The following is a 143,890-nucleotide window of genomic DNA, read 5'->3' on the forward strand; positions in this document are numbered from 1 at the left end:
CTGTGTGAGAATCTCCACGTCACCTGAGACAACACCAACAGATCCACACCAGAAAGAGACTCTACAAGTGCAGCTACTGTGAGGTATGTATTTATATTGTTATCTTGTCATTTTAGCCTGACTGTTTGGAACAACTCTGCTCATTAAACTGTGTTAGCATGTTAGCAATTCTACTGCATGGAAAAGCAGCTCTGAGTGATTATTCAGATTTTCCTTTCAGTTATGATTTTAGTATTACTGTAGTATTATGGTGGTAGTATTGTAGTTATTGCAGCCCAGTAAACTGAGTGTGTTAACTGAAACAGTCAAATGTAGTTGGACGTCTGCAGAGATGCTCTTTATTTCAGGCGACGTTCAGGATACAAATGTTGAAGGACTGACTTACACTGTCTTTGTGTCTTTGTTTAGAAGCAGAGCGACACAGATGGATCCAGTTCTCAACCCTGTCATCACTGTGGTGGTGGGAAAGACTTTCATTGTGACCTCTGTGGAAAAACTTTCAGTCGGCAAAATACCCTAAAACTACATCAACGTAAACACACTGGAGACAAACTGAAATACTGCAAAGAATGTGGGAGAAGCTTCAAATCAAATCAAATCACAAATCAAATCACTTTTTATTGTCACATCACATGTGCAGGCACACTGGCACAGCACATGCGAGTGAAATTCTTGTGTGCGAGCCCCACAAGCAACAGAGATGTGCAAACACAACAACACAAACGAGCAAAATACAAGAATGGCCAACCTGAAAATAATAAATATATGTACAATATATAATAGTGTATGCATTTCTGGATGTGTATACTAAATATTTTCCTACGTGTGTGTGTGTGTGTGTGTGTGTGTGTGTGTGTGTGTGTGTGTGTGTGTGTGTGTGTGTGTGTATACACATTTTTACAAATTAAATAGTAAAAAAATAAAATAAAATAATAATAATAATAATAATAATAAAATATATAAAATATACAGAGTTGAATATGTGCAAAACAAGTGGCATTTATATACAGTGTGGAGTGCATAATGTTGAAGTTCCAGTAGTGAAGCTGAGGTGTCTATGACGTGTTCAGCAGTCTGATGGCCTGATGGAAAAAGCTGTCTCTCAGTCTGCTGGTACGGGACCAGATGCTGCAGAACCTCCTTCCTGATGGAAGCAGTCTGAACAGTTTATGGCTGGGGTGACTGGAGTCCTTGATGATCCTCCCCGCTTTCCTCAGGCACCGCTTCCTGTAGATGTCTTGGAGGGAGGGAAGCTCACCTCCAATTATCCGTTCAGAGCACCGCACTACTCGCTGGAGAGCTTTGCAGTTGTAGGCGGTGCTGTTGCCATACCAGGTGGTGATGCATCCAGTGAGGATGCTCTCAATGGCACAGCGATAGAAGGTCCTGAGGATGCGGGGGCTCATGCCGAATCTTTTCAGTCCCCTGAGAAAGAAGAGGCGCTGCTGCGCCTTCTTCACTGTTTTGTTTGTGTGTACTGACCACGTAAGATCCTCAGCCAGGTGTACACCAAGGAACCGGAAGCTGCTCACTCTCTCCACAGCAGCGCCGTTCACCACATCACATCGCTTAAAACAACATGAACTGATTCACAGTGGGGTTAAAAAGCACCTCTGTGATCAGTGTGGGTCATCATTCACCACTGCAGGTCAGCTTAAATCACACAAACGAGTCCACACAGGAGAGAAACCACACAAGTGCAGACACTGTGAGAGAAGCTTCTCACAGTCAGGTCATCGTAACATTCATGAACGTGCACACATGGAAGGAAACTACAGCTGTGACCAGTGTGACAAGAGCTTCAGGAATCTCAGTTCATACTCCAAACACAAACGATCCCACGTTACTAATAAACTGTTTCACTGTTACCAATGTGCCCAAACATTCACCTCATTGTCTGCTCTGTGCAAACATCAGCGCGATCACTCAGGGCTGAAATCACTCCCATCACTGGATCACAGTGAATCTGAAGACACAGAAAGATCCTCTGGTTTCTGTGTCAGACTCAAAAAGCTTGAGATCAGGCTCCACAGAGTTCAGATAGAATCATTTAAACTTGTGTTGAACTGAACTGGTTGCTGGGATGAACTTCTACATAATACAGATCTACATGGGATCTTCTTTTCTGTGTTTTACTGAGTCAGTTTTGTCCTTTTTTCTCTGTCCTGGTTTTGCTCGTCTGTAAATGATTGAAACTCAGTCAAATAGTTCATTGTTCTCCAGCAAAACGTTTTGGAAACTCATGTTTAACCTTTAAAACTCTGACATGTTTTAGCACACAAGGCTTCATCGGGGAGTTCACTCATGATTGGACCATGAGAACAAAGGTTTTTAGTTCTTTCAAAGAGAGTCTTGGAGATGTTTGATGTTTCTGTTTTTCTGAAACCACCTGAAAGAAAAACTATTTTTCTTGCTTTATGTAGTGTGGAAGTTTTTAATGTTTCTTCATCTGTGATGTTCTTGAATGTGTTCACGTGAAGATGGTACAAATAAACTGTCCTTTCAGCTTTAGCTCCTAATTTATTCATTATTTATGGATGTAGCACAGGACTAATTTGCCCACTCAGTAAATCTCACTCATGGCCAAGAAATTGAAATAAACCTTGTTTCCCTGCTGGATAGTGATCCACTGTAACTCTGCTCCTCCTTCCTGTTTAGGATTTCTGTGGCTGAAGTAAAATTCCCTCCATCCATCACTTATCCCAGCTAACCCAAAGCGGGAACGTAACAAGTGGGGGCTCGTCCGGGATCTTTGAAAAGGGAGTTCTGTGTTGGATTTGGTTTTCTTTTTGATTATCTCGCTTTGGCACCTTTTAGAGATTAATAACTTCCCAGTTAAGGTAGGTGAGGGCCCAGCTGAGCTTTTTAAGTTCCTCCTTCGGGCAGTCTTTTGTTATTTTGCCTTTGTTGTTTTAGGAGTAATCCTGGGTGGGGATTAATTCTCTGTTGGGGGTAAGCAATTCAGGGCTGCGGTCGCTGAAGTTCTGCCTTTAAAGTTGCCTCGAGCCCAGCACGCTCCGGAAGATAGACAGGGCAAGGTTTTGGAACTGGGTAAGTTGTTTTGTTAACGTGTGTGTGGCGGAAGGTACGTTGGTCAGCTAAAGTAAGTTGTGTAGTGGTCTGTTAACTGTCTTAATTAGGTTGCGTTTTGCTAACTCTTCACCATCCCCAAAATGGTTGACACAGCTGCTAGTGTACAGGTGTCTAGAGGCTTGTTTGTGAGCAATAACATTCACCTGGTTCCAGACTTCTGTGAATCCAGTGTTCACAGCTTTTTCAGTGTGTTCGAACGCTTGGCAACTGCACTGCAGTGGCCTCAAGATGTGTGGGGGGTGATGTTGCTGTGTCGGTTGACAGGTAAGGCTCAAGAAGCGTGTTCTTGTCTGTCTAGGCAGGACGGCCTGGTTTATGGAAAGATCAAAAGTGCCGTCCTCCAAGCCTATGAACTGGTACCTGAGGCCTATAGGCAGAGGGTTGGAGTTGGCACAGGGACAGTCTTGACTTCGCCAGGGAGAAGGCGAGGCTCTTTGATAGGTGGTGTGCGGCAACCCAGGTTAATGATGTGGGGTCCATACGTGAGCTTATGCTGGTGGAGGATTTTAAAATCTCTGTCCCTAAGTCTGTGGCCCTTTATTTAAGTGAACAGAGGGTTACAACTCTACAGCAAGCTGCCACCCTGGCAGATGAGTTTAAGCTGACTCATACAGCAAGTGCGGTAGAACAGGATATCCCTCTGCACTATAGCGCAGCCTGGACAGGTAAAAGTGGGCCAGCTAAGAAGGAAAATGCAGTTATGGTGTTAAGACCTAGGCCCAAACTGTGTTTTTTCTGTCACAAGCCTGGCCATGTGGTTGCCAATTGTGTCAAACTGGCACTCAAACAGAAAGCCCACTCAACACAAAAGGGGCCTGTTTTGAGAAAAGTCAGTCGTGGCTCTCAAACTGACAAGCTTGCCAGGCCTACGGAAAGGCTAAACCTGGAGCATAATTGCTCGGTAGCACCCCGTAATCAGTGTACGAGGCCAACTAACCCTGAGCTGCCGCTGGTTGACCCTTTCTCCGGTTCATGTTCAAAACCACCCTTCAGATCTGCACCCCTTGCTAACAAGTATGTCTGTGTTTCAGCGAAGCCTGCTAGCTGCCTGCTGGGTTCTCCACACGTGATAGTTCGAAGCCCTGGCTATCCCATGGGACACTGTTTCGAGGGTTTGGGGCCACTCTCTGGGAATGTTGTGAACCCACTGAGATGGGATTGGCAGCTCCCGCAGGTAATGCCTAACCGGTGCTATGGGGTTTGGTAGGTGGAAACCCTGCAATTTCTTCATGAAACGGCTATGGACTCACTTTGTGTTATCGTAAATTTGACAAACCATGGGTTTGCATTTATGGGAGGGGGTGTTACGGCCCTAGCAGGGCCTCTCTCTCTCCTGAGGATGCCTGTGTGGGAGTGTCCCACTACTTCCTGCCCGAAGTGCCACCTTTCCCTCCTGTACAGCTGACTCCCATCAGCAATTAAAGGTATTTAAGCCCAGAGCAGGGTGAGCTCTGGGCCAGAGTGCCATTTGTGTGGGTACAGCTAGTGAGCTGAGTGTTTTTGCGGTGTTTCCAGCTGGTGAGCTGTGTTTTGTGGTTTTCAGCTAGTGAGCTGCGTTTTCCTTTTGACATTTTGCATTACTGACCAACGCCTGAGTTTTGTTTGTGTTACTCTTATGGTGATAGCGGCTTGTCCGTCTCTTTTAGTTTAATTACTTCAATAAAACTGTTTTATTTAACTGTTTCGCCTCCTTGATTCCTTTTTCTGACCCGGTCACTTTTGTTACTTCCCCCTCCCCGCCTAGACCCCAGGGGAACGTAACACAAATGGAAACATGTTTAAAAAACACAATGTGAGAGAGACGTTGAGGTCCTTAGAAGTTGCCCTGGGTTTTTCTGTCACCCTGCTAGATGTTACACACCTTGTTATTGGACTGATTTCTACTGCTGGACTACTCCTGCGGAGAGTAACAATACTCTTACTAATTAGCTCCCTTTCACACCTTTGGGGATATTTATTTTTGTGTTTGCAGCGCTGTGAGCCAGAAAAGCGAGAGAAAAATCTGCAACAGCGACGAGCCGAATGCTTACGTGAATCGCAGCAGCTGCACATGTGCTACGCTGAATTAGAGGATATCTTTGCTCTGGATTTCTATTTCTACTTTTTCATTTCTATATGATTCTTCTTGCATCTAAACAAAGATGATTCAATTTGCTAAATGTTGATGGCTCTTCGTGCTCAGGTGTAAATGAGACGTAATATTTGCTCTTGGTTTGGTTCTCCTGTACAGAACCTTGCAGTACAACAGAAACCTAAAAACATTATTTGTAGTTGTTATTCTTAGTTGTTCTGCTGCCTAAATACCACAGGGTCTGATTATGAAGTTATTGAGCTGCACATACGTTACGACCTGCTTAAGTTCGAGGTCACAGCGTCTGTAGAGCAGCTGGAACATAATGAAGTCTACAAGGTTAAAGTTTTCTCTTCAGTTATTGTTCTTTCTGCTGCTTGGTTTGATGGATCTGAGTGCTTTTGTTTTTATTATTGTTATTATAATTATCATTAATATTTTACTCTCTAGAAGCTTTAAAATAGTGTTTGTGTTTGAAAAAATTGATTTAAGAATTGAACAGAAACATCTGTCCTTCTGAAAATCGCCCAAAGGCACGGAGACAAAGTCAAAGGATGCAACCTGTAACTTTCTCTTCCTTCATGTCAGGACCATCATCCATGATTTATATACAATGCATATAGCAACAGTAGCACTTTAGTTTGGACTTTATGATTTCTGTAACTGGAAAATATTATTTTGTTTAAAGACAGAAGTGACCGCATAGTTGCAACATCAAAGGGAAATATGAATTAATTAGCATCAAGTATATTTGTTGCTTAAGCGTTTGCACTATAACTTAAGTAGGATTATAACTTTTAAGGAAGGAAAGATTTCAGATATTTAGTTCACTGTTTCAGTTATTTTATATGAAATTAAAACATTTACGTTGGTCAAATATGATGCTCTAAATCAAATAAAAGTTTGAAAATAAATGATGTATTTTTAAATGCTGCAACAAATGTTCACAAAAAGTAACTATAATTAAAACCAGTTAAACAAAATCAAATGTTTGAATCATGCTTAACCAAATGCCAGGCTGGAGAGCTGAACCTAAAGTATACGTAGAAAGATTTCAACATCTGAGCAGTTTTTAATGTTTTTATCACATATAAATGTCACAGCAGTGGGTCCTGGCCCAATGCTTTGTGTTTTTGGTTTTCTTTGACTCTTGTTTTTCTTGGTTTTTGTTCTTCTTATTTATCAGGCTCTCAGTAATCTTAGTTCTCCCTCCCTCAGTGTTCATTTCAGCCTGTGTTTAGTTTCTGTTCCCGTGTCCCACGTTTCATCGTTTCATGTCGAGTCAGCCCTGTCTCTCTGTTTCCTGTGTCTCCCCAGTCAGCCCCGCCTCCCTCGGGCACTCATGTGTGATACAGAGTAATAAACTTAAATACTTATTTTCCACCCTGATTTACGAATAAATTCTTTACAAATCCTACCATGTGAATTCATGGATTTTTTTTTCACATTCTGTCTCTCACAGTTGAAGTGTACCTCTGGTGCAAATTACTGACCTCTGTCATCATTTTAAGTGGGGGAACTTGCACAATCGGTGGCTGACTAAATACTTTTTTGCCCCACTGTACAGCTGATTATGATGCATGTTTTACTATTGCTATGTTCACATCATCTGCTTGGCTTTATTACTGAAAGCCTGGAGATCCTCTGACGTGTGCTTGGCTGATGTGAAGTATGATTAGTCCTACATGACATCAACAACAGAGGCAATGAAAGCTTTGTTGTTAACAGGTTGTAGGTAAAGTCAAATGTCTACTTCTACACTTGTGTTGGGTAAAGTTCTTCTCACTGCAGCAGATTTATATCTGTGCTTTCACAGGGCGTGATGTGGAGCTCAGCGCTGAGGTGCAGGTCTCCTTGGAGACGGCATCCTGGCTGAAATATTATCATGCTTCCAAAACATTTCAGCTTTTATTTTGAAAGAAACAAGACTTGAAAACGAATCCCCTTCTTCCTCTTTGTCTTTGTTCTTCAGAGGAGTGTCACCTGGACAAACTCAGGGCTGTTCTAGAGCCTTTGTTATTATTTGACTCCATAGAAATAAAACTGAATCGAATCAAACAAAAACTCCCAAACAGCTAAAACACTTTGCTTTATTCTCTTTTTTAACAAATACGTTGAAGTCCATCCATAACAACACAGCTGAGATCTCCTTTGTAATCAAGTGTTTACATCCTTTGTACAGATCTGCATACAAAACAATCATTTACGTCCCACAGAAGTCTAGTTACACGTAACTATACAAGAACTGGTGAATGACAGAAACATGAGACACATGATCACAGGTGATAACAAAAAGAGAAAGAATTCATGTGTTAGTGATGTTTTTCAGCCCTGATGGCTCATGTTGGAGAAACAAGCTGAGGTACGTGGAAAGTTCACACACACAAGTGGGCGTGAGCGCACACACAGAGAGAAACACAACTGAAGCATCTGTTTGCTGTTTCTGCTTTCATCATCTCTGCTGCTGTGTCAGGCTGGGGTCTCTCAGTGACGTGGTTGAGGTGAAGTATGACGAGTATCCCTGATTCAGTCCATCGAGACAAAGGGCAAAGAAAGCTGTTGTTAACAAACTCTATGGTGATGTGGCATTTAGCTCTGACTCTACGCTCTGCTGAATCCTTTGAACCTGCTGATCAGTAAAGCTCTACGTGCTGCAGCAGATTGACCTCATCTGTGTTCACAGGTGTGGACCTCAGCGCTGAGGTGCAGGAGAGTTTCATTCAGTTCTCCCTGCAAACAGCATCCAGCCTGGAAATACTGTCATCTTTCCCACAAATGGTGCTCTTATCTCAGAGAAGAAGTCTGATGTAAATAACTGCAATCAACAGTGATGTTCTGCACAGATCACTTTTCCATTTTGCTCTCTAGATGAGTCCCAGCTGCCTGACCTTGTGTCCAGGTGATCGTCTCACTGAGGAGCTTTTGTTCTGAAAATCTCACGTCCATCACCTGTTTCCTTTTTACTATCTCTGCTCTTTCTTTATTCACAATGCTCATAATATCACACAATTATATTCATCACCTGCATGTTTTTATCCAGCTGCTGTTAGAACCAAACAAATAAAAAGGATGAAAAGCCTGAAATCCTTTGATTTATTACATTTGAAACAAATATGAGAGCATCCCTAACAGCACAGCTGAGACCTTTGTTTTAATCAAGCCTTTGTATCGACACACTTGTAAAGATTCATACACAAAACATAATAGAATAAATCAATATAAAATACACATAATCACAAAAATGCAGCCATGTTGTGAGTTTGCATCTAAAACATGCATGTTTCCCTTTGTACAGGCAGATTTACAGCAGACAAAGCAACACGCTGATCGACTTTGACCGCTGCAAAAACAAAATACCCACCAAGTCTGAAGTCGATCAGAGGAACTGTTGACAGACTAACAGACAAACAGATGCTTGATTCATTAGTGCGATTAAATGTTCTTCTTTAGCAGCATCACTTCATGTGTTTGTGTTCCAGGAATAAAGGTCTGTTTAAACTGGACGTCTCCTCAGCATCACTCGTGCTGTCATGGTTTCAAAGCTGTGCAGAAAGAATCTGAGGGATGATACAGAGGTGACCAAAGTTACAAACATCCAGCTGTGCTGCAAATGTTTGCAGAGCTCCAAACTCTTTGGCTTTCTGCAGAGCAAGTATGGAAGAAGCACCTGAGCTAACTTCAGTTTAGACGATATGAGGAAAAATGCTGCTTCCCAAAGTTTCCTACAAGTATCCAGTTTATATTTAGAGAAGCGAAGGCTCTTTATCCTGACAACTACTCCCTGGTGGATCCCTGTCCTGTGACAGCAGCAAAGACTGTGTATCAGTATCATCAAAGCCACTTCAATAACCAGTGTTTAAAGCTCTCTAGCAGATGGACTTCAGTGGCAGCAGCCTCTGTCTGCTGTGTACAGAAGGTTCTCTGATGAAGCACACAGCAGATGCTGCACTACAACAGCAGCAGCAGCTCAGCTTCAGTTTGCTTCGACGCCCTTTTTGACCTGTGAAACAGCAGAAAATGAAACATTTCAACACCCGTTTGTTAGCGTGAGCTATTCTGCTGTTTTTCATCATTTCACAGGTGAAATAAAATCACATTTACTTCCTGTAGAAGTGATCGTGTCCAGCCTGACTGAGACCATGTGCTCCATCCTGCACAGATAATAAACCTCTGACATGAAGGGCTGTCAAGTAGTTTTAGACAAATGGGGGTAAAAGATGTTAAAAGCTTAAAGAGAAACTAAATTTTCTAAGAACTGTCTGACGTTCACCTCTCACACAGTGGATACGATTCTGCCGCTGCAGGAATAATCTTTGTGGTTATGAAACTGTCCATGTGTTTGCAGAAAATGTCACATGTTCAAAGCCATCCCAGCACCTGGGGTTTGTATAAGTGCAGCTGTTGGTGGGGAGATAGTCTCACTCTTCTATATAAAGAGTCACCAGGCAGCAGATCTTCATCTGTGATCTCCTCCATCATCACGTCTTCACTCTTCAGCAGCTATGGCTTCACTTCGTGCCCTTGTGGGAGTGGTGCTGTGCTCCTCATGGTTTCTGCTTCTGCCTCAGGCGGACTTTGATTTACAGAGTCATCCATAATATTTTTTTATTTTTTATTTTACTGCCCATCTATTTTCATACAAATGTCTCCGTCTTATGGAAAAGGGGTGGAGCTTATCCAACGAGGACAGGCAGGGCCCCCCCAGACAGTTTAGCAGTCTATACAGGAGGCTGACCTTTGCAACATGTACTTCTATAATGACTTCACCATTTAGGTTATTTGGTTATGTTTCGCCCTGGATTTTGTGTGATAATATTTATTTTGTCCACTGATTTAAAAACAACAAACTATATGAATATAAAACAGAGTGAACAACAAAACATCAGCTTTGGAAACTTTGATGTAAAATTCTGCAATTGTTTTCTCAGATATAGCATAAATCAAACTAACATACATCAGTGTATTATTAATGTGCACACACACACACACACACACACGCACACACACACACACACACACACACACACACACGCACACACACACACACACGTTATAATAAACAGCTCTTATGCTTCTGTATGATTCTCAGTGCTTTCCATTTGCGTGTCCACAGGTTGCTGTACACTCAAAAAAGTGAAATTTGGTGGTTATTGCATTTACAAGACTCTAACATGTAATTTGAACACAATGAATTTATGTTTCTAAGGTGAATGTAATAAAATCATATAAGAGCTACATGAAATTTACCAACTTAGCACCTCTTAAATTTATTCTTGTTGATATGACATGATAAAATCTAACAAGTGTGGTTAGCTGCCTTAAAGACTCGCGCTATCACAAGATCACGTGAGATTCTAAACAACAAGAGGCAGGAAAGCACATGGTTTGCTTCGCGGTCATCTTGGAAAGGTAAGAGTGAATCTATCTTCATCCATCTTGATGAAAATACTTTTTGCACAAAGGTATCATTAGTTTGTCGATTCTTTTCAGTTCTATTTATTCACATTTGTTTTGTTTTTTTAAATATCTGTTTGTTTATGCCATTCTAGCTAGCTAACACGTTAGTGCAAGAATATAGCACAATGTCATGCTAGCATGATAGCCTAATATGAAAGACTTAGCTACTCAAAATATAGATATTGTTTATAACTTAACCTCTGCACATAAGCTAGTTTGGCTCTACCACAGAGACTGTTGTGATAAATTTACATTTTACGTGTGGGTTGTTGAAATTTGTAAGTTGCAACTGATGGACAGTGGTTTATTTAACAATTTATGTGTTTTTAGTACACTGAGGAGGAAAGACAAAACATGAACAGATGTGTTTTCCTGTTTTTTAATGTTTTTGAAATTAAATATTTTTCTACTTAATAAACTTGGATATGGGCTCAAAATGTGGTCATAAATATTTTGTACTTGTAAATCGGTTTTGTACTTGTAAAAAAGATTTGTATGTGTAAAAAAATTTGTGCATGCGTAAAAAAGATTTGTGTGTGTGTAAAAAAGATTTGTGTGTGGACTTAGCCAAAAAAACCCTGCAAGTTACAACTACGAATTTTGACCCTATTTTTCTTCCTTTCATCTGATTGGTGAATGTCATGTCAATCACAAATGTAACAATCCAATCAGAGAACAGATGGGTTTGGCTGTCGGAGGGGCGCTTTTTTTGAACTGCAGGTCTTTGAAGGGAATAAATGCCCTTTTACATGCCAACCCAGCGTTTTCCTTCATCACCACGAAGGAAAACAGTCTGTGGTCGTCCGAGTTTGATGATTTTTGTGTCACAGGACTACGTGTTTAATACAGGGACTTCCACAGCCTTTTCAACAGCGCTGCGGACGCAGGGGGGTGGGGGGGGGGCAGTGTTTTGGAAATGACAGTCTTCATTACAAAGCTTTCTTCGTTATGAATTAGCATACATGTTTTTATTGAACATTTGAAGAACTAGCAAAAAAAAACAGAAACTCTTGTAGTTCACATAAAGTCAGCGATAAAAACAACGAGGAGCAGGTGCATCTAGTACAGGTAGAGCTGCTGCAAAAACCCACAGAGCTCAGCAGCCAGCAACAAATTCTGGATCCTTTGCTTTTAGTTAGCAATTAGCATTAGCAGCACATCCTGCGTCCCATGTGAATGGACTTTTATGCTGCGCACTGTGACTCACAGCAATGGTCCCGGGTCAGCCCTGACGTTGTGTTAAACTAATCCTAAAGTAATAATGGTATTTCTAACCACTGACATACCACAACTTTATCCTTTCAACAGCTGCTGAAAGTAAGGGGACCTAACTGCTATCGGATATTTATATAGAGATTACCCTTCAAGGACCTGCAGTTCAAAAAAGTGCTTGTGATTGACATGACATTGACCAATCAGCTTAAAGGAAGAAAAATAGGGTCAAAATTCGTATTTGTAACTTGCAGGGGTTTTTTTGGGCTAAGTCCACACACAAATCTTTTTTACACACGCACAAATCTTTTTTACGCATACAAATCTTTTTTACGCACGCACAAATCTTTTTTTACACACAAATCTTTTTTACGCATGCACAAATTTTTTTTACACATACAAATCTTTTTTAGGCACGCACAATTTTTTTTTACACATACAAATCTTTTTTACAAGTACAAAACAGATTTACAAGTACAAAATATTTATGACCACATTTTGAGCCCATACTTGGAGACTTCCAGTTCCCTCCTGTAAAGATAATAAATGTTTAATCTTATCAGGTGGTGAAAGGTCTGGAGAGCTGGCAGTCCAGTTCATCAAATTCAAGGTGAGCTAATATTTTTCTTAAAAATTATCACATTCCCATGTTAAAAATCTAATATATTCATTTGTAAGTGACATATAGTTTTGAGACCAAGAAAACATTGCATTCTGATTTTATGTACACATCATCTAAACTTTCTTGAATTGGGGGTATGGCATGATTAAATTAATACACAAAGTAAAAAACAATATTAAAATGACAGACTTGTCTAAAATGCATAAATACTATTTGAAAAGATTAAGACTGTAAAACAATAGCCTCTCTATTTCTCACAAATTCCTGGTAATTCAACTAAAAGTTCTTTAATCCCACTGCTAGGTCATTGAGATGGATTTCCGTATATATTTGTTTTTTCCCCCCTCTGTGTATAAAGACTGATGCTGTTGAAATCAGAAGAGAATACATCACCAAAGGTCTTTGCGTGTACCTGAATGAAGATCCTGAGAAGCTGGTGAAGGATTACCTGGTATGTTAACTTGCCTGTATCCTTAACTAAGGACATGTTGAACTACATACAAAAAGTTTCAGGGGATGGGGTTTTCCTGTAAATTACCGGTGGCTGTAAAAAATACCTTTTAAAATAGGAAAAGTAAGAGCTTTATGTTTCTCACTGGGTACTACACGCACTATTCTTGAGTGTTTTATACTAACCTTATTATAATATCATTATAATAACCTCATTCATACACACATTCATACAAGATTTTTATGTAACATTTACACTTCAATGGATGTATCAGGAGCAACTTGGGGTTCAGTATGTTACCCATTGATAGTTTTAGTTTCAGATTAGAGAAGCCAGGGATTAAACCAGTAGACAACTTGCTCTACCTCCTGTGCCACAGTCACCCCTGTCACAACTCAAGATTTTGAAAGACAGGACATTGTTGAGGTATTGAATGAACTTCTCTTGAGTCAGGAAAAATATCGGGCAGTCATTTGTGATTAGATTTACATTATTATAAAGCTTGAATGAATAAAGCTTTTAGGTATTTTACATTAATGTAAAACAGATATGTACTTTTAAAACTGTTTGCAATGGACATTAGTGAGAAATCATTATCTTTTTTTTTTGTTTGTTTTATTGTCACAGGAAGTTGATAAAAAGCATCGCCACTGCCATAGCAGAGACAGTCTTTGGAATCTGTGTCTTTCGATCAGAGGGTGCGGAGCCTGGCGATGACCCTCAGGATGTTATGATTGTTCTAGAGGGGGTGGAAGTGATGGGTGAGTTGGGCAATGTAGTTTTTGCAGTGACAATGTTGCTTGGTCTGGTCTATTCACTGAACCTGAGCTACCCTCTGGAACTCAGGTACACCTTTGAGGTCCTGCAGAAGATTCTTATGGAATTAGATGCACACAAACAATTCAACAGCACACAAAGTACAGGTTCTCAAAACACTATTTTCTCGTTGAGAAATGTTCCCATTACATCAGCTACACCATGTACCTGGACCATGAACCTAAAATAATTGCAGATAGATGATACCAGGCATTTTGTATTGATTTTGAATAAACACAAAATTTTTGCTCTTTCTTTTTTGAAAGTGCATCTGTTGACCTTCAAAGTAGTTGTATTGGTCATCAGAAAATCACCTGATTCAGCCATTCATTGTTGTTAAAAAAAATTGTTTTAACAGGTTAAATTTCCGCTTTGTCCACTACTTTTTTTCTGTTATGTAACTTGCACTTGCATTTCATGTATTCTTTATACATTATGTGAAATTTGCTATAAATTCAATAAATTGGAGAAAACAAAAAGATGTGTATGACAAATTTTTATTTACCTTTTAGATGTAATAGTGAAATGTATGTTAATCAGACTCTAGACTTTGTTAAATGCTCCAAAAAATTACTCTTTAAATTAACTTAAAATAATCATGGAAAGAATTTCCACGTGATTAAATTGCTTTCTATTAACATTAAAGACTTGTGTTGGAATAACTTAATTTGTATGAGTTAGTTCAACTCAATTAACTTAAGCTGGGACCAAATTTAGTAAATTAGTTGGAGAAAACCTACTGAATTGAGTTGGAACAAAACTCTTTAAGTTGGATCAACACTATTAAAATATATTGGATCAAAATGCAGTAAATACGTTGATTCATCAATCTTTAATTAAGTTGGTCCAACTTGAGTGCAATAAGTTGGAGTAACAGAATTGCATAATGCTAAAATAAAGCAATTTAATCACTTGGAAATTCTTTCCATGATTTTTTTATGTTCATTTAAAGAGTTATTTTTTTGAGTGTACATAAAACACAATTACTTAAAATAAATCAATAAATACACAAACACTTTAACAAGTGCTTTCTGAGACTGGATGAGTAACGGGAACCACTCACTGTCAGATCTGTAAGTGCTAAAATTATACTGTTACTCGAACCATCCAGTCGTTCTCTAAAATTGAACATTAACTTTCTTAAAAGTGCTTTAAAAGTCCAGACACCCACAGCTACAAACATCTGGCTGGCACTACCACTTCTAGGTATCCTGCAAAGGATTCTCATCGCATCATTATATGCAACATGCAGCTTCTGCATGCTACATTGTTTGTAGGATGACCACAAGGGGGCAGTATATAGCGGTGTGCAATACGCTTTAAACAAAGCCACTTTAACTGGAAGTGAACAAAAGCTGAATTTGCGTGCAATAGTATTTGCCTGCACATAGAGCTTACATCGCTGTCTGTATATGTCATCATCATCATTCATTTGCTCAGTAATAAAGTGACCGAGGTATTTCACCTTTTTATGAACTTCAACAGTTTTTTGTGCCAGTTTAAACAAAGGGAAATTTAGCTGCTTATCCTGCTTGGTTCTACATATCAAAACAGCACTTTTAGCAGCATTGTACTCAATGTCATATTGCACACCATATTCAGTACAGACATTAAGAAGATCCTGTAACCCAGCACTGCTTGGACTAAAAACAACCAGGTCATCTGCATACATGAGATGATTTATCAGTGCTTTACCTAATATACACCCAGTGTTACAGGCTCTCAGCTGTATGGACAGATCATCAACATATAAATTAAATAAAATTGGAGACAAAATCCCACCCTGTCTGACACCATTGCTGACACCAAAGGGGGCAGAAATACTGCTTCCCCATTTAACCTGCATGTTCTGATGAGCGTACCAGTAAGAGAGAATCCTCACCATGTATTGAGGAACTCCGCGTCTCTTCATTTTATCAAAAAGTTTTCTGTGGTTCACTCGATCAAAAGCCTGAGAGGCATCAATGAAACACATGACTATTTCCTTGAGTGCATATATGCACATGTCAGCTTCGTGCTTTGGTTTGAAGCCAAACTGATTATCCAGAGAAGAGATGAACACACTAACTCTATCAAACAAGATTCTTTCTAACACCTTAGATAAAATACTGGCTAGTGCAATCGGCCTGTAATTATCCAAACAGCTCACTTTTGCAGCTTTGTCTTTCATAACTGGTACCAGTAAAATACACAGCATTGAGTCTGGTAATATGCCATGAATCATAAACCCAGTAAAACAGAGCGCTAAAAGAGGAGCTAGCCTTAAACTAGCATGTTTTAAATGTTCTGCAGTGATGTGATCCAAACCAGAGGATTTATTATCAGACAACCTATGAATGGCTTCATATACTTCACGTGTCCTTACACTTATTGTGTCATTACTCATGTCAAGATTGTCCTCATATGGATCACTTTTTATACAGTTAAACAACGCACTGTAATGCTGTCTCCATGACGCTGCAATGTTATCTGCCCCAGAAACACCTTCAACAGTTGATGGTAGAGATGGTTTACAGTTATTAAGAGCTTTCACCTCTTTCCAAAAATCTGCCATATTATTACACAGCATTTTCCAAAGAATCTGCTCTCAGCATTTGCTCATTTTTAGTTATAAAGCGAACAGCGTACTTATATCTGGCATTCGCACATTTTTTCTGTTCAAATTCTGGGCCTTGTTTAGGTCTTCCAGCCATGGCCCAACATTTATAAGCTATGCGAGCTTCATCATGGTACATGGATACATGTTCTTTCCAGCCAGGTCTGATGTTAGGTTCCTTATGCTTATATTGTTTATCAAGCAGTGTACCACTTTCATGCAGAGCAGTCACTATATCATCATACATGGAGCAGAGTAAATGTTTATGCACAGCATTCTTACAGTTGACATCCTTGCACAAAATAGCTTCTTTGGGCAAAGAAATGTTGTTCAGATGTATATCGGTGTTACTATGATAAGCTAAGAAATCATCTTCACTACAAGCTGACCAGTCTAATTTTACACTGGTAGCAATATTGTTTCCAGTTGTTGCTGGCATTTGTTCCACATTCACAGTAAAACCAAAAGGTATATGATCTGACACGGTTACCTCATACCTGATAGTCATGTTTGCTAAAGCTGCATGTCCAGCTGTACAGATACAGTGGTCCAGCCATGATGTACTATGCCAGGCTTCACTTATGTATGTATAGCTGTCTGCAGGCAGTAACACTTTGGTAGACAGGATAAGATTATTAACTTGACAGAAGTGAGTTAAGTGGTTAGCAAACTGAGAACTGCTGTCTGTGAGATCAGCATTAAAATCACCCAAAACATATATGCTGTAAGTATCGTTGTCTTGAATAAATGCATTAATAAAAGCCAGCCTACTGAGGTATTCTTGCTCATTTTGACAAGATTCATAGGGAGAATAAATATTAAGAATGATAAAACTACTATTGTTCTGTGTATATTGTATACCAATACACCAGTCTACATCCAGTCTAATGGGCTTTATCACAGGGTCTATTTTTTTGTCCCAAAGCACAGCAACCCCTCCAGGTATTCTGCCTCTGACTATAGCTGTGCTGAGATCAGTTGTTGATTCCCCCACTCCCAAAAAACTTGCATTTAGACAGTTAAGTTTTCCCAGGTCCTGTTTGGACAACCATGTCTCCTGCAAGCATAAAATGTCACATTCTGCAAGGAGACTGTCCACAACAATCCGTCGAGCTTTGTCCCCTGCACTCTGTCCCAAACGTAGACCACGACAGTTGTAAGATAATATCCTAATAGACATCTTCATGTTGATACGTTGGTACCAGAAGGCGCAGTTATCTCCCCTGCTGGATCCACTGAGCTTGGCACCAGGGCTTACGAGGTTCATAAAAACGCCGGACCAGAGCCCCTTCAGGCCAGAGTTCAGGATTGTACATTTCACCCACATCATTACATTCAGCAGTAACCTTGAAAGAGCTGAACCTGCTACGTTTACTAGCAATTTTTTACAGGTCACATCTCTTTTAAGTTTCTCTCTCAAATACAGAGCAAGAGTTTCTGCATCTACATCCAGGGCAAATATAGTGGCAAACACGCTCACCAATTTAGACCCTGTGGTATTTAGGCAGCAGAACAACTAAGAATAACAACTACAAATAATGTTTTTAGGTTTCTGTTGTACTGCAAGGTTCTGTACAGGAGAACCAAACCAAGAGCAAATATTACGTCTCATTTACACCTGAGCACGAAGAGCCATCAACATTTAGCAAATTGAATCATCTTTGTTTAGATGCAAGAAGAATCATATAGAAATGAAAAAGTAGAAATAGAAATCCAGAGCAAAGATATCCTCTAATTCAGCGTAGCACATCTGCAACAGCTCGTCGCTGTTGCAGATTTTTCTCTCGCTGTTCTGGCTCACAGCGCTGCAAACACAAAAATAAATATCCCCAACGGTGTGAAAGGGAGCTAATTAGTAAGAGTATTGTTACTCTCCGCAGGAGTAGTCCAGCAGTAGAAATCAGTCCAATAACAAGGTGTGTAACATCTAGCAGGGTGACAGAAAAACCCAGGGTAACTTCTAAGGACCTCAACGTCTCTCTCACATTGTGTTTTTTAAACATGCTTCCATTTGTCACTTCAGTCTTTACTCTGAAATACAGGAAGAGAAATCATGGCTGAAACAATTTCTCATGAAACCAGGGGTGTGGTCCAACAGTCAGTTTGGTGAGGAAAGTTCCTAACTGAGAGAAGTGACCCAGAAGTATCTGTGTAGCAGCCACAATGAATCAAGATCATGAGCTTTATTAACTGATCAAAGTCTCTTCTTTCATCTTCTGTATCATTCAGTTTGCATTGGTAATGCCCATTATTGTAATGCTTTTTTAAGACGAGCAAAACTTTATTTCACTTTGGGTTAGCTAGGATAAGTGATGGATGGAGGGAATTTTACTTCAGCCACAGAAATCCTAAACAGGAAGGAGGAGCAGAGTTACAGTGGATCACTATCCAGCAGGGAAACAAGGTTTATTTCAATTTCTTGGCCATGAGTGAGATTTACTGAGTGGGCAAATTAGGGAGACGACACCATCAGATCCCGAGCCCTCCATGTGTTAATCAAGAGACGGCTGCTGTGCTACATCCATAAATAATGAATAAATTAGGAGCTAAAGCTGAAAGGACAGTTTATTTGTACCATCTTCACGTGAACACATTCAAGAACATCACAGATGAAGAAACATTAAAAACTTCCACACTACATAAAGCAAGAAAAATAGTTTTTCTTTCAGGTGGTTTCAGAAAAACAGAAACATCAAACATCTCCAAGACTCTCTTTGAAAGAACTAAAAACCTTTGTTCTCATGGTCCAATCATGAGTGAACTCCCCAATGAAGCCTTGTGTGCTAAAACATGTCAGAGTTTTAAAGGTTAAACATGAGTTTCCAAAACGTTTTGCTGGAGAACAATGAACTATTTGACTGAGTTTCAATCATTTACAGACGAGCAAAACCAGGACAGAGAAAAAAGGACAAAACTGACTCAGTAAAAAACAGAAAAGAAGATCCCATGTAGATCTGTATTATGTAGAAGTTCAGCCCAGCAACCAGTTCAGTTCAACACAAGTTTAAATGATTCTATCTGAACTCTGTGGAGCCTGATCTCAAGCTTTTTGAGTCTGACACAGAAACCAGAGGATCTTTCTGTGTCTTCAGATTCACTGTGATCCAGTGATGGGAGTGATTTCAGCCCTGAGTGATCGCGCTGATGTTTGCACAGAGCAGACAATGAGGTGAATGTTTGGGCACATTGGTAACAGTGAAACAGTTTATTAGTAACGTGGGATCGTTTGTGTGCAGAGTATGAACTGAGATTCCTGAAGCTCTTGTCACACTGGTCACAGCTGTAGTTTCCTTCCATGTGTGCACGTTCATGACTGTTACGATTACCTGACTGTGAGAAGCTTCTCTCACAGTGTCTGCACTTGTGTGGTTTCTCTCCTGTGTGGACTCCTTTGTGTGTTTTAAGCTGACTTGCAGTGGTGAAGGATGACCCACACTGATCACAGAGGTGCTTTTTAACCCCACTGTGAATCAGTTCATGTCGTTTTAAATCACTTGGTGTGGTGAAGCTTCTCCCACATTCTTTGCAGTATTTCAGTTTGTCTCCAGTGTGTCTACGTTGATGTCTTTTTAGGGTCTTTTGCCGACTGAAAGTTTTTCCACAGAGGTCACAATGAAAGTCTTTCCCACCACCACAGTGATGACAGGGTTGAGAACTGGATCCATCTGTGTCGCTCTGCTTCTAAACAAAGACACAAAGACAGTGTAAGTCAGTCCTTCAACATTTGTATCCTGAACGTCGCCTGAAATAAAGAGCATCTCTGCAGACGTCCAACTACATTTGACTGTTTCAGTTAACACACTCAGTTTACTGGGCTGCAATAACTACAATACTACCACCATAATACTACAGTAATACTAAAATCATAACTGAAAGGAAAATCTGAATAATCACTCAGAGCTGCTTTTCCATGGAGTAGAATTGCTAACATGCTAACACAGTTTAATGAGCAGAGTTGTTCCAAACAGTCAGGCTAAAATGACAAGATAACAATATAAATACATACCTCACAGTAGCTGCACTTGTAGAGTCTCTTTCTGGTGTGGATCTGTTGGTGTCCTCTCAGGTGACGTGGAGATTTAAAAGTCTTCTCACACAGGTCACATTGATAAGGTCTCTCCTCAGTGTGGGTAAACATGTGTCGTTGCAAGTGTGTGTGAGTTGTAAACTGTTTGCCACACTGTTCACAGCAGTACACATCATGTCTGGTGTGAATGCGTAGGTGTGTATTTCGGCTCCCTCTCTGGCTGAAAGTTTTTCCACAGATGTCACAGCTGTATGGCTTAATTCCAGAGTGGGTAACTAGATGCCTCTGTAAGTGGCTACTTTGAGTAAAAGCTCTGCCACACTGATCACAGCTGTACGCTTTAACTCCACTGTGGATGAGTTGGTGTTGTTTTAGGGAACGCTTCAAGGAAAAAGACTTCCCACAAAAGTCACAGCTGAACGGTCTCTCTCCAGTGTGGATGACCTGATGCTGTTTTAGTGAAGCCCTCACAGTAAAACCCTTCCCACACTCGTCACAGGTGTGTTTTTTCTCTCCCTTTCTTCTGTGAGGTTTGTCGGCCTCCTGAGAGCGCTGACTTCTGGCTCCATGTTGGTCCTGCAGTGACAGAGATACAAACAGAGGCAGTGAGTGAAATGCAGTCGTGGAACAAACTCAACCTTCAAACTCCATTAACACTAGTTTTAAACCTGAAGGTGGAGCGTGGCACCAAACACCTTAAAGGTCTCTTATCCCCACCTGCTGGTAGTTCTAACACATTACATCCAACCTGGTGTTAAGCCAAGAAAGGTTATTATGCATTTTATCAATATTAGTATAGTATGAACATCTTCACACTAATCTGGACGCCTTATTCTGGACTAACTGAAGTCTGTTAAGATCTGTCTTATTAGCTGCTGACCAAATGATTGAACAATACTCCAGATGAGACATTACTAGTGCATTAATGACATCTTTCATAATGAAGAAGTGATACACAAAGAGCATTTCATAGCCATAGCTATGCCTTGTCGGCAGAGTTATGTGACATTAGTGATGTTTGTACTTTCAGCGTTAACTTGGTTTTAAAGCCTTTAAAATATACGCCGTTCAATAGTCGACCTTAATCTGACAGAGAATGTGATGATTTTGTGGATAATTAAAGTCAGTCATATATCCACAAACACAACAAGCTGAAAGTCAGTGATGCTGCTCGGTTTGCAGTCCTGAACATCACGGCACAAGCAGGATTCACTGCACTGTTAATGTTAGCTGTGTTATATTGCTGCCTCTGTTCGCTGGTGTCGAGCCAAACGCACTTTAACGTGTGTTTGAACGAGCTGACGGTTCACTCGTTAAGCTGAAAGAAAGATGCTTTAATCACAGCAGTCACACTTGTGTCCACTGCACCATCTGGAACTCTTCTTGTTTACACTCGTAATAACACAAACACTAAATCCTGCTTCTCTGGTGCTGTTGTGTAGCAGTGTGTACACCTGAGACTGTCACCTGTCTGTCTGTCCTGCACTCTCTCTCTGTTTCTTTCTCTCTGATTGTGGAATAAAAGTATGAACATGTGTTTATAAGTTACACTTGTGTTTGAATCCTGCAGCTTATCACACATTTGATTTCCATGTGTGATAAGCTGCAAGTGTCCAGAGTGAGGACAGACTGAGGGAGCCACTGCTGCACATCATCTGTGAGGCTTTGCACCCCTGATGATCCACCAGGACAAACTCAGCAGTGTGTGAGGAAGAGGAGGAGGAAGAGCCAGCAGCAGCTGACAGATGGAGAGAATAGACAGACTGTTCCCTGTTTGTGAAGGACTGCTAGGAAAGTTTAACATAACTGTCTGTGCTGAATCAGTCTTATTAGGTAATGTTCAAATAATGTGATCATCCCAGTGTTTTCAGTGTGGGAGAAAGTACTCAGGGCCTTCAAGTTACACACTATGAAAGGCAGCAACAAGTTTAATGTTCAGAAACCTAAAGTCTGTATCAGCAGCAGGATGGAGCTAAAAATAAATGTTGGTTTCAGTTCTATGAAGCTTTGAGTATTTTGGATCAGTAGCTGCTGTGTTTGTTGCATCATATTGCTGTAACTGTTTATATGCTTTATATATTCTGAGCTAAGTTGATCTATAGTGTTACATCATATTCTATAAGGATGTTATGTGTTTGTAGACTTTCTGCCCAGTTTGACCCATTTAGCAGAAGTCAGCCTGTTTAAGGCTCTGATATCTATTCTGTGTGACTTAAAGCAGTTATGACATGGTCTGATTTTCTCACCCAATAAAGGAATATTTCATATATCAGTCTACTCTTCATTCTATCAGACACAGTTATCACAGCTCCTACATTTGCTTTTTACACATACCGTATTTTCACGACCATAAGGCGCACTGTGCTAAAAGGCGCAGTCTCAGTTATGTGTGCCCTTACTGTATTTAACACACACATAAGGCGCACTGGACCATAGGGTGCATACAAGTACCGTATGCGTATTTAAAAATAAAGCGGGAGCAAACCTGAATTCGGTACCTTACTCACATTTCTATTGCCGGTAATCGTCATCATCAACAACACACAAGCATACAAGTGTGCATATTTAAAAATAAAGCAGGAGCAAAACTGAGTTTGGTACTCACATTTTTATTACCAATAATCGTCATCATCAACAACAGACAAGCATACAAGTGTGCGTATTTAAAAATAAAGCAGGAGCAAAACAAAGTTTGGTACTCACATTTTTATCATCAATCAAACCCATCGAAGTCCTCATCCTCTGTGTCTGAATTGAACAGCTGCGCTAAATCTCCATCAAACATGCCAGGTTCACTTTCTTCACTGTCAGAGTCACTTTCTGTGCCGTGCGGCTCCTCGGAAACGATGCCGGCTTTTGCGAAAGCTCGAACAACAGTGCCAGCAGACATGTTAGCCCAAGCATCTACAATCCATTGGCAAATTGTGGCGTAACTCGCCCGGCACTGCCTTCCACTCTTAGTGAAACTGTGGTCTCCACCGGTCATCCATCGCTCCCAGGCCGCTCGCAGCCTTACTTTGAACGGGCGGTTCACACCGATGTCCAGCGGTTGGAGTTCCTTTGTCAGGCCTCCCGGAATGACAGCAAGCTCACAGTTCATTTGCTTCACAAGTTTTTTCACATCGGCTGTGAGATGGGCACGCATAGAGTCACAGATCAACAGCGATGGTGATGCGTGGAAAAAAACCACCTGGTCTCCTTACATACACCTCCCTCAGCCAGTCTTTCATCATTTCCTCATCCATCCAGCCCTTTTCATTTGCCTTAATGATGATTTCTGCTGGAAACTTCTCTTTAGGCAAAGTCTTCCGCTTAAAAATCACCATAGGCGGCAGTTTCTGTCCATTAGCATGGCAGCCAAGCACAACAGTAAAAGAAGACTTTTCATACCCCGTTGTGCGTATCGCTACCGTGCTGGTCCCCTTCTTCTCCACAGTGTGACTCACCGGGATGTCAAAAGTGAGCGGGACCTCGTCCATGTTTGTGATGTGGCTGGGCTGGATGTGTTTGTCGCCGATGTGTTTGCTGCAGTAGGAGCGGAAGATGGCCAGCTTTTCCTTATAATCCGCTGGAAGTTCCTGCGCTACCGTAGTCCTGGTCCGGATGGAAAAATGGCACCGTTTCATAAAACGAAAGCACCAAGACGGACCTCCTTGGAAATGTTCAATGTTCATCTCTTCAGCTAGTGAAACTGCTTTTAGCTGAATGGTGACCGTCGAAACTGCTTCTCCCGCTCGCTCTTTGCTCGATGATCCACCGCTCGAGTCTTTCCTCCAACTCGAGCCACCTCGCCTTATGTCCGCGGAAACTCAGCTGCGTTTTCTTGACCTGCCGGAGCTTGTTTTCCAGCTTCCTCCATTTGAGAACCATCGATTCGTTAATCTTAAATTCTCTCGCCGCTGCTCGATTTCCATGTTCCTCCGCGTAGCTGATGGCCTTCAGTTTAAACTGTGCTTCGTAAGCGTGTCTCTTTGCCATTTTCAGGGTTGTTAAAACAACGATGTCCTGCATAATGCACATACCTGTTCTTTTATACAGGTATGTGCGATTGTCCCGGTATATACGATCAACGCCCACACTTCACCCTTTAATGTTCTTATGGTGTTCTCTACTACGTCCTCCTTACAACACATAGCGCGGTGCGCCCTATAGCGCGGTGCGCCATAGGGCGCGCCGCACTTTTTGAAGAAAATCTAAGACTTTTAAGTGCGCCTTATGGTCGTGAAAATACGGTATATGTAAGCATTGAGCCAAATTTAGTACCAACATACTGAAGGAACAATATTTGTCTCTTATATATGATACATCTATATAAACACTGTCACAGATACTTGTCTGTGAGTGAAGTGATTAATATGATAACTATAATATTGGCCATATTATATTTACATTACCACAGTGAGATGACTTTAGTCTCATGAACAACATCAGCTAATTGTTATTTACAGCTAATCTTAAACGACTGTTCAGCACAGAAATGAAGCCCAACAATCATGTTTCACAGTCCTGTGGTCTCAGCCTCAGATACTCATCAAATCACACAGAGCTCATGTAGAAACAAATGAACTAAATATGTTCTCCTTCATTTCTGTCAAACAAAGCTGTATGAAACATTTCCAGCTGTTAGTATCATGGTTGCTAGGCAACCTGTGCAGCGCGACGGAGGCTAGACGTCCCATTTCACGAGCCTACGAGCCTCGCACTTCGGCCTTAGCGGTCTTTGAGTACGCGGCCCTCGAGGACTTTAAAGCTGCAGAACCTGAATCGGGATACAGCCATGATGATCTCCAGCCTCGTGCTCGCCAACATTCTCACCTGAGTTAAGAAGACGATCACTGAAATGGTCTCAGCAGGTCCTTTGATGACAGCAATGAAATGCAGCGGTAAGGCTTTTTGGGGATTAAGTTCGTTTTCATGGCAAAGAAGGACGATGCAGTTCATCTGATCACTCCTCATAACATTCTGGAGTGCAGGCAAAATGCTATTATAAAAACTTAAGCAGCAACTTCTCCAGGTTCCAATATTTATGCAATTCTCAAACCTTTTGGCCACGACTGTATAACCTCTTCTGAAGTTTAGTGGATATTATACATGGTTATGCTCAGGATGTGTCGGCCAGTTTCCACTGGAAACGCCTTTTGGTTAAACTGTCAGCGAGGAATTTGCATTTGCACTGTTACATTTTTATATAACTTTAATGCACATAAACAACAGCTGCTTGTTTCAGTGAAAATACATTGATGGCTTTTTAATAAAGTTGTGCAGCTGTAAAGTATTTTGTCTGGTGTCAATTATATCGTCAGCTACATCGTTATGGCAAATGTTCGGATGTATATGGTGATAAATATCTTTGGTCATATGGTCCTGCTCTGTCTGTCACCTTCTGTGTTGAGCTCATTGTTTCCTCTGTAGTGGCTGAGCTGAGTCCAAGTAGCTGAAAATGTTCCTCTGCTGCTCCGTCAGACTCTCCTCCTCCTGCTGATCAGCTGGGACACAAAACAGATCTTTGTTAGGCTCCACACTGCACTGAAGAGTCAAAGTGTCTCATATGTTCATCTGACAAGTAAAAGAACACATTTTTGTTTCCCGAGGTGGGCAACTTGTTGGAAACAAACACAAAAGGTTTGAGCACTGATACCTGCCATTGCTGCCATTGAAAGATGCAACGCCAGCAATGTGGATTGTCAAGACTCAAACCAATCATCAAGCAAAGACAACAGGGATCATTTGTTTCTGTTTATTTAGCATTCACAGCATTTGTAGTTGCCGTCTGTGCAGGGAAAGTCCACGCACACTGTGTGGTACCGCCATCCGCAGAAGGTGCATTCAACCTCTGTAAGAGAAACGAGGTTGTCTGAGACTGAAATGATATTCACTAAAGAAGTGGTGATTTGTAAAACTTCACATTTTGATCCGGGACGTACTCTGCATAAAAACAAGCGCTCACTCTTCCTGCTCAACAAATGACAAGGGCGGAGCCTTATACCACGTGATACAGAAGCTGTGCCGTGTGATGCTAAAATTAGCAGGGAAACAACAACGGAGAGCACGTCAGGGATGACGAGAAAGTGACAGGAGAAAATCCGTCCCGGTCAACCACCCAAACATCAATAACGGGAACCTTATACAGCGCTTCCCTATACACGTCGAACTCCCGCAGGCACAAAGACATTACGGAGGCTATCACTTATCACCTAACCAAAGATATGGCTCCATCAACACTGTGCAAAACGAGGGATTTAGGAAAACGATCAACACCCTAGACAAACGCTACACAGTGCCGTCCCGCAACTATTTTTCTATTGTTGCACTACCTGCTCTGTACACGCAGCGTCGAGCAACGGTGGAGACGGAATTTCAAGCAGGAGAACATTTTGCTGCAACAACAAAACGTGAGACATTTGTTGTTTTATGTTTATTTATTGTTATGACAGAATCATGATCTCAATTCTAAGCCAAAAAATCGTGATTCTCATTTTATGCAAAATCGTGCAGCCCTAACATTAACACAAAACTATTGTTTCACCAGAGAAACACATGAAGAGAGAGAGAGAGACAATAACAGCTACCAAACAGTCGTCATAATTCGTCACACAATGAGAAAAGGACAAATCAACAAGTAACAATGACTAATTAATATTAAAATCTGTAACATAATGTATTGTTTGGAGTTTAGTCTGATTGGTTCAGGATGACCTGCCATTATCCAATCACGCGTCTGCTTACCTGCATCTTTTCTCTTTTTTCTAACCTGAGCACCTGATGGCTTTGAACTTTTGTTGTCCATCTTCCATTGGTTTGAATTTTGCGCTCCAGTACAAACACAAATCCCCCAACCCGAGGATCAGCACAATTAACCTAACAGCAGGCACGTGCAGAGGGGGGGGGGGGGGGGTAGAGGGGCTTGAGCACCCGCCCCTTTCCTGATGGGTGCCCAAGGTGCCCTTATGTTGAGGCAACTTTTTTTTTTTTTAATTTTTTTTTTTTAATGTGTGTGTGTGTGCGGAGTCCTGTCTGTGCCCCTCAACAATAATATTTAACTATTAATCACAGTTTTGCTAAATAAAAGGATCTGGCTTGCATCAGTCACATGATCACATTTAACCAATGATCGCCCTTGAGGCTTTTCCTGCCTTTCTGGGGGAATTATATTTCACTAAAAAACGATCTAATATGCATGTCCACATAATTATGCATTATTATAATTATAATATATTAAAAACACAAGCTGTATTTTAAAGAACATACATTAAGAAGCAGATTATATTAGATTTATATTTTAAATAAGACAAAATTTGGATGTTACAGCAGGAAGATTATTGTATCTCTACAGTTTAAAAATGTAATAAGCTTTGCCCTGCACAGAGTGGATAGTGAAACACATGGAATCATCATAATGACGTTATTTCATATTTATTACTTCCCCCTCCTCTTTGCTTTATTATTGTAGCTCTAGTAATAAATAATAATGTAAGGATTCTGGATCAGCACCATGATGCCCATAGTATATACAGTATTCTGAAGAAGGTCTAAAATGTCACTGTGTGTGCGTGCATGTGTGTTTTTTATTTAGATGGATTTTTAAAAAAAATATTACTCATGATATAACATTGTGCAGACATGGCTGGTAAGGACATGAGGAGGAAACAGCAGGAGCTGTGTGAGGCTACTAAAGGCAGGGCTATAACATTTTTCTGTCATCATTTTATTATAGATTAAGTGCAAGAGTTGTTAGGTGTGGATAACTAGATTATAGTTTATTGCAATAGCAAGTTGTGCCTTGTTCTCACATAGACAGCAAGTGCAGAGTGATATATGAAATGATGGGATGGAAGGAAGAAGAGAAGCAAAGAGTGATTCACAGGCAGAGCCTAAATTATTTCTCACAGTTTTTTGTTGCCTTATGGTTCCAAGCGCTGTCACCAATCTTTGCATTTTGTTATTATCTCATGACACTTGTTTAATCAGCTACCATCTCTCCTGTGGACTTTTTAATGTCTACAGTCTCAGACCAACACAGCCCTGCCCTCATAGCTGGACTGGCCATCATTTGCCCGGTGGGCCGCTGGCGATTTTTTGTTTTTATGGGCCGACCGATTTCTTTTTTTTTTTTTTTCTTTTTTTTTTGGGAAGGGTATAAACAATGAAAGGTGTTGGATTGGCCAATTGGTCATGATCGACTCTGGGCTGGACCAATTACAGCCGAGGAGGTCGGATGCACCCTCCCCCTTGTTTAGCAATCTTATAGACGAACTAAAGAAAATGGAGAACAAAAAAAGGAAAGGAGGTGCCGAAAAAATTAGGGCCAAAAAGAAACAAGCCCTTCAGGCAGACGCTGCCAAATGTGTGAAAATTACTGAATTGTTTGGTGGTAGCTATGGCACAGCTTCCATAGATTTAGCAAGATCAGCAAGTGGTGGAGGCCAGCAGGTGGATGAAGGAAAGGGGAGGCAAGAGGAGGAGAGACCCGAGGCGGCCGCCGGTCATAGTGGCAGAGGAACTGAACTTCAGGTAAGAAGTTATGACCTGCTGTCTATCTGTGTCAGATATAAACTAATTTTAGTTGTAGTTTGTTTTCGTTGTGGTGACTTTATATAGTCGCTTAGAATAACTCGTACAGCGTAACTAGCATGACGGAGTTTATATACTGCTGGGCGGGTGCTATGAAGTTACTGATAGTAAATTTTATTTTATGCTTAAGGTTAGTTTCTCAAACTTCTCAAAATCTTAACAAATTGTGCCAATCCATGTTGCACCAGCTGATTTATCATCAAAAGTGGAGAAGTCTGTGACAGAGGAGACAGAAGGGCAGAAGAGAGAGATGGAAGAGCAGGAGAGAGAGATGGAAGAGCAGGAGAGAGAGATGGAAGAGCAGGAGAGAGAGATGGAAGAGCAGGAGAGAGAGATGGAAGAGCAAGAGAGAGAGATGGAGCAAGAGAGAGAGATGGAGCAAGAGAGAGAGAGATGGAAGAGCAAGAGAGAGAGAGCCAGGGCATCGATTACTTTGCTCGCCCTGAACCTGCCATATTACAGGCCTTCTTAGATTACCACCCACAGCAGAACAGTAGCAGTGCAGTTGTGATGAGGGTGTTCAGCTGTAAAGATGGCACCAACAGGAAGTGTCTTACTTATTGCAAAGAACGCCATTTATTGTTCTGCTTTGTGTGTCTGGCATTTGCAAGGCTGACTGACACCAGCACATTTATAACAGGCATGAGTGACTGGCGACATATACATCTGCGCACAGAGGAGCATGAAAAGAGCAATACACACCAGACCTGTGCTGAAGCTTTTTTCTTAAGGTGCTCAAAAGGCAACATCAGGAGCTTGTTTGCTGGCAGTCAGTTGTCAGCTCACAGAGCACAAGTGAAAAAGAGACGGCAAGTTTTAGAGCGTATAGTGGATGTGATCAAAGTACTTGGGAAGAGGGGACTCAGCTATAGGCATGTGGAGAATGAGGCTGCATACACTTTAGGTGATAACACCATCGATCATGGTAACTTTCTGGAACTGATTGTGTTATTAGGCAAGTATGATATGTGCCTTGGAGAACATTTGAATGACTGCATTGAAAAAAGCAAGAAGTTGCATCAGACCAGTGGATCAAGAGGTAGAGGATCTCTCATCACCCAAAACAACTGTCAACTCAGTGATTGATGCACTTGGCCATCTGCGCAGGCAGCTCAGTGCGCACTCGCGGAGCAGACACTGCACATGGAGCGGACATTCCCGGACTCTCTCATCATTGCTCTTGGGGACTTTAACAAAGCCAATCTGAGCCATGAGCTTCCCAAATATAAGCAGTATATTAAATGCCCGACCAGAGAGGAGAGGACATTAGACCACTGTTACAGCACGATCAGCGGGGCCTATCGCGCGGTGCCCCGCGCTTCACTCGGACTTTCTGACCACGTCATGATCCACCTAATCCCCGCGTACAGACAGAGGCTGAAGCTCTCCAAACCTGTCGTGAGGACCAAAAAACTGTGGAGCAACGAGGCTGTGGAGGAGCTTCGCACGTGTTTGGAGTCTACAGACTGGGACACAATGAAGGCTGCTTCTAACAGCTTGGACGAGTTTACGGACACTGTCACCTCCTATATCCACTTCTGTGAGGACAGCATTGTGCCATCATGCACCAGGGTGAGTTATAACAATGACAAACCCTGGTTTACTCCTAAACTCAAAAAGCTGTGGCTGGAAAAGAGAAAGGCGTTCAGAAGCGGAGACAGGGACTGCTACAGAGAGGCCAAGTACAGGTTCACTAAAGAAGTGGACGTTGCTAAACATCAGCACTCTGAGAAGATGCAGCAGCAGATCTCAGAGAATGACTCGGCCTCTGTGTGGAAAGGTTTTAGGAATATCACCAACTACAAGCCTAAAACCCCCCACTCCACTGATGACTTGCTCTTGGCCAACACCCTTAACGACTTTTACTGCCGTTTTGACGAGCCACCAGGCAGCCTTCACACCTCCAACGGCCCCAATAATAGAGACACTTTGGACACTCATTCCCCCACCTCTCCCCCCTCCATAGAGCCATCACCACCTTCAAACTGTTCACCTACAACACCCCCCTCCCCTCACCCCACACAAAAGAGAATTTCACACCACCTCTTCCCACCACAACTCTTCATATTCATGAAGCAGATGTGAGGAAGCAGTTTAAGAGTCTGAATGCTCGGAAAGCTCCCGGCCCAGACGGTGTGTCTCCTGCCACCCTCAGACACTGTGCAAACGAGCTGGCCCCAGTGTTTTCTGGCATTTTCAACTCCTCACTGCAGGCATGTCATGTGCCTGCCTGCTTCAAGTCCTCTATCATAATCCCTGTCCCCAAGAAACCTAGGATCACTGGACTAAATGACTACAGACCCGTGGCTCTGACATCTGTGGTCATGAAGTCATTTGAGCGCCTGGTTCTCTCCTATCTCAAGACCCTCACGGCCCCCCTCCTGGACCCCCTGCAGTTTGCATACAGAGCCAACAGGTCTGTAGATGACGCCATCAACATGGCCCTACACTTCATCCTGCAGCATCTGGACTCCCCAGGAACCTACGCCAGGATCCTGTTTGTGGACTTCAGCTCTGCCTTCAACACCATCCTTCCAGACCATCTCCAAGGCAAGCTTTCCCAGATGAATGTGCCTGATTCCATCTGCCGGTGGATCACTGACTTCCTGACGGACAGGAAGCAGCATGTGAGGCTGGGAAAGAATGTCTCGGACTCCCGGACCATCAGCACCGGCTCCCCTCAGGGCTGTGTTCTTTCTCCTCTGCTCTTCTCCCTATACACCAACTGCTGCACCTCCACCCACCAGTCTGTCAAGCTAATCAAGTTTGCAGATGACACCACCGTTATTGGACTCATCTCGGACGGGGATGAGTCTGCCTACAGGAGGGAGGTTGGACGTCTGGTGTCCTGGTGCAGCCACAACAACCTGGTGCTGAATGCCCAGAAGACAGTGGAGATTATTGTGGACTTCAGGAAGCACACAGCTCCACTCCCCCCCATCATCCTGTCTGACACCCCCATCACCCCTGTGGACTCATTCCGCTTCCTGGGTACCACCATCACCCAGGACCTGAAGTGGGAGCCCACCATCACCTCCGTCATTAAGAAAGCCCAGCAGAGGATGTACTTCCTGAGGCAGCTGAAGAAATTCAACCTGCCAACACGGACGATGACGCAATTCTACACCGCAATCATCGAGTCCATCCTCACCTCCTCCATCACTGTGTGGTACGCTGGAGCCACTATCAGGGACAAACAGAGACTGCAGCGTGTTGTGCGCTCTGCTGAGAAGGTGATTGGCTGCAGACTCCCATCTCTGCAGGACCTGTACACCTCCAGGACATTGCGGCGTGCAGCTCGGATCTCAGCTGACCCTTCTCACCCTGGACACAGTCTGTTTGACCTGCTCCCCTCAGGCAGGAGGCTCCGGTCCATTCGCACCAGAACCTCTCGCCATAAGAACAGTTTCTTCCCCTCTGCTGTTGGACACATGAACAATAACCGTATGACTGTTCCCACCACTAACACATGACCCTACGCTGTGTTCACTGCATCATTCCATGTTTGTCACTGATCACCACCTGCACTCATGTATATATCATGTATATATCTATCTACTTAGCACTTTTAATTCTTACTCTTATTTTTTATTTTCATGTCTATTTAAACGTAATTTATAACAGTATGTTTGCACTGAAGCACCACAGCAATTTCCTAATGTTGTAAACCTGCTCAACATTTGGCAATAAAACCCTTTCTGATTCTGATTCTGATCTCCTTCAAGAGAGCATCGCCAGTGATGTCCAGAAAGCTGGGATGTTTTCTGTTCAGCTAGACACAACCCAAGACATCACAGGTTATGATCCGTGTTCAGTAATCATCAGGTATGTTACTGAGTCTGTGCAGGAGAGGCTTGTCTCCATAGTGAGGTGCGAAGCATCCACGGGGCAGTACTTTGTAAACTTGCTTTCTGGAGTTTTAGAGCATCTGAATCTAGACAAGGCCATGTGCATTGGGAATGCAACAGATGGTGCTTCAAATATGCAGGGCCAGTACAAAGGCTTTTCAGCACTTATGACTGCCCAGTCTCCAACTCATGTGCATGTGTGGTGCTATGCACACATACTTAATCTTGTGATTGCTGACACAACACAAAGTGTCATTGAAAGTGGATCACTCTTTAATTTACTTAATGACATAGCTGTGTTCATCAAGGAGTCCTATCACAGGGTTAATCTGTGGGAGAAACAAACCGAAAACACAAGACACAGACGCCTCAGTCCAATAGGTGAGACACGGTGGTGGGCCAAGCATGATGCCCTCCAGAAAATCTTTGGACATTTTGGAAAACCAGATGATGGCCTCTTCGTTCATGTAGTGCTGACGATGGAAGCCATTGAAAAGAGGGAAAAAGAAAAGCCAGCTGTTCGTGCCAAAGCACGAGGCTTTAAAGAGTGTCTCTTGAAGCATGAAACTGTGTTAACAGCACAGATATTTCTTAGAGTGTTTGAGCAACAACTCGTCTGTCAAAGTACCTCCAGTCAAAGGGGATGGACATTCTCTCTGCCCATCATATGGTGACTGCCACACAAGATGGCCTCAAAAGTATTGCCAGGGACTTTCCAACTGTGAAGACAGCTGCAGACACATTTGTGAAACAGACAAATCAAAAACTAGAGGAGAGGGAGAACAACACAGACATGGAAGTGGAGGCTGAACTACCTAAAAAGAGAGCCAAAAAGAGAAAAGGCATGGCCGGAGAGATGCCTGAAGATGAGTTGCAAATCAATGCTGAGAAATCATATGAGGTGAAAGTGCACAACATCATCCTGGACACAGTTATTGAAGCAATCCACAGACGATTTGTCATACATGGCCCTCTTCTTGCCGATTTGGCATGGTTGGACCCCAGGAAGTTTAGCCAGGTCAGAACAGTTTCTCTTCCAAGTAATGCATTTCAGAACCTCAGCGCCTGTCTACTTAAATTTGACAGCAGGGCTACAGTTAATAACCTTCAGTCAGAACTGAAACGTTTTGCTGAACAGTGGGAAAGGCTTAAGACATCACATGTAGATGAGTACACGACCAGAACAGCAAAGGACAGATCTGAAGAATGGGACGAAGAAAGTGAAATTGTGACCGAAAGCTGTGGTACTTGCAAAAATTGCCCACGGTGCTGCTATCAAATACTCAGGCGGTTCAACATGCTGTCTGATGCCTATCGTCTCCTTGGGCTGGCATACAAGTACCTGCTGACCCTCTCCCTCACTCAGGTTGCCTGTGAAAGAACATTCTCTACACTCAAGTTCATTAAAAGCAGACTCCGAAGCAGCCTGTCTGCAAACAAGCTGGAGATGTTTATGCTGATGGCCACTGAAAAGGACATTCTCATGTCATTGGACTCTGACATGGTCATTGACAGGGTAGCTGAGAAGAGTGACCTGCTGAGAAAGCTCCTTTTGTAACCTGGTGAGGTGAAATAAAAATGAGCAAAACATTCCTAATTATCTATTGTTAATATTAAATTCAGCTTTATTGTTATTGCCTAAATGAATACATTTAGCATCTGCCTTCACTTCAAACAAGTCAAGTGATTGGTAAATGCTTAGAATTTGTCCATCTTAATAGATAGAATAAATATGAGATTGGAGTATTAGGCATTTATAAACATATATTCTTACAGTCTTAATCTGTCAGTGTTTCATTTCAGATGCTGTCAGTCATTTTAGGAGGACTGAAGTGTGTTCATTTTAAGTAAGTACTATATGGAATATGATTCAACCATTTTTCTAGAGTAAGCATACCAGTACTGTCATCGTCTGAAAAAATCTATTAAGTACAATTCTTTCTCAACCTTCACTGTCTGTCCTTTCACTTCATAAAGGTATCCATGTCTTAAGATATGTTCAGTGTTGCTGCTGTGGAAGTGTTGTAGGTGACCTTTTATTGATGAGTGAATAGTCTTTGGTGATACAATTCAATCATAATCTGTCCTTTATAGATTTTAATATTCATCTAATCTTTATTCCTTTCTGTCCTGTTTGTCAGGGTCTGATCATACATTGTTTGTTTAAGAGGTTCGAGACCATTCAACTTTTTAAGTTCATCAACGTAAGTACTAGTGTATATGATTTCTCTAATTCCTTTCTGGAATAAAGATGCCAGTACTGTGATCATCTGAGCAAGTCCATCAATTGCCATTCACAGTTCTTTGTCCTTTCACTTGTGTCCTGTTTTTCAGGGTCCCATATAATTTCTTCAGAAGTAAGTACTGTATATGATGCCAGTATTTTCCCATATTTTCTAGATACTGTATTAGTACTGTGTGTAAAATGCCATCAAAAACTCAATTAAGTGTTATTCTTATTCTTCTTTCTCACCTTTCTTTCTCTGTCTCCTTTCATATTTAAAGGTTGCTGTGTTAACAAAATATATTGTGCTACCATGCTGTTTTCTATTGTTTTGGTAAATAAATATCCCTAAATCTGTCATTTATTAATTTTAATATTAATTAATGATCATGTCTCACCTCTAGTGTTCTTGGTCTTAATTTCAGGTTTCTACCATGTGTTGTAGATAGTTCAGGAGGTTAACTCTACCAAGCAGTCTTTTGTTTTTGTAAGATTGACGAACTGTGCGCTCTGAACAACCACAGACTATACCGTGAGTGCAGCTTGTTTATCTTCACGGAGACGTGGCTAACCGAGCTAACGCCGCAGGCTAACGTAGACCTATGCGGTTTCACACCCGTGAGAGCCGATAGGGACACGCAGGCCAGCGGAAAAAGCAGAGGTGGGGGACTCATTGTCTACGTTAACAACAGATACTGTAACCCTGGACACGTCTCCGTTAAAGTTTCGGTATGCCGTCCGGACCTGGAGCTGCTAGCTGTTAGCTTGCGGCCATATTATCTACCTCGGGAGTTCAGTCATGTGATCTGTGTGTGTGTTTACATCCCTCCGAGGGCCGACGCAACAGCTGCCTGTGAGAAAATACACACAGTCACAGCAAGACTTCAGACACAAAACCCCGAGGCTTTCATTATTATATCTGGAGACTTTAACCATGCCACACTGGACTCTACTCTGGCTGCTTTTCACCAGTTTGTGAATTGTCCCACAAGAAGCAACAGGACAATTGACCTACTGTATGCTAATGTGAGAGATGCATACAGAGCCACCCCCTCCCCCCACTAGGGAAGTCAGACCACAACCTGGTTTACCTACAGCCACAATACACACCCCTCGTCCAAAGGCAGCCGGTCACAACGCGCTCCATCCGGAGATGGACCCCAGAAAAGGAGGATGCTCTGAGGGACTGTTATGACACCACAGACTGGGATGTGCTCCTAAGCCCACATGGTGAGGACATAGAGGGGGCGACACACTGTCTTACAGACTACCTCAACTTTTGTGTGGACACGGTCGCCCCTGCTAAGACGGTACGGTGTTATCCTAATAACAAACCGTGGGTAACACAGGAAGTCAAAGCTGTCCTCAACATGAAGAAGAAGGCTTTCAGGAGCAAAGTGAAGGAGGAGATGAAGGCAGCACAGCGGGAGGTGAAACGCTGCCTGAGGGAAGCAAAGGACACCTACAGGAGGAAGGTGGAGCAGAAGTTGGAGAGGAACAATATGAGGGAGGTCTGGAATGGTGTGAAAACCATCACAGGCCACAACACCAAGAAAAGCACAGTGGGGGGGACTGTGGAGAAGGCAAACGAACTCAACAACTTCTTCAACAGGTTTGACCAGCCCACAACCCCCCCACCCTCACCCTCACCTTCACTACAGAGTCCAATCCCCACTCTCCTACCTCCCTCGCTTCCCCCCCTTCCTGACACCATGACACCCCCCTCCTCCAATCCCTCTCTCAGCAGCAAGACATCTCCCCCCCTCCCCTCTTCCCAAACATCTCCCAGTGTCACAGTGGATCAGGTCAGGAGACAACTGAGGAAGCTTCGCCCCAGAAAGGCAGCAGGCCCAGACAAGGTGTGTCCTAGGATGCTAAAGGCGTGTGCTGCTGAACTTGGGGAGCCGCTACAACGAGTCTTCAACCTCAGTCTGCGACTGGGGAGAGTGCCCGCCCTATGGAAGACATCCTGCATCGTCCCGGTCCCCAAAAAGAACCGGCCCAATGAGCTGAATGACTTCCGACCGGTGGCACTGACGTCACATCTTATGAAGACTCTAGAGCGGCTCTTCCTCAACCTCCTCCGACCACAGGTACAACATGCCCAGGACCCACTACAGTTTGCATACAAGGCGGGTGTCGGAGTGGAGGATGCCATCCTGTACCTCCTACACAGAGCCCACTCACACCTGGATGGGGGAAAAGGCACGGTCAGGATACTGTTTCTTGACTTTTCCAGTGCCTTTAATACCATCCGGCCCTGTATGCTTCAAGAAAAACTGAACAGGATGGAGGTGGACCCCTGCCTGGTGGCTTGGATCTCCGACTACCTCACCGACAGACCACAGTACGTCAGGCTGAAGGACATCACGTCTGACACAGTGGTCAGCAGCACAGGAGCACCACAGGGAACTGTGCTGTCCCCTCTTCTCTTCACCCTGTACACCTCTGACTTCTGCTACAACTCTGAATTATGCCACATTCAGAAGTTTGCAGACGACACAGCCATCATGGGGTGTATCTGGGATGATCAGGAAGAGGAGTACAGAAGTCTGGTGAGGAACTTTGTCGCATGGAGTCACACAAACCACCTGCAACTCAACACCTCAAAGACTAAGGAACTGGTTGTGGACTTCGGGAGGTCTAGAGCAGGTCCACTGCCGGTTCAGATAGAGGGGGAGGAGGTGGAGGTGGTCAACAAGTACAAGTACCTCGGGCTGTGGGTGGACAATAAACTGGACTGGTCATGCAACACAGAGCACCTGTATAAAAAAGCCCAAAGCCGACTGTACTTCCTCAGGAGGCTGAGGTCTTTTAACATCTGCAGGAAGCTCCTGAGGATGTTTTACCAGTCGGTGGTTGCTGGAGTACTTTTCTATGCTGTGGTGTGCTGGGGGAGCAGCACAGCAAAGAAGGACTCATCCAGGCTGGAGAAACTGATCAGGAGGGCTAGCTCTGTGGTCGGCATGAAGCTGGACACTCTGGTGACAGTGGCAGAGAAAAGGACATTAAAGAAACTGATGGACATTATGGACAATGCCAGGCATCCTCTGCACACGGCCATAAACAATCAGAAGAGTCTGTTCAGTGACAGGTTGCTTCTCCCAAAGACAAGAACTAACAGACTTAAAAACTCCTTTGTCCCACACGCCATCAGACTGTTTAACTCCTCTCTGGTGGGGAGAGGGAGGGGAAACAGGAGGACAAAGGAGGGAACAACTAAGCTGTAGTGCCTCTTCACCTCACTGTACAATACCTTTTGTGCAATACTTTTGTAAATAGTCAACGGTGCAATAGACTCAATACTTGAAATGTGCAATTCACTTGTATTTTTATTTTTATTCCTATTTATTCTATTTATCCCCTTCGTATATTTTATTTATATTGTCTCTGTATTTATATATATGTGTGTGTGTATAACTCTGTAACTTCTGTCGGTGCTGTGCTTTTTTGGAAATCGAATTTCCCAGAGGAACCCACCCGAGGGATTAATAAAGTTCTATCTTATCTTATCTTATCTATGTACTGTTTAAAATCCCGAATAGGGAGAATGGTGTAGGCTTAACTTTATTAGATTGATACATATATACCAACAAGGCAGTGTACATCAAAGCAGTTGTTTTCATGCAAAGGCTTTATGGTTTTTCCTATAGCGATTGACAGACCACGTGACTTTGTGCATTGCATGCCGGGAACTCCTGGCAAAACAATCCAAGTACCGCATCAAATACAAGCATTTGCAATTGCAGCACCGCAAAACGTTCATTCTCCGGTTCCAATACCTTCTTGTTTTTTCTTTGCCGCACAAAAAAGGAATGTACAAAACGACGGAGAACAATGCCGGTCCCAGTCCAGCCCTGCCTGCCCTCCAGCACTATCCACAGCAACCCCTCAACAGCAACATTGTACCCATCAGGTAAAGCATCGGCTACGTTTGCTTTGCCTTGTTGCCCATATTAGATTCTTGATGAATGTGTGTTGTTGTTATTCAGCCTGGTTCAATGTGCCCCTTTTTAACTTTGAGCACCCGCCCCTTTAAACCTCTCTGCACGGCCCTGCCTAACAGACCTACACCTTAGTTCACAGATTCACTTTGTCTAAGGTTGATTTCTGGGATTTCACACAACCCAGGATTCAGATCGTGAATCCATGATGGGCTTGGATTTACATCATTATAAATGAAATGTGCTCTACTTGGAAGCAGCCGGCCCCGCCCCTTTTGACGGGTTGTGTGAGACTTTAAATCATCAAACTGTAAATTATAAATTTAAATTGTTATTGATCCTTTACCCCGAGTCCTAAAGTGTAGATTTATTTTCTTACTCTTCTTATATTTATTGTTTGTTTACTTGCACCGCTGTAACTGCAGCCTCGTCGTCTCGTCTCTCTATATGCTGGACTGTCTGTAGCGGAGATGATAATAAAGTTTACTTTGACTTCAGCAGCGCGCAGGCGCACCGAGGGCTCTCGCGCTCACTTTATAGAATGTAGAAAAAACATCGGTGCAGATTATAAGTCTGTATCATAATATCTGTTTGTTGTGTTGTTTTTATTTTGTTTTGCGAGTTGGTTATTAGATGCCGCTCCAGCCAGCCAGAGACTCCCCGCCGCCCCGCCCTCTCCTCCCTGTGCCGCCAGCAGCAGGCGCACCTCGCAAACGGAGGGCGCCCTTACTCCCAGCAAATGGCTGATAGAAAACCGATCGGTGCCTACGAATTTCCCAATATGCGCTGGCATGACGTCGGGGAAGCATGGGTACGACCGATTATTTTATTTTTTTCTTGCCCGTGATGCCCCCCCCCCACCACGATGCATTCTATTGGTTTGCACACTTACACACACCCAGCTGTGGTTTCCTGTTTTGCTGGACTCTGGAGAGCCCCGCCTTTAACGCTCTTCTCTCACAGAGAGCAACAGAAAACTTGGGAAAACTCCAGATTGACTGAACTCAGTTCAAAGTTACCTTGACACCTTTAGATGTGAGACGTAGTGATGGTCCGCTTGAAGCTGACGCTCCGGTGCGTGTGTCAGAAAGATCAACGCGCTGCTTCAGAAGCACCGTGTCGAGGCTTGATTCGTTTGGCCAGAGTCACGTGATCAGTGACGTCTGAAGCTTCGTTTAGAACGTACCTTTTTTTAAATCGAACTTTATTGAAACACAATGAGTATACAACATACAAACAGATGAAGTTTACAAAAGAACAGAACATGAACATACAGAACCAGGAGTAAAAAAATGATGATATGAGTAGGCGAAAAAATTCAACATATAAATATTGTTCTGAGAGGCTTTTTGTTGGTTGAGTCTGAAATTGATTGTATGTACAATTCATATCCTTATAAAAAGGCAGAAATATGGTGTTTTATTAATAAACTTACATTTATGGATATAAAATAGCTAAAAGTATTAACAAATTTTTTATAAAAAAAACATTTATCATTCTTCCTGGGGAACTTAAAGAAACAGAATAAAACATTTTCCCATCGTAAAGAAAACTCCCTTAAAATATGGACAATAACAAAACTGCTAAATTCTTCCAGAATCTCTGTGTAGAGGAACCAAAAGAGATGTGCCACAGTTTCTGGATGATCCCCACAGAAAGTTCAATTAGTATTTATGTCTCTTTTAAATGTTACCATATAGTGACTGGCTGGGTCACATTTATGAAGAATTTTATATGAGATTTCCTTCACCTTGTTCACAATTAGATATTTATGGGATCATCCAGACTGTCTTCCAGGTGATATCTGGAACATGTCGGTTCCAGTAAGATATTCTATATATGGGAGAGACATGATATCTTCTTGGAATAAACTACGTATTCTCTTATTGCTGTTACCAAGTTCCTGTGAAAAGCAGATTTTTCCCACTGCTGACTCAGCTGGATCAGGGAGAGTGACTGAGGCAGATATTGAGCTGTCAGTGTTTTTATATAACATTAAAGTCCCTGAGGGTATGGCACCAAGCACCATTGAGAATTCCCCAACACTGACGGGAAAATTATATAGTGTAAGGAATTCATTGTAAGTAAGTAGTACTCCCTCGTTAAATTTTAAAACTTAGTAGCGGCCGCCATTGTTGGCAGCTGAAATTTGGCTGGGCCGCGCTATGAATTCTGGGATATGGTGGGCCACGAAGGACACACCCGACCCATCCTTCAAACTCGGGGGAATGAAGGACGCATTTGAAGGAGTCGAGGAATCGGGACAGCCTTCGTCGCCTGGCTGTGACGTCATCGGCCTTCAAATGCGGCCTCCGGAGGATGCAGCCGACGTTTTGGGACACAGCTTGTGTGTCTTTGTTGGTCATGTGACCTCCCAGGGACTACACATGGAAACGAGCAGTTTAGCTCAAATCTGGCAGGTTTCCATCGTCTGTTTTTGTCCTGATGTCCATGAACATGAACACTGTCCCTGTCAAACACGTCCAGATAATCTGATCCAGTGTTGTTCTTCTTCTGTGGTGTTTGTGATGGAGCAGCAGCTGCTGATCCTGATGTCCTCCACCAAGGGGGCAGCAAATTCAGCTGACTGTCATCATTTATTAAAAAGATGTAACAATGTGACATAATGCAATATAATAGTGTCAGTTACACATTGTGGGTTGCACTGTGGCCAGAATGGACATTACCTCCTGCCTAATGGAAGCTGTCAGCCATCCTGCAACCATGAATTAGATAAGCAGAAGTGAAGGGATTGTTAACAACAATTTAATAATAAAATGTAATGTGATAGTTGCACTTTATTAGCTCCCCACAATCGTATGAATAATAACCATGAATGCACTGCATGCTCATAGCAAGTTCTTTAGGTTGAAAGTGAGATCCTGCTTTAAAGGGCGCTTCATCTGCTGGGAATGACATGTTTCTTCTAGTATGTAAGGCTCAGCCCATCTTACTGGGACTTACTTTTGTAGATCCACATGCTCTAAACCTGGTGCTCCATGATTGGTGCAGAAGCTTTAAGCTCCTATTAACAAATAATGACCATGGACTTAGTTGTTACTACAATAACTTATCATTGAGCAACTTGTATATTTAATTTTACTTGTAAAACTATGCAAGTAGAATTGAATGGGGCACAGTGAGCTGAGCACAGGCCCACTCTGTGACACTCAGAGGTTTGTGGATATCATACTGAGAGTATTGGACACAGTGCAGCCAGCTTGCAGCCACTTTCCCACCACTTTAGCACAATGTTTACATGAGACTCAGCCACACTAATGTTCCTGGGCAGACATGTGGTGCAGCATGGCTGATGGCACTGTACCTGCAGCTGTCATGGACAAGAACCACTCAATACCTCACCCAAGCCAAGCCTGTGCTGATGTTGTGATCTGAGACCGAGACACTAACCCAGGATTATGATATGATGTTGTGAGAGTTTCACTAAGAATTAGCTCTGATTACAAGATTTCAATCTATCGTAACTCTAATTTGTATTTACTTCAGTTTGTTCATCTTGGAGCTGTGTGCAGCTGAGGACAGTCTTATTATTACCAGGTGAGGATATGTAACAGCCACAGTCTGTAGAGATGATGTCACCATGGAGTGGTGATGTCACTGGAGCTGCCAATATGTGCTCCAGCCAAAGCTACACCAGAGGGTTGTGCTGTGTAACAGGTTGGTGCAGGTGGTGTTATCTACATTTGAACATTAGGCAACAGTCTCATGAAGACACTTTCTATTGTTCACTAAAGACCAACAATAACAGAGACAAAGGGAGAGCAGCAGAACTAGTGCTAACAATTAGCACTGCTAGCCTGCCCACCAACACCAACTAATGTTCTAAAAACGATGATCAATGATTTTGCTGTAACGGCTCCAGCTGTCTGTGTCAGGGACACGTTGGAGATGAAGTGAGTGATCCAGTGACAAAGGTTTGGAAACCTGCAGTCAGCTGAGACTAAAGGAGTCACCTGACCGAGAGACCAAATGTTTCACTGAGAACGTCCAGATGAACAGAATCAACCTTTGGGATAATCTGTTCCACACATCCATGTTTCACTTACTGCATTATATTTCCTCATTGCTGTGCACACAGGCCTGTGGCTTATAACCAACTCCAAGTTCAGACTCAGAGGCTGCTGAAGCTGTTTTCTGGAACAGAGACGTGTTGGATATAAAAGCAACTCTTCTTTATGTGTCAGCACTGAGGAAAGGAGCAGCTTCGTTTCTAAGTGTATGAAGGACTGTAGCAGTGTGTGAGTGAGGTTTATTTCACAGACAGAACCATGTCAAAAACACAACTTCAGGTAAAAACAATACAAAATCAAAGAGTCTGATCAGAAGGATTAAACAGAGGAGTGTGGGACTGTTTTTAACAGACAGCAGGTTAAGCCAGGCTGGAGGAGTAAACTGAGCCTCGGTGTGAGCAGCAGTGTGTTTGACAGGAAGCTGAGATAAACAGTCTGGAGCCCATTTAGTGCTTCATATGAAAGTGTGAGGATTTGAAAGCAAATCTAAAATCAAGCAGGAGTCAGTGTGAGAATGATTTGTGCTTTTCCTCAGTCAGATGCTGGGAGTTTCAGTTCATCCATGTTCAGCGTGCTGTGCTTTGTGTAACAGGAGAATATGACAGTATAAATCAAGTCTTCATGTCACTGAAAGCCTCCACAGTCTGCTATGGAGGTGCATCAGTTTGGATTTACAAGAAGAACATTTCTTAAACCTGCCACAAGATGGCGCTCCAACAGAAGGGATGTCCACAGTGTAACACAGACACACACATACTGTGTGAATGTGTGAGTGAATGGGCTTTCAACACAAGGCTTCTGCTGCTACCTTTAATTACATAATTAGCTAACAAGAACAAACTGTTAATTACCACCAAAGAACGGCTCCAGATTTTAGCTGCTGACCATTTTGTGAAACGTTGATTACATCAGCTTATTGTTGATTTTTCAACCTTAATATCAGCTGCTTTAAAGGAGCCTCGTTCTCTCGCAGTAACAGTTTTCTTCACTAGATGCAGTGCAGGCACAGTCTGTGTTTCTAAACTACACACTAATGTTCATTGTTGTGCAGCTAAATCCTCCCTCTGGATGGGAAGAATCCCTGTCAGGCTTCAAACACCTGGCTTGGTGTTCTGGAGCTAATGTGTCACCTGTGAGGACTCTGAGATGAACACACAGCAGACACTTCAGTTCTCCGTCTGTGTGTCCTCAGTTTCCCAGCATGCCTTGGCTGTGGTGGTGGAGGTGAATGAGGGGGAACATCTGTCCTGCTGCTCTGTCAGCACTCAGGTTTCATACCTGGTGATCTCAGAGGACAAAGCGGCGTTACAGCAGCGCACGTTGATGAGACCTGATGCTCTGAACAGTTCAGACTTCAGCCTCACTCTGAGAAAACAAACGACTGACTGTCAGCAGCAACTACACCTGCTCCATCAGTGACGGAGAGAAGGACTGAGACTGAGAGACATACAGCTGCAGGTCAAAGGTCAGAAACGCCCGCTATTTGTACGGGTCAGCAGTTAGTACTGCAGAGGTCAGAGGTCAGCTTGCTGACAAACCATTTGAAACAGTTTGGAGCTAAAAGCACAACAGCAGAGGAAAGAAGAGACACTGCAGAGATGATGCAAAATATTGTGTTTTGTTCTCAGCTGTCAAAAAGTGTAACACACGTGTTCCAGCACAGCCTTTGTGTACTTTCACTTCTCCATACTGTCCATTGGAAATCCTGTTTGTTCGTTTTTGATTTCAGTCCATGTGTCCAAAGCAAACTTCTGTCCCACACTTTCTCTGCTGACTCTTCACCGATGCTCAGATGATCTCAGATGATTTCACCAGAACTCATCAAAATTCGGGCTCCACAGAAACCCAGACGTCACTAAACAAGCGTAACAAGCAAAGTGAAAACTGGTCGTTCAGCTTTATTGACCAAAGATAAGCTCACATGTCACCTCATGACACAGACACTTATTTCCACAGCATGCACGAGGACTGACAATAAGTGTCTATAAAGCCACTTCTATCTGCCACACCTGTGCTTCTGTCATGGTTGCTCTCCTCTCACTCTGTCATTTATCCACAGTCTGCCTCCCTCTGCTCCGTCAGCTGACGTCCTCTCTACACCACCTGCTGTGTTTTATCCTGCAAAAACACATTTAAGAAGCGTTGCACCGAGTAACGGGAGGAACTGGTATAAAATACATTTAAAGGAGGTGGTGCTGAGTGCTGTGACTGGGGTCCCACCACTGACATCACGGGTGGAGGACATGTTGGAAAACTGCTACAAAGTGCTGTGCAGCCAGCAGAGCTTACAGTCTGTCCTGTGTGTCATACAGGCTCTCACACTTAGTGTTTCTGTGACACATTGAAGAGAAGTTTGTGTTGTTCACAGTTGTGCTTGTACTGAGTGACAGCTGACATGACCTAACAGGAATAATGTGTCTGTGCTGAATGAGAAGTAACACACAATGAAGTCTTGATGCATCTCAATCATCCAGGAAAGTGAGTCTGTTGGTTCTGTTCATCTGGACGCAGCGTTTTGTGGGAGAAACGTGTCGTCATCATCAGGTGACGTCTTCAGTCTCAGCTGCAGGTTTCAGTCTTACAAACAGGACATTTGCATAAAGACTGAAAGCAGCTGCAGGAACGATGGGCTGGGAGCTCCGTTCCTTCATCTTAATTATGCAGATTCTCAGGACCATTGATCAACAACCACTGATCCATGTCCATGAGTCCCATTCACAGAGATGTGGGAATGGCTGCAGTCACAGCATGTAAGATGGAAATAAATGAGAAGTATTTAGCTGAAGTGGATTTGATTTATGTTAGTTCTTTTTTAACTTGTAGTTCTACATTGGAAGATTATTGTGATATTGAAATATAAAAATACATTTATATTCTATTATTTTCTCAAAATAAGCGTCACACTCGTGGAAGCCGGTGTAGCCGCCGAAACGCCTGCATTTATGGAGACTTTCAGCCCCAGGTAGGCCAGTTATGGATCTTCGGATCCACATTATGTCAGCAGCTGTTCTCCACCGTGAACTGTGTTCAAACAAACACGCTCACGCCTCACAGACGACAGCTTACAGTCCTGTAGAGATAAAGTGACTTCGTACAGCCCCGACCCGCATTTGCAAATATGAGAGGAAGACTACGTGGGATGACCGGCGTCAGGTACAGACTGCTATACCCTGCAAAGCTGTTAGTGACCCATGGTGATGTGAGGAAAAGCTTTACCGATCCCAAAGAGACCGTAGACTACGCGGAGAAGCACCTCTCCCACCCACCTTCAAATGTATTAAAAGCAAGGATATATCTATATGTCTAACGCTGACACAGCACTGTGTTTCTTCTTTTCCCTTTATATTCCATGTAAAGGTGAATATGGAGCGTTTATGGAGCTCGTTTATTGAGCAGCTGTCAGTTAGAAGGTAAGAGTTACTAGGTTAACAGAGGTTAGCAGTAACAGTACGGGGAAGTATATTGTGTTGTTCTTTTGTTGGTTTTTATTTTATCGTACTTTACTTTGTTATTTTGATTTTACCTGTTGTGAGTGCTTCCCGTAATTCTCCTTTTTCTTGCGCCGCTGCGGCCAGAGTTCACAACATTACATATTTTTGTATCTATAAACAGGAAGCTGACACTCTCCAGACTTTATCAAAGGTGTGAGCGTCACAGCAGAGGCCTTTGTGTCAACGTAGCTGAAGACAAAACACAGAAACACATGAAGGAGATTTTCCTGGCCTGGATTTTATACAAATATTCTGCAGTACATCAAAAATGAAAGAAAACCATTAGTCAACATATGAACATCACCTCTGAAGTTACAGAGCTTTGACTGGAGACACAGCTGAGCGTTTTGCATTTTGCATAATTAATTACACAATTAATTATGTAACCATAATTAAATGGTTACATCATCTTTAAAGTCCCCAGAGATCAGGAAAAGGGCCTGAGGGTGCTGTGTTTGGAGTCTGCTGTTTACAGTGTGCAGGACCTCACAGGCTGCTGCAGCGTTAGCAGAGGGCGGGACATACACAGCTATCATAATCACGTGTGTAAACTCTCGTGGTAGATAGTACGGTCTCATGCTAACCGCTAGCAGCTCAATGTCCTTACAGCATAGCGTCTCTTTGATAGAGAAATGCCCAGAGTTACACCATCTATCGTTCACAAACACAGCCAGACCCCCTCCTCCCTTCTTACCACTCTCCGCTGTTCTGTCATAAGAGGCTCAGCAGCTAAAGCAGCACACCTGGGTCTCCCAGCCTATTAAAAGCAGCCCTTTGCTTCACCTGCTTCACTAAACATTATTATTTTAAGCAGAGTGGTGTGATTTATGTAGGCATTGCTGTGTGACAGGATGACTTTTCTTGCACACCCACCAAATGAGGGCGCACATGCTTCCACGCCCACTGGTGACTGCACACATCCTTTCAAGGAAGCATTTCATTCATCCCTAACAAATGGAACAAAACACTGTGCAGCGTGTTCAGGTTTGAACGTGGCCCTGGCCTCTCTCTGCATCCACCTGGCACATGCAACAGACATCCACTCCCTGCTGAACTGCTTGTATTTGGTGTGTTGAAGTTTTGGTAAAGTTTGAATAAATTCCACTTTATTTATAGGAACATTTCATCTGTGGACTCCTGCTTCCCCTCTCCTTGAGCCAGTTTGTGACGGGAACATGACATAAGAAAACTAATTTATCCCTTTTTGATTCTGTGTATCTGGCGCTCATCCAGTGAGTTCACACTTGGCAGAAACAGACTGAATTTGTCTGGAGAACTTTGGCTTCAGCCAAGTTAGATAAACACACTGTGTCTCTGTCAAAACAGCAGTGTAGTTGTGGCACCCCTGTGAGGGAATGACCACATTAATATTATTTTGTGTAAAACACTCATGTAACGGGACATTTTTCATTGCTATATGTATTTATTTTCAGTTTCTTTAAGAGGATAGAAAATCCATGTAACAGGGATTCATTTTATGTTAGAAAGCAGTGAGGGCGGAACTGTGGTGCTTGCTCCGGGGTTTCGGGGAGCAGTAAGTGGAGCCCACCTTCCGCTGCTTCCTCAGACACGTTCTGGAGGAAAGCAGAGACGCATCGTGTCTTCCTTACTCTGCTCTTCACCTGCTTTTACAGGTCGGTACACGGTGCTCGCACCGAAAATGTTGTTTATTGTCACCATGGTTACCCACGTTAATGTGAATGGGAGAGTTAAGGCGGTCCGCCAAAGTTATTTATATGTAAACACGGGAGAAAACCAGAGGAGTGTCCCGCGCGACCGCACCGCGAGCCCGCTCGTTAGGTGGAGCGCTCGTGAAGCAGAGTCAGTGCGCTCCTATGCTCTGTGCAAACGTGTTGTAATGCTCCAATCAAATCAGTTCTGTGAGATGTGAATGTTAATAGTTCTGTTAAAGTGACTGAGTAGATTAGCTAGTGTAACACAAGCACTCTGAGCAACTCTGTGTAGCTAACAGAGGCATTCATGGGTTGATTAAACAAGCTGTGTTTCATGATGCACTAAATAGTGATTTTGCCAGTAAATTACTGGAGGGAACAAATGTAATGTATTTACCAATGCTGTTATTGAATAGAACTGTTTAGCCAGTAAGACACTGCAGAAGACAATGTGATGTGTTTATTGATATGATAAAAGGATGTAGCTGTTATGGAAAGAAGTGTGAACTTGAGAAACTGAACCAGTTAAAAAGAGTATATTTCACTGATGTTGTGAAATAAGTAAATGTAATTGATGTGAATGAGGAAGCAGCTGAACAGTATATTGAAAGCTCATGTTTAGTGTTTTATAGCATTTATTTGTGTGAAATAAATCAGACTCAGACACGTTCTGGAGGAAAGCAGAGACGCATCGTGTCTTCCTTACTCTGCTCTTCACCTGCTTTTACAGGTAACATATTTGTCATCGAGGTCTTCATCCTTGGGACCCGTAACATAGTAACTTCTTCATTGTTATACTTCTATAGTTTTCCCATTTTGTGAGCTGTGGATGTGGAAAGTGTCTCAGTGACACATCCACATGAAAACGGCGTTACCTTCGTTCATTTGCACGTCAAATGAACGAGCTGTTTGGACTTTAACGTCACAGCTGATGCTTCGATACTCGAACTCAAGAGTTCAGCTTCCACTCAGAGGTACAAGTACACACAGCAAAGATAAACGTGTACACAAGGTGGAACCCACAAGTGCACAGCTCCAACCAGAGATGGGAAGTAATCCGATTACTTTTTTCAAGAAACGAGTAAAGTGAGGGATTACTATTGCAAAAAAGGTAATTAGATTACTGTTACTTTCCCGTAAGCACGCTGCGTTACTGCGTTACTAAAACCGCAGCTGTGTGCAGATGAACAATGGATAATCTATCGAGTGTGGAGAGAGTGTGAGCGTGCAGCGTTTAAAGCGTGGAAGCACTGACCTTACTTTGAGTTTGACTCTGTAAAAAGTGACAAAAACATTAGCGTCCGCTGTTCACTGCGTGGGAAGACAACATGCTCACTCACTATGTGTTAATGGGCATGCTTATTTATAACTTTGATAAAATGTCATAAAAATAATTCCATGCCAGCTCACCATTGGTGATCAGGTAGTTTCTGTTCCAGTTCCAGTCCCATAAATCATGAAGCTTGCTGCCAGAAAAGCTTCAAGTCTGACTCCAGCTGCCACACAGTGCTCACTGATATCATTTGCAAAAACCCCAGTGTGACAATATTTATCAGTGAAGCAGAAATCAGGAAGTGACGACTTTTCTTTGAACATTTGCTAAGGCTAAGCTGTGCTTTCTACCACAGTTGGGAATTTCCTGGTTTACAACAAATTATTGTGTCAACACCGCATAAGATTTCAAACTACAGGAAAATCACTGGAGTTATAAGAGGCAGACAACGACACACACACCACATGCATGCTGTTGCTATTTATTGTGGATTAACCTGTCAAGGGCAAGAACAAAAGAATTCTGCCTCAAATACAGGAAATCATAGCTTTCCTGTATTTCCTCCATTGTTGGCATGCTGGTTAGTGCTGTTGCTCCACAGTAAGAAGGTCCTGGGCTAAATTATCCATGAATGTAAACGGCTGTGTGTTTCTATCTGATAGACTGGTGAGCTGTCCAGGGTGTACCCTGCCTGGTAACCTATCACTTCAGGGTTATTTCCCAGCCCTGCTGCAACCAGGATAGAGATAGGAGGATGGTAGTTGTTGTAGACCCATTCAATTTCAATTGAAGGATTAAAATGTTCCAGGAGCTCAACTTACTCCATCTGAACATGTTTCAATCGTGTTTTATGAACACAACATGCAGGTTTACTGAATATGAAAAGGTTGTGTTGATTTAACTCAGTTGTTTAAGTTTCTGCCAAAGCAAAACCTTTGTGTGCAACCAGTGTCCACTATGGAATCAAGTAAATCCAACATGTTTTTGTCAGTGCAAAAGGAGTTACGGTACCTGTATTCCTGCACAATATTGTCCCGGGAGGGAGGAAAACTTTCTGGTGAAGTTTTGGTTGATTTTTGGGTTTTGCTTGACACTAGGTTGATTTTATCAGTGAGGTTTGGATTGTTTTCTTTCTCTAAGAGAGAGAAAGATGGTTTTATGCTTGGACATGTTTGCAATGGGCCCCAGTATTTGTTACTTTATTAGTATTTTATTGGTTGCGTTTGTTTGTGCTTTTGTTACAGTGCACTGAGATAAGAACATCTGAGAGGTGTGATCCACCAGTGGTGATATTTTGGTATTTTGTGAGTTCCCGATTTAACAAATCAGCTCTTTAATCCAGACCTGAGAGGTTGAACTTTAAAGCGCTATAAAATATTCTTACTGGAAACAGTGGCAAAGTGTTTTTCTCCATGATTATAATGGGCTTGGGAGAAATTCACTTATATGTGACATTGATCACATGAGAAGTCCTGAGCCTAAAAGGATTGCAGCGAGTCAATCCAGTCCAAAAACAAGGAGCTGTTTTCCTTTAAAATGATGACGTCATCTTGCTGGTGATGGAGGCTCGAATAGACTGCGCGTGAGACTCCATTATCAGCAATATCTGGTATGAATGTGTGTGGATGTATGCATGTGACTGGACTGTGATGGACTGACGACTAAAAGTTTAACTGACTTGATACTGAGACAAAAACGGTGCCGACTTTAGGATTAGTGAACGTCCACAACAATTCACCCAGCCTGTAGAAGAAGGGTGGAGGTTTTGTCTTGCTCACAGACATATTCAATCTGTCCTTGGCCCACGCTGTGGTACCGGCCTGCTTCAAATCCACCTCCATCGTCCCGATACCCAAAAACTCCAACCCATCTTGCCTCAATGACTACCGCCCAGTAGCACTCACCCCCATCATCACTAAGTGCTTAGAGCAGCTGGTCCTAGCACACTTCAAATCCTGTCTCCCTCCCACCCTGGACCCCCACCAATTCGCATACCGCCAGAACAGGAGCACAGAGGATGCAGTCTCCATCGCACTGCACTCTGTCCTCTCACACCTGGACAACAACAACACCTACGCCAGAATGCTGTTTATAGACTTCAGTTCAGCATTCAATACAATCCACCCCCCACAACTCATCAGGAAACTGACAGACCTGGGCATCAGCTCCCTCATCTGCAAATGGTTACTGGACTTCCTGACCAACCGCCCCCAACATGTCCGGCTGGATAACCACTGCTCATCTACCATCACAATGAACACCGGTGTACCACAAGGCTGTGTGATGAGCCCTTTCCTCTACTCCCTCTTCACCCACGACTGCAGACCTGCTGATGGTTCCAACACCATCATTAAGTTTGCAGATGACACCACGGTGATTGGCCTCATCAGTGACAACGATGAGACCGCCTACAGGGAGGAGGTGGATCGTCTGGCTGAGTGGTGCGACACAAACAACCTGCTGCTTAACACCGAGAAGACCAAGGAGCTCATCGTGGACTACAGGAGGAATGCTGACCCACATCCACCCATCCACATTAAGGGGACGGCTGTGGAGCGTGTGAGCAGCTTCAAGTTCCTGGGAGTCCACATCTCCGAGGATCTCACCTGGACGACCAACTGCTCCAAGCTGGTCAAGAAGGCTCACCAGCGCCTCTTCTTCTTGAGGACTCTGAGGAAGAACCACCTGTCCTCAGACATCCTGGTGAACTTCTATCGTTGCACCATCGAGAGCATCCTGACCAACTGTATAACAGTCTGGTACGGGAACTGCTCTGCCTCAGACCGGAAGGCGTTGCAGAGGGTCGTGAAAACTGCCCAGCGCATCGCCGGAGCACCACTTCCTGCCATAAAAGACATCTACAGGAAGCGGTGTCTGAAAAGGGCTGGGAAAATCATCAAAGACCCCAGTCACCCATCACATGGAGTCTTCACCCTCCTGCCCTCTGGGAGGCGCCACAGGAGCCTCCGGACTAAGACCACCAGGTACCGGAACAGCTTCTTCCCCACAGCTGTCAGACTCCTGAACTCTGCCTCCTGACATCTGACCCCACGTTAAACTCATGGACTGAACATACACACACCCACAATGGACAACTGTACCCTCAAACACACAATAATAACATGGACTGAACCACCACTCACAACCACTAGCACTTTATATAGCCTCTGTAGAAACTACCTACACCCTCACTTATCTTAACTGCACTACTGTATAGCTCTGTGTAAATAATCATTCTGTACATTCAATAATCTTTAATCCTACAACTGTCTACAACTTACACAGTTCCCATATAGCTGTATATCTCAAATTTCTGTAAAGTTATTTATTTCATATTCTGTATAGTTTTTCATATTTATATCCTGTTCATAGCCTGTACATAGCTTGTACTCACTACAGCCTGTGCATACTTATTTATAGAATATTCACAACATACTTCATACCGTGTACATTATAACATACCATAATAGACCCATTTCTGTAATATACTTACATATCTATACTATTGCTAATATATATTGTAATATATCTATATCACTAAGCACTTCTGGATGGATGCAAACTGCATTTCGTTGCCCTGTACCTGTGCATGTGCAATGACAATAAAGTTGAATTCTATTCTATTCTATTCTTTGTTTTGTTTTTGCAGGAGCAGAAGGATGACAGAGACTAAAGGGGGAGGCTGTAGCTTCACATGAGTGTGAGCTGCAGACTGAACCCTTTGGTTGCTAATGTTGAGTCACTGATGTTTGCATTAAGAAAATTGTGTTTTATTAGCTGTGTTTTAATTAAGGTATCACATTATATTGTTGGGAATGTTAAATGCTAAAGTGAAGAAAAGCTTTGATTTCACTCATGACTGAACATGTTATTATTAACCATAGCAGGTGTTACGTCCCCTGGCTAGTCTAGGGGGTTGAAGGGACGAACATAAATGTGGATAGAGAAGGAGGAGCCAAGATGGTAATTTTAAAAGGTTTATTGAATACTGGTGATGGGGTTCAGACCGAGGTGTAACGTCAGGGAGAGCCAAGGCCAACATAACAAACAAAACATCCCTGACGTAGAAATAAAAGAAACTTACCTAACTCCAAAGAAACAAAATATACAACCTATAACCATAACCTACCTAACAACACATAAACAGGAGAAAACAGGGTGTCAAAACAAAAGGCAGCTCTCCCCTACAAGCAGTCTGAACATGAAACAACAATGCTCACACAAAATACAAAGGCATGCAAGCCTGCACAAGTATGGCAACCAAAATGGCCGGAGGGCCCAGAAGCACAGCTCCACAGCCTTAAATAGTGCTCTGCTGATTACCAATTAGCCGGACTCTGCACAGCATCCAATCAGGACAGAGGAGGTGGAGCCTGGACAAAACAAAGGGTTAATAGGGAGAAGAGACATCCTCCTGGGGGATGTAACACCCCCACCCAGAAAAACAAACGTATAAGTTTGTTAACCTTACACCATCACATTCTTGAGAGGGCATCGGCCACAATATTTTCACATCCTCTCTTATGCTTTATTTCAATGTTGTAGTTTTGTGAAATTAAAGCCCACCTCATCAATCGTTGATTGTTGTTATACATACGAGAGAGGAACACGAGAGGATTGTGATCAGTGAAGACCTCTACAGGTTGGGAAGTAGACCCCACATACACGTCAAAATGCTGAAGAGCCAGAAGCATGGCCAGAGTCTCCTTTTCAATTGTCGAGTACCGCCTTTGATGAGTATCGAACTTCTTGCCAAAGAAGCAGACAGGACGACTCACTCCTTGTCCATCATCCTGGAGAAGAACAGCTCCAGCCCCCACCTCACTGGCATCCACTTCAAGCTTGAAAGGTTTAGAAAAGTCTGGAGCGACAAGAACAGGTGAACTCGACAGAAGACCTTTTGCACATTCAAAAGCATGTTGACACTCAGGACTCCAAATGAATGGTACCTTCGGGCTGCACAGGTTTGTCAGTGGTGTTACGACCTCAGAAAAATTCCTACAGAAACACCTGTAGTAACCAACCATCCCCAGAAATCTGCGCAGCTCGCGGCGTGTTGTTGGCACAGGAAAGTTAAGAATGGCATTAACCTTTGCACTGATAGGGCGAACCTTGCCCTGCCCAACTTCCTTTCCAAGGTAGGTCACTGTAGCCTTACCAAACTTGCATTTAGCCAAGTTGAGGGTCAAGGAAGCATCAGCTAAATGCTTGAACACAGTGGTCTGTTGACGTTGTACTGCAGTACAGGTACTGCAGTACAGGTGTACGTGACAAATAAAATTTGAATTTGAATTTGAATTTGGTTAAGGTGTCAACATGCTCTGACCAGCTGGAAGAATAGATGACCACATCATCAAGATAAACATTACAGTTTGCCACACCAGATAATACAGTTGACATTAACCTCTGAAATGTAGCAGGAGCATTTCTCATTCCAAATGCCATGACTGTATATTGTAAAAAGTGATCAGGTGTTACGAAAGCTGAGATTTCTGATGCTCTTTCTGTCAGAGGTACTTGCCAATAACCTTTAAGAAGGTCCAGCTTACTCACATAAGCAGCAGATCCGACGCTGTCAACACAGTCCTCAATACGGGGCAGTGGGAAGGAATCAGGTACGGTTACTGCATTTACCTTGCGGAAATCTGTGCAAAAGCGAGGTGTTCCATCTGATTTTGGCGTAACCAGGCACGGAGAACTCCATGGACTATAGCTTGGGATAGCCAATCCATGCTTTAGAAGGTAGTCTATTTCTGTGTTCATCATTTCCCTTTTTGCCATATTCACACGGTAAGCATGCTGCTTAATAGGCACGGCATTCCCAACATCAATGTCGTGCTCTATTACAGTAGTACGGGAAGGCATGTCCCCAAAGAGTGTTAAATGAATGGTGATGAGCCTTTCAATGTCCAACTGTTGCTCACGGGTCAAGTGAGACATATATAGACAACCGGGACAGTACCTCAGAATTAAGCATTCTGGCATTCTGGTAGCTGGCATCACAAAGTTTGAGCCCGTCTTCATCTAAGCTCGACCTCAATCCTGAGGGAGAGTTCAACAAAAGAGTTTCTGGAGATGAGATTGGCTCTGACGGAGATGCCACAGGCTTATCTGCGGTGCCACAGAAAGAGTCAGCTCTAGAATGAAAAGATTTGAGCATATTGACATGGCACAAGCGTGTTTTACGCTTCCTGTCTGGTGTTTTAATCACATAGTCAGTGTCATTTACTTTCTTATCCACCTGGTATGGTCCACAGAAGCGGGCAGACAATGCAAGGCTAGCAGTTGGTAGAAGAACCAAAACCTTGTCACCTGGATTGAAAGATCGAGGAACGGCTTTCTTATCATACCAACTCTTCATCTTCCCCTGAGCAGAGGAGAGGGCTTCTGCAGCTGCCAACCTGGCCTTATGGAGGCGCTCTCTGAACTGTGAAACATAATCCAGAACATTAGTTTTCACAACATGGTCTGTTGACAAGAACTGTTCTTGCAACAACTTCAAAGGTCCCCGAACAGAATGACCAAACACTAGTTCATTTGGGCTAAACCCAAGGGACTCTTGCTTAGCTTCGCGCATGGCAAACACCATCAGGGGTACTCCCTCATCCCACTCGTTTCCAGTATCCAAGCAGTATTTCTGCAATGTTGCCTTGAGTGTCTGATGCCAGCGCTCTAATGCTCCTTGAGACTCAGGATGGTATGCACTTGACACAACATGCTTAATCCCCAGAGTCTGCATGACCTGCTTGAAAAGTTTAGACAGAAAGTTAGTTCCTTGGTCTGTCTGGACTACTTTTGATAAACCAAAAGTACTTTTGATAAACCAAAAGTACTTTTGGTAAACCAAAAGTAGTGAAGAACTTTGTCAAAACTTTAATCACCAAAGGTGCAGTTATTCTTCTAAGTGGGACAGCTTCTGGAAAACGAGTCGAAGTACACATTGCAGTCAGTAAAAACTGATTACCATTCTTTGTCTTGGGCAATGGACCAACACAGTCCACAATGACACGTTCAAAAGGTTCACCAAGTGCTGGTATAGGATGAAGAGGAGCTATAGGAACTGTCTAGTTTGGCTTTCCTGCAATCTGACATGTTTTACAAGTGCGGCAAAACTAAACTACATCAGCCTTCAATCCTGGCCAAAAGAAATGGTTGAGTATCTTGTTGTACGTTTTTGTAACTCCCAAATGACCAGACAGAGGGTGCTCATGTGCAAGGGAGACTACGTAGTGACGATACTCAAGAGGCACAACAATCTGATAAGTAGTGCTCCAGTCACAGTCATCAGAACAGCTTCCCTCTACGTCCGCTGTTAAACTTGGGTGGGCAGTCCACTTGCGCATCAAGACCCCATCTTGCAAGAAATAAGAAGCCTTTTTATTTCCTGTTTCAGAAAGAGAAGTAAAGCATTTAGTCAATGAGGGATCAGACTTCTGAGCAGCAACAAGGCTTTCACATGTGACTGGCAAGTCTAACTGTGGGAGATGTAGATCCTTCCACTTCTCAGTAGTATCCTTTGAGCCACTTTTAAGATCAACTAGGGTTTGCAAATCATCTGTAGCCAGAGCCTGAGCCAACGAAGAGTCTGACAAATCAATTTCTGCTTTAAGTCTTGCTTGAGCCCTGGTGAGAACACAAGCAGGAAAAACAGATGGGAAATATGTTGCTAGGTCGTTGCTCTTCAAGTTTGATTTTGGATCATTTGTTACTTCGGGAACACGTTGCACTTTTCCACCAGCAATATCATTTCCCAAAATGAACTGCACCCCTTTTATGGGAAGAGAGGGGGCGTACTGCCACAGAGAAGATGCCATTAACCAACTTTGACTTGATGTGTACATAATGCAAAGGAGCTTCAACATAGCCCATTTCAACTCCTTGAATCAGAATGCTGCCATGACAAGGGGAATGGTCACTCAGGGGTAATACATCAGATAAAATCACAGATCGTGACCCTCCCGTATCTCTGAGTATTCGAATGGGTTTTTCATCCTCAGGCTTCCCAGTCAATGACACAGTGCCATCTAAGAGGAAGGGTTTGAAGCAGGGATCAACTCCTTCACTTTGGTCCCTTCTCTCAGCACGAATGGTTTTAATTAAACCTACTCCTTTTGGTGACTGGTTCTTGCGCTTCAAAGCGGGACATTCAACAACAACATGACCAAGTTTATGACAATAGAAACATTCCCTTTCGGTCCTTGGAGCAAAAGTCTGTCGTGGGCTTGAAGGATCCTTTCGTGGGGGAGGTTCTCTGGTGGTAACTTCACGTTTCTGCACAAAAACAGTTTTATGAGTCAGCACAAATTCATCAGCTATCACAGCTGCTTCTTTCAAAGTGGAAACCTTCTGTTCATTAAGGTGTACAACAATGCGTTCTGGCAGGTGTTAAGATTCAGTATTGAGGAAGGGTACAAGAGGTGATCGAAGAATAACCACACCGATCCGGCCGGGTGAAGTCAAACGATGATTTTAATGAACACACGTGTGGGAAGACAACTCTGTACGCAGACAGGAAGTAGTCTTCGACTTAATCAAAGCATGAACAGATATTTTATAGCATCAGGGTTTGTTTACTGACGCCCCTTCATGCGTCACCAGTACATTTTATACATAGATCAGATCAACATCATCATGACTTTTCACCTAGACAATCATCTTCTATTTTCATGGCGTGGTACTTTCCGTTCTTATCTTGTTCCTCTTTCTTGCCGAGACACCAAGAAACGGTTCCTCTTTTACCAAGACAATTTTGCAGTTACAGCCAAACATAACTAACCTCTTCCTCTAAATAAATCTAATTTAAAGTGTGTGTGTGTGTGTGTGTTGACCTCACATGCTCTTTGTGTCACCTCTTCACCTACTGTCTGTGTCTCGTCCTCAAATGCTCTTTCTCAATTCACCTGTTGCACTTCTGACCTTTTACCAGACCAGAAGCTCACTGAGACTATGTGTATGTCTTCTACTAAATAAATGTTTTAACCAAGAACCTCTACTAAAACCTTAATATAAAATGACCTGATATAAGTGTTTTGTAAGCATGTATTGCGATTCCTTCTATGGCTCCAAGTCACTTGCACAATAGATTGTCCGAACATCGCGCCGAACAAAGCTTCCGACCCCCAATTAATTGACCGAGCTCCAACTCTTTAATAAGCACAGATATGCATTGTGTATAAAATAGTCATAACTGCTTAAGGCCTTCTTAAAGCTATCTGTTACATTGTTAAAGCCTCGTCTTAGGAATGCAATATCCATGCTGCAGATTATATTATTAATGCAATGACAATTATTTAACAATAACAGTAAAATAATTTCCCTCCTCGACACTCCCTCTTTTGACCTCTGGAACACCAGAGGTCACAATACATTGTGTCCTCACGCAGACCCTTCTCTGGTGGTCTCGAACCTCGAGATCTCCAGGATCCTCGCCCCTCCTGTGGTCGCCGAGATCGATCTTCTGCAAAGGAAACAAAACACCTTTTCTTGCATCTCCCTAACTTATCCTATCTGGGACTCTTTAATCAAAAGCCTGATCCTAATTATCTTCTTAACTTATTGACTTGTATTTATGTATACTCTTCAACGTTACTCATCACTTTAAAATTCTTTAAGCGCTGGTTTCACGTCCAGCTGCTCGCTCTACTTTCCCTTATCTGATCATCAACATCCTGTGCACAAGTTGTCGCTGCTGCAAGTTAATCTACTCCAAAAGAAAACAACCACTTTAATCAATTAAGTTTAAGCATATAAGCAATTACTCCTGTATACATTTCATCATAGCTAAATGCTGCCTTGAAACAACTCCTATGTGTTAACACTAACTTCATTTTAAAACCTCACATTTCCTATGTTATCACCTGTTTTGGTATAACCTTTTTATTTCATTTTGCTCCCTTAATGTAACAATACCTTCTAATTCTAATGTATCAGACTTAACCAAAATATATGCTTTCCTTCCTCTTTGGTCCTTCTTTAAGTTCAGTTAAAAGCTAAATGAATTTAGGGCCTTTTGCCTGGAATCAATACTGTCATGTGTGTTTCTTAACTCTGTGTCTGTAAGCGTGTGCAATCCTTCATGAACTCATATTATCCTCACAGTAGATTGGCTAATCATAGCGCTAGCCAAAGGCTCGTGACCCTCCAGAGACAAATTTGAGCCACAACTCCTTTAAAAGTATCAATCATGTCGGTATAATCAATCACGACCTCTTCTCCTGGCCTTTCTGGCATGAGAAACTTACCAGCTTCAGGTTTTACTGCTGGCTTTGGGTTGTGTGCCCCACAAATTAGGCACGTTCTGGCCTTTTCCAGTATCATCCTTCTCAAATCAGGATGCCACCATCGGCACAAATTTCTCTCCATCTGTTTCACTCCCACGTGACCAAGCCCGTGAGCCTCATTCACCTTTTGTTCCGCCATTTTGGCCGTTAAAGCGGGACGCCCATCTGGCCCCCTCCACAAACCGCCATCTTGCCAGGCTCCTTTGTTTTCCCACACCCCCTTTTCCTCTGGGGATGTCTCCTCCTGAGCCTGTCTAACTTCTTCCATGCTGTTAGTGCTAACCTCCTCTTCTGGGGTTACCTGCACCAGTTGTCTCTGTCCTTTGTAGCCCGCTGCTTCCTTTGCGGCTTCGTCAGCTTTCTGATTTCCTCTTGCCACCATACTGTCTGCTTGTGAGTGGCCTTTGCATTTTATAATACTTACCTCGTCTGGGTCCTCCAGGGCCTTTTTATGACAGATGGGTGCATTAGTGGCCGTTCTGAACCCGGCTCTCTTCCACTGAGCCAGTTCCACATGAGCTGCTCCAAACGCATATGCTGAGTCAGTGTAGATGTTCACTCTCATGTTTTTAGCCAACCTCAGGGCTCGAGTTAGGGCTATCACTTCAGCTCTCTGGGCTGACTGTTGTCCCTCGATTTTTCCTGCTTCTTTCACCTGAAACTCAGTTCCTACTCTACAGACTACAGCATAGCCGGCTTTCAATCCTTCTTCATCTCTGTGGCAGCATCCATCTGTGAACCAATCCTCAGCTCCAAGTATGGGCTCTGCCTTTAGGTCTTCCCTGATTTTTCCTTCAACCTGGGCTTTCTTAATACAGTCATGTGGTTCTCCTGACCCCATTAGGTCTGCCATATTTATTCCTTCATGTGTGAATATCAAATTTGGCGCCTCTAAAATTTTGCTCAACCTTTGTTGCGTCAGTGGAGTCATTGTGAATGCCTGTGAGTTCACATAGGCCACTACACTGTGTGTAGTAAGCACTTTCAGTGGGTGTTCCCTCACTATATGTGCTGTTTTCTGAATTATCTTTGCTACTCCTGCTGCGTGTTGTGTGCATGTGGGATGCCTTGCTTCTGTTGAATTTAATCTTATGCTAACATACATAAGTACATCCCTACCTCCCCCTTTTTTCTGAAACAACACACCATTCACAACTCCCTTTGTTTCTGAAACATCAAGATAAAATGCCTCATCATAGTTAGGTGTGGCCAGATCTGTGGCTCTTGACAAATCCTGTTTTAGTGAAATGAACGCTGTCTCTGTGTCCGGCGTCCAAGGCAATTCAGCCTTCAGATCTCGAACACCAACTTTCTTGATCAGGTCCCTCAAAGGGGCCGTTTTACCCGCATAGTTCGGAATGAGCTGCCTGCTGTAACCTGTCAAGCCAAGAAAGGAAAGCAACTCCTTCACAGTTCTTGGTTTTGGATGTGTCAGAATTTGGTCTCTGTGTGTGTTCATTAACCCCACTGATCTGTGTGCGATCACCCGGCCCAGGAATGTTACCTCTGGCCGGACCAACTGCAGTTTTTCTTTGCTCACTTTGAAGCCACACTCCGCCAATCTGTTCAACACCACGAGCGATGCTGCCGTACAGGCCGCTGCTGACGGGGCTGCAATAAGAAGATCATCAACATACTCTATTAATGTACAGCCCCCTGGCAGTTGACATGGGGACAATGCCTCTTTCAACACCTGATTAAAAATTCCTGGTGAGAGTGCAAAGCCTTGTGGTAGGCGTGTGTACCTAAATTTGCGGCCTCTGTATGTAAATGAGAAAATGTCTCTGAGTGACTCGTGCAGTGGGAGACAAAAGAATGCATTCGCTAGGTCAATACATGTGAACCACTTTTGGTCTTCAGTTTTGTGCTTCTATTATGGTCTGTTAAATGGTATGTCAGACTTCAGCCGGAACAGGACAGGCGAACAGTTAGCTAGACCTACATCTGTGGGCCCTGCGGACCACAAAGTACCAGGCAATTTTGAGAGCTCAGCTACTGCATCAGGATGATCCATTCTTTCCCTGCCATGTATTCTGGAGATTTCTTTATGTTCTAAGATCACTGCATCGTTGGACAAACAAGTTATGCGATATATTTTACATTTTGGTGCATACCAGACGTTTGGAATTTGGGTGCTTTGCCAGCATGCGTTGTCCAGCGCCCGCTTGACCATTGGTCCCAGATCTCTTGGCCCATGACCCTCGTGGCCCGCCAATGTAATGTGAGGGGCTGAATCCTCTCCCACATTGTACCAAGGCAGTTGTTCATCAGTAAATTTCACAGCCGCGGCCACACCTTCTGGTCCAACATAAATGTTATGTGTTTGCACATTCCACGTCTGTCCCTCAAGATCAGACTGGAACTGTTCCCGATAGATATCATTATCTTCCCTATCATAAAAGAGTGTAACGTGGAAAGGATCTCGCGGGAGGGAATAGACGGCCAGACTCATTATCCAGGGTTTCCACAGCTGATAATGTCTCAGAATGCCTTCTTCCACTAGCCTCCCCCAGTAGATTTCGGCAGTGGGTTGTTCAGAGTTCTGGACTAAATATTGAGTCTTTGAAGGTGATCCCAGTTTCACAAGCAGGTCCCTGCCCATGAGATTTTCCAGGCACCTGTGAGGACACCACATATTGGTGCTTCAAAGTCTGTTTTCCCAGCTTTGTCAATGCTGGATCCGTCAATGGCAGTGCCATTGGAATCCCGGAAAAGCCTACCACATTAACTGTGTGACAGGAGAGTGTTGCACTGTCTGGTGTGTCTTTCAATGTTGAGTATGTTGCTCCAGTATCCACCAGGAAGGGCAATTCAGTGCCTTCCACGGTCATCGACAGCATGGGTTCTGCCGTTCCCACGCTGTTCGGTTTCTCCGGGCTCCGTCAGTATTGCTCCCCCTCCCAGCCCCAGTCAGCTACTGGGTACTGGGCGGCTGGTGCTGCATTCGGGTTTGGAGCTTGATGTGCTCCCCTGTAAGCAGCTCTTTGTCTTGGGCCTCCTCGTGCCTGGGATCGATAGCCTCGCCCCTGATAGTTCTGCGGCGGTTCAGGGCAGTCTCGGGCCCAGTGTCCTTCTGCTCCACATCTCAGACACACAGTCCAAGACACCCTGCCAGGATTCCCCGGATTCCGAGCCCTTTGTCCTCCCCTCACGGATCCACCACGCCCTCTCTGCGGTCCACCGGTCCCCCAATTCCCTACGGGTTGACGCTGCCTTGGTGCATTGGCGGGCCAACGATCATCAGGGTAGAGACCCGGATCCTGATCTGGCCAGTCAGGCACAGGATCGGGCTGAGGCCTTGCCACCATTATAGTCTTATTTAGTTCTTTCGGTTCTTTTTTCTTCGCATTATATTTTTCGCGAGCCTCACCCAGCTGCAGCCTAAGCAGCTGCGCCTGTACTTCATCTAACTCTTTCTTTTGTTTGTTCGTCAAATCCTGTTCCTGCTGAAGTCTGTGGGTCACATGTCTCTCCCACTGCACCGAGTCTGCAACGGCAAAATCTGGGTTCTTTTCCAAGTCAACTGCAACCTGGTTGGGCAGCCCTGCCAGCACCGCCGAACGAAACCACGCTCTACTTTCACCCTCCTTCCCCGGATGTATTCCTGTTTCTAACAACCATTGTTCCTTTGCTTTAGCTAAACACTCTCTGGGTTTCTTTTTGGGATCCCAAATAATTTTTGGAATGGCTCCAGAGTTAGGAGTTGGGTACTACTCCCGGACTGCATCTGCTAAGTCATTCTGCACCTCATGGTATTGTAGGTCATTTGCATATCTGGTTGTTTGAGCTATCTGCTCTACATCTGCTAACCCACCACCCAGCATACAACGTCCGGCCAAAGCGCGAAAGTCGCCCAGCGCTAATTCTTCTCCTTCCCAATGTTCTCCCTTGGTTATTGGTGGAAGTTGTTTAACCAATGCTTCCAAATCTCTCACCTTATAGGCGCGATAAACTGGTTCGTTCTTTGGACCTGCTATTAGAGGCAGACTTAAACCAGGGTCAGGAGCTCCTTGTTCAAAACTCACTTTTCTACTCTTTGAGCTCTTAAATATGGGCCGTCTCTGTGCTTGGTCTCTCTTCACACTCCTTTTCCTCAAAATTAGGCTTGTACTTGGTTGAGGTTCAGCTCCTCCATCTTCGTCCTCCTCATCGTCTTCTTCTCCTGATGACGTCGCACGGCCTTCATTCTCCTCTTCTGGCCCTCCCTGCATTACTCTCTGCTTTATAACCTCCAATGCCGTTAATGCCTCTATGGACGCACGTAGGGCCTCATGCATTTGTCCATACACTTCTCCTTCAGTTTTTAACACCAAGCTCAGAGGTATTTTATCACCCAGCCCTTTCTGTTGGGATATAATAGGTTTACTTACCTCAACCTCCATCGCTTGGCACTCTTTCTCTGCTGATTTTAATACTCCAGGGGAAGCCAAGCGAACAGCTTTCTTACGCTGTTCGAGCTGATCCTTCAGAGGTTTGCATCCCCTTTTCCTACTAGGTGTCGCACCCGAGCTGTCAGCCATTCTCTGAAACACAGACTTACCTCTTCCAATGGCGTTGGTCGACTCCACCTTCTTGGTCTAGGTCACCCAGACACGCTTAACTTTCGGTTTCAGTCTTCGTCTCGCTGTTCTCGCAACCACTGACTCCTCTTCCCCTGCTCGGTGATACACAAAGTTTAACCCAGCACTTTAGACGCTGTCCTCGCGTTCTCAAGCGTTGACACTCAATCAAAATTATTCGCCCTCAAAGTGTTAATATATGACACCAGCAACCCTTATGCGCAACGCGCTCACCTCCGTATACTTACCTCTCCAATAGTTCCTCGGATTAGTGTCTTTTCATTTATTCTGAACCCATTAACGGCGCTGCGCGTCCCTTATATACTTTACAGCAACACACCCTCAAGCATCCCGTACTAATAAATCTAAAACCACGAAATCACCTTTATGTCATTATGTCAAAGCTTTCTCCATGTTGCACAACCTGCCACAGGTTTAACAAAAAATCGCTGCCCGAGAAGGCTCCCACATATCAAGGTGGTCGTTTTCACAAACTTCCAGCAGACCCTCAAATAAACAAAAACAACGACCCAGGCAGGCTTCCAGTTCAGCCTCCTCAATTTCTATGCACACCGAAAACTCATGGGGAGATTCTTCTGTCTCCCCGTGTCCTACACAATTCACCTCCAAATGATCCCCTACAATTGAAATTTCAGTGTGGAATGACGCAGAGATTAACATTTCCTTATTTATTCACTATATGTAACCTGAATTTTCTCTCTCTTATCAAATAACAAAGGTTATCTTTACAATTTGTTATTGAACTACTAATTAAGTTGCTTTTTATGGTGTCAGTGATAAACTGCCCCTAAAAAGTCCACTTTATTGCGTGCTCATTGAGTCACTCCTATCAAAGCTATTTAACAAGTTCAATTTACACATACTCATTAATTTGTCACGCTTATTAGTGGCTCATGGTTGCTTAAAGCCTATGTCTGACTTGACCACAGAGTTAGAGCATCATTCAATCCTCTCAGGATGAACACTCCACTTACTCTGCATCCAGTCAGCTCATGAATTAACAACCCTTGCAGACTGTAACCCTTTTATTTTTTGTTTATGCCTTCAAATCCACCTTAAATCTTCTTTACCTAAAAGTTGGTTTTAAACACAAACAATTCTTATATTCTATTTTGAAACGCTGTCACCATTCATATATTTACAATGTTGTTATTTACTAAGCCAGCATTTTAATTGCAGACATTTATCCACATTTGCAAACAATAGTTATAGAGCTGAATGACACACAAAACCGAAAGCATAGTCCTCTCATGCGCTCTGCATCAGCTGCCTCATTTGCATGCACACACACTCTTCATCTAAGAATAGCAGCAGGCAGTCAGTGCATTGCTGACTCGACCCACAGAGATCTTTTTTATTACAGAGACGTCTTATATTTACAACTGCACAGATTTTAAACCTTTTAACACCTATCGAATTTCGACAAATTTAACATAACCGTTCTTGCGATCAATTAACCAGTATCAAGGCTTTAACTGTCTCTGGCCTCATTTCTAAAATCCCTAACTCAATTTAAAAGTGTCCAACACCCAAGGTCCAACCTTTGCTGCCCAAAAAAGCGCAGATACCGTTTAAATCAAACGGTAAGGAGACTCTATCTCCTAGTTATTCTGGAGTGCCCCAAGCTCCACAGTGACCAACTGACTATCCCTCTTCGAGGACAATGCCTAAGCGTCCTTGGCATTGGCAAGCGTTACCTCTGAGCACTGCGCTTCCTAGAACCCCCCCGGTTCCGTTCTAAAATAATTTATAATACTCTGAAACAACAATCAACACCCAAAACAAGTGTATAACTGAAGCAGGTCCAACCTTATAACCAAAAAATAACCAAATTCCCTAACATACTAAAATCATTTCCAGCAGTCCAACTGCTTCCCGCGGTCTAACCGCATTAAATCCTTTCCAGCAGTCCAACTGCTTTAAATCCTCAGTACTGTCATGACATTCTCATCAAAATCAAAACAGACATCCACCAGTAACTTCAGTGAGTAGACTTAAATTTTATCATTTCCAATTTGGCACACTTTGGAAATAATTCAACAGGTAGTGCCTTACCTTTTGGATAAGCCGGCTTATGCCCACTCACTTAGACCACTGGAATTCATGTCTGCCCGTCAGACCACCTAAGACCCCGGATTTCTCCGTCTAAACCTCCAACTCTCCCTCCTCAATAACCGGACGAGCCCCCAAATGTTAAGATTCAGTATTGAGGAAGGGTACAAGAGGTGATCGAAGAATAACCACACCGATCCGGCCGGGTGAAGTCAAACGATGATTTTAATGAACACACGTGTGGGAAGACAACTCTGTACGCAGACAGGAAGTAGTCTTCGACTTAATCAAAGCATGAACAGATATTTTATAGCATCAGGGTTTGTTTACTGACGCCCCTTCATGCGTCACCAGTACATTTTATACATAGATCAGATCAACATCATCATGACTTTTCACCTAGACAATCATCTTCTATTTTCATGGCGTGGTACTTTCCGTTCTTATCTTGTTCCTCTTTCTTGCCGAGACACCAAGAAACGGTTCCTCTTTTACCAAGACAATTTTGCAGTTACAGCCAAACATAACTAACCTCTTCCTCTAAATAAATCTAATTTAAAGTGTGTGTGTGTGTGTGTGTTGACCTCACATGCTCTTTGTGTCACCTCTTCACCTACTGTCTGTGTCTCGTCCTCAAATGCTCTTTCTCAATTCACCTGTTGCACTTCTGACCTTTTACCAGACCAGAAGCTCACTGAGACTATGTGTATGTCTTCTACTAAATAAATGTTTTAACCAAGAACCTCTACTAAAACCTTAATATAAAATGACCTGATATAAGTGTTTTGTAAGCATGTATTGCGATTCCTTCTATGGCTCCAAGTCACTTGCACAATAGATTGTCCGAACATCGCGCCGAACAAAGCTTCCGACCCCCAATTAATTGACCGAGCTCCAACTCTTTAATAAGCACAGATATGCATTGTGTATAAAATAGTCATAACTGCTTAAGGCCTTCTTAAAGCTATCTGTTACATTGTTAAAGCCTCGTCTTAGGAATGCAATATCCATGCTGCAGATTATATTATTAATGCAATGACAATTATTTAACAATAACAGTAAAATAATTTCCCTCCTCGACACTCCCTCTTTTGACCTCTGGAACACCAGAGGTCACAATACATTGTGTCCTCACGCAGACCCTTCTCTGGTGGTCTCGAACCTCGAGATCTCCAGGATCCTCGCCCCTCCTGTGGTCGCCGAGATCGATCTTCTGCAAAGGAAACAAAACACCTTTTCTTGCATCTCCCTAACTTATCCTATCTGGGACTCTTTAATCAAAAGCCTGATCCTAATTATCTTCTTAACTTATTGACTTGTATTTATGTATACTCTTCAACGTTACTCATCACTTTAAAATTCTTTAAGCGCTGGTTTCACGTCCAGCTGCTCGCTCTACTTTCCCTTATCTGATCATCAACATCCTGTGCACAAGTTGTCGCTGCTGCAAGTTAATCTACTCCAAAAGAAAACAACCACTTTAATCAATTAAGTTTAAGCATATAAGCAATTACTCCTGTATACATTTCATCATAGCTAAATGCTGCCTTGAAACAACTCCTATGTGTTAACACTAACTTCATTTTAAAACCTCACATTTCCTATGTTATCACCTGTTTTGGTATAACCTTTTTATTTCATTTTGCTCCCTTAATGTAACAATACCTTCTAATTCTAATGTATCAGACTTAACCAAAATATATGCTTTCCTTCCTCTTTGGTCCTTCTTTAAGTTCAGTTAAAAGCTAAATGAATTTAGGGCCTTTTGCCTGGAATCAATACTGTCATGTGTGTTTCTTAACTCTGTGTCTGTAAGCGTGTGCAATCCTTCATGAACTCATATTATCCTCACAGTAGATTGGCTAATCATAGCGCTAGCCAAAGGCTCGTGACCCTCCAGAGACAAATTTGAGCCACAACTCCTTTAAAAGTATCAATCATGTCGGTATAATCAATCACGACCTCTTCTCCTGGCCTTTCTGGCATGAGAAACTTACCAGCTTCAGGTTTTACTGCTGGCTTTGGGTTGTGTGCCCCACAAATTAGGCACGTTCTGGCCTTTTCCAGTATCATCCTTCTCAAATCAGGATGCCACCATCGGCACAAATTTCTCTCCATCTGTTTCACTCCCACGTGACCAAGCCCGTGAGCCTCATTCACCTTTTGTTCCGCCATTTTGGCCGTTAAAGCGGGACGCCCATCTGGCCCCCTCCACAAACCGCCATCTTGCCAGGCTCCTTTGTTTTCCCACACCCCCTTTTCCTCTGGGGATGTCTCCTCCTGAGCCTGTCTAACTTCTTCCATGCTGTTAGTGCTAACCTCCTCTTCTGGGGTTACCTGCACCAGTTGTCTCTGTCCTTTGTAGCCCGCTGCTTCCTTTGCGGCTTCGTCAGCTTTCTGATTTCCTCTTGCCACCATACTGTCTGCTTGTGAGTGGCCTTTGCATTTTATAATACTTACCTCGTCTGGGTCCTCCAGGGCCTTTTTATGACAGATGGGTGCATTAGTGGCCGTTCTGAACCCGGCTCTCTTCCACTGAGCCAGTTCCACATGAGCTGCTCCAAACGCATATGCTGAGTCAGTGTAGATGTTCACTCTCATGTTTTTAGCCAACCTCAGGGCTCGAGTTAGGGCTATCACTTCAGCTCTCTGGGCTGACTGTTGTCCCTCGATTTTTCCTGCTTCTTTCACCTGAAACTCAGTTCCTACTCTACAGACTACAGCATAGCCGGCTTTCAATCCTTCTTCATCTCTGTGGCAGCATCCATCTGTGAACCAATCCTCAGCTCCAAGTATGGGCTCTGCCTTTAGGTCTTCCCTGATTTTTCCTTCAACCTGGGCTTTCTTAATACAGTCATGTGGTTCTCCTGACCCCATTAGGTCTGCCATATTTATTCCTTCATGTGTGAATATCAAATTTGGCGCCTCTAAAATTTTGCTCAACCTTTGTTGCGTCAGTGGAGTCATTGTGAATGCCTGTGAGTTCACATAGGCCACTACACTGTGTGTAGTAAGCACTTTCAGTGGGTGTTCCCTCACTATATGTGCTGTTTTCTGAATTATCTTTGCTACTCCTGCTGCGTGTTGTGTGCATGTGGGATGCCTTGCTTCTGTTGAATTTAATCTTATGCTAACATACATAAGTACATCCCTACCTCCCCCTTTTTTCTGAAACAACACACCATTCACAACTCCCTTTGTTTCTGAAACATCAAGATAAAATGCCTCATCATAGTTAGGTGTGGCCAGATCTGTGGCTCTTGACAAATCCTGTTTTAGTGAAATGAACGCTGTCTCTGTGTCCGGCGTCCAAGGCAATTCAGCCTTCAGATCTCGAACACCAACTTTCTTGATCAGGTCCCTCAAAGGGGCCGTTTTACCCGCATAGTTCGGAATGAGCTGCCTGCTGTAACCTGTCAAGCCAAGAAAGGAAAGCAACTCCTTCACAGTTCTTGGTTTTGGATGTGTCAGAATTTGGTCTCTGTGTGTGTTCATTAACCCCACTGATCTGTGTGCGATCACCCGGCCCAGGAATGTTACCTCTGGCCGGACCAACTGCAGTTTTTCTTTGCTCACTTTGAAGCCACACTCCGCCAATCTGTTCAACACCACGAGCGATGCTGCCGTACAGGCCGCTGCTGACGGGGCTGCAATAAGAAGATCATCAACATACTCTATTAATGTACAGCCCCCTGGCAGTTGACATGGGGACAATGCCTCTTTCAACACCTGATTAAAAATTCCTGGTGAGAGTGCAAAGCCTTGTGGTAGGCGTGTGTACCTAAATTTGCGGCCTCTGTATGTAAATGAGAAAATGTCTCTGAGTGACTCGTGCAGTGGGAGACAAAAGAATGCATTCGCTAGGTCAATACATGTGAACCACTTTTGGTCTTCAGTTTTGTGCTTCTATTATGGTCTGTTAAATGGTATGTCAGACTTCAGCCGGAACAGGACAGGCGAACAGTTAGCTAGACCTACATCTGTGGGCCCTGCGGACCACAAAGTACCAGGCAATTTTGAGAGCTCAGCTACTGCATCAGGATGATCCATTCTTTCCCTGCCATGTATTCTGGAGATTTCTTTATGTTCTAAGATCACTGCATCGTTGGACAAACAAGTTATGCGATATATTTTACATTTTGGTGCATACCAGACGTTTGGAATTTGGGTGCTTTGCCAGCATGCGTTGTCCAGCGCCCGCTTGACCATTGGTCCCAGATCTCTTGGCCCATGACCCTCGTGGCCCGCCAATGTAATGTGAGGGGCTGAATCCTCTCCCACATTGTACCAAGGCAGTTGTTCATCAGTAAATTTCACAGCCGCGGCCACACCTTCTGGTCCAACATAAATGTTATGTGTTTGCACATTCCACGTCTGTCCCTCAAGATCAGACTGGAACTGTTCCCGATAGATATCATTATCTTCCCTATCATAAAAGAGTGTAACGTGGAAAGGATCTCGCGGGAGGGAATAGACGGCCAGACTCATTATCCAGGGTTTCCACAGCTGATAATGTCTCAGAATGCCTTCTTCCACTAGCCTCCCCCAGTAGATTTCGGCAGTGGGTTGTTCAGAGTTCTGGACTAAATATTGAGTCTTTGAAGGTGATCCCAGTTTCACAAGCAGGTCCCTGCCCATGAGATTTTCCAGGCACCTGTGAGGACACCACATATTGGTGCTTCAAAGTCTGTTTTCCCAGCTTTGTCAATGCTGGATCCGTCAATGGCAGTGCCATTGGAATCCCGGAAAAGCCTACCACATTAACTGTGTGACAGGAGAGTGTTGCACTGTCTGGTGTGTCTTTCAATGTTGAGTATGTTGCTCCAGTATCCACCAGGAAGGGCAATTCAGTGCCTTCCACGGTCATCGACAGCATGGGTTCTGCCGTTCCCACGCTGTTCGGTTTCTCCGGGCTCCGTCAGTATTGCTCCCCCTCCCAGCCCCAGTCAGCTACTGGGTACTGGGCGGCTGGTGCTGCATTCGGGTTTGGAGCTTGATGTGCTCCCCTGTAAGCAGCTCTTTGTCTTGGGCCTCCTCGTGCCTGGGATCGATAGCCTCGCCCCTGATAGTTCTGCGGCGGTTCAGGGCAGTCTCGGGCCCAGTGTCCTTCTGCTCCACATCTCAGACACACAGTCCAAGACACCCTGCCAGGATTCCCCGGATTCCGAGCCCTTTGTCCTCCCCTCACGGATCCACCACGCCCTCTCTGCGGTCCACCGGTCCCCCAATTCCCTACGGGTTGACGCTGCCTTGGTGCATTGGCGGGCCAACGATCATCAGGGTAGAGACCCGGATCCTGATCTGGCCAGTCAGGCACAGGATCGGGCTGAGGCCTTGCCACCATTATAGTCTTATTTAGTTCTTTCGGTTCTTTTTTCTTCGCATTATATTTTTCGCGAGCCTCACCCAGCTGCAGCCTAAGCAGCTGCGCCTGTACTTCATCTAACTCTTTCTTTTGTTTGTTCGTCAAATCCTGTTCCTGCTGAAGTCTGTGGGTCACATGTCTCTCCCACTGCACCGAGTCTGCAACGGCAAAATCTGGGTTCTTTTCCAAGTCAACTGCAACCTGGTTGGGCAGCCCTGCCAGCACCGCCGAACGAAACCACGCTCTACTTTCACCCTCCTTCCCCGGATGTATTCCTGTTTCTAACAACCATTGTTCCTTTGCTTTAGCTAAACACTCTCTGGGTTTCTTTTTGGGATCCCAAATAATTTTTGGAATGGCTCCAGAGTTAGGAGTTGGGTACTACTCCCGGACTGCATCTGCTAAGTCATTCTGCACCTCATGGTATTGTAGGTCATTTGCATATCTGGTTGTTTGAGCTATCTGCTCTACATCTGCTAACCCACCACCCAGCATACAACGTCCGGCCAAAGCGCGAAAGTCGCCCAGCGCTAATTCTTCTCCTTCCCAATGTTCTCCCTTGGTTATTGGTGGAAGTTGTTTAACCAATGCTTCCAAATCTCTCACCTTATAGGCGCGATAAACTGGTTCGTTCTTTGGACCTGCTATTAGAGGCAGACTTAAACCAGGGTCAGGAGCTCCTTGTTCAAAACTCACTTTTCTACTCTTTGAGCTCTTAAATATGGGCCGTCTCTGTGCTTGGTCTCTCTTCACACTCCTTTTCCTCAAAATTAGGCTTGTACTTGGTTGAGGTTCAGCTCCTCCATCTTCGTCCTCCTCATCGTCTTCTTCTCCTGATGACGTCGCACGGCCTTCATTCTCCTCTTCTGGCCCTCCCTGCATTACTCTCTGCTTTATAACCTCCAATGCCGTTAATGCCTCTATGGACGCACGTAGGGCCTCATGCATTTGTCCATACACTTCTCCTTCAGTTTTTAACACCAAGCTCAGAGGTATTTTATCACCCAGCCCTTTCTGTTGGGATATAATAGGTTTACTTACCTCAACCTCCATCGCTTGGCACTCTTTCTCTGCTGATTTTAATACTCCAGGGGAAGCCAAGCGAACAGCTTTCTTACGCTGTTCGAGCTGATCCTTCAGAGGTTTGCATCCCCTTTTCCTACTAGGTGTCGCACCCGAGCTGTCAGCCATTCTCTGAAACACAGACTTACCTCTTCCAATGGCGTTGGTCGACTCCACCTTCTTGGTCTAGGTCACCCAGACACGCTTAACTTTCGGTTTCAGTCTTCGTCTCGCTGTTCTCGCAACCACTGACTCCTCTTCCCCTGCTCGGTGATACACAAAGTTTAACCCAGCACTTTAGACGCTGTCCTCGCGTTCTCAAGCGTTGACACTCAATCAAAATTATTCGCCCTCAAAGTGTTAATATATGACACCAGCAACCCTTATGCGCAACGCGCTCACCTCCGTATACTTACCTCTCCAATAGTTCCTCGGATTAGTGTCTTTTCATTTATTCTGAACCCATTAACGGCGCTGCGCGTCCCTTATATACTTTACAGCAACACACCCTCAAGCATCCCGTACTAATAAATCTAAAACCACGAAATCACCTTTATGTCATTATGTCAAAGCTTTCTCCATGTTGCACAACCTGCCACAGGTTTAACAAAAAATCGCTGCCCGAGAAGGCTCCCACATATCAAGGTGGTCGTTTTCACAAACTTCCAGCAGACCCTCAAATAAACAAAAACAACGACCCAGGCAGGCTTCCAGTTCATTATTAATGCAATGACAATTATTTAACAATAACAGTAAAATAATTTCCCTCCTCGACACAGGCCATTTTTGAACTCTTCCAGAAGTATCAGTTCACGTAAGGAGTTGTAGTCAGGAACTTTACTTGCTGTTATCCATCTATCAAAAAGAGTAGCTTTTTCACGAGCAAACTCTACAAAAGTCTGATTTGCTGTTCTTTTGTGATTGCGAAAGCGTTGCCTATGCGCTTCGGGAACAAGTTCATAAGCAGCAAGGATAGCAGACTTCACTACATCATATTTCAAACTTTCTTCCAAAGACAAAGCAGAACAGACTTCTTGTGCTTTGCCTACCAATTTGCACTGAAGAAGCAATGGCCAAACTTCTCTCAGCCAGTGCAATGAGGCAGCAACACGTTCAAACACATTGAAATATGTATCAACTTCTGATTCACGAAATGGAGGTACCAACACAATGTTTTTACTCACATTGAAACCACCTGGGTTTACATGGGAGGAGGTTGTTTCACCAACAGATGAATTTGCAGAACTAGGTTGAGTAGTAGTACTTCTTGAAGTCTGTGCCTGTAACTCCAACTGACGCAGTCTGACCTCCCTTTCAATCTGCAACTCCAGCTCCAACTTTTTCAGCTTTAACACCTTTTCTGTCTCTGCTTCCAACTCCAACCTGCGAAGTTCCAACTCTGCCTGGCGAGCTTGGGCTTTATCCTGAGCCTCAAATTGTAATTTAGCCAAACGTACCTTGAGTAATACTTCTTGTCTTGAACGAGGAGAAGATGGAGTAGCAAAAGAAGGTGAGCCATTAGTGCTTAAATTTTCCACCGTTTGTTGCTCCACAGCAGCAGGGTTTTGCCCTTCGTCCTTTACCACAGCAGGCTTCACTCCTTCATTAGGGGTCCTGTCAAGAGGAACTGGCAAACGAGGTGATTTAGAAACAGGAAGTAGGCCTTCTTCCACAAGTTTGTTTGAAACAGCAGTTTTCAAGTCCTCTTTCACCATTTGCCTTGATACATTTAACTCAAAGTGTGCTGCTATAGCAAACAAATCACGTTTTCTACACACATTTCTACACTACTCCCAAGAAGGATTACTCAAAAATGCACTCAAAGCAAAAACACCAGTTGCCATACTAACTACCTCTGCCAAATACACCAGCAGAAACAAACAACTCCAAACCTTCACCATCCACAAATGGATTAACCAGGACCTTTATCCTGGACAAGCCGCCAATTTATGTTACGTCCCCTGTAAAGAGTCAATTAACTTTTATAGAGGAAAAAAGGCCAAAAACTCTGTTAACTCATTCACTGCCAGCCATTTTCAAACGTATGCTTTCAATTGACGTCTATAGACGTCAATGGCAGTGAATGAGTTAATACCTATGAATAACAGGGAATGATAGACTTGTCACATTCAAAATAGAGATATGTAATAACAAACACGGGTCCGTGTCATTTAGGTTCTCCATTGAAATAGTCAATCATTTAGAAAAGTAGAATATATAAAAAAAAAACACCCAGCACGCCCCTGCGGGCGGTTTATCCTTCAAGCTCGGGTCCTCTACCAGAGGCCTGGGAGCTTGAGGGTCCTGCGCAGTATCTTAGCTGTTCCCAGGACTGCGCTCTTCTGGACAGAGATCTCCGATGTTATTCCCGGGATCTGCTGGAGCCACTCGCCTAGCTTGGGAGTCACCGCACCTAGTGCTCCGATTACCACGGGGACCACCGTTACCTTCACCCTCCACATCCTCTCGAGCTCTTCTCTGAGCCCTTGGTATTTCTCCAGCTTCTCGTGTTCCTTCTTCCTGATATTGCTGTCATTCGGAACCGCTACATCGATCACTACGGCCGTCTTCTTCTGTTTGTCTACCACCACTATGTCCGGTTGGTTAGCCACCACCATTTTGTCCGTCTGTATCTGGAAGTCCCACAGGATCTTAGCTCGGTCATTCTCCACCACCCTTGGGGGCATCTCCCATTTTGACCTCGGGACTTCCAGGTTATACTCGGCACAGATGTTCCTGTACACTATGCCGGCCACTTGGTTATGGCGTTCCATGTATGCCTTGCCTGCTAGCATCTTGCACCCTGCTGTTATGTGCTGGATTGTCTCTGGGGCATCTTTACACAGCCTGCACCTGGGGTCTGGCCTGGTGTGATAGACCCCAGCCTCTATGGATCTTGTACTCAGAGCTTGTTCTTGTGCTGCCATGATTAGTGCCTCTGTGCTGTCTTTCAGTCCAGCTTTGTCCAGCCACTGGTAGGATTTCTGGATATCAGCCACCTCCTCTATCTGCCGGTGGTACATACCGTGCAGGGGCCTGTCCTTCCATGATGGTTCCTCGTCTCCCTCCTCTTTCTTTGGTTTCTGCTGCCTGAGGTATTCACTGAGCATTCGGTCAGTTGGGGCCATCTTCCCAATGTATTCTTGGATGTTCGTTGTCTCATCCTGGACTGTGGTGCTGACACTCACCAGTCCCCGGCCCCCTTCCTTCCGCTTAGCGTACAGCCTCAGGGTGCTGGACTTGGGGTGAAACCCTCCATGCATGGTAAGGAGCTTTCTTGTCTTTATGTCAGTGGCTTCTATCTCCTCCTTTGGCCAGCCTATTACCCCAGCAGGGTACCTGATCACGGGCAGGGCGTACGTGTTGATGGCCCGGATCTTGTTCTTACCATTCAGCTGACTCCTCAGGACTTGCCTGACCCTCTGCAGGTACTTGGTGGTTGCAGCCTTTCTAGCGGCCTCTTCATGGTTCCCATTTGCCTGCGGGATCCCCAGGTACTTGTAACTGTCCTCTATGTCTGCAATGTTGCCTTCTGGTAGTTCAATCCCCTCAGTTCTGACTACCTTCCCTCTCTTTGTTACCATCCGACTACACTTCTCCAGTCCGAACGACATTCCAATGTCATTGCTGTATAGCCTGGTAGTGTGGATCAGTGAATCGATGTCTCGTTCACTCTTGGCATACAGCTTGATGTCATCCATGTACAGGAGGTGGCTGACAACTGCTCCGTTCCGTAGTCGGTATCCGTAGCCAGTCTTGTTAATGATCTCACTGAGGGGGTTCAGGCCTATGCAGAACAGCAGTGGGGACAGAGCATCTCCTTGGTAGATCCCGCACTTGATGGTGACTTGTGCTATGGGCTTGGAGTTGGCCTCTAGTGTTGTACGCCACATCCCCATTGAGTTCCTGATGAAGGCTCTTAGGGTCCCATTGATCTTGTACAATTCTAGGCATTCCAGTATCCAGCTGTGGGGCATTGAGTCATAGGCCTTCTTGTAATCAATCCAGGCAGTGCACAGGTTGGTCAGTCTGGTCTTGCAGTCTCGGCTGACTGTTCTGTCTACCAGTAGCTGGTGTTTTGCGCCTCTGGTATTCTTGCCAATTCCTTTCTGTGTCCCACTCATGTATTGACCCATGTGCCTGTTCATCTTAGCCGATATGATGCCTGACAGGAGCTTCCATGTAGTACTGAGGCAGGTTATTGGTCGGTAGTTGGAGGGGACCGGTCCCTTCTTGGGGTCCTTGGGGATCAGGACCGTCCGACCTTCGGTTAACCATTCCGGGTGTCTCTCATTAACTAGCAGCTGGTTCATTTGTGCTGCCAGACGCTCGTGGAGTGCAGTCAGCTTCTTTAGCCAGTAGGCGTGAACCATGTCGGGCCCTGGTGCTGTCCAACTCTTCATACTGGAGACCCTTTCTTGGATATCTGCCACTGTGATGGTTACTGGACCCTGTTCAGGGAGGTCGCTGTGGTCTGCCCTCAGATCCACTAGCCACTGAGCATTGCCGTTATGGGTTGCGTCCTTCTCCCATATGCTCTTCCAGTATTGCTCCGTCTCCAGCCTTGGTGGTGCTGTTCTCTTATTATTGTTCCCTTGCCACTGAGAGTACACCTTTGCTGGTTCTGTGGAGAACAGCTGGTTTATTCTCCTGCCTTCTATCTCTCTGGTGTACCTCCTCAAGCGGCTGGCCAAGGCTGTGAGTCTTTGCTTGGCAGTTTCCAAGGCCTCAGGTATGGACAGCTTGCTGTATTTCTTATGCACCTTCTTTGTCGCACCTTTCTGCAACTCCGTTAGTTGGCTAACCTCCCTCCGTGCTACTTTGATCTTGCCCTCTAGCCTCCTTCTCCATGGAGGGTACTGCCCCTTGTGGCTGTTCAACTTGTAGCCAAGCATCTCACTGATCACTGCTGCCGTATTGTAGATCAGCTTGTTAGTGTCGGTAATCGTGGTTGTAGGTATTGTCCGTAATTTTTCTGTAAAGCTATCAAAACCTTGTACACGAATGGCAATAGCTCAATTAAAATGATTAAGACTCCACCCCGAGATTTGACCTGTTATACAAGGAATCAGCACAGCTGATAAGGAGCTCATCATCAGCCAGCTAGCTGATGACACCACACTCTTCTTGAAGAATGCAAATCAAATCCGTCCAGCCCTTAGTGTTATTAGTGATTTCTCTGAGGCATCTGCTTTATGTCGAAATCTAAAAAAAAATGTGAATTACTAGCAATTAAAGGATGCACTGCAAATGCTCTCTGTAACATTTCTGTTAAACAAGAAGTCACATGCCCAGGACTGTTAATATCCAAAGACCAAAAGTCAAGATGCTCGTCAAACTTGTCAAACAGTGTTGGGGAATTCTCAATGGTGCTTGGTGCCATACCCTCAGGGACTTTAATGTCATATAAAAACACTGACAGCTCAATATCTGCCTCAGTCACTCTCCCTGATCCAGCTGAGTCAGCAGTGGGAAAAATCTGCTTTTCACAGGAACTTGGTAACAGCAATAAGAGAATACGTAGTTTATTCCAAGAAGATCTCATGTCTCTCCTGTTACACCCCGGCCTAGGCAACCGGCGTGCAACGCAGGAAAATAAAAATAAGGAAAAAACACATGAAAAAAAACCCACTAAGGCTCTCCACCAAAATCCCCAAAACGGAAGTGTCTCAAACGAAAGTATTGACAAAACCCATTTACAGCTATTTACAACAAACTATTTATTTACAACACGGGGGGAGATCGCGACCATGACATACCGAAACACAAGGCTTAAATACATAGGAGCAATTATGGAATGGACCACAGGAGGGAAACACAGCTGGGGCAAATTAGACCTGACGAGACAAGGAAACGTAAAGTGAACACACTAAGATAACACAGACTTTGAAAGTAAAGCAGGAAATACATGACAGTCACGCAAAAAACAAAACACTGACAACACCGAAACGTAACACTCCCATATATAGAATATCTTACTGGAACCGACATGTTCCAGATATCACCTGGAAGACAGTCTGGATGATCCCATAAATATCTAATTGTGAACAAGGTGAAGGAAATCTCATATAAAATTCTTCATAAATGTTACCCAGCCAGTCACTATATGGTGACATTTAAAAGAGACATAAATACTAATTGAACTTTCTGTGGGGATCATCCAGAAACTGTGGCACATCTCTTTTGGTTCCTCTACACAGAGATTCTGGAAGAATTTAGCAGTTTTGTTATTGTCCATATTTTAAGGGAGTTTTCTTTACGATGGAAAATGTTTTATTCTTTTTCTTTAAGTTCCGCAGGAAGAATGATAAATGTTTTTTTTATAAAAAATTTGTTAATACTTTTAGCTATTTTATATCCATAAATGTAAGTTTATTAATAAAACACCATATTTCTGCCTTTTTATAAGGATATGAATTGTACATACAATCAATTTCAGACTCAACCAACAAAAAGCCTCTCAGAACAATATTTATATGTTGATTTTTTTCGCCTACTCATATCATAATTTTTTTACTCCTGGTTCTGTATGTTCATGTTCTGTTCTTTTGTAAACTTCATCTGTTTGTATGTTGTATACTCATTGTGTTTCAATAAAGTTCGATTTAAAAAAAGGTACGTTCTAAACGAAGCTTCAGACGTCACTGATCACGTGACTCTGGCCAAACGAATCAGGCCTCGTGTGTGTAAGTGTGTAAACCAATAGAATGCATCGTGGTGGGGGGGGGGGGCATCACGGGCATTGGCAAGAAAAAAATAAAATAATCGGTCGTACACATGCTTCCCCGACGTCATGCCAGCGCATATTGGGAAATTCGTAGGCACCGATCGGTTTTCTATCAGCCATTTGCTGGGAGTAAGGGCGCCCTCCGTTTGCGATTTAAAGTAGGCAGCACGGTGGCACGGTGGTTAGCACTGTTGCCGCACAGCAAGACGGTCCTGAGTTCAATTCCAACATCAGGCCGGGGTCTTTCTGTGTGGAGTTTGCATGTTCTCCCCGTGTTTGCGTGGGTTCCCTCCGGGTACTCCGGCTTCCTCCCACCGTCCAAAGACATGCAGGTTGTGGGGATAGGTTAATTGGAAAATCCAAATTGTCACTAGGTGTGAATGTGCGAATGAATGTGAGTGCGAATGGTTGTCTGTCCCTTTGTGTTGGCCCTGCGACAGACTGGCGACCTGTCCAGGGTGTACCCTGCCTCTCGCCCTATGACAGCTGGGATAGGCTCCAGTGCCCCCCGCGACCCTGAAAAGGATAAGCGGCAGCAAATGGATGGATGGATGGATGATTTAAAGTCTCACACAACCCGTCAAAAGGGGCGGGGCCGGCTGCTTCCAAGTAGAGCACATTTCATTTATAATGATGTAAACCCAAGCCCATCATGGATTCACCATCTGAATCCTGGGTTGTGTGAAATCCCAGAAATCAACCTTAGACAAAGTGAATCTGTGAACTAAGGTGTAGGTCTGTTAGGATAATTGTGCTGATCCTCGGTTTGGGGGATTTGTGTTTGTACTGGAGCGCAAAATTCAAACCAATGGAAGATGGACAACAAAAGTTCAAAGCCATCAGGTGCTCAGGTTAGAAAAAAGAGAAAAGATGCAGGTAAGCAGACGTGTGATTGGATAATGGCAGCTCATCCTGAACCAATCAGACTAAACTCCAAACAATACATTATGTTACAGATTTTAATATTAATTAGTCATTGTTACTTGTTGATTTGTCCTTTTCTCATTGTGTGACGAATTATGACGACTGTTTGGTAGCTGTTATTGTCTCTCTCTCTCTCTTCATGTGTGTTTCTCTGGTGAAACAATAGTTTTGTGTTAATGTTAGGGCTGCACGATTTTGCATAAAATGAGAATCACGATTTTTTGGCTTAGAATTGAGATCATGATTCTCTCATAACAATAAATAAACATAAAACAACAAATGTCTCACGTTTTGTTGTTGCAGCAAAATGTTGTCCTGCTTGAAATTCCGTCTCCACCGTTGCTCGACGCTGCGTGTACAGAGCAGGTAGTGCAACAATAGAAAAATAGTTGAGGGACGGCACTGTGTAGCGTTTGTCTAGGGTGTTGATCGTTTTCCTAAATCCCTCGTTTTGCACAGTGTTGATGGAGCCATATCTTTGGTCAGGTGATAAGTGATAGCCTCCGTGATGTCTTTGTGCCTGCGGGAGTTCGACGTGTATAGGGAAGCGCTGTATAAGGTTCCCGTTATTAATGTTTGGGTGGTTGACCGGGACGGATTTTCTCCTGTCACTTTCTCGTCATCCCTGACGTGCTCTCCGTTGTTGTTTCCCTGCTAATTTTAGCATCACACGGCACAGCTTCTGTATCACGTGGTATAAGGCTCCGCCCTTGGCATTTGTTGAGCAGGAAGAGTGAGCGCTTGTTTTCATACAGAGTACGTCCCAGATCAAAATGCGGTACATTTGATCCCTGTTGTCTTTGCTTGATGATTGGTTTGAGTCTTGACAATCCACATTGCTGGCGTTGCATCTTTCAATGGCAGCAATGGCAGGTATCAGTGCTCAAACCTTTTGTGTTTGTTTCCAACAAGTTGCCCACCTCGGGAAACAAAAATGTGTTCTTTTACTTGTCAGATGAACATATGAGACACTTTGACTCTTCAGTGCAGTGTGGAGCCTAACAAAGATCTGTTTTGTGTCCCAGCTGATCAGCAGGAGGAGGAGAGTCTGACGGAGCAGCAGAGGAACATTTTCAGCTACTTGGACTCAGCTCAGCCACTACAGAGGAAACAATGAGCTCAAAACAGAAGGTGACAGACAGAGCAGGACCATATGACCAAAGATATTTATCACCATATACATTTGAACATTTGCCATAACGATGTAGCTGACGATAGAATTGACACCAGACAAAATACTTTACAGCTGCACAACTTTATTAAAAACCCATCAATGTATTTTCACTGAAACAAGCAGCTGTTGTTTATGTGCATTAAAGTTATATAAAAATGTAACAGTGCAAATGCAAATTCCTCGCTGACAGTTTAACCAAAAGGCGTTTCCAGTGGAAACTGGCCGACACATCCTGAGCATAACCATGTATAATATCCACTAAACTTCAGAAGAGGTTATACAGTCGTGGCCAAAAGGTTTGAGAATTGCATAAATATTGGAACCTGGAGAAGTTGCTGCTTAAGTTTTTATAATAGCATTTTGCCTGCACTCCAGAATGTTATGAGGAGTGATCAGATGAACTGCATCGTCCTTCTTTGCCATGAAAACGAACTTAATCCCCAAAAAGCCTTACCACTGCATTTCATTGCTGTCATCAAAGGACCTGCTGAGACCATTTCAGTGATCGTCTTCTTAACTCAGGTGAGAATGTTGGCGAGCACGAGTCTGGAGATCGTCATGGCTGTATCCCGATTCAGGTTCTGCAGCTTTAAAGTCCTCAAGGGCCACGTACTCAAAGACCGCTAAGGCCGAAGTGCAAGGCTCGTAGGCTCGTGAAATGGGACGTCTAGCCTCCGTCGCGCTGCCCAGGTTGCCTAGCAACCATGATACTAACAGCTGGAAACGTTTCATACAGCTTTGTTTGACAGAAATGAAGGAGAACATATTTAGTTCATTTGTTTCTACATGAGCTCTGTGTGATTTGATGAGTATCTGAGGCTGAGACCACAGGACTGTGAAACATGATTGTTGGGCTTCATTTCTGTGCTGAACAGTCGTTTAAGATTAGCTGTAAATAACAATTAGCTGATGTTGTTCATGAGACTAAAGTCATCTCACTGTGGTGATGTAAATATAATATGGCCAATATTATAGTTATTATATTAATCACTTCACTCACAGACAAGTATCTGTGACAGTGTGTATACAGATGTATCATATATAAGAGACACATATTGTTCATTTAATATGTTGGTACTAAATTTGGCTCAATGCTTACATACATGTGTAAAAAGCAAATGTAGGAGCTGTGATAACTGTCTGATAGAATGAAGAGTAGACTGATATATGAAATATTCCTTTATTGGGTGAGAAAATCAGACCATGTCATAACTGCTTTAAGTCACACAGAATAGATATCAGAGCCTTAAACAGGCTGACTTCTGCTAAATGGGTCAAACTGGGCAGAAAGTCTACAAACACATAACATCCTTATAGAATATGATGTAACACTATAGATCAACTTAGCTCAGAATATATAAAGCATATAAACAGTTACAGCAATGTGATGCAACAAACACAGCAGCTACTGATCCAAAATACTCAAAGCTTCATAGAACTGAAACCAACATTTATTTTTAGCTCCATTCTGCTGCTGATACAGACTTTAGGTTTCTGAACATTAAACTTGTTGCTGCCTTTCATAGTGTGTAACTTGAAGACCCTGAGTACTTTCTCCCACACTGAAAACACTGGGATGATCACATTATTTGAACATTACCTAATAAGACTGATTCAGCACAGACAGTTATGTTAAACTTTCCTAGCAGTCCTTCACAAACAGGGAACAGTCTGTCTATTCTCTCCATCTGTCAGCTGCTGCTGGCTCTTCCTCCTCCTCTTCCTCACACACTGCTGAGTTTGTCCTGGTGGATTATCAGGGCTGCAAAGCCTCACAGATGATGTGCAGCAGTGGCTCCCTCAGTCTGTCCTCACTCTGGACACACAAGTGTAACTTATAAACACATGTTCATACTTTTATTCCACAATCAGAGAGAAAGAAACAGAGAGAGAGTGCAGGACAGACAGACAGGTGACAGTCTCAGGTGTACACACTGCTACACAACAGCACCAGAGAAGCAGGATTTAGTGTTTGTGTTATTACGAGTGTAAACAAGAAGAGTTCCAGATGGTGCAGTGGACACAAGTGTGACTGCTGTGATTAAAGCATCTTTCTTTCAGCTTAACGAGTGAACCGTTAGCTCGTTCAAACACACGTTAAAGTGCATTTGGCTCGACACCACCGAACAGAGGCAGCAATATAACACAGCTAACATTAACAGTGCAGTGAATCCTGCTTGTGCCGTGATGTTCAGGACTGAAAACCGAGCAGCATCACTGACTTTCAGCTTGTTGTGTTTGTGGATATATGACTGACTTTAATTATCCACAAAATCATCTCATTCTCTGTCAGATTAAGGTCGACTATTGAACGGCGTATATTTTAAAGGCTTTAAAACCAAGTTAACGCTGAAAGTACAAACATCACTAATGTCACATAACTCTGCCGACAAGGCATAGCTATGGCTATGAAATGCTCTTTGTGTATCACTTCTTCATTATGAAAGATGTCATTAATGCACTAGTAATGTCTCATCTGGAGTATTGTTCAATCATTTGGTCAGCAGCTAATAAGACAGATCTTAACAGACTTCAGTTAGTCCAGAATAAGGCGTCCAGATTAGTGTGAAGATGTTCATACTATACTAATATTGATAAAATGCATAATAACCTTTCTTGGCTTCCTGTATATGGAACGCCAGGACTGCCATAATGAATTAATTAAATACACCATTAAATAATTAATTAAATGTGGCAATAATTAATTAAAATTGGAATTAATTAATTAAATAAATAGTTATGACACATGTAATTAATTAATTATTGACACATTTAATTAATTATTTATGTATTTCACATTTTAATTAATTATTGACACATGTAATTAATTAATTATTGACACATTTAATTAATTATTTATGTATTTCACATTTTAATTAATTATTGACACATTTAATTATTGACACATTTAATTAATTATTTAATGATATATTTATTTATTTCATTTTGGCAGTCCTGACGCCTGGCTCTCGTCATGAAATAATTTTATCTGTTAGCCTCACCCATCAAACTCAGGGGGCGGGGTTAACGCTGCCCATGCAGCTTCTCTAACATTTGATTGGTTGCCGTGCAAAGTAAGTCAAAACAGGTCGATCCTAGAAAATCGATTGCTTGTGTAGACTTGGGGCAGCCAGTTATCCCAGAATGCAGATCAAATCACAAGCAGCAATGGTGGTGGTGTAGTTTTAAAATACCCCGTTTTTCTGTCACCAGCTACACTTTTAACAGTGTTTTAGCCGCGAATGTCGCGACGTATGTCTGGTCAGGTTGTCAACATAGAACATGTTTGCAAAAGTGCTCAGATGTTTTCAGAGATTTCACTAGCTCTGCTAACAGTTAGCATGCAGAGTGCACCGAGGGGGTTACGTTAACCGGTTTGTTTACATATTCCACTCTCCGTGTTCCACATGTTGCATTCGCAGATTCTCATTTTCACCGAACGATCGTCTCTTTCCGCCTGGTCTTGTGTCTCTGTGCTTCTGTAACATAAAGAACGAGCTGACATTTTTCTCACGAAACCAGCGATCAGCTCAACAGACCCTCAGTTTACCTGCATGCATCCTCCTCCTCATCTGTCAGCTGTTTAACACCTGCTGCTAATTCAAGAAACACGCCTAGTTACCTGGTGATAGTCACAGTTTAACTGGGCAGCCGGTGCTCGATATAACGCAATGTCAGCGCATTTTTCTGCACAAGATAAGTAAATATAGTGTTTTCCCCGAGCGCAGAGCTGCTGGAGCTCGTTTCCTTACAGAGCACTTTATAGGCGAACAGCTTTATCAGCGGCTGATGTCCAATCACCGGCACACAGCTTTCAAACCTCAGCTGAGTTTTAGCTCTCAGTGGTTAAACGCTGGACTTCATTCACTCAGGTTCTGTCTGTCGGGTCACGTTTACTTCGCTGTTTTATTTACAACTGAGCAAATCGGTTTGGCTGAGGTTAAAGTTACGTTTCATAACTGCATAGTTTCACAGACGTTTAATGGTTCACTGGCACATGTGTTAGACTGAACTATCATCTAAATATCATCTGTTTTTTAATAGTTATTCAACTGTATTCTAAGCACCAGCTGTCTGTTAGAATGTGATTTTTTTTCTCTCTCTGTTGGCAGAGGTATAAAAATGCGCAGGAAAATCTGACATGCATGGCGAACTTCACCGACGATATTTAGGGAGGAATAAACACACATCAAACATAAATGAACCATTTGTCTGTCTCCATAATTGAGAGAATTTTCTCTTCTTATGTCAACACTCTCTCTCTTTTTTTTTTCTTTTTTTTTTCTTTTTCGGTCATGTTATGTTTACCTGTCAAAGGCTTGTTACAAACTATGAAACACATTGTGCAGACTTCTGGATGTTAGAAGAAAACTAATACTGCTCATGAATGAGACTAAAGGCAGGAAGGTGTCCTTTAAAACTAAACATGTTAATAGGACCTCCCTGTTTATATCATAGTTTATGATATAGCACGTGTATTTCAGTAATAGCCTGCTGAGGCCACTATACGTGCTGGCCTCATATCAAATGTGAAGGCAGACTGAGTCTATGTTTGACGTTTTTTATATCTAATCTTCCTTTTCAAACATTTAAACAGCAGCGAGTCTGCAGCTGAGGGAATACAAATTCAAATTGTCGGAACAGGTTTGCTCGTTTCTTGGATTCATTTGGTGATTTATTAAATGTATAACTGTTATTCTAATCTGCTGCTGAGTCTCTTACACTTTTCTTTATGCTGTATATTTTCACGTCTCTGGAATAGTTGGCAGTTAGATAGTCAGCTGGGAAACTTTGTGTTAACTCATGGAGCTGAGGATATCGTGGATATGCTGACCTCGCTGCGTGGTGTACAGAGCGAGGTCAGCATGATTAATATTCACAATAAAAATATTAGCCGAACATCATGAAGTCTGTATGTGTTTCATAGTGTCGAACAACCTTTGTACAGTTAAAGCCAGCAGTTACTACATGACGGAAACACCAACGTTATCTCTTTTATGTGTTTATACACAGGTCACGCTGATTACTGAACAAAAACCCAAAGATCAGATGTTAAACAGATTTATTTGCTCTCTCTCCTCCTTAAACATGTTTTTAATGTTAGTTATAATTCAGAATTGGCGACTGAAACACGTAGGACACATAAGAACATCAGGAAATAAAACATCGATAAATATAACCTCAGTAAAAGAAGTCAGCGGGGGTTACTACAGCTGTGTACCGGGGCCTGCGCTTTGTCGGTGGGATTGCTTGCGAGGCGAGCGGGTCTATCCCACGCTTTGCCGTGAGACTGGGCAGACATCTCCGAAATCATCGAAACACTTTTGCAAAGAGGCTGTATCTTGACAAACCGACCAGACACATGAAGATTAAACCACTACATTCTCGGCTAAAAAAATATTAAAACGGTATTTGGTAACACACAAACAGGGTTTTTCAAAGTTCAGTTCTGTTAGCTTCCACATGCCGGTTGTTGTGTGCTAGAAACAATGGCCACCAGGCCAAAGCAATGGTTTTGACTCGATCAGCGTTAACCCCGCCCCCTGAGTTTGATGGGTGAGGCTGACAGATAAAATTATTTCATGATGAGAGCCAGGCGTCAGGACTGCCAAAATGAAATAAATAAATATATCATTAAATAATTAATGAAATGTGTCAATAATTAATGAAATGTGTCAATAATTAATGAAATGTGTCAATAATTAATTAAAATGTGAAATACATAAATAATTAATTAAATGTGTCAATAATTAATTAAAATGTGAAATACATAAATAATTAATTAAATGTGTCAATAATTAATTAATTACATGTGTCATAACTATTTATTTAATTAATTAATTCCAATTTTAATTAATTATTGCCACATTTAATTAATTATTTAATGGTGTATTTAATTAATTCATTATGGCAGTCCTGGCGTTCCATACCTGTACAGGCTAAAATATTCTATGGCTTACTTGTAGTTCTAAAGAAAGCAATTCTGTTAAACACACCACATTTATTCTGCTCAGCTGCAGTATCCAGATGAAATACATCATCATATTACACAGTTTTCAACAAGCTGCAATTTAGTAAATGCTCGAGTTAAAAGTAACGTTTTGTAAAACTGTTACATTTAGAGCAACTTTTAAAAGGGATAAGTTGCCTTAAAAAATTAGAGAATTATTCAAAACTTCAATGAACACTTAAAAGCCGATTTACAGAGCTTTTAGTTGTTGTAAATATTGTAAGACATGATTTGTTTTTGAAATTTGTGTAATGTGCCTCAATGTTATTGATATTATTATTATTATTATTATTGATTGCTTATATTTGAACAATTGTGAAACCTCACTGTGGATGTAAGAGTGAAATTATGTGGATATCTTGAATCCACTTTATTGTGTAATATTTTATGTGAGTATAGGGCTTTGGAGCGTGATGTCACGGGGGTGGGCGTGGAAAGGATTTTGGCCCGATCCGCCATTTTGGGGGTCTAGCGCAAGTGAAAAGGGAGCACACACAACAGCCACGGTTCGTATTTGCTGTGTGGCCGGCTGCAATGTTCGATCGCACGACCGGCAAGAGAATAAGGTTGAAAATGGTTTATCTTTTCATTCTTTCCCAACCTGGAAGCAACATGAGCGGCTTGTGTATCGATGTTACCAAACGAAGGCGTCCAGCCTGGAGACGAGCTGACGTGCAGTTCTCTTCCATCTCCAAATATCTGTTGGTGCTCCAGACATTTTCATTCCGGTAAGTTCTAAATATGTTCATATCACTCTTTATAGCCTATTAGTTTCATTTTCGATGCGCTCTGAGGTCATAGCAAATTAGAACAAACATCCTACTGAGTGATTTTGCAGAACTACCTTCTATTTATAGAGTTGCTAATTATTTGGCATTATTGCAGCAAACCAGCCAATGAAATGGATGAAACATCGGGACTGGTTTCCAGCGCTACACGAGGGACCTGCTTCAAACAAACCACCATGCCAATCAGATTACTTCTTCCATGTGAGGGTGAAGAGGTGACCCTTCTGGATAAGATGGTGAAGGTTTGCTGCGTTTGGTGAACAGTGTGATAATAAAACCAGGGAAGAATGAAACCTGCTCCTGTTAAATGTTCTTAAGTCTTGTGCTGTTATTTTTTCAAAAGATACAGTAAATTAAGTAATGTTAGTAGTGGGTGATATCATGTAAACACTCATGATTTGGTGTAAACATTTTGTCATTTGTAAACTGTAAATGACATGGATTCTACATTGTACCTGATGTGATGTTCTATAAAGTGGTTTTAATTAAAAAAAAAAAAAAAGGCAAAATTAGTTTGTTTCTTTATTCAACATTTGAACAGCGGGACTCAGTCAGTACATATTCAGTAAATGCAAATTATTTACACAGCAGTGCACTACAGGCATAAATCTAGACCCCTAGATAAAACATTATGGCATTATAGCAGTGACAACTCCTCCACAGTAGCAGGTGGTATTTTTCTGTTTTGGGGACGGCTCCTTTTACCTGTCACTACAGATGGTCTGTGTATGTTTTGATCAAGAACCTTTTTTTGGGCAGCTGAAGAGAAGTCGTCTATCTTATGGCCAACCTCTGGCTGCATCTTGGTCATATTACCAGGCAAAACCCAGTATGCAGGTTCATCTGTAACAGTCCTTGTGCCACAGATCAACACTGTTCCGTCTACTTTAGACAGAAGAGCAGCGACGTGGGTGCAGGTCTCTGCGACTCCGGCCATACAGCTGCAGTGGGCGACTTCAACCTTCCCTGTGATGCTCACAGTGAGCCATGGCTGCAATGCTGGTTCATTCAGTCTTAGAGTGCAGCACCTGAAACACACACAGACAAAGTTCATTTAAAGACAAGAACTATGAGCCAAGGTCGACACAAATGTGTTTTATCTACTTTATCATAAATGTAACAAAGTGTTTAGAAAGTTAGCACATACATGTAATTTTTCATTTCTTTTTCCATCTATAGAACGCTGCATGTTATAGTGTAAATCTGCCTGTTCTCTGTCAGAAACCTGCCTGCAGAAAATGAACCTAAAGTATGTAATGCAAGGATGTCATCACTTTAGAGATGGAGAAAGCATAAAGTGACAATTATGAATCACTTAATATGATAAGGAGATTCTGCAGGTCATTAATCAATGTATAAAACTAAAATAAAATGTATTTTTAGTGACACAGGATACAAACATGGAAGCAAGATGTATAATTAGGATTATTTATAATAAACATTAATACATCATTGCATTTTCTTTAACCATAAATAATAACTAAATCCTTCAGGAAAGTGTCACATCAATGCACTGAACTCACTATGTTATCCACCTAACAGCCTCCACATGTTCTCACTGTAATTTCCCCTCATGAATGAATTTATGCTGCACTAATGTGAATGTTTGCAGGGAAATCAAACGCATTTCACACGCAGTACTTGAGCTGACTTACCTTTGATTGAATGACGACTTGTACGCGCTGATTCCACAGATAAGGTATGAAATATATCAGGCTACGTCAGTAGCGGTTGGTCTTCAGGGTTTCTACTCCACGGCCGTATTTTATACGGGTCCACATTTCCAATGCACGCTATTTTCTGCAAGTACCGCCGCTTCGCCTCTGGACGCAATCGGTCTCTATACAGTCCATTCTCTATTGAGCTGCTTTTAAGCATCTTGTAATCGTCGTTCCAACACAGTGTGTTTGATTTGATTCGTAGACCCCGAAAATGGTGCCGCGCTCCCACAATGCATTGCGGCGTGACGTCAACTCCAAAGCCCTATTTGACGGAAGAGGAGCAACATCTGTTGTGGAAGCTAACGGGGTTCCTTTAGAATAAACAAACATAGGATTTATTATCACTGAATAATTCTGTATAAATCTATACAAATTATAGAAATATGTAATAGGAAACAACAAAATAATCTAAATTATAAAATAATGTGTGTGTGTGTGTGTGTGTGTGTGTGTGTGTGTGTGTGTGTGTGTGTGTGTGTGTGTGTTAGAGATTCTTTTAACAAGTACTCAGATGCAATGAAATAACACTCAGACTCTTCAGCAGTTTAACGTGCACGGGTGAAATCTCAGCAGAGATTCACACCTCCTTGGTGCAGTCTGGCTTTATTTATACACATCATGAAGCATACAAAAAAGGAAATATCATCCTTATCTTGTCAAGAAAACAGGTGTGGTTTATCAAAAAACTTCGTGTTCTCTACAAGGTTGTTTCTTACTCTTGGGTGGCGGTTTCCTGCTCCTAACAGATAATGTGAAGGCAAACAGTGACAATGTGAAGGCAAAGACTGATAATGTGAAGGCAAACAGTTTCCGTTATAGAGTAGGGAGCCAGCAATTAAAATATGCAGCTGGTTGAGTACAAAACAGAAATATAAACACTCTTAGCTGATTATTATATGAATAATAAAACTTTTAAAAGCAAAAATACTCTGACATTCCCTCCTGTTGTTTAGATTTCCCACATGACAGTACTGTTATTTTATCAGTTCATAACCTGTTGTCTAAACATTTTCGGTTTGAACGTCATAAATACATATATCATACATACATATATCTCATGTATATCTCATGCACATATCTTTCTTTCTACATAGCACTTTAATTCTTATTGTCTGCACTGAAGCACCGCAGCAATTTCCTAATGTTGTAAACCTCAACATCTGGCAATAAACCCATTCTGATTTCTGATTTCTGATAAAGCAGTCCTGTGCTCAATTAAACTAAACATTACTGTTTGGATCATTTTTCAAAATTTCTTCCATTTGAGACATCATCACATAAGCGTTGATAGAAGTTGTCACCATGTTTGATACCATTTTCTTCAGACAGGGTACTACACATGTTGTGAAAACACATAACAGTAAAAGCAAAAATGCAATTCCAACAAGTCCTTTAATCAGTAGGGACTTCCATGAACCACCTACTAACCATGTCAACCAATCATCAGTGCTTGTGACATAGTCTTGTTGTTCAGCATTTTTAATCTTTCTCAAGGTGTTCAAAGCGTTGGTCATGTTTTGTGAGTGCACATTGTCTGGAATGTATGTACCACATGTGGTGTTAAACAATACACACAAACCTCCTTTTTCAGCTAGAATCATATCTAGTGCGACTCTGTGTTGCATCACTACAATGCATATTGCGTCGATTTCTTCATTTTGCGCCTTGTTGATTTTCATTGAAACATTTAGGAACAGTCCAAATCGGTAGTCAAGTGTCTCGATCCTCAGCATGCTTTTCCCAGCTCCTACCCAAGGGAACAAGGAGTAGAGGACTTTCTGACTATCAGTCCATAGTTTGAAGTTCTTGGGCACATCTGTTCCATAGATTGGGTCATGTGGCATTACTTCAGTGACTTCAGCAACTTCACGTTTTGCTCTTGACGTGTGTGTCTCTGCTGTGATCTTGAAGGTGTGGTCTGAAATTAGTACTGGTGCACACAGACCGGTGGAGTTCGGTGGGAGCATGAAACAGGTTTTAGGCCCGCAGGCCCAAGCAGCTCCCTGGACCCAGAAAGTTCCATTTTTGAAAAAGTGTGTTCCTTTGGATCGGGTCAGGTCAAGTGTGTGCGTGCAGTTCAGGTTTCGTCCAAGTTTTCTGTTTCCATCAGAGAAGTTGAAACACATTGGGTGCTGTATGTCCGGCGGCAAAACTATGGCGAATGATTTGTTTTTTGTGTTGTTGGCCTTGACATTTACCCAATGTTTTTCGTTGCAGGTGTAGTTCCAGTTCGTCAGATTGTAGGCACAAGGGGTTGTCTGTTCAATCAGGATCCTTCGTTGTGAAAGTGGTTTCATGACACGTTTGACGTCTGTGTCACTGCACCATGGAATTAGGTCTTCCTTCTTTGTGCTTTGACCTTTCAGGGCCAGTCCTGTTGTCATCAAATCTCTGCGTGAGCAATCTCCAGTTGTTGCCTTGTTGAACACACACATCGCTTCGTCAAGTTCAGGTGCCTTTCCATATATTGCTGCGTGTACGGCTGTTGTTGGCATATGTGAACACACATAGCATTCCGTGCTGTTGTCGGTGTGTGTTCTATCATACACATATCTATACCACGCGTTGTTCATCCATGGGTGGTTATGGTCTTGGTTCAGGTGGCGCAGGTGTGAGTTGTCATGTGTCCATCTGTTTTGCAGGTGGTGTTGTTTATTTCCTCTCATCTGGGTGAGTGTTAGTAGGCTCACTAGGAGCGCAATGCAGGCCACTAGGAGGACAAGTTTCTTCATGATGACCAGGCACACCTAGACTTCTGGTGAGTAGACTATTGGCGAGCAGGAAAAAGGCGGGATATACCCAATCAGCCTTCCCTTCACCAATAGATCACCTAGAAGCCAGGGGAGCCGGCGTCTAAGCGTCTGGATTGTCACTCACTTTTTTACAGTGGCTTTGGTGGATCCAAGATGGTCGTGCTGCTATTTTGCAGGCAGTCGGTGTGGTAAGTAGGACCTGGTATGGGCCCTCCTACCTGGGTGAACTCCAATTCTTTCTCTGGAGCACTTTGATCAGGATCCAATCACCTGGTTGTAACCTGCAAGACACTGGAGAGAAATCACGCAGCAGTTGGTTGTTTAACACAATCTCTTTATTTTCAAACAGCTTAGTCATCCATTCTGCTAGGGTAGTTTCCCTTATTGATTTGTTAATAGGTTCACTGGTAATTGGCAATGGAAATGCTCTCCCGTGGATGATTTCAAAAGGTGTAAGTTTCTGAGAACTTTGTGTTATTCTCATCCACATCTTTACCAAACCTATACATTCGGGCCATGGTCTTCCTGTTTCTTCCATGCATTTTCTTAATCTCTGTTTTATTGTGCCATTAGTTCTTTCCACTAGTCCTGCACTTTGTGGGTGATATGCACAGTGATATTTGATGCTAAATCCTAGAGCTTCAGAGACTTTGCTGATGATGTCATTAACAAAATGTGTTCCATTGTCTGACCTTATCAGACTGGGAATGCCATATGTGGGGATGAAGTGATTGCATAAACACTGATATTGCATCTGCTCTTTTTACTGGATAGATTTCTGGCCATTTTGAAAACACATCTATAATTACTAGAGCATATCTTGATGCTTGGCATTCGTTAAGTTCAATAAAATCCATGTGGATTGTATGGAAAGGGTGAGGTGGTGTGGGAAAATGACCTCTTTTTGGTCTGAGGTTTCCCTGTGCATTATGTCTTTGGCAAATCATGCATGTTCTGATGAATTCTTTTGCTGAATTTTCAAAATTTTGAGTGTAGAAGTGTTTAGAGAGGACATTTATCATTCCACCCGTTGACAAATGCGTTAAGCCATGTGTCACTAATGCTGCTGTCTTGTGCAGAGATTTTGGCAGTATTGGTTTGCCATTACAGGTCATTAGGTCATTTTGTAGCTGTGCTCCACACTTTAACCATTTTTTCTGTTCTGTGATAGATGCAGCTTTCTGTTCATCTTTAAGTACGTCAAGTGGTATTAACGTTGGTGTTTCAGACATTAAGGTTTGTATATGTTGCTGTGCTGCCTTCTTTGCGGCTTGGTCTGCAAAGTTATTGCCTTTAGTAACTTCTGAGTTATCTTTTTGGTGTGCAGCACATTTACACAATGCTAGTTGTTTCGGCAATGTTATCACTTCTAGCAGTTCTTTTAAAAGGTGTGAATGCTGTACTGGATTTCCATTAGAAGTGATCATGCCTCTGTTTTGCCAAATTTTTGCAAAATGATGTACTGCTGCAAAAACATACTGACTGTCTGTGTGTATGTTTATGCTTTTTCCTGCATTCAACTTACACGCTCTCACAACAGCTGTGAGTTCTGCACTTTGTGCAGAGTTAGAGGAATTTAAAGGTCTTGCTTCTAGAACTGTATCTATTGTGGTTACTGCATAACCGACACAGTTGCGACCTAAGCTATTTTTAGATGCTGAACCATCTACAAAGATGTCAGTGAAAGTTGGCTGTGGTGTACTATATATGTCGGCTCGTGGCTTTGTTTCTTCATCTAGCTTTTCCATACAGCAGTGTTTTTCACCATCTTCTGATGTGGGGAGAAGTGTGCTGGGATTTTGCTGACCACACTTCTCGATTGTGATGTGTGACTGTGATAGCAGGATGCCTACATATGAGAGCTGTCTTGCATGTGTCAAATAAGACAAGTTTGCTTGCAGTAAGATGGAGGTTACAGCATGAGGAACTTTGATAATCAATGTGTGTCCTAAAACAATGTCAGCAGACTTTTTAACTGCTTCCACTGCAGCAGCACATGATTGTACACAGGATGGTAAGCCGGACACCACTGAGTCTAATTTACATGAGTAAAATGCAAGTGGGCGTTGCTTTTCCCCAAAGGCTTGGGTGAGGACGGCCTTCATATAGCCCCCACCGCCATCTACATGCAAGCAAAAAGTTTTTTCGTAGTCTGGCAATGCTAAAACTGTGCATGTCTGCAATGCAAGTTTCAGATCATTAAATGCTTTTTCTGCTTCTGGTGTCCATTCTATTTTATCTTTCAGTGCTAGATTTTTTCCATAAATTAAGTTTTGCAAAGGTTGAGCTAACAGAGCATATTCAGGTATCCAGCATCTGCAAAAATTGCAGAGACCTAAATAACTCATCATTTGTTGTTTTGTGAGAGGTTTTGGAGCATTTTGTACTGCTAGTTTTCTGCTGTCTAACAGTGTTCTTCCCTCTCCTGTGAGTTTGTGGCCAAGGTATGTGACCTCTTGGCTCCACAGCTGTAACTTGTGCTGTGAGACTTTATGGCCCTGCTCTGCTAAATGTTTCAACACAGTCATGGTGTTTTTTCTGCAGTTATGTTGCGTATCTCCTGTAACGAGAATATCATCAACGTAAAGAAGAAATTGATCTGTGGCAGGGAGCGTGCATAGTGACATAGATTTCTTTAATGCCTCTGCATACAGGGTGGGGCTGTTCTGAAAACCCTGCGGCAGTCTTGTATAAGTATACTTTTCGTTATCAAAGGTGAAACCAAACAGATTTTGAGAGTCTGTGTGTAACGGCACAGAGAAGAACGCGTTTGACAGATCTATGACTGAGAACCATTGTTCTTTTTGTGTCACTTGATTTAAGATTGTGTGTGGATTTGCTACCACAGGTGGGATTTGTTCTGTTACTTCGTTTATTGCTCTGAGGTCATGCACTAGGCGATATTTTCCTGTCTTTGCTTTTTTCACTGGGAAGATTGGAGTGTTACAGCTTGCTTTGGTTGTTTTCACTAAAATACCTGCTTTTTCCATATCTGCAATTACTGGCCTGATCCCTGCTTTTGCTTCTGTCGTCAAGGGATATTGTGGTTTAACTGGCCTGTAGGTTGTAGTAGTTTTTACTACAACAGGATCTGCTCCTTTAATTAATCCTACATCTGTCGATCCTGTGGACCATAGTGTTGTGGGCAATTCTTGTAGTTCTGGGTGTAGTTCTAATGAGAGTATATGTCAGTTTTCACTATCTTCCTGCACATGCAAATCAGTGCTGTCAGTCATGTATGTGGCTGGGTGGGTAGTGATTACCCACCCTAATGTGTATCTCATGCATCCTGTTCTGCGACCTTGTAGCCATCCCTCATGTGTGTCTTCAGTCTTTTCATATCTGTCTCTTTCGACTTGGGCGAGAATGCGGCCTAAATCTTTCCACTCAGTGCTGTCATTATGAGCTACTGACACATGTGGATTTGGCATCCTGTTCACTCGCTGTACTGCCTCAGGCTGCAGCACAGAACAAACTGCATTACCACTTTGGGTGACATATAGGTGCTGTAATGTCAGCATTTGTGGTCCTAGCTTGTGTACTTCTTGGTCATACACAGGATTAGGACCTGGACTCTGTTTGAACCTCAATGTGTTGTGATACTGAGTGTAGTCCTGTCGTGTTGAATGAGTTGGCAGATATCGATTTGCTATGTGTTGTAAAGGCTCTAGTGAGGGCAGGTCTAATGTCCAGTAGTAGTGAGGCTCTCCGAGTCCTTTACACACATTAATCTGATAATCTGCTTGTTTGTCGTTTAACATTAGCTTTTCATACATGCCCTCTGGCCCTGGCAATACTCCTATTTCCAGCCTTTCTAGCGCATCTCTCCCTAGAAGATTTACTTGGCAAGATGGGTCATATATGCACTGGTTTTTACAGCTGCGGCCGCTGTCTTCATGAGATAAGAGTAGAGGCTCAGTCAGTGATTTAGTACTGACATGTCCTGATGCTGACTTAACTATCAGAGTATCATTAGAGAATTTTATTTTTGGTGGTTTTTTAATTAGTACAGTTTTGCATGCTCCAGTATCGCAGAGCATCGTCATTGGCTGCCCATTTACGTATATAATTACAGTTGGTTTATGTTCAGAGCCCAAAAGCAATTGCTCTATGTTATACACGTCCGTGTTTTCATTGCTCTCTGCTTCTGTGTCTTTTCCTAGTCATTTGTTATTTCTGTCATCCTCTTCCTCACTGTCATCCTTTTGTCTTTGTCTACACTCGCGGGCAAAATGCCCTTCCTTTCCACAATTGTAGCAGCTTGTATTTTTTACTCTTCTCTCTCCTTTTCTACCTCCTCCTGCCTTTCCCTGTCCTTTGTAGGGGCCTGGTTTATGTCTTCTGTATTCTCCAGAGAATGCCACCAATCCTGTTGCAGGATCTACAGTAAAGACTCCTCCTTTTTCCTTTTGCTTCTGTATTTTGACTGCGTGTTCAGCATATTGCAGTGCATCTGGCAGACTTCCTGTATTTTGTGTGACCCAATGTTTTTCTACGTGGGCCCTCACTTTTGGGAGGAGGCCGTTCAGAAATGCATTTTTTAGCTGTTGCTGAAATGGTGTTTGTGGCTCTTCCTTGTAATTTAAACCTGAATGTTGTCTGAAAACTGGGCGTAGGCGATCGAGGAAGTCAGATGCAGTCTCAGCTTCCTTCTGCTTTATCTCGCCTATTTTGCCGTAATCTGCTCTTGGGGCTAGACGGACTCTAATTCTGTCATATAATCCTGCCAACTGAGCCCTTAGAGGCTCAGAGGTGGGGAGCAGGGCTATACCCTGGTCATCTGACCCCGTGAAGTCTCCTTTTACTGTTCCCATTTTCAGACCTAATAAATCCTGAATTACCTGGAGCATTTCATGGCCATTCAAGTGCCAGTGTGTTCTAATTAACTCAACTGCCTCCCTCCATGGCTCAAAACCTTCATTTAACAGTGGAACGTCCTTTAAGACGTTTAATCTGTCAGTTTGGGACCATGCTCTGAAAACGTACAGGAAAGGGTTGTTGTCTCTTTCATTGTGTGGATGCTTTAAGCATCCACACTATTGAGTTCCTGTTTCTCTTTATTCTTTATTGTGTGGATGCTTTAAGCATCCACACTATTGAGTTCCTGTTTCTCTTTATTCTTTATTATTATTATTCTAGTTGCCACTTTTTTCACGTTTTTTGGCACTTAACTAGTCCCACAATTTTCAGCCGATTTTCGCCGTTCAAATTTTATACTATTCTGCTATTTCTGCTAATGATCGCTATGATTTTTGCTATTTTTGCTATTATACTTTTTAAAATATTCCACTTTTTTCCTTTAATTTGTCCCATTGAAATGAATGGAAAACTTCCAAAATTCTGCTAAATTTTGCTTGTTTTTGAAACCTAACTACTTCCTCATACTTTCGCCTAGAAAAACCATTCAAACTTTAAAATGTTCACAAATTATTGGGCTATTCAGGTATGATTCAGCTTTTTCAAATCTTTTACCGTTTTACTTTTATGCCTCTTAAAGTTTTGAGTTGCAAAATTGTGATTTTTCACAAAATACATGCGTTGTTATGGTTGCTATGCTCTTGGCTTCCAGTGTGACACTGAAGCTTTTGCAGTCTTCTCTTCATGTCCGAACAACTTTTTGCTACTTGCTCAATTTTCACTCAACTTCCACAAATTATACATCAAAACGTAGGTATTTTTGCTGGCTTTCAGAAAATGTCACTATCATTGTTGTGGGATTCATAGAATTTTGGCAAATCTCCTCAGACCAACACAAGGTCTCAAAACTCTCCATATAAAGTCAATGGAGAGCTTGTTCAAAATCATCGCTGGATTTCTGTAATGAGAGGCATATTCGAATCGTCATATCTCCTTAACGAAGCGACTTTAAGACATGAGGCTTGTCCCGGTATATCTTCAGACACTCCTGACGCTCACAATTCAAGAATTTCTTTCTCACCTATTACCATTCTGAAATGAGTTGGACTTGTTTGAGGGTAGGAAATTCGTCCTTCGCTCAGATTTCTTCAGATTTCAAACTGTGGAAATGAACCACTTTTTTCTCTCATCATAACTTTTTGTTGGATTTCCACAGAGACCTGAAAATTTCCATGATTGTTCACCAAAGCCTACTGTCTCTTACGGTGAAAGAATGATATCGATACTCCAAATAGATTTAGAGTTAGAAAGCGTTGTTTGAGGGCAAGTCAAGGCAGTTTTTGCTTCGCTCTACTCAGTTATGGTGCATTACAAGTCAAATATCTTTAATAATTCATATTTTAATGATAAATTGTTAACACTGGAAGATTCCCCCATCTCTTCTGAACAAAACGGTGTAAGAATGACCGCTCTAGCCCCTACGGTTAGGAAATTATGGTCATTTGTTTGAGGGGAGTCCTCACTATGAGAAATAGGCTGCAATAATCCTGTGCCTCTCTGTGCTGCGTGTGTAAAAAGATGCACCTGTTTTGGCGGGAAAATGTAAACAGCCACTCTGATTGGTGGATTTAAATTCGGCAGCTCTCTCCCTCTGTGTGTGTGTGTGTGTGTGTGTGTGTGTGTGTGTGTGTGTGTGTGTGTGTGTGTGTGTGTGTGTGTGTGTGTGTGTTTAGTGGGAGAGAGAGGACCCTGCCCTTATTTGGCAGCATGTCATTGTAGGATTTAAATTGAATATAGTTAGACTGGTTGACTGGATTAGAGCCTGTGTTTGTGTGTCCCTCTGTGCATTTGTGTTTCAATATGCCTCCATATTTGTAATTTTGTAAGTTATTACTATTCTGCTAAATCATAGTATTTCTGGTACTTTTCGGTACTTGTGCTAAATACAGTATTTCTGCTAAATCATACTATTTCTGCTTTTCATAAGATTTGTGCCTAATATAGTATTTCTGCTAAAATATAGTATTTATTCTTTTTATAGGATTTGTGCCTAACATAGTATTTCTGCTAAATTATAGTATTTCTGCTTTTTATACTATTTGTGCCTAATATAGTATTTCTGCTTTTTATACGATTTGTGCCTAATATAGTATTTCTGCTTTTTATAGGATTTGTGCCTAATATAGTATTTCTGCTTTTTATAGGATTTGTACCTAATATAGTATTTCTGCTTTTTATAGGATTTGTGCTTAATATAGTATTTCTGCTAAATTATAGTATTTCTGCTTTTTATAGTATTTGTGCTAAAACATAGTATTTCTACTAAATGTAGTATTTATGCTTAATCATAGTATTTCTATATATTTCTGCCAGGTCCCCAGGCAGCCAATCCTCTGTGAGGACTTAGACATTCAAATTTTCAAATCAGGGCCTGCACGGTTTCCCAGCCAATCATATATGTGTCCTGAGGCATTCAAATTTGCATATTGGGGCCTTCATGGCTTCTAAGCCAGCCAATCATATCTGAGGGCTGAGGAATTCAAATCCACAAATCAGGGCCTGCACAGCTTCCCAGCCAGCCAATCATGTATGTGGGCTCCAGGCATTCAAATTTGCATATTGGGGAATTCGTGGCTTCTAAGTCAACAAGTCATCCATGTCATATATCTCTAAAAATTCATATTTTAATGATAAATTGTCAACACTTGAAGATTCCCCCATCTCTTCTGAACAAAACGGTGTAAGAATGACCCTTCTAGCCCCTACGGTTAGGAAATTATGGTCATTTGTTTGAGGGGAGTCGTCACTATGAGAAATAGACTGCAAAAATCCTGTGTGTCTCTGTGCTGCGTGTGTAAACAGAAGCACCTGTTTTGGCGGGAAAAAGTGCACAGGCTCTCTGATTGGTGGATTCAAATTCAGCAGCTCCCAGGCTGACCTAGAAGCTTACTTCTCTCTCCCTGTGTGTGTGTGTGTGTGTGTGTGTGTGTGTGTGTGTGTGTGTGTGTGTGTGTGTGTGTGTGTGAGACAGAGAGAGGGAGAGAAAGAAAGGCTTTCAATGGGATGACCTCATTCTAAGCTTCAAATTCAATATATTTAGACTGGTTGACTGAATTGGATCTTGTGTGTGTGTCTCTCTGTGCATGTGTGTTTCCTTATGTGTACATATTTCTGATTGTGTGGCTGTTATATATTTTTTTTGCTGATTTTTTTCATTTAACAAGTATATTTGAGGGACCCTCAGCATGTTCAGCATTTTTTCAGCTGTCCATTTTGCTTTTCCGATTTTTCTGTTTAACTTATTACTATTGTGCTAAATCATACTATTTCTGCTTTTAATAGGATTTGTGCTTAATATAGTATTTCTGCTTTTTATAGGATTTGTGCTTCATATAGTATTTCTGCTAAATGTAGTATTTATGCTTAATCATACTATTTCTATATATTTCTGCCAGGCAGCCAATCCTCTGTGAGGACTCAGACACATATCACATATCAGGGCCTGCACGGCTTCCCAGTCAGCCAATCATATCTGAGGTTTTCCGTTTCCTCTCTCGTCATATCTCAGCGACGGTTGTACAAAGAGCAATGAAAATCGCAGTCAAAGTACACCAAAGTCCACTGATTCAGCCAGTAGAAGAATTATGCTTCTAGTCCACCTAGTGTTTGAGTTACACAACGTTTTGTAACTGCAAAAAATGGGGTTTTCCGCCTCTCACCGCGATCTAATTCTGACTCCTCATCACCCTGCTTTTCAAAGCGGCTCCTCTCTTTCCAAGTGGCGCAGTTGGTAATGACACGGGTCTGCAAACCAAAGGTCGTGGGTTCGATTCCACCTTGGTCAACATGTTTTTTTCCCTACAAATTAATACACTGTCACAGACCAGTAATTCATATTCATCATTTATTACAATTCTGCAAACTTTTATGATTTTACCAGCTTTTCTAATATGGACCTCACATTCTTGTTAACACTCCATGGCACAAATACTCTTCCCTTTAGGCTATTTCTCCCATTTTAAAGTATTACTCCTCCATAATTGTATTTCTGTTAAATCAAAGTACTTTTACTACATCTTAGTACTTCTGCTCAATCATAGTATTTCTGCTAAATCATAGTATTTCTGCTACTTTTTGGTACTTGTGCTAAATACAGTATTTCTGCTAAATCATACTATTTCTACTATATTATATTTTTCTTTCTAAATATAGCATTTCTGCTATATAATTGTATTTCTGCTATGTTATAATATTTGTGCTAAACCAGAGTATTTGTGCTGAAACATAGTATTTCTGCCAAATTATAGTATTTCTGCCAAATTATAATATTTGTGCTAAAACATAGTCTTAATTTAAAATTACAATATTCATAGTTCATCACAGTGTCTCTGGTAAATCACAATATTTCTGCTCTGTTGTATTATTTTTCTAAATCATAGTGTTTCTGTAATGTTTAAGTATTTTTGGCTAAATATATTCTTTCTGTTATCTTATACTATTTCTCCTAAATTCTTGTATTTTTGAGAAGTTATCATGTTTCTGGTAAGTTACAATATTTCTGCAAAGTTCTGCTATGCTATTGTATTTCTGCCAAGTATTATGTTTCCTCTAAGATATTGCAGTTCTGCTAAGTTATTCCATTTTAGCAAACTTCTTTTGCTTCTGCAAAGTTTTTACAATTTCTGCAACTTTTCAGCTTTTTCAGCTACTTTTTGCATACAGCTTCAGCTTTAAGCATCCACACTGCATTTTCGCAGGAAATGCAAATTTTTCTAGTTTTTATTATTATTGTGTGGATGCTTTAAGCATCCACACTATTGAGTTCCTCTTGGGACTTCCGTACACTTTTTGGCACTTAACTACTTCTGCAATTTTCAGCCGATTTTCACCGTTCAAGTTTTAAACTATTCTGCTATTTCTGCTAATGTGTGCTATGTCTTTTGGTATTTTTCACTATTATACTTTTTAAAATATTAAGCTTAATTTGTCCCATTGAAATGAATGGGAAACTTCTGCAATTCTGCTAAAATTTGCTTGTTTCTGAAACTTAACTACTTCCTCATATTTTCACGTAGAACAACCATTCAAACTTTAAAATGTTCTCAAATTATTGGGCTATTCAGGTATAAATCAGCTTTTTCAAATCTTTTACCGTTTTACTTTTATGCCTCTTAAAGTTTTCAGTTGCACAATTGTGATTTTTCACAAAATACATGCGTTGTTATGGTTGCTATGCACTTGGCTTCCAGTGTGCCACTGAAGGTTTTGCAGTCTTCTCTTCATGTCCGAACAACTTCTTGCTACTTGCTCAATTTTCACTCAACTTTCACAAATTATACATCAAAACGTAGGTATTTTTGCTGGCTTTCTGAAAATGTCACTATCATTGTTGTGAGATTTATAGAATTTTGGCAAATCTCCTCAGACCAACACAAAGTCGCAAAGCTCTCCATAGAAAGTCAATGGAGAGCTTGTTCAAAATCACCGCTTGATTTCTGTAATGAGAGGCATATTCGAATCGTCATATCTCCTTAACGAAGCAAAGTTAAGACATAAGGCTTGTCCCAGTATATCTTCAGACACTCCTGACGCTCACAATTCAAGAATTATTTTCTCACCTATTACTGTTCTGAGATGAGTTTGACTTGTTTGAGGGTAGGAAATTCGTCCTTAGCTCAGATTTCTTCAGATTTCAAACTATGGAAATGAACCACTTTTTTCTCTCGTCATATCTTTTTAATGGATTTCCACAGAGACCTGAAAATTTCCATGATTGTTCACCAAAGCCTGCTGTCTCATACAGTGAAAGAATGATATCGATACTCCAAATACATTTAGAGTTAGAAAGCGTTGTTTGAGGGCAAGTCAAGGCAGTTTTTGCTTTGCTCTACTCAGTTATGGTGCATTAGAAGTCAAATATCTTTAATAATTCATATTTTAATGATAAATTGTCAACACTTTAAGATTCCCCCATCTCTTCCGAACAAAACGGTGTAAGAATGACCGTTCTAGCCCCTACGGTTAGGAAATTATGGTCATTTGTTTGAGGGGAGTCGTCATTATGAGAAATAGACTGCAAAAATCCTGTCTCTGTCTCTGTGCTGCGTGCACCTGTTTTGGCAGGCAAAAGTGCACAGGTTCTCTGATTGGTGGATTCAAATTCAGCAGCTCCCAGGCTGCTTGACTGAGCTAGAAACTTACTTCTCTCTCCCTGTGTGTGCGTGTGTGTGTGTGTGTGCGTGTGTGTGTGTGTGTGTGTGTGTGTGACAGAGAGCGAGAGAGAGAGAGAGAGAGAGAAAGCCTTTTTATGGGATGATCTCATTGTAAGATTTAAATTCAATATATTTGGACTGGTTGACTGAATTGGATTGTGTGTGTGTGTGTGTGTGTGTGTGTGTGTGTGTGTGTGTGTGTGTGTGTGTGTGTGTGTGTGTGTGTGAGACAGAGAGAGAGAGAGAGAGCCTTTTTATGGGATGATCTCATTGTAAGATTCAAATTCAATATATTTAGACTGGTTGACTGAATTGGATCTTGTGTGTGTCTCTCTCTGTGCATGTGTGTTTCCATATGTGTCCATATTTGTGATTGCGTGGCTGTTATATATATATATTTTTTTGCCGATTTTTTTCATTTAACAAGTATACCTTGGCATGTTCAGCATTTTTTCAGCTGTCCATTTTGCTTTTCCAATTTTTCTGTTTAAGTTATTACTATTGCGCTAAATCATAGCATTGCTGCTGTTTTATAAGATTTGTGCTAAATATAGTATTTCTGATTAATTATAGTTTTTCTACCAAATCATAGTACAGTATTTTTGCTTTTTATAGGATTTTTATAGGATATTTATATTGCTTAATATAGTACTTCTGCTTATTATAGGATTTGTGCTTAATATAGTATTTCTGCTAAATGTAGTATTTATGCTTAATCATAGTATTTCTATATATTTCTGCCAGGTCCCCAGGCAGCCAATCCTCTGTGAGGACTGAGGCATTCAAATTTACATATCAGGGCCTGCACGGCTTCCCAGCCAGCCAATCATATATGTGGGCTGAGGCATTCAAATTTGCATATTGGGGCCTTTGTGGCTTCTAAGCCAACAAGTCATCGATGTCATATATCTCTAAAAATTCATATTTTAATGATAAATTGTCAACACTTGACGATTCCCCCATCTCTTCTGAACAAAACGGTGTAAGAATGACCGTTCTGGCCAATACAGTTAGGAAATTATGGTCATTTGTTTGAGGGGAATCCCCACTATGAGAAATAGGTCGTGTCCAAATTCATGGGCTGCATCCTCCTGAGGCCGCATTTGTAGATCGATTATTTCACAGCGACGCGCCAAAGGCTGTCCAAATTCGTAGACTCCTCCGAATGCAGCCGACAAATGCGTCCTCCTTTTCCCCGAATTTGAAGGATGGGTCGGGTGTGTCCTTCGTGGCCTACCATATCCCAGAATTCATAGCGCGGCCCAGCCAAACTCCAGTTTCCAACAATGGTGGCCGCTACTAAGTTTTAAAATTACTCATACTAATCTTTCTGGGTCACAAAAGAAACTTTTAATATATTTTCAGGCGAGAAAGTAGCTGTGTAAACATCAAATATCTGCTCGGTTTATCAAGATATCGCATATTTGCAAAAGTGCTTAGATGTTTTCGGAGAAGTCTGCTACCCACCAGCTCGATAGCTAGCCGGGAGCTCGAGGGTTACTGATGCGGCCGAGAACGGCACAACTCCCGGCACATCATTTTCAGATCACCGCGGACTTTCGCTGCTCGAGTTAAACGTAATATATAAGTCACTTAGACAACCTAAAAATGTTATTGTTGGGCTTTTTTTCAGTGTTTTGTTTGTTCGTGAGTAAATCGGTTTGGCTGAGATTAAAGTTATTGGATTAGATTAGATAAAATAAAACTTTATTAATCCCCCGGGTGGGTTCCTCCTTGGTTTTTACACAGCTGACTAAACGTGAAACAGAAAACTGATTAAACAGAAGTATGAGACGGTCGAGAATTTACACCAGTGTCCTGTTATATTTTAGATAGCAAGGAGCAGACGGCTGAGTTTATTAAACTCCATCGAGACAGCGGTGACGCTAATCAGAAGGCTAGACCGTCCAATTTCATGGCCGTTTACTTCCGGCCTACCCGACCTTCTGAGGACCCGGCCCACGTAGACCACGAAGGCCGGGTCCTCAGGAGGATGCGGCCCATGAATTTGGACACGACCATAGACTACAAAAATCCTGTCTCTGTGCTGCGTGTGTGCACCTGTTTTGGCGGGAAAAAGTACACAGCCTCTGTGAATTCAAATTTAGCAGCTCCCAGGCTGCTTGACTGAAAACATGCTTCTCTCTCCGTGTGTGTGTGTGTGTGTGTGTGTGTGTGTGTGTGCGTGAGAGAGAGAGAGAGACCCTCTTTAGGACAGCATCTCATTGTTGGAAAAAATTATAATATATTCAGACTGGTTGACTGGCATAGACCCTCCGTGTGTGTCTCTCTCTGTGCATTTGTGTATACATATTTGATTTTGTGTGTATCTGTTGGCTGTTCCTTCTTGTTTTTTAAATTTATTTTTATTTCTTTATTTTTTTTCACAGGTGAACAACAATTAGTTTTGAGGGAACTTAACCATGTTCCGTTTTTTTTTTTTTTCAGCTTGTCATCTTGCTTTTCCAGTATTTTCTCTTAAGTTATAACTATTCTGCTCAATCATAGTATTTGTTCTAAATCATTGTTATTATGCTATATTGTAGTATTTCTGCTAAATCATACTATTTCTACTATATTATATTTTTCTTTCTAAATATAGCATTTCTGCTATATAATTGTATTTCGGCTATGTTATAATATTTGTGCTAAACCAGAGTATTTGTGCTGAAACATAGTATTTCTGCCAAATGATAGTATTTCTGTCAAATCATAGTATTTGTGCTAAAACATAGTCTTAATTTAAAATTACAATATTCATAGTTCATCACAGTGTCTCTGGTAAATCACAGTATTTTTGCTATGTTGTACTATTTTTCTAAATCATAGTGTTTCTGTAATGCTTAAGTATTTTTGGCTAAATATATTCTTTCTGTTATCTTATACTATTTCTCCTAAATTCTTGTATTTTTGTACGTTTTGCATACAGCTTCAGCTTTAAAGCATCCACACTGCATTTTCGCAGGAAATGCAAATTTTTTTTCTAGTTATTCTAGTTGCCACTTTTTCTGCTTTCTTTGGCACTTAACTACTTCCACAATTTTTATGCTATTTTCACCGTTCAAATTTTATACTATTCTGCTATTTCTGCTAAACATCGCTATGATTTTTGCTATTTTTTGCTATTATACTTTTTAAAATATTCCACTTTTTTCCTTTAATTTGTCCCATTGAAATGAATGGAAAACTTCCAAACTTCTGCTAAATTTTGCTTGTTTTTGAAACTTAACTACTTCCTCATACTTTCGCCTAGAACAACCATTCAAATTTTAAAATGTTCACAAATTATTGGGCTATTCAGGTATGATTCAGCTTTTTCAAATCTTTTACTGTTTTACTTTTATGCCTCTTAAAGTTTTGAGTTGCAAAATTGTGATTTTTCACAAAATACATGCGTTGTAATGGTTGCTATGCTCTTGGCTTCCAGTGTGCCACTGAAGCTTTTGCAATTTTCACTTCACGTCCGAACAACTTCTTGCTACTTGCTCAATTTTCACTCAACTTCCACAAATTATACATCAAAACGTAGGTATTTTTGCTGGCTTTCAGAAAATGTCACCATCATTGTTGTGGGGTTTATAGAATTTTGGCAAATCTCCTCAGACCAACACAAGGTCTCAAAACTCTCCATATAAAGTCAATGGAGAGCTTGTTCAAAATCATCGCTGGATTTCTGTAATGAGAGGCATATTCGAATTGTCATATCTCCTTAACGAAGCGACTTTAAGACATGAGGCTTGTCCCGGTATATCTTCAGACACTCCTGACGCTCACAATTCAAGAATTTCTTTCTCACCTATTACCGTTCTGAAATGAATTGGACTTGTTTGAGGGTAGGAAATTTGTCCCTCGCTCAGATTTCTTCAGATTTCAAACTGTGGAAATGAACCACTTTTTTCTCTCGTCATAACTTTTTGTTGGATTTCCACAGAGACCTGAAAATTTCCATGATTGTTCACCAAAGCCTACTGTCTCTTACGGTTAAAGAATGATATCGATACTCAAAATAGATTTAGAGTTAGAAAGCGTTGTTTGAGGGCAAGTCAAGGCAGTTTTTGCTTCGCTCTACTCAGTTATGGTGCATTACAAGTCAAATATCTTTAATAATTCATATTTTAATGATAAATTGTTAACACTGGAAGATTCCCCCATCTCTTCTGAACAAAACGGTTTAAGAATGACCGTTCTAGCCCCTACGGTTAGGAAATTATGGTCATTTGTTTGTGGGGAGTCCTCACTATGAGAAATAGGCTGCAATAATCCTGTGCCTCTCTGTGCTGCGTGTGTAAAAAGATGCACCTGTTTTGGCGGGAAAACGTAAACAGCCACTCTGATTGGTGGATTTAAATTCGGCAGCTCTCTCCCTCTGTGTGTGTGTGTGTGTGTGTGTGTGTGTGTGTGTGTGTGTGTGTGTGTGTGTGTGTGTGTGTGTGTGTGTGTTTAGTGGGAGAGAGAGGACCCTGCCCTTATTTGGCAGCATGTCATTCTAAGATTCAAATTCAATATATTTAGACTGGGTGACTGAATTGGATCTTGTGTGTGTGTCTCTCTGTGCATGTGTGTTTCCTTATGTGTACATATTTGTGATTGTGTGGCTGTTATAGATTTTTTTGCTGATTTTTTTTCATTTAACAAGTATATTTGAGGGACTCTCAGCATGTTCAGCATTTTTTCAGCTGTCCATTTTGCTTTTCCGATTTTTCTGTTTAACTTATTACTATTGTGCTAAATCATACTATTTCTGCTATTTTATAAGATTTGTGCTTAATATACTATTTCTGCTTTTATAGGATTTGTGCTTAATATAGTATTTCTGCTTTTTATAAGATTTGTGCTTAATATAGTATTTCTGCTAAATGTAGTATTTATGCTTAATCATACTATTTCTGCTTTTCATAGGATTTGTGCTTAATATAGTATTTCTGCTAAATTATAGTATTTCTGCCAAATTATAATATTTGTGCTAAAACATAGTCTTAATTTAAAATTACAATATTCATAGTTCATCACAGTGTCTCTGGTAAATCACAATATTTCTGCTCTGTTGTACTATTTTTCTAAATCATAGTGTTTCTGTAATGTTTAAGTATTTTTGGCTAAATATATTCTTTCTGTTATCTTATACTATTTCTCCTAAATTCTTGTATTTTTGAGAAGTTATCATGTTTCTGGTAAGTTACAATATTTCTGCTAAATTCTGCTATGCTATTGTATTTCTGCCAAGTATTATGTTTCCTCTAAGATATTGCAGTTCTGCTAAGTTATTCCATTTTAGCAAACTTCTTTTGCTTCTGCAAAGTTTTTACAATTTCTGCAACTTTTCAGCTTTTTCAGCTACTTTTTGCATACAGCTTCAGCTTTAAGCATCCACACTGCATTTTCGCAGGAAATGCAAATTTTTCTAGTTATTATTGCCACCCGTTAGTTGGCCATATCTTGGGTTGGGCGTTGCTATCATTGGAAACAGACCAGAAGGTCCTGGGGGGTCAATCTGTCCTCCCATATCCCTACCTGATGGGTCTTTCCCTATGTCTTCCTCTTCCCTATGGTGATTTGTTGTCATTAAATTTAATGCCTGTCTTGCTGAATCATATGGGCTTGGCGTGTCGGCAAAGGGTTTTTTTGATACTGGCGGGTTAGATGGGTCGGGCACATATGGAGGTGGTTTTGGGTTTTGTGGATCTTTTAGTTCACTACTTTGTTCATTTTTCTTTTTCTTTTTCTCTTCGCGCACCTTTGTGCGTTTATCATTTTCTGCCATCCAGGCTTTAAAATGTTGCCACTCAGTGAGACGTTTGGCTTTCTTTTTAAAACTTTTTTCATTGTTTAGTTCTGTTTGGAGGATCTCTTTTAAAGCAGTCACTGCAGAGGGATTACATTTTCCCTCCCACGCAGGGCAGTTTAGTTTCTTTGGGTTTCTCCACCTTTTTTTGCTAATTAGTCCGGCGCCTGGACATTTTTTCTCTAGCCACTGCTCGTCAGCAGTGAGTTTTGTTGATTTATTACCCTTTTTTTTCTTAGTTTATAGATATATTACGTTCTTACACACATACACACACACCCGTGGCGCTTTTCTTTGGCACGAGGAAATGGGAGTGGTTATTAACTCAGCCTTCTACCCTCATGCTATTCTTGAGGGCGGAGTTAATTTTACGTGTTGAAGCACAACCTCCTCCCTTTCCGCCAATACGTGAGCGACCAACGGTAAACAATTCGGTGGAGTAGTTCAGCCTTCTTAATGTGCTGTAAAATCAACTTACTCCTCCAACAAAACAGTAAAACAACAGATTATACGCATAATGAGTATTATTCTGGGCAACACTGTGTCTTTCTACATTGCTCCAAGCCCTCTTTCAGGCGAGCTGCGTAATTTCGTAACCTCTACCAGTCCTTTTTCAGACGAGAATGTTACTATCCTGTCGTATTTTGACATAAAACTTGCTCCAAACCCTCTTTCAGGTGAGCTGCGTAACCTCTGCCAGTCCTTTTTCAGACGAGAATGTTACTTAATCTGTCATACATTGACGGGAAACTATTTAATGTAAAGACAACAGGTTGCCTCAGTCGTTTTGCGCAAAGTGTGAGTGAGTGTTAAATATTCACCTGAGCTATTGTGTGGGCTCTTTGGTTTCCTTCATCAACCCCCAAAGCCGTGGACCTCTTATAAGAACGCTGGCCAGAACCCGAACGTCACGTCTCTGGACTTTATCCTCTGCCTGGAGAGGAGTCGACAGCGTGGGCTTCTCACGACGTCAGGACTTGATGAAGGTTTCCTATTGGAGCATTGAAAAAATATCAATGTCCATCCGGCTCCGAAGGACCAATTAAATGTTAGAGATTCTTTTAACAAGTACTCAGAAAACAGTCCTCATGAACTGGAAAAATAAAAATAATCTTAATTCTAACCAATATAGAAATTATCTATTAGATTACATTAGTCTTGATACAGCCTCTGCCACCACATCAGATCAATTGCTCTGGGCTCCTTTGATCGGCTCCATCACCTGGTGAGGGTGGGAGGTCATAGTTTGGTCCCGCCTTCAATGTTGTGATTGGTGTGGGGGTAGGGACAGGCTTAGGGCGTCGGGGGGTTCCCCGGAGGCATCTTCCTTGGGGGGCTCAACCCGGGGTAGCGGTCATGTCCGGTTAGGGGCTCTGTTGGCTCTCAGGTGACTGTTTCCTCGCGACTGCGTGCAGCGGGGCTAGGGGAGGGTCTGTGCTGACGGACGTGGGTTACTGACCTGGTAGCCTGTCTGCCCCTGGGTGGGTCCGGGATGGGCGTGAGGTTCTGGGGGCGCTCCGTCTCTGGGCTGGGACCCGGACCGGGCCTCGGGGGCTTGGGTCCTGGTTGGTGTGTTGCCGGGGTTGTGGGCGGGTGGGTGCATGGGGGCCCAGCCCTGGAGCAGGGTGCCGCCGGTGCGTCGAGCCACCTGGGGGGCTCTTCAACTGGTGGGGGAGATTGTCACATCTTGCAGGAGCTTTCCTCTCCTCAGGAGCTCCCTCTGCAGGAGGGGGAGATACAGGAGAGGTGGAGGAAGATCTCAGCCTGGGTGTTTATTGTCTTATGTAGTCTGGAAGATGAGTGGATGGTGGGGTGGGTGCAGTTTTCTCTGTGGTGGGGTTGGGTGGACTGTCCCGGGCTCTGTGGGGCCGGGCGGCGCTGCTGCACTGGGCCCGGTCTGGATGGGCCTGGGCCCCCTTTCCCTGGCGGGTCGCGGAGTATGGGGGTGCCTACTGGGGTCAGCGGGGGAGCTGGCCCCAGGGAGGGGTCACTTGCCCCTCCCTTCCTTCCCTCCCCATCTCCAGCTGCCTCCCTCTTCCCGCTCCACCACAACCACCCACACATGCAGGGCCTTGGAGTAGGGGTATGTCACCAGGGTGCAGAGGAGGATACCCCCCCCCCCCCCCCCTGTCCCCTTCTGGCTGCCTCTGCCTCAATTTTATCCCACAACTTAGACATTCACATTACTCACACTCTCATTACACATACATATAGGATCTTGGGGGTGGGCACGATACACGGAGTCCAAAGTACCATCAGGGTGTACACCCCACCCCTGGCATCGTTGCCCACCTCTCAATTTTAAATACACGTAGACATTGAGGGCTAGCAGGAGGGACCATGCGCTTACCTGCTGCTCTCTGGCAGGTAGCTCCAAGCCCTCCTGGGTTTTAAATGCACCTTAGAACACACATGCATCAACATTACAATGAGCGGGTGGAGGGAGGTTTGGAGTCTTCTCTCACCCCCGTTCTCTGCGACCTGCTGGAGCAGGGGGGCTAGGACTAGGAGGAGGAGTTGGCCGTCCGACTGCGGGCTGGAGTGTGGAGCCTTCCTGCTGCTGCGGAGTCGGGGCGGTCTGCCTCCCCCCACCGCAGGGAAAAGGGAAACACCACCTGGGTCTGGGTGCAGTTCCCCCCTCCAGGGGTGGGGGCACCTAGACCCGGTTTGTAGAGTACGCTTGGGGAGTGTGATCGTGTGTACAACGTCTCTTTATGTCTGTCTCCACGTTGGTTGAGTGTGGAGTAAGTGCATATGAGAGCATGAGGGTGGGAATGGATGTTTGTATCTGTGTGTGCCTGTATGTCTGTGTCTATATGTCAGGTTGGGTGTCAGGCGCCACCTCTCTGGGGACATCTCAGGCCCTCCAAGGTTTGGAGGCCTATCTCCCCCTACCACCACTTCCCCTGCCAGTGGCGGACCCCCTCAGACATCGGTGCATTGGTGGTTCTTTGTGTCCGGGGATGGGCGTCCAGGTACACACCGGCTCACTCCTTGGCGGCCGCTTATCGGGGCCTGGAGCCTGGGGCTCGCTCGGGCCACTTCGGAGGTGGGGTGCCCCCGGCCTCTCGGCCTGGGGCTCGGTCACTCAGGCGCAGCTGGCTGCCGGCGGAGCTCACAGGCGCGTCACTGCAACTCCCCCTGGCTTCTGCTCCGCGGCTGCTGAGTGAGCCCTCATCTGGGACTCTCCTCAGCTCTTTCCGGGACAGTGGCGCAGCTGCCCCTCTGTTGGTCTTCCTTGGTCTCTTGTGTTCTGGGGGCCTCTGGATGTCTGGAGTTTTGATCTCCTCCACACCTGCTTCACGCCCTGGAGGACGGGGCTGTGGCCCCCCCACACCCTCTAGCAGATTATTACATGAAGGAACCTTTTAAAAAACAAAAAACAAGCGCGTCCATGCTCACAGGTGTACACACGGGTGATCACACCCACAAACTACACCCTTTTTGGCTCCTACCTCAAAGCACACTGTGTTCTGTTGATCTTATGTGCTGCACAATAATGTTTAACATTTAGTATTTACTGTCATATTCCCATATATCATTGTGATGTTGTTTATTCTATTACTCTTGTTCTCTTCTGCTTGCTTTCTTTTTTCTTTCTCAGCAGGTGATCCAGGTGATTGATATATGCATTTTTTTTTCTCTGCCCGTTCTGTTGGTTTTTGTCTTTTGCCCTTCTCCCCCGTCCCTCTTCTCAGCTGTTTCTCTTTCCCTCTTTCTTTCTCCCCTTCTTTCCCCCAGTCAAGTCTGTCCCGTATTCAGTAAGTGAAAATAAAATAAACAATAAAAGGTGAATCAAATGGACCATTACGGCAAGGCTGGGATGGTCAGTTTGGTAAAGTAAATCCGTTGGGCATCTTTCTTTGCCTTTAGACAACAATTCTGATGGCAAAAGAGCCAAACGGGACAGGCCAAAAAAAAAAAAAAAAAAAAAAAAAAAAAAAAATAACAAGTACTCAGATGCAATGAAATAACACTCAGACTCTTCAGCAGTTTAACGTGCACGGGTGAAATCTCAGCAGAGATTCACACCTCCTTGGTGCAGTCTGGCTTTATTTATACACATCATGAAGCATACAAAAAAGGAAATATCATCCTTATCTTGTCAAGAAAACAGGTGTGGTTTATCAAAAAACTTCGTGTTCTCTACAAGGTTGTTTCTTACTCTTGGGTGGCGGTTTCCTGCTCCTAACAGATAATGTGAAGGCAAACAGTGACAATGTGAAGGCAAAGACTGATAATGTGAAGGCAAACAGTTTCCGTTATAGAGTAGGGAGCCAGCAATTAAAATATGCAGCTGGTTGAGTACAAAACAGAAATATAAACACTCTTAGCTGATTATTATATGAATAATAAAACTTTTAAAAGCAAAGATACTCTGACTGTGTGTGTGTGTGTGTGTGTGTGTGTGTGTGTGTGTGTGTGTGTGTGTGTGTGTGATTTTAGTGTTTGAACAGTCATGAATTATCTTTAACAGCAGGTTGGATGTAATGTGTTAGAACTACCAGCAGGTGGGGATAAGAGACCTTTAAGGTGTTTGGTGCCACGCTCCACCTTCAGGTTTAAAACTAGTGTTAATGGAGTTTGAAGGTTGAGTTTGTTCCACGACTGCATTTCACTCACTGCCTCTGTTTGTATCTCTGTCACTGCAGGACCAACATGGAGCCAGAAGTCAGCGCTCTCAGGAGGCCGACAAACCTCACAGAAGAAAGGGAGAGAAAAAACACACCTGTGACGAGTGTGGGAAGGGTTTTACTGTGAGGGCTTCACTAAAACAGCATCAGGTCATCCACAGTGGAGTTAAAATGTACAGCTGTGATCAGTGTGGCAGAGCTTTTACTCAAAGTAGCCACTTACAGAGGCATCTAGGTACCCACTCTGGAATTAAGCCATACAGCTGTGACGAGTGTGGGAAGGGTTTTACTGTGAGGGCTTCACTAAAACAGCATCAGGTCATCCACACTGGAGAGAGACCGTTCAGCTGTGACTTGTGTGGACAGTCTTTTTCCTTCAAGGGTTCCCTAAAAACACACCAACTCATCCACAGTGGAGTTAAAGCGTACAGCTGTGATCAGTGTGGCAGAGCTTTTACTCGTAGTAGCCACTTACAGAGTCATCTAGTTACCCACTGTGGAATTAAGGCATACAGCTGTGACATCTGTGGAAAGTCTTTTTCCTCGAAGGGTTCCCTAAAACAACACCAACTCATCCACAGTGGAGTTAAGGCGTACAGCTGTCATCAGTGTGGCAGAGCTTTTACTCAAAGTAGCCACTTACAGAGGCATCTAGTTACCCACTCTGGAATTAAGCCATACAGCTGTGACGAGTGTGGGAAGGGTTTTACTGAGAAGGCTTCACTAAAACAGCATCAGGTCATCCACACTGGAGAGAGACCGTTCAGCTGTGACTTGTGTGGGAAGGGTTTTACTGTGAGGGCTAAACTAAAACAGCATCAGGTCATCCACACTGGAGAGAGACCGTTCAGCTGTGACTTGTGTGGACAGTCTTTTTCCTCGAAGGGTCACCTAAAAAAACACCAACTCGTCCACAGTGGAGTTAAAGCGTACAGCTGTGATCAGTGTGGCAGAGCTTTTACTCAAAGTAGCAGCTTACAGAGGCATCTAGTTACCCACTCTGGAATTAAGGCATACAGCTGTGATCAGTGTGGCAGAGCTTTTACTCAAAGTAGCTGCTTACAGAAGCATCTAGTTACCCACTCTGGAATTAAGGCATACAGCTGTGACATCTGTGGAAAAACTTTCAGCCAGAGAGGGTACCGAAATACACACCTACGCATTCACACCAGACATGATGTGTACTGCTGTGAACAGTGTGGCAAATACTTTACAACAGACGCACAGTTACAACAACACATGTTTACCCACACTGAGGAGAGACCTTATCGATGTGACCTGTGTGGGAAGACTTTTAAAGCTCCACGTCACCTGAGACAACACCAACAGATCCACACCAGAAAGAGACTCTACAAGTGCAGCTACTGTGAGGTATGTATTTATATTGTTATCTTGTCATTTTAGCCTGACTGTTTGGAACAACTCTGCTCATTAAACTGTGTTAGCATGTTAGCAATTCTACTGCATGGAAAAGCAGCTCTGAGTGATTATTCAGATTTTCCTTTCAGTTATGATTTTAGTATTACTGTAGTATTATGGTGGTAGTATTGTAGTTATTGCAGCCCAGTAAACTGAGTATGTTAACTGAAACAGTCAAATGTAGTTGGACGTCTGCAGAGATGCTCTTTATTTCAGGCGACGTTCAGGATACAAATGTTGAAGGACTGACTTACACTGTCTTTGTGTCTTTGTTTAGAAGCAGAGCGACACAGATGGATCCAGTTCTCAACCCTGTCATCACTGTGGTGGTGGGAAAGACTTTCATTGTGACCTCTGTGGAAAAACTTTCAGTCAGCAAAAGGCCCTAAAAGTACATCAACGTAGACACACTGGAGACAAACTGAAATACTGCAAAGAATGTGGGAGAAGCTTCACCACACCAAGTGAGTTAAAACGACATGAACTGATTCACAGTGGGGTTAAAAAGCACCTCTGTGATCAGTGTGGGTCATCCTTCACCACTGAAGGTCAGCTTAAAACACACAAAGGAGTCCACACAGGAGAGAAACCACACAAGTGCAGACACTGTGAGAGAAGCTTCTCACAGTCAGGTCATCGTAACATTCATGAACGTGCACACATGGAAGGAAACTACAGCTGTGACCAGTGTGACAAGAGCTTCAGGAATCTCAGTTCATACTCTGCACACAAACGATCCCACGTTACTAATAAACTGTTTCACTGTTACCAATGTGCCCAAACATTCACCTCATTGTCTGCTCTGTGCAAACATCAGCGCGATCACTCAGGGCTGAAATCACTCCCATCACTGGATCACAGTGAATCTGAAGACACAGAAAGATCCTCTGGTTTCTGTGTCAGACTCAAAAAGCTTGAGATCAGGCTCCACAGAGTTCAGATAGAATCATTTAAACTTGTGTTGAACTGAACTGGTTGCTGGGCTGAACTTCTACATAATACAGATCTACATGGGATCTTCTTTTCTGTTTTTTACTGAGTCAGTTTTGTCCTTTTTTCTCTGTCCTGGTTTTGCTCGTCTGTAAATGATTGAAACTCAGTCAAATAGTTCATTGTTCTCCAGCAAAACGTTTTGGAAACTCATGTTTAACCTTTAAAACTCTGACATGTTTTAGCACACAAGGCTTCATCAGGGAGTTCACTCATGATTGGACCATGAGAACAAAGGTTTTTAGTTCTTTCAAAGAGAGTCTTGGAGATGTTTGATGTTTCTGTTTTTCTGAAACCACCTGAAAGAAAAACTATTTTTCTTGCTTTATGTAGTGTGGAAGTTTTTAATGTTTCTTCATCTGTGATGTTCTTGAATGTGTTCATGTGAAGATGGTACAAATAAACTGTCCTTTCAGCTTTAGCTCCTAATTTATTCATTATTTATGGATGTAGCACAGCAGCCGTCTCTTGATTAACACATGGAGGGCTCGGGATCTGATGGTGTCGTCTCCCTAATTTGCCCACTCAGTAAATCTCACTCATGGCCAAGAAATTGAAATAAACCTTGTTTCCCTGCTGGATAGTGATCCACTGTAACTCTGCTCCTCCTTCCTGTTTAGGATTTCTGTGGCTGAAGTAAAATTCCCTCCATCCATCACTTATCCCAGCTAACCCAAAGTGAAATAAAGTTTTGCGCGTCTTAAAAAAGCATTACAATAATGGGCATTACCAATGCAAACTGAATGATACAGAAGATGAAAGAAGAGACTTTGATCAGTTAATAAAGCTCATGATCTTGATTCATTGTGGCTGCTACACAGATACTTCTGGGTCACTTCTCTCAGTTAGGAACCTTCCTCACCAAACTGACTGTTGGACCACACCCCTGGTTTCATGAGAAATTGTTTCAGCCATGATTTCTCTTCCTGTATTTCAGAGTAAAGACTGAAGTGACAAATGGAAGCATGTTTAAAAAACACAATGTGAGAGAGACGTTGAGGTCCTTAGAAGTTACCCTGGGTTTTTCTGTCACCCTGCTAGATGTTACACACCTTGTTATTGGACTGATTTCTACTGCTGGACTACTCCTGCGGAGAGTAACAATACTCTTACTAATTAGCTCCCTTTCACACCTTTGGGGATATTTATTTTTGTGTTTGCAGCGCTGTGAGCCAGAACAGCGAGAGAAAAATCTGCAACAGCGACGAGCCGAATGCTTACGTGAATCGCAGCAGCTGCACATGTGCTACGCTGAATTAGAGGATATCTTTGCTCTGGATTTCTATTTCTACTCTTTCATTTCTATATGATTCTTCTTGCATCTAAACAAAGAGGATTCAATTTGCTAAATGTTGATGGCTCTTCGTGCTCAGGTGTAAATGAGATGTAATATTTGCTCTTGGTTTGGTTCTCCTGTACAGAACCTTGCAGTACAACAGAAACCTAAAAACATTATTTGTAGTTGTTATTCTTAGTTGTTCTGCTGCCTAAATACCACAGGGTCTGATTATGAAGTTATTGAGCTGCACATACATTACGACCTGCTTAAGTTTGAGGTCACAGCGTCTGTAGAGCAGCTGGAACATAATGAAGTCTACAAGGTTAAAGTTTTCTCTTCAGTTATTGTTCTTTCTGCTGCTTGGTTTAATGGATCTGAGAGCTTTTGTTTTTATTATTGTTATTATAATTATCATTAATATATTACTCTCTAGAAGCTTTAAAATAGTGTTTGTGTTTGAAAAAATTGATTTAAGAATTGAACAGAAACATCTGTCCTTCTGAAAATGGCCCAAAGGCACGGAGACAAAGTCAAAGGATGCAACCTGTAACTTTCTCTTCCTTCATGTCAGGACCATCATCCATGATTTATATAAAATGCATATAGCAACAGTAGCACTTTAGTTTGGACTTTATGATTTCTGTAACTGGAAAATATTATTTTGTTTAAAGACAGAAGTGACCGCATAGTTGCAACATCAAAGGGAAATATTAATTAATTAGCATCAAGTATATTTGTTGCTTAAGCGTTTGCACTATAACTTAAGTAGGATTATAACTTTTAAGGAAGGAAAGATTTCAGATATTTAGTTCACTGTTTCAGTTATTTTATATGAAATTTTTGTTTTTTTTAACATATATTTCTAGTTAGAGAAATTTAAGAAGCTTATCCCTCAAAACTGTAAATATAAAAAAGTTGCACAAACTAGTTTCCCACCACAGGAAATTTATTTTAAGTGTCTTCATAGTTTTATTTTTGAAATACAGCAATTTTTATATACTGCACGAAAAACGAAAATAAATATTATAGTGCAAATTTGCAAAATAACAGCATATGCATCAAAATAAACTATTTCCAGCAGTGTAATATGAGTCCTAAGCATCCCAGAAACGACACAGAAAGTCATCAAGTCAAACATAACTTTTAAAAACACAAGTATAAGCTCTTGAGGCCACGATGGTAAAAAAAAAACTACATTTCCGCAAAATGACGTCACTTCCGGTTTCGGGCAGGTCATGCGGTCATGTGATAGTTCGTGCTGATGGACGTAGGAAGTTTTACAAACAGCTGATCGGATCGGCGAAGCGTGTTTCTGGAATATCATGTTTTTGTTGCTGCAAGTGATTTTTATGCAGTTTTTGCAAAGCTATATGTGGAAGGAAACTGTGACCTAGGACAAGCTGATGGCATAAGATGTAAGTACAACTCCTCCAGTTTCATATGCAAAAAAATGATTGCGCTAGCTTACGTGGTTGCAGAGCTACCGGGATTTAAAAACAGTTACGCAAAACAGAGCGTGCCCGCTCCGATCGGCTGTAAAGGGTTAAAAATGGCTGGGAATAAATAAAATGCCTCAGGAATAATCTCTGTTATTGTGAAAAATAATGATCATGAAATAATATTTCACAATAATAAGTAAATTTATATAGCAATAATGAGCTTTTTTTGAAAATGTGTTCAATTATTTCACAATATCATTCTCACCTTACATATCTGTGTCTTATTTATTCACATAGTTATTTAAATGGTAAATGGTAAATGGCCTGTATTTATATAGCGCTTTACTAGTCCCTAAGGACCCCAAAGCGCTTTACATATCCAGTCATCCACACATTCACACACTGGTGATGGCAGCTACATTGTAGCCACAGCCACCCTGGGGCGCACTGACAGAGGCGAGGCTGCCGGACACTGGCGCCACCGGGCCCTCTGACCACTACCAGTAGGCAACGGGTGAAGTGTCTTGCCCAAGGACACAACGACCGAGACTGTCCAAGCCGGGGCTCGAACCGGCAACCTTCCGATTACAAGGCGAACTCCCAACTCTTGAGCCACGATCGCCCATATTTCGCATTTATTTCATCATGACTTATTTATTTATTTAATTTTGAACACTTTGGAGTTCCATATGGTTGTAGTGGGCTTGTAATGTAAATGTGGTCTGATTAAATGTGACATTAATGCTGACGCTGCATCAAACCCTGATAAAACAGTTCTATTAGTGGGTCTGTGAGATCAGCATCAGTGGGTTAAGGTGAGGCCTTGACTAGTAGAACGTCATGTTGGTGTTTAACAACACATGAGCCAACATCAGACCCCGAGCGCTACGATGCTAAAGATCAGAAGATCCAGTGTGACATCATCGTTACCTGGCAACAGCAGCCCTCATCTGACTTTATTGGAGGATATTTACACCAGCAACACGGTTTAGTTTGATATGACGGATTAACAACATGCGCTGTGATATCCAGTTCATCTGTAATAGATACAGGATCTAATCAGTCAGCAGATATTTGATCAGCTTATTTATAACTATACTAGAAACAAATACAACTGTGTTGGTGATTCATGCAAACTTGCATATCAGCCTTTGAAGGTTTTGTAGTATTGAGAACAAAGAGGTTGTGTTAGGGCTGAAAAGCCCGACTTGTTCTCCTCTGCAGGTCATCAAATGCACCACAGAAGTTTGTATTTGCACAAGCCTGTATATGTTTGATGGCTTTGTTATTCTCTGTTCAAAGACAGTAAATGTGGAAAACGTCTCATGTAGAATCAGCTTCATTTAAAATGACTGCAAACATTTAGAGAACATGTGCTGCTGTTTGTCCTACATTTCAACACTGAATGAACCCTGAAAACATGATGGCAGCTGGCAGGTTGGAGTTCACATGAAATATCGGCTGTATGAAGACTGGAAATATAGATGATAAAAACATGCAGCCAAACATTTGTGGACATGGATAAACTATCTGATCGAAAAAGCAGGAAGTGACACAGCTAGAAAGTGTGTAACAGCTGAAGTCAAATGTAATGCAGAGTTGAATCTGCACTTGGATCCATCTGTGAAAGGTCCACATGTAGGGATCACATGAGTCCTGATGTTTGTCAGTCAGCTTGATAACTCCATCTACTGTGGGCTACATATACTGGGCTGGTAGCTCCACAGTGTTGGAAAGAAACTATTAAATGTGCAAAGTTTAAAATCAGAGGCTCTTCTAACACAGGAGCCATGTTGAGTTTAGATCACAGCCGACCACCGGCAGTCTGAAATGGAATGAAGCCCATTGACAGCCAGCAGGTCTAAACAGGAACGCACCCATTTGTATGTGTGGCAATGATGTGGCTGCGGCTGACACAGGATTGGTTCAAACTAAACATCAGACATATTTCACAGAGTTCACAAATAAACTCACGTTTTTATCTTTGATAATCATCATAAAGTAGAATTGATGGTCCAGTAGAAACAGCAGGAGGTTTGAGCCCTTCTGATGGCAAGGCAAGTTTATTTGTATAGCACAATTCAACAACAAGGTGATTCAAAGTGCTTTACAGAGACATTAGAAACAGAAACAAATAAAAAGCATGATTTAAAATTGATTAAAACAAGCAAACAAACTAACTAACTAATTAACAAACAAACAAACAAAACAGTATATAAAATCAAAACAGATCAGAACAGTAGATAAAATCAGTAGTTAAATGTAAGTTTTGAAATTTAAGCTTAAAAGTGTGGATTTGGTGCTTTATTCAAATGCAGCTGAGAACAGGTGAGTCTTCAACCTGGATTTAAATAAACTGAGTGTTTCAGCTGATCTGAGGCTTTCTGGGAGTTTGTTCCAGATATAAGGAGCATAAAAGCTGAATGCAGCTTCTCCGTGTCTGGTTCTGACTCTGGGAACTGATAAAAGACCGGATTCAGATGACCTGAGGGATCTGGAAGGTTCATACTGGGTCAGGAGGTCACTGATGTATTTTGGTCCTAAACCATTCAGAGCTTTATAGACCAGCATCAGAACTTTAAAGTCTATCCTCTGACGGACAGGCAGCCAGTGTAAAGACCTCAGAGCTGGACTGATGTGGTCCACTTTTTTGGTCTTAGTGAGGACTTGAGCAGCAGAGTTCCGAATGAGCTGTAGTTGTCTGACTGATTTTTTAGGTAGACCTGTAAAGATGCTGTTACAGTAGTCAAGCCTACTAAAGATGAATGCATGGACTAGTTTTTCCAGGTCCTGTTGAGACATCAGATCTTTTATCCTTGAAATATTCTTGAGGCGATAGTAAGCTGATTTTGTTATTGTCTTAATGTGTTTTTCTAAGTTTAGGTCTGCATCCATCACTACACCCACATTTCTCGCCTGGTTTGTGGTTTTAGATGTATAGATTGAAGTTCTCTGGTGACCTGTAATCGTTTTTCTTTGGCGCCAAAGACTATTACCTCAGTTTTGTTTTTGTTTAGCTGGAGAAAATTGTACGGGGCCTTGGTCTCCTGGTGACATTGTGATATATATTTGTGTGTCATCTGCATAGCTATGACAGTTTATTTTGTTGTTCTTTATAATCTGTGCCAGTGGGAGCATGTAAATGTTAAACAGAAAGGGTCCCAAGATGGAACCTTGGGGAACTCCACATGTGATACTTGTCTGCTCAGATGTGAAGTTACCTATTGATACAAAGTATTTCCTGTTTTCTAAGTATGTTTTGAACCAGTTTAGTACAGTTCCTGAAAGACCTGTCCAGTTCTCCAGTCGTTTGAGTAATATGTTGTGGTCAACTGTATCAAATGCTGCACTGAGATCCAGTAAAACTAAGACTGACATTTTTCCACTGTCTGTATTCAGACATATGTCATTAAACAGCAGAAACAGGATTTGGAGGAAGATGTTAATAGATTAGAAAGAATTGTACACTGTGAATCAATGCAAGTCTTTCTATATAGACAGATCTGTAATAATCCCTCAGGTAGGTTCCTCTGGGACAGTCACAGATAGAGACACCAATTCTGACATCCTTTGAAAGCCTGACTTTGAATTTTCATCACTCGTCATGCACACAGATGTTAATTCTACATATTCCTGGTACTGAACTCTAAATCAATATGAAGAAAATGCTCCTGCTAATCTGCATCTATGTTGATATCAAATCCTTTTCCAGCACATGGATAAATCTCTATAAATCTTTCAGTCTGATCAGAATGGGCACAGTGTTGTTATTGCAGCTCCCTGATGTTTGAAAAGCTAAATGTCCATTTTAAAGTGCTCGTGTGTAGGATTGTGTTTTCTTCCTTTGTGCAGTTCTTACAGTAAACATGTTTGAATGTTTCCTGTTCCCCTGATGCTTCTTCCTGTTGGATAAAATTGGTTTGAATAACATAGAACAACTCCCTGATAACGACTGTGTGATGACTATTCTTCCCGTCCCATGAAGGCCACCTGGGTTGGCTGGCAGACTGTTTACTTAGCCTGATAGAGCGAAGGACACTGTCTCCGCTGAACTCTGGACACGCACACACATACACTTACACTGATAAGCACACACTCATCCCCCCTCCCTTCCAAACGCCTTCGATGCTTGTTTCCTGAAGGGGCAGCACGGCGGGTCTGTGTGCCGCGCTGGAATGGTAGCGCTGTGCAGGGTGGCTGCTGTGTTCGCTTCGGATTACTCCTCAACCCCCACCCACCCCTGTGGCTTGTCATGTCTTCACAATGTTGTGCTGTGGACATTTATGTGCTTCTTGTGCAGAGGAGTTTTTTTTGTTTCCTGTTCTCATGCTGTCCTACCATGGAAGCATAGCATGAGTAGGGGTCTCTTTTTTTCCTCTTGTACTTTCCCCAGTGTAGTGTACATTTCAATGTTTTTTTTCTGAGTCTACCAATCTCTGACCTGTATCCCCATGTAATGTTTGTGCTATATGTGTAAGGTCGGGGGGGGGGGGGGGGGTCCTATTTCACTGCAGGGCAACCTGCATGTGACGAATAAAGCTTTGATTGATTGTTCTTATAGGTTTTAATGAACTTCAAACTGGGATCCACTTACAAAACTGTCTTATTTTATTGGAACGATCCACATTTGCATCCATTCACGGTACATTTGACATCTGAACACGTTTGTACACATGATGAAAGGACAGATGGTGTTTGTGTGTCCTTCTTAAACTTAGTGTGGATGTTTCATCATGTAGAACTACTTAGAACAAAGTCTTTGGGAACATTTGGAGAACACGTTTAGGAAAGTAACATCCTGGTAGAACATTTTCTTAAAGCAGAGCAGAGCTGCAACATGACTGTGAGGATTCAGAAGAATAAAGTCAGAATACTTTATTATTATGAAGACTAAAGTGCACCTTAATGCTGCCAATGAACACACATGTTCTTTGTGAAAGCATGTGTGAGCACAGCTGACGTGCACCACACTGACCCCACTCGCCCCATTTCTTCATCCACTTCTTGCTCTTGTGCTTGAAATGAGACGCAGCAAAAGTCAGAGGCTCTAAAATCCATAAAAAGGGGGCTCGTTAGATCAGGATACTGGATGTGATCCATAGAAAACATGGATAATACACCACTTTATTTGAAGCATCTGTAGCACTGCCTCAGCTCTGGATGTTTCCACAGACTCCTCTGTGCACCTAAAGGAAAGGTCAAAGGTCAGCAGCACATGTAGTTGGGACAATTCTTCAGTCGCACAAACTACACAATTATTTTCCTCCAATGACGACTTTTCACTTGCAGAAATGGTCCTGTGTGATTTCCAGGCTGTGATATAAAAACTAGTTCCTAATGGCAGCGACTCACTCAGTAAACATGTGTTTCCTTCACCAACCTCACACACAGATCCAATAAGATCAGGAAGTGGGCAGTATAGTACAATATGTGTTATTTTGTGCTGCACTGCCCAAACTAAAGATCTGCTGAAGTGTTGGAAATGATCCAGATGTTTATTTTGGACGATACAGCAGAAGATCAGACATGAAAGTGGAGATAACACAGAAGACCTGCAGCAAAGGTCAGAGGTCAGACTGGGCCCCTGGATTCAACAATGAGCCAATGATCATCAAGCAGTGACTAAAGCAGAGCCCTGACGTTCTGACATTCATCACACAGTCAGAACAAATGTCTGCTGATGACTTCATCTCATGAAATGACTGATAGATGTCAGTTCATTGATCAGCTGAGCTGCTGATCTTCATCGTCACAGAAACATTCAGCCTTTTTCAATCAGTAAATAACTCCCACTACTCCCAGTTTGAACTGTTCCCACTCAAAATGCTGTGAGAACAATGATCATTGTAGGACTTCACAGACATCACGTGTTGTTTTCCACATGTAAGATCAGCAAACACACAGAAACTTCCTGTTGCCACACACGGCCTCTAAAATCTCTTCCACGCTTTCTGTCTGAAGTCCACTCTCTGTGTCGGATCCACAGGAAACAACAAGATCTTATTAACATGGTTTTCAATGTGCCTCCTTCCAAAAAGTCCAACCAATGAACAAATGTGTTGTTACTAAGCTCCACCTGCTTCACCTGCCTCCTCAGCATCTGTACACCTGAAGAGAAAAGAAAGGCTCCAACAGCTCAAATCTACAAAGGATTCATGAAGTTTCATCCAACAATAACATGTTTGCCTTCCACAGTGTGCTGTTAGACACCACTGTACCTCTGCCATTTCAAAAAGAGCAGCTTGGGAACATTTTGGCTCCAAACACTTTGTGTTTAAGTTCTTTGTTTTCTTTGTGAAGCCGACAACATCTGGAGCTTTGTGACTCATAGAAACATCATTTTGTTCTTTAGATGACAGCAGATTGGGACTGAATAATCAATCACTATCAAACCAATAAAGACAAACATGCTGATTTTACAGGAACTTTGTTGGAGAAGCTGCAAAGACATGAAAATGGTGGAGATCCCAAACCAGTTGATAGTGCTGGTTATTCCAAATAAAGCTGTTTCCCTTTGAGATGAAATGACTTTCTGTCCTGATATATAATAAAGATGTTGTTGTTTTTGAGCCCCTGTATTAAAAGTAGTTTAAAGTCAGCTTGAGTTTGATGTCTTTATGTCAAAGCTGCTCATGATGTTGAGCTGCTGATGGAATAAAAACAGTGAAAAATCTCCTCAATATAAAAGCATGTAGTCCAGACTTAAATGTAGCCTGTTGTTAGCTGAGGTCCACACACAGTGTTTGACAGTGTAAAGTGTGTGAAAGGGCTGCTGGTGGAGCTCACTAGGATGAGCAGGTGACCATGTGCCACGAGGTGGAGAGCAGCTGGCCTGGCTTTGACCCGGGCCACGCCCCCTTTCTCTCTGCTTTGCTGTCACTTATCTTCACTGCTCTGTCCAATAAAGCTGAAAAAGGCCCCGAATCAAAGAAATCTGCTGCAGCCTCTGAAATGTCTTCTGTTTCCTTCCCGACGGCTTTTTCACCGTCAGCCCATCAGACAGTCCAGCAGCATTTATGATGATGTCATGATGTTGAAGAGGCTGCTACGGTGGCCTCCCATGACCCCCAGCCTCATCACAGCTGAGATGCAGACATTTGAAAACATTCAGCAGACAACTGAATAACAGTCCAACACAACAGTCTGTGTGCAGACACACACTGACCTTTCATATAGTCAAAGGAGTCAATCAAACACAGCTGGTTGAGTCATTTCTCTGTGAGTCTAAAGTGAATCTAGTATTTGAAAGTCCACTTCCTGTATTTGTTGTTGAAGACTTCTTCAGCTTCTTCTCAAGGACATCAGCTGCTTGTTTGGCAGCAGAGGCAGTTAAGAAGCTTCCTGAAAAACACTGAACAGTGAGTTCACTGTGGCATATGACAGATTCAGCTTTCTGTGTGCAAATGTGTCTGTGTCGACCTTTCAAATGCTGTTGAATCCAAAACATCAGCGGCTCCTCGGCTGCTCACTTCATGCACTTCTGTCTGTGTGACAGTCCAATGACATCACAGCTGTTTCCAGCCCCAGTGTCTCAGGACTGGACACCTTTAAACATTTCGAGGATCAAACAGCGTCCAGCTAAACACACATGAAACTATCAAAGCTGACAATCATTCCAATAACATCTAATGGTTCATGTATGTAGACACAGGACTACAAGGAAATGGCTCTCAGCATCTGGCTGTGGGAACACATGAGTCCCTGTTTGTGTTCAGATTGTGTGCATGTTTTAGACGTGTGTCACATGTAGAAACGCAACAATCCCACAATGACACAAAGATGTGTTTGACACAGCTGTGCAGCTGTAAGTTGTTTCTAATGATTCATTGAAGCTCTTCTAACATTCTGGAGACGATCAGTACATGAATCTGTTCAACACGACAACAATTTGACTTCAGTGTGAACGTTTGCATTAAATAACCTTCTTCATCCAGCTGACAGCATCTTCATCCTATGATCAGAATCAGAATCAGAATCAGAATCAGAAAGGGGTTTATTGCCAAATGTTGAGCAGGTTTACAACATTAGGAAATTGCTGCGGTGCTTCAGTGCAAACATAGTGTCATAAATAGCACTTAAATAGACATGAAAAAATAAAAGTAGGAATAAGAATTAAAAGTGCTACGTAGAAAGATATGTGCATGAGATATACATGAGATATATACATGAGAATAAGAATTAAAAGTGCTACGTGGAAAGATATATACATGAGTGCAGGTGGTGATCAGTGCCAAACATGGAATGGTGCAGTGACACAGCGTAGGGTCATGTGTTAGTGGCGGGGACAGTCATACGGTTATTGTTCATGTGTCCAACAGCAGAGGGGAAGAAACTGTTCTTATGGCGAGAGGTTCTGGTGCGAATGGACCGGAGCCTCCTGCCTGAGGGGAGCAGGTCAAACAGACTGTGTCCAGGGTGAGAAGGGTCAGCTGAGATCCGAGCTGCACGCCGCAATGTCCTGGAGGTGTACAGGTCCTGCAGAGATGGGAGTCTGCAGCCAATCACCTTCTCAGCAGAGCGCACAACACGCTGCAGTCTCTGTTTGTCCCTGATAGTGGCTCCAGCGTACCACACGGTGATGGAGGAGGTGAGAATGGACTCGATGATTGCAGTGTAGAACTGCATCATCGTCCGTGTTGGCAGGTTGAATTTCTTCAGCTGCCTCAGGAAGTACAACCTCTGCTGGGCTTTCTTGATGACGGAGGTGATGGTGGGCTCCCACTTCAGGTCCTGAGTGATGGTGGTACCCAGGAAGCGGAATGAGTCCACAGAGGTGATGGGGGTGTCAGTCAGGATGATGGGGGGGAGTGGGGCTGTGTGCTTCCAGAAGTCCACAATAAGTCCACAATAATCTCCACTGTCTTCTGGGCATTCAGCACCAGGTTGATGTGAACAGTTCCTCCTGTTGATGACAAACCTCTGACAGGATCTGCTTGAGGAGCTTTTTCATGTGCAGCTCTCTGAGCTCAGGGCTGAGCTGCTGTTTCATCTTTAAGAGCTGCTGCCTCCTCGACCGGACTTGTTCTCCTCTTCTTCTCCTAATGACACCATTTCTGCTTCATATAAAATTCAATAAAGATGCTGACATGTGTCTGTAGGAACAACATTGAATCTATACCAACTGGAGCCAAACCAGTGGCTCTGCTGGGATCACTGGTGAGCCAACACTTCCTTGTTGGATGCAGATTTCAGGGCTTCCTTTTGCTCCTCCGTTATAACTGTTCTCTCTTCTCAACACATGATGACACAAAGGAATCAGCAGTGACAAAGATGATGCTGAAGAGAAGCACACACTCCACACATATAACAGACCAGTGCAGTTACACACACCTCTGCTCGACATCAGGCCTCAAACAAAGACACAAAACACTAACTTGACTCTAAACAGAAGAAACGAGCAGCTGTTTCTGTTCTGTGCTTATTTATATTTGACACACATGCTTCTCTTTGTGCAAACACACATCGCACTATAAGGGTAACCTCGCACACAATGATTGGACAGCACAGTGATGATGCTGGGAGGTCCTATACGCAGCAACACAGAAACACTGAGAACTTTAAACAATGATGGAAAGTGTTATAAATGACTTGTTGGCCTCTGATCTGTCACAAACAGCTGAAACGTGTCTCTCATGAGTCAAATGAAGGGTTTTTTTTAGTTTTTTTTTATATGGCTCAGAAGATCATCATTGCCTAATAATTTTTTTTTTCTCTTTCTTTTTTTTTTTTCCCCCCTCCCGGATAGGACAGGGGGAAAGAATGAAAGAAAGAGAGGGAGAGAAAGAAAGAAAACCAAAGGGGAGAAGAGGCGGTGAGAAGGGGGGAAGAGAGAAAAACAAACAAACAAACAAAAAAAAAAAACTCCTGGGTCACCTGTATGGAGAAAAAATAACAGAGCAGACAGCAAACAACAAAGAGCAACATAATGAGAGAAAAAAAAAGCACCATCACAATAAACTAGCTAGCAGTAGATATCAATAGTTACTAAATAATAAACGATATTGTGCAGCACGCAAGATAGACAGCGCACAGTGTGCTTTGAGGCAGCAGCCAAGAAAGCTGTAGTCCGCGTCTGTGACTACCCGTGTGTACACCTGTGTGCATACCTGTGTGGATCAGCATGCTTGCATTCCAAAGGTTTCTCCATGTAATGATCTGCTAGGGAGTGTGGGGAGCCACAGCCCTGTCCTCTATGGTATCAAGCAGGTATGGAGGAGATCAAAACTCCAGACATCCAGAGGCCCCCAGAACACAAGAGACCAAGGAAGATCCACAGAGGGGCAGCTACGCCACTGTCCCAGTAGGAGCTAAGGAGAGTCCCAGATGAGGGCTCATTCAGCAGCCGCGGAGCAGAAGCCAGGGGGAGTTGCAGTGACGCGCCCGTGAGCTCCGCCGGCAGCCAGCCGCGCCTGAGTGACCGAGCCCCAGGCCGAGAGGCCGGGGGCACCCCACCTCCGAAATGGCCCGAGCGAGCCCCAAAAAGCGGCCGCCAAGGAGTGAGCCGGTGTGTACCCGGACGCCCACCCCCAGATACAAAGAACCACCAACGCACCGACACCTGAGGGAGTCCGCCACCGGCAGGGGAAGTGGTGGTGGGTGGAGATAGGCCTCCAAACCTTGGAGGGCCCGAGATGTCCCCAGAGAGGTGGCGTCTGATACCCAACCTGACATATAGACACAAACATACAGGCACACACAGACACAAACATCCATTCCCACCCTCATGCTCTCATGTACACTTCACACTCAACCGACGTGGAGACAGACATAAAGAGACGCTGTATACACGATCACACTCCCCAAGCGTACTCTACAAACCGGGTCTAGGTACCCTTGCCCCTGGAGGGGGGAACTGCACCCAGACCCAGGTGGTGTTACCCTTTTCCCTGCGGTGGGGAGAGGCAGACCGCCCCGACTCCGCAGCAGCAGGGAGGCCCCACACCCCAGACCGCAGCCGGACGGCCAACTCCTCCTAGCCCCCCCGCTCCAGCAGGCCGCAGAGAACGGGGGTGAGAGAAGACTCCAAACCTCCCTCCACCCGCTCATTGTAGTGTTGATGCATGTGTGTTCTAAGGTGCAATTAAAACCCAGGAGGGCATGGAGCTACCTGCCAGAGAGCAGCAGGTAAACGCATAGTCCCTCCTGCTAGCCCTCAATGTCTACGTGTATTTCAAATTGAGAGGTGGGCGACGACGCCAGGGGTGAGGTGTACACCCTGATGGTACTTTGGATTCCGTGTATCGTGCCCACCCCCAAGATCCTATATGTATGTGTAATGAGGGTGTGAGTAATGAGAATGTCTAAGTTGTGAGATAAAATTGAGGCAGAGGCAGCCAGAAGGGGACAGAGGGGGGGGGGGGGGGGGGGGGTAGCCTCCTCTGCACCCTGGTGACATACCCCTACTCCAAGGCCCTGCATGTGTGGGTGGTTGTGGTGGAGGGGGAGGAGGGAGGCAGCTGGAGATGGGGAGGGAAGGAAGGGAGGGGCAGGTGACCCCTCCCTGGGGCCAGCTCCCCCGCTGACCCCAGTAGGCACTCCCATACTCCGCGACCCGCCAGGGAAAAGGGGGCCCAGGCCCATCCAGACCGGGCCCAGCGCAGCAGCGCCCCCCGGCCCCACAGAGCCCGGGACAGTCCACCCAACCGCACCACAGAGAAAACTGCACCCACCCCATCATCCACTCGTCTTCCAGACTACATGAGACAAAAGACGCCCAGGCTGAGATCTTCCTCCACCTCTCCTGTATCTCCCCCTCCTGCAGAGAGTTCCTGAGGGGAGGAAAGCTCCTGCAAGGTGTGACAATCTCCCCCACCGGTTGAAGAGCCCCACGGGCGACTCGACACACCGGCGGCACCCTGCGCCAGGGATGGGCCCCCATGCACCCACCCGCCCACAACCCCGGCAACACACAAACCAGGACCCAAGGCCCCGAGGCCCGGCCAGGGCCCCGGCCCAGAGACGGAGTGCCCCCAGACCCTCACGCCCATCCCAGACCCACCCAGGGGCAGACAGGCTACCAGGTCAGTAACCCACGTCCATCATCACAGACCCTCCCCTAGCCCCGCTGCACGGAGCCACGAGGAAATAGTCAGAAAAGAGCCCCCAACCGGACATGACCACTACCCCGGGTTGAGCCCCCCAAGGAAGATGCCTCCGGGAACCCCCCGACGCCCTAAGCCTGTCCCTGCCCCCACACCAATCACAACATTGAAGGCGGGACCAAACTATGACCTCCCACCCTCACCAGGTGATGGAGCCGATCAAAGGAGCCCAGAGCAATTGATCTGATGTGGTGGCCGAGGCTGTATCAAAACTAATGTAATCTAATAGATATTTTCTATATTGGTTAGAATTAAGATTGTTTTTATTTTTCCAGTTCATGAGGACAGTTTTCTTGGCTATGCATAGGGCAGTGAAAACCATATGGGCTATATTGTTTTCTGAAGTGACATTATCTAAGCTGCCCAACAAACACACTAAGGGGGAAGTTGGAATGTTACATTTCAGACACTTTGATAAGTTTTCACATATCTCGCGCCAAAACTTCTGCACTGGTGGACAGAACCAAAGAGCGTGAATGTAATTGTCTGGTGTATTGCTTTGACAGTGTGAGCAGTTGTTGGAAGATGTAAAGCCCATCTTGAACATCCGATGACCTGTATAGTGCACTCTATGTAGTATTTTTCACATGAAGGTTTTTGACAGAAAGGACAAAAAGTAGCTGCAGTCAGTTTGTGTCATTTTTATATTTATTCATCTGGGAGAAAAATCTGAGGGACATTAAAATGTGTTTTCAACAGAGACAAGAACATAAATATAACAGAACAGGTAAATGAACATGTTTCAAGGAAACAGCTGGACTGATCAGGTCCAAACACAGAGTGATAAACTTGTCAAACAGCTGTCATATCTTTATATATAAGTTCTTTATAAATGCTGTTCACTGCAGTCTGTTTACTAATAATGTCAAACTGTTAGAAACACAGAAACATCAGAATGGTCTTTGTTCACAGAAACCTGTCTAGGATCCTTTGTTGTTCTTTTGATGCAGAGTTACATTATAAATATAAAGAGTTATTTCAGAGTCTCATCAGTTTTCCTGCATGTCTTTATTTAACACATCAGCAGGGCTGAAGCTCTCATGTTAAACACACACTGATCTATGGACACATTCATGTGTTTCTAACAGAACCAGGCTGTTATCAGCCTGCACTAACATTATGTCACACACACTGAATGTAACAGTGACAGTTTACATCATCACACAATTAGCTGTGATTGTTTCACTGTCATCAAACTAGTCAACAGGAAGTAGAATCAATAGAAACCAATCATTTACTGACAGCATGTCTGATGGAAATAAGTGCAGATTATGTATGAAGTCTAACTGCACACAGTAACTGTGTTCCAATAAGGACTTAACAGCGCCCTCTGCTGGAGTGTTTCACACTGAGAGCAGCTTTCCTCTGAATTCAGTGAGGTTATGACTGAAATTATTGGTGTAGTCGGTTTTATAAAGACCAGACCAGTAAAAACAAGAGTGTCTCTGCTGTCTGTGAGGAGATGGAGCTGAACATCAAGCTGTGCTGTTTCACAGTGAAGCCAGGCGGCTATCACCAGGAAAAGTCTTGTCCTGAGTTTTTGAGCTCAGAGAGCAGATCAGATGTTTTTGGAGCAAGAGCACAAGTATGAAGTCGCAGAGTTAGTGATGAGAGCTTCCTGGCAAAACTGGCCTACCTGTGTGACATATTTGGAAATGAAGTAAATCTACAGCTTCAAGGGAAAGATAAAAACCTCCCTCAGGTCACAAGATCAGCTCTGTCACTGGAAAGCTTGCAGTGTGGGGCAGGAGACTCGATGAAGGAGACACAGATTCATTGGAGAACCTGCATGAATTTGTTGACACTACTGACGATGATGCCGCCTCAGTGACTCCATATATCAAGCAGCATATTTCATCACTGATGGGATCATTTTAAAAGGACTTCCATGAAAACAGTTCCCAGCATGACCAGCTCCAACTGGTTTCAGCTTTGCAGAGCAGAACCAGTTCATTGACGTCTGACTCCACACTGAGACTGCAGTTCACATCACAGACACTGAGTGGATTCTGGCTGAGTGTAGAGAAGCAGTATCCACTCTGAGGGCAGCAGGCTCTGGGCGTTCTTCTTCCTTTGGTCTCATCTTTGTGAGGCTTCTCTGCTGCTGCTGCAGACCAAGTCCAGGTCCCAGCTAAACACTGAGCAGGAGCTGAGAGCTGCAGGATCCTGCTTCAAAGCTGCTTTGAAAAGCTGTGCAAGACATCGCAGACATCCTGGAGTCAATCGACAAGTGATTGTCCAGTTTCGATGCGAGGCTGGCCCTGGTGGAGATTTTACACTGGGAATTTAAATCTCTGAGAGAATCCCTGGAATTCAGCCAGCAGCAGGTGGAAACGCTTGCTGCTGAAAATGCCACGCTACGGGAGTCGGTCAAATCTCTCACCGATAACGTGACCCAGCTAAACATTGAAAATAAAAAAATAAAAGAGTCCGTTATCGATCTACAAGCCCGTAGCATGAGAGATAATCTTGTGTTCTCTGGTATTCCAGAATCTACCGGAGAGGATGCGGAGGCAACGGTGAAAAGCTTCAGCAAAATCCACCTGAAGCTGCCGGAGGACATCGTAAAGAACATCGACTTCGATAGAGTACATCGCTTGGGGGGCGTGCGGTCGCGGACCGGGAGACCACGGCCTATTGTGGCCAAATTCGGGCAATTCAAACAGAAGGAACAGGTGAAGAGTCGCGGCAGAGAGCTGAAAGGAACGGACTTCAGCGTGAACGACCAGTTCCCCAAAGAGATCCTGGAATGACGCAAGGTCCTGTTCCCAGTTCGATGTAGCTTCATCCAGAAAGGCTCCCATGCTGTCATCGCCGTGGACCGGATCTACGTGGACGGACAGCTGTACCGCGACCCCGGCACCACACCGTGGTTATACTGACTGCACTCCAGATAAGAACCCGCTACACTCTTTTCTTATTCATTCACACTTTCTCCTTTAACATGGGTTTAACCTAGTAATATCAATATGATGTCATAGCAGATATAACACCGTCACCCTCCGTCATTACTTTAATTGGAATGTTTCCGTTTCGTTTCTTTTTTTTGTTGTTGCTCACAGTTCATGTGGTTTCTTTCTTTCTCTTGTCTTTCACTGCTGTGATCACCTACTTCCCCACTCACCTACAAACAAACACCCTCTATTTCTCCATATTTTCACACCACGATCACGCAAACACATCCGCTCAACGGCAGCACATTCACAACAGCCTCACAGCACGCACAGACTTGCAGGACACATAAGCAAGCCACGCTTGTTCATATTAGTGAATATTCACACACATAGTCAGACTTATGGAGCCTCTCACCTCACTTCTTTTTCTCTTTCTATTTACAAACAAGGGATGTTTCCACACTCTCTCCACCTGTCTAAACGAAACACCCAGCGTACATCATTAGACATACACACACAATTATGGGCATGCTGAGGTTTCTCACATGGAATATAAATGGAGCTGGCACCAGAGGAAAGAGGTTAAAGATATTTAACCAGCTTAAAAAACTACAGGCAGATGTTGTTTTATTACAAGAAACTCACAGACCTGTCACAGGTTTAAACGAACTTAAAACACCTGAGTTTCCTAACGTGTTTGCAGCCTGTTATAATTCTAGACAACGGGGAGTAGCAATTTTAATACATAAAAATGTTAATTTTACAGTACTCGACACAGTTATAGATCCAGAGGGTAGATTTCTAATTATTAAACTATCAATATTGAACAAAAAACTATGTATTGTAAGTATATATGGTCCAATTGTTGATGAACCCTCATTCTTCCACGGATTTTTTAGTGCACTCTCTGAACACCTTGATTGCGCACTCATTCTTGGCGGTGACCTCAACCTTGGACTAAATGAAGAAATGGAAAGGCTCAACACAACAGGAACTCAGCGCAATTGGCAATCCACAAATATAATCAAACAGTATATGAGCGACTTTGGCCTTCGCAATGCATGGCGCTCCCTTCACCCCAACAGTAAGGAATATACTTTTTTCTCGCATGTTCATCACTCTTACTCTCGTCTGGATTATTTTTTGGTCAGCAGCTCACTGCTGTGTGACATTTCAGACACTGAGATTCATCCTATAGCTGTCAGTGATCATGCTCCTGTATCTTTAACACTAATGCACAAGAATAATACTACGCCAAGTAAAAACTGGAGATTTAATACATCACTGCTTAAAGATGAAGACTTTATTAAATATTTTAAAAAGGAATGGACTTCATACTTAGACTTTAATGACACTCCCGGAATATCTGCTTCTGTTCTATGGGAAGCAGGGAAAGCTGTGATGAGAGGTAAAATAATTTCTTTCTCATCACACAAAAAGAAAGAAGAAAACAAAAATATTCAGGAATTAGAAAAAACCATCAAATCACTAGAAGAAGCCTACGCGTGCAACCAAGATCAGGAAACATTGAACAAAATATGCAAGACAAAACTAGAATTAAATGAAACTATTAATAAAAAACCACAATTCCTTATACAAAGACTTCGCTTGCAGAATTTTGAACACAGTAACAACTCAGGTCGATTTCTAGCTAACCAGTTAAAAATAAATAAAGAAAAAACAACTATATGCGCTGCTAAAGATTTATCGGGGAACACAATATATGACCCTGGAAGAATAAACAACATTTTTAGGGATTTCTATGAAACTTTATACTCACCACAAATAAACCCATCTAAAAATGAAATTGATCGGTTTCTTGACAACGTAACTCTCCCAAAATTACTAGACAGTCAAGCAATGGAACTGGATTCGCCACTGACGCCAAGTGAATTCCAGGAAGCCCTGATAAGTATGCCCAATAATAAGGCTCCAGGCTCCAGGTCCAGACGGCTTCCCTGCAGAATTCTACAAAGAATTCTGGACAATTCTGGCACCAGTATTCCACGGCATGTTGCAGGAAATCGAGGAAAATGGCAGACTACCACCAAATATGAATTCTGCCAACATTAGTCTCCTGCTAAAACCAGGCAAAGACCCTTTATTTCCCTCAAGCTATCGTCCAATTTCTCTTTTAAATGTAGACCTTAAAATAATCTGCAAAGCTCTCTCAAAGAGATTAGAGAAAATAACCCCCCTCTTAATTCATCCTGACCAAACTGGTTTCATAAAAGGTCGGCACTCCTCAACAAACACTCGTAGATTACTTAATTTAATAGACTACTCATACAATAAAAATGTTGAAACCATAATATTATCTCTAGATGCAGAAAAAGCATTTGACAGAGTTAACTGGAAATTTTTATTCGCAACTTTACACAAATTTGGTTTCGGAAACTCTTTTATAAACTGGATAAGAATATTATACAATTCCCCAACAGCTCGTATCAGAACAAATGACCAGACATCCTCCAGCTTCTGTCTCCTGAGGGGCACCAGGCAGGGATGCCCACTCTCCCCTTCACTTTTTGCAATTTTTATCGAACCTCTAGCGGCAGCATTTAGACAGGCTACAACAATTAAGGGCATAAAATGTAAGAACATAGAACATAAAATCAGTCTCTATGCGGATGATGTGTTGCTTTTTCTGCAAAACACACAAACCAACCTCTCTGAGGTAATTACTCTAATAAACTGGTTTTCAAGAGTTTCAGATTATTCAATTAAGTGGCCAAAATCTACAGTTCTCCCCATTAACTGCTCCTTCCATAATTCTTCCTCTGCCCCACTGCAATCTGGAAATATTAAATATTTAGGTATTAATGTTTCTCCTAAGCTTTCAGACTTAACTAAATTAAATCACATCCCACTTCTAAAGAAAGTAGAAGGTGATCTGACTAGATGGAAATCTTTACCCATATCACTCATGGGAAGGGTCACCACTATAAAAATGATGATCTTGCCAAAAATAAATTACTTATTTTTGATGATCCCTAACAAACCATCACAAGATTGGTTCAGATCTCTGGATTCATATATTTCCAAATTCCTTTGGAAAGATAAACCCCCGCGTATCAGCTTAAAAACGCTACAAAGAACCAAGGATAGAGGAGGATTAGATCTGCCTAATTTTCACCAATACTTCTTAGCCAACAGGCTTCAGTTCATCTCAGAATGGTCAAAACATACCTTCCTAGATGAGCCCTGGCTAGATGTTGAACAGGCACTATGCAAGGATCTAGAGATTTCAGACCTACCATTTATTAGCTCAAACATCAAAAGACATGAATGCTTTAAAAGTATCAACATCAGCTTCTCTCTGACAGCATGGTGGGAGTTTCTAAAAATAACGGAGTCTTCACTAATCCCATGCAAACGTACACCTATCTGGAATAACCCTGACATATTACAAAACAATAATATGATTAATTTCCCAGAATGGAGTTGTAAAGGAATTAAATACTTAGAACGTATATTGGAGGGAACAGAATTTATCCCATTTGACAGACTAGTTGCACAATATGGGATCAACAAGAAAATTTTTTTAGAATATCAACAAATTAAATCCATAATAAAAAAGAAATTTAACCTCAGTCAAGTTGAATTACAAACACCACCAAGTGCGGCACATTTCCTTACTCTTAAATCCCCCAAATTATTATCTAAAATATACAGAACACTTTCTAAATTAGATGAATCAATATCCCTTCCTATTGCAAAGTGGGAAGCAGATTTATCAGTCAGTTTAGACCAAAACTTCTGGTCTCAGGTATGCTTAAAAACTTTTAAATTGATTAAAAATCCCAGTCTGCAATTAATACAATACAAAATACTACATAGAGTGCACTATACAGGTCATCGGATGTTCAAGATGGGCTTTACATCTTCCAACAACTGCTCACACTGTCAAAGCAATACACCAGACAATTACATTCATGCTCTTTGGTTCTGTCCACCAGTGCAGAAGTTTTGGCGCGAGATATGTGAAGACTTATCAAAGTGTCTGAAATGTAACATTCCAACTTCCCCCTTAGTGTGTTTGTTGGGCAGCTTAGATAATGTCACTTCAGAAAACAATATAGCCCATATGGTTTTCACTGCCCTATGCATAGCCAAGAAAACTGTCCTCATGAACTGGAAAAATAAAAACAATCTTAATTCTAACCAATATAGAAATTATCTATTAGATTACATTAGTTTTGATACAGCCTCAGCCACCACATCAGATCAATTGCTCTGGGCTCCTTTGATCGGCTCCATCACCTGGTGGGGGTGGGGGGTCATAGTTTGGTCCCGCCTTCAATGTTGTGATTGGTGTGGGGGCAGGGACAGGCTTAGGGCGTCGGGGGGTTCCCCAGAGGCATCTTCCTTGGGGGGCTCAACCCGGGGTAGCGGTCATGTCCGGTTGGGAGCTCTTTTCTGACTATTTCCTCGTGGCTGCCTGCAGCGGGGCTAGGGGAGGGTCTGTGCTGATGGACGTGGGTTACTGACCTGGTAGCCTGTCTGCCCCTGGGTGGGTCCGGGATGGGCGTGAGGGTCTGGGGGCGCTCCGTCTCTGGGCCAGGGCCCTGGCCGGGCCTCGGGTCCTGGTTTGTGTGTTGCCGGGGTTGTGGGCGGGTGGGTGCATGGGGGCCCATCCCTGGCGCAGGGTGCCGCCGGTGTGTCGAGCCGCCTGTGGGGCTCTTCAACCGGTGGGGGAGATTGTCACACCTTGCAGGAGCTTTCCTCCCCTCAGGAACTCTCTGCAGGAGGGGGAGATACAGGAGAGGTGGAGGAAGATCTCAGCCTGGGCGTCTATTGTCTCATGTAGTCTGGAAGATGAGTGGATGGTGGGGTGGGTGCAGTTTTCTCTGTGGTGGGGTTGGGTGGACTGTCCCGGGCTCTGTGGGGCCGGGGGGCGCTGCTGCGCTGGGCCCCGGTCTGGATGGGCCTGGGCCCCCTTTTCCCTGGCGGGTCGCGGAGTATGGGAGTGCCTACTGGGGTCAGTGGGGGAGCTGACCCCAGGGAGGGGTCACCTACCCCTCCCTTCCTTCCCTCCCCATCTCCAGCTACCTCCCTCTTCCCGCTCCACCACAACCACCCACACATGCAGGGCCTTGGAGTAGGGGTATGTCACCAGGGTGCAGAGGAGGCTACCCCCCCCCCCCCCCCCCCCCCCGTCCCCCTCTGGCTGCCTCTGCCTCAATTTTATCCCACAACTTAGACATTCACATTACTCACACCCTCATTACACATACATATAGGATCTTGGGGGTGGGCACGATACACGGAATCCAAGTTACCATCAGGGTGTACACCTCACCCCTGGCATCGTTGCCCACCTCTCAATTTTAAATACACGTAGACATTGAGGGCTAGCAGGAGGGACTATGCGCTTACCTGCTGCTCTCTGGCAGGTAGCTCCATGCCCTCCTGGGTTTTAATTGCACCTTAGAACACACATGCATCAACACTACAATGAGCGGGTGGAGGGAGGTTTGGAGTCTTCTCTCACCCCCATTCTCTGTGGCCTGCTGGAGCGGGGGGGCTAGGAGGAGTTGGCCGTCCGGCTGCGGTCTGGGGTGTGGGGCCTCCCTGCTGCTGCGGAGTCGGGGCGGTCTGCCTCTCCCCACCGCAGGGAAAAGGGTAACACCACCTGGGTCTGGGTGCGGTTCCCCCCTCCAGGGGCAAGGGTACCTAGACCCGGTTGGTAGAGTATGCTTGGGGAGTGTGATCGTGTATACAGCGTCTCTTTATGTCTGTCTCCACGTCGGTTGAGTGTGAAGTGCACATGAGAGCATGAGGGTGGGAATGGATGTTTGTGTCTGTGTGTGCCTGTATGTCTGTGCCTACATGTCAGGTTGGGTATCAGATGCCACCTCTTTGGGGACATCTCGGGCCTTCCAAGGTTTGGAGGCCTATCTCCACCCACCACCACTTCCCCTGCCGGTGGCAGACTCCCTCAGGTGTCGGTGCGTTGGTGGTTCTTTGTATCTGGGGGTGGGCGTCCGGGTACACACCGGCTCACTCCTTGGCGGCCGCTTATTGGGGCTCGCTCGGGCCACTTCGGAGGTGGGGTGCCCCCGGCCTCTCGGCCTGGGGCTCGGTCACTCAGGCACAGCTGGCTGCCGGTGTAGTTCACGGGCGCGTCACTGCAACTCCCCCTGGCTTCTGCTCCGCGGCTGCTGAATGAGCCCTCATTTGGGACTCTCCTCAGCTCTTACTGGGACAGTGGCGCGGCTGCCCCTCTGTGGGTCTTCCTTGGTCTCTTGTGTTCTGGGGGCCTCTGGATGTCTGGAGTTTTGATCTCCTCCATACCTGCTTGATACCATAAAGGACGGGGCTGTGGCTCCCCACACTCCCTAGCAGATCATTACATGGAGAAACCTTTGGAATGCAAGCATGCTGATCCACACAGGTATGCACACAGGTGTACACATGGGTATTCACAGACGCGGACTACAGCTTTCTTGGCTGCTGCCTCAAAGCACATTGTGCGCTGTCTATCTTGTGTGCTGCACAATATCGTTTATTATTTAGTAACTATTGATATCTACGGCTAGCTAGTTTATTGTGATGGTGCTTTTTTTTATTATTATGTTGCTCTCTGTTGTTTGCTGTCTCCTCTGTTTTTTTTCTCCATACAGGTGACCCAGGAGTTTTGTTTTTTCTGTTTGTTTTTTTTTCTCTCTTCCCCCCCTTCTCACCGTCTCTTCTCCCCTTTGGTTTTCTTTCTCTCTCTCCCTCTCTTTCTTTCATTCTTTCCCCCTGTCATGTCTGTCCCGTTTGCAACTGAAAATAAAATAAATTCATAATTATAATAAAGGTCAATCAAATGGACCAATATGGCAAGGCCATGATGATCCACTTGGTAAAATAAATCCGCTTGGCATCTTTCTTGGCCTCAAGACAACAATTCTGATGGCTATAGATCCAAACGGGACAACAAAAAAAGAAAGAAAATTATAGATGTGATGGTAACAGAGACAGTAGGTTTCCTAATTTGCGGAGGAGATTTAAAAATACATCTACAACCAAAGCTAGATATTTCCAATAGAAAAGCACAGAATACTAAAACATTAATTAAGAACATAAATACATTGATGAAGGAGGTGGGACTAATTGATATATGGAGAGACTTGCATCCCTACCAAAGGGATTATACTTATTTTTCCTCACCGCACTCGTTATACACAAGAATAGATTATTTCATAACTTTTGGGAAAAATAAAGATAAAATAAACACTTGTGCAATTGGAGCAATAGAGTTAAGCGATCATGCACCAGTATACCTGTCTGTTGATTTAAACGTGCAACCAAAACTCAATAATTGGAAATTAAATTCAAGCTTACTGAATGATCCTCACTTTAAAGGACACATTAAGAAAGAGATTCACTTCTATATGGAAACTAATGATAATGGTGAGGTGTCTCCTCCTATACTGTGGGATGCCTTAAAAGCTGTCCTGAGAGGGAAAATTATAGCAATATCCTCTTATAAGAAAAAGATGAGAAATAAGAAATTAGAAGAGCTACAAAATAAGAATTAGAGAAAAGGCATGAAAGAAAAACATCTCAGGATATATTAGAGGAAATTAGGAAAACAAGAAATGAAATAAATGATTTGACCACATATGAAATTAAAAAAAAAAAAATGTTTCTTAAACAAAGGTATTATGAGGGAGGATCTAGCCTGGAAACTAAAAAAGAAAATAGCAGATAATACAGTTCACAAAATTAAACATCCAGTGACAAAACTAATAAAAAAATAAACCAATAGAAGTTCAGAGTGCATTTGAAACATTTTATAAGACTCTGTATGCTAATAACACAGAGAGTAGTATAGTTGAAATTAACAGTTTTTTAGATTCTCTTGATTTACCAGTACTGAATGAAGAACAGAATAAAACTCTGATTGAAGATATAACAGAAAAGGAACTAAGAATAGCAATAAGTAAAGTTAAAATAAATAAATCTCCAGGATCAGATGGATATACGGCAGAATGGTACAAGGAGCTAAAAGAAGAATTAATACCAGTGATGCTTCTAACAATGAATTGGATCCTAAAGAAGTCTCAAGTACCTTCTAGCTGGAAATAAGCAATTATCTCTGCCATCCCAAAAGAAAGCAAGGATAAATTAGAATGTGCGTCATATAGACCAATATCTGTTCTTAATACAGATTACAAGCTGTTTACATCTATCATGGCTCGACGATTAGAAAAGTTCTTACCTAATCTAATTCATAATGATCAAACAGGTTTTATTCGAGAGAGCCAAATACAAGATAATGTACGATGGACATTACAAATTATTAATCATATTCAAAAGAATAAAATAGAAGCAATGGTAATCAGTATCGATGCAGAAAAATCATTCGATTCAGTTAATTGGAACTTTCTTTACAGAGTCTTGCATACATTTGGCTTTCACGAAAATATAATTAAGACAATACAGGCACTTTATGATAACCCTACGGCAAGGATTAAAATTAATGGCTACCTATCAAATAGTATTAAGCTGCAAAGAGGAACAAGGCAGGGCTGTGCGTGCTCACCATTATTATTTGCGTTATTTCTGGAACCATTGGCTCAATATATAAGACAAAATAAAGAAGTAGAAGGTATTAATATCCATGAAAAGGAGCATAAATTAGCCTGCTATGCAGATGATATTTTAATATTTTTGGGTCAACCATCAAACTCTTTACCTAAATTAATGCAATCATTTGAATACTTTGGTCGACTATCTGGATATAGGGTTAATATGAGTGAAACACAATTGCTTAAGAACAACTATATTCCATCAGAAGAAATTAAAAATAAGTATCAATTAGCATGGCAAACAGAGTACTTTAAATATCTAGGAGTCATAATACCTAAGGATCTTACAGAACTATTAGAACGAAATTATTTACCAATACAGGAAAAATTAAGGAACATATAGCGAGATGGAATCTAATTCCATATTTAAGTTTATATTCGAGAATAGACTCAATTAAAATTAATATTCTTCCTAAATTATTATATTTATTTCAAACATTACCAATAGAAATTAACCAGAAACAGTTTAATGAATGGGATAAAATTTTGTCAAGATACATATGGCAAGGAAAAAGGCCCCGAATTAGATTTAAAACTCTTCAACTTAACAAAGGAAAAGGGGGTGGGGCTTACCTTCTCTTAGGGAATATTATTGGGCAGCACAATTAAGGCCTATGATATGCTGATGTAATCCTTCATATGACGCTCAATGGAAAGTTATTGAGGAGAGTCTGACCTCCATCCCCATATAAGCTATTATAGCAGATAGAAGCTTGCAAAATTTAATAAAAACTATTGAAAATCCATGGATCAAGTTGACTTTTAAAATTTGGGAAACAGTAATAAAATAATATAAACTAGAAGAGGATATAGCAGTTCTTAAGTGGTGTGCATATGACACACATTTTGCTCCAAATAAATTGGA

The 143,890-nt window shown here is 42.8% G+C and overlaps 2 protein-coding genes and 1 long non-coding RNA gene across 6 annotated transcripts in view; 2 read left to right on the forward strand and 1 right to left on the reverse strand.

Moving 5' to 3' along the window:
- The window catches only part of LOC308402612, an 11,561-nt gene extending 6,790 nt beyond the window's left edge, over positions 1-4,771 (forward strand). The window contains exons 3-4 of the long non-coding RNA XR_013972782.1: positions 1-83; positions 409-4,771. The exon at positions 1-83 is cut by the window's left edge and continues 504 nt beyond it. This is a non-coding gene — a long non-coding RNA (uncharacterized lncRNA). The remainder of the gene's footprint in view (positions 84-408) is intronic.
- A 14,094-nt stretch (positions 4,772-18,865) lies between these two features.
- On the reverse strand, positions 18,866-40,139 carry LOC308404465 (uncharacterized protein). Of its 4 annotated transcripts, XM_080894533.1 has the most exons (4): positions 39,952-40,139; positions 25,726-25,831; positions 20,325-20,921; positions 18,866-19,999 (listed from the first exon to the last, which is right to left on the reverse strand). In XM_080894533.1, exons 2-4 carry the CDS (start codon positions 25,741-25,743, stop codon positions 19,307-19,309), a joined length of 1,308 nt encoding a protein of 435 aa, XP_080750659.1. In that variant the 5' UTR covers positions 25,744-25,831; positions 39,952-40,139; the 3' UTR covers positions 18,866-19,306. The 4 variants fall into 4 exon arrangements, with proteins under 4 accessions (XP_080750659.1, XP_080750660.1, XP_080750658.1 ...); XM_080894534.1 differs by lacking the exon at positions 39,952-40,139 and having other exon boundaries at positions 25,726-26,003; XM_080894532.1 differs by lacking the exons at positions 25,726-25,831; positions 39,952-40,139 and adding an exon at positions 23,049-23,910 and having other exon boundaries at positions 18,866-19,996.
- Positions 40,140-48,785: 8,646 nt separating this feature from the next.
- Positions 48,786-117,151, forward strand: LOC308410518 (uncharacterized protein). The gene is made up of 4 exons (XM_080903898.1): positions 48,786-48,857; positions 81,416-81,521; positions 114,340-115,692; positions 116,018-117,151. The coding sequence occupies exons 2-4, from the start codon at positions 81,504-81,506 to the stop codon at positions 116,708-116,710; spliced, it is 2,064 nt and encodes a 687-aa protein (XP_080760024.1). The 5' UTR covers positions 48,786-48,857; positions 81,416-81,503; the 3' UTR covers positions 116,711-117,151.
- The last annotated feature ends 26,739 nt before the right edge of the window (positions 117,152-143,890 follow it).

The sequence above is a fragment of the Rhamphochromis sp. 'chilingali' genome (assembly GCF_963969265.1).
Source record: "Rhamphochromis sp. 'chilingali' genome assembly, chromosome: 1".
Taxonomy (NCBI): Eukaryota; Metazoa; Chordata; class Actinopteri; order Cichliformes; family Cichlidae; genus Rhamphochromis; species Rhamphochromis sp. 'chilingali'.

Bases quoted from the DNA above. Each gene is read 5' to 3' on its own strand.
- LOC308410518 (XM_080903898.1), top strand. The intron at 115,693-116,017 runs GTATGTATTTAT...GTCTTTGTTTAG, and splicing joins ACAAGTGCAGCTACTGTGAG to AAGCAGAGCGACACAGATGG.
- LOC308404465 (XM_080894531.1), bottom strand. From the start codon at position 23,084: ATGAGGACTTCGATGGGTTTGATTGATGATAAAAAT. The intron at 20,922-23,048 runs GTGAGTACCAAA...CTGTCACTGCAG, and splicing joins GTTTGATTGATGATAAAAAT to GACCAACATGGAGCCAGAAG. The intron at 20,000-20,324 runs GTATGTATTTAT...GTCTTTGTTTAG, and splicing joins ACAAGTGCAGCTACTGTGAG to AAGCAGAGCGACACAGATGG.